Consider the following 141,962-nt stretch of genomic DNA (forward strand, 5'->3'; position numbering starts at 1 on the left):
TACTGTTTTCCACAGCAGCTGCACCTACATACATTCCCACCAACAGTGTAGGAGGGTTCCCTTTTCTTCACACCATTTCCAGCATTTATTATTTGTAGACTTTTTGATGACGGCCATTCTGACTCGTGTGAGGTGATCCCTCATTGCAGTTTTGTTTTGCATTACTCTAATAATTAGCGATGTTGAGCCTTTTTATGTGCCTGTTTACCATCTGTATTTCTTCTCTGGAGAAATGTTTCTTTAGGTCTTCTGACCATTTTTTGATTGGGTGGTTTGTTTTTTTGTTGTTAAGTTGTGAAAAGGTTTTGTTTTGTTTTTTTTGCGGTACGCGGGCCTCTCACTGTTGTGGCCCCTCCAGTTACGGAGCACAGGCTCCAGACGCGCAGGCTCAGTGGCCATGGCTCACGGGCCCAGCTGCTCCGCGGCAGGTGGGATCTTCCCGGACTGGCACACGAACCCGTGTCCCCTGCATCGGCAGGCGGACTCTCAAACACTGCGCCACCAGGGAAGCCCAAGTTGTGAAAAGTTTTAAAAGAGAGAAGAACACAAGGCAAGCTCTCGATGTTGAGTCAATGGTACAGAGATGCTTGTGGGGGAGATGACTCCTTCAAGAGAAGAGATGCAGAGAGTGGCTGCATCTCTCCAGCTTTGGCCTCCCTTGTAGGTGCACAGATACTATTAGTGGAATGGAAAAGGGGGCAGAATCTTGAAAAGTGTGGGAAAGGAGAGAGCATTCTGCTATTGGCTCTGCCAGGAATGCTCCTGTCAGATATGGCACAAGTGACTCTGTTCCTTCAGAGTCTGCAAAACTGTACAGTGAAAAGAAAATTTTTTTAATAGTAAAATAAAATGAGCTAAAATATCATAATAAAAAGATGGGGCCAGACCTTGTCATGACCCTGGCAGGCTGTGTACTTCTTGTTAACAACTCTGGTTACCATGACGGTTTGAGGAGGGCTGTTAAATGTTTTGATGGGAAAGGGGGGTTCTCTCTAAACAGACACGTGAATGATTTTGAATTTTACGTCTTCTGAGTTAGGCAGTTCTAAAAAACCGCTGCCCACGTGATGTGTGGTCCAGCCACTTGGCATTTGTAAAAATCTGCTCAGATTGAAAGTTGTAGACCCATACTTGTCTTTTCAGTCTTACCAGAGAATTCCCCTCACACACACACAATGAAGCAACAAACAGGACGTCCTTGTGCAGTTGGAAAACCATTTGCATGAAAGCTTTATTTCTCTTTCCTGCCTGAGAAAGGAGGTAAGAGAGATTTCCGGGGCGTCAGGAGACAGGCATCCTTCTTTCCCGTGGCTCAGCTTCGAGCAAGCACCTCTGTCCATTGTGCTGAATATTCCTGCATCTCCCTCAATCAGTTCCTCCTCATCTTGGACCAAAATCAGGGGATTACAATGAACCCTCTAAAGGACATGGGTGTGTTATTGTTGGGGCTGCGGGTCTGGATTAGGATTAAGACCCCTCTCCCTCTCCTGCCCATAAATAACCCAGAGGTCAGTGTCATCCCAGTGCCCCCCACTTCCCCACTACTGTTTTCACCACTTCATGCCCCAAAAAGAAGGGATCTGGGGAGTCAAGCTTCAGTCGTTGCCCTGACTCGAGAGGGGCCGTGAGGAGCCATCTCTGCATCTCACTGGCCGACTGTGGGATTGTGGTAGATTCCCTGCGGGTCTGTGGACCTCCATCTCCTCACTGGTTACCCGGGGAACCCATTGTATCTTGGTTTTTTTCCTGCGTTTATGGAATGTGTTGTGCCATTTTGTGAGTGGGGTGGGGGTGGTGCAAGAGATCTGATTATCTTTCTTTCTTTCATTCTCCCTGCTGTCACCGCCCGGAATGTTTCGAAGAGAGAAGGTCATGCTTCTGCGGATACTTCTGGTTCATTGCCTCCAGCTTCGGGTAGTATTCAGTAAAGTCATAATTATTGATTTAAAAAAATCTCATACCAATAGTTACCAGCGCTGGGTTGATGACTTATTGGGCTTCTTTACAACAGACCAGCAGGATGCAGAGCTTGCTGGATTAGGACTGGATGAACCAGGGCTGTGTGGTTGGTGGGGAGGGATGCCGAAGCGGGGCTGCTGCTTATAACTGGTTCATGCCGCACCAGACGGTCAACCTCCACACCTGGCTGCTCCGTCTGCCAGACAGAATAAACCTGGTCCCCACACCCACCTCGCTGTGTTCGGGTTAACCTCTGACTTGGCAGGAGTGGTGAACCAACCCCTCTCCAAACAACTGTTAGCCCGACAGTTTCATTTGCAGGGAGTTACAGGAAACTCGGGGGGGGGGGTGTTGTTGTTGTTTTTTAACACTCTAGCATGATTTTATAAGGTTGCAGAGCTGAATTCTCACCCTATTTCTGGGTTTTGGACAACTTTTCCTGAACAGCGTGCGTGCACCTCCTCTCCCCCCTCTCCCAGGGTGGACGTCCGAACAGCCTTGCGAGGCACAGGGCTACACAAGTGCTCCTGTGTGTGGCCGAGCACGGGAGTTCATCGGGGTGGGGCGGGGGCCAGGGCGTGAGTCCACCACGGACGATGCTGACACGCTACAGAATCTGGAGTCCTGCCAGCTGGTTCTGCTTGCGCCCGCCTGCACCGTCAGCAGCAGGGCACATGCTTCCTACTGCCGTGCAGAGGGTCTTTCTGTTCCATTTCAGCCTCCCAGCTTCTCCTTCCCACCCTGACCCCGGCCACTGTGTGAGCCTTGGAGGAAGGCACGGCCCATCACCAGGTGTGGGAGCCAAGGTGGGACCAGCGCTCCCCGGCAGGCAGACAGGGGATGGGGGTGGTACCTGCGTGGAAACAGGCGAACCTCCAGCTGTCAGAGCTCTTCATCTTCCCAGCTGTCTTCATCTTCCCAGCTGTCGGAGGTGTTTTCTCCCCCTCCAACCCCTACCATGCCTGAGGCTCATCCAGCACTGTGATCCCCAGTGACACAAAGGTGGAGGGGGTGGGACATCTCGAGGGACCGTCCACACTGATGGATGCAGTGTGTTGGGGTAGGAGGTCCCCAGACAGAGGTCAGGGATGGAGGCTTAACAAGCCCAAGCCACGGTTGTGCTGGCGGCAGAGGCTGGGGCCCCTGAGCCACGGTAGGAGCTGGACTAAGTATTATTGCTGGGTGATGAGCAGACGTCAGGACGCCGGGGCCAGACACCCAGCTCAGATCTGTGACTGCGGCCCAACCACGCAGCCTTTCGATAACTTGGGCCCCTCATCTGCATGATGGGAGTAACCACAGTGCTTGCCTCCTTGGGTTATGACGATTAAAAGACCTGATGGCTTTAAGTGCTTGAAAGAGGGGCTGGCGCATGGCACACTCTTGTCAGACCCAGTCTTCAGCCCCCAGCCCCGTGGCCTGACACCTCCACTCTCCTGCCTTGTGCTCCTGCCAGCTCCCTTGTGAGGTCCTGCAGCAGATGACGTGGCCTCTTGAAGCCGGCTTCCTCTGCTATAGACATGGCCACATGGACCTCGAGTGTGGAAGGACAGCCCTGCCACTAAAGGTGCCCTCGGTGCTCACTGCTTCTGCTGGCCTGGCAGTGCAAGCGTTTGCTGTCATTCCGTCATTTAGTTTCCAGAATGGGCCCCTTCTCAGGGGCCTGAGATCATGGAGCCTGGGAGCTGTTAAGGCCAAGACTCCAACCCAAGCCGTTGGGTGCTGGGCTGAGTCCGGCCTGTGTGCAGTGGAAGCAGGGAGACCTGCTCCTGGGGCAGTGAGTGGGCTCCATAAGGTGGCGTGTGCCTGCGTTTCCCCCACAGTGCAGACCCCCACGAGAACTCATCTCTGTCACCTCTCGCGGGGTTCATCTCATCTCTAGGCTCAAGGACAAGGAACCAGCCCCCTGGGCCCAGGGCCCTGCCAGCTGGGAAGATCTGAGGTGGGGCCCACAATGCCCCTCCCATCCTGGGCAGCTTGGGGAGGGCGGCCCCCAGGACAGAACGCAGGGCACTTGGGGTCTGCACAACTTATCAGTGGCTTTATTACTCTCCAGATGCTGGTGAACTGTCGTCTCCGACATGCTTCCCACGGGCAGGCATCTCTGTCCATCCCATGCCTTCTGGCTCGCAGAGAGACAAGCCAGACCAGGGAGCCCACTGCCAGAACCCAGGTCTGTCCTGGCGGAGCCGTCCCCGACTCCGCCCTGGGGGGTGTCTCCTGGGGGGGGGGGTGCCTCCTGGGGGGGGTGTCCTGTCAGAGCCGTCCTCCACTCCGTCCTGGGGGGTGTCTCCTGGGAACAAGACCCAGTCCCCTTCCTCCAGCCTCCTCTAGACCAGGGGCCCCGCCTGCTGCTCCTGGCCAGTCCTGCCCCCCACCCGGGAGAGGGAAGGACTGCGGAGTCTCCTTCTATAGGCGGGAGAGACTGCGAGGACGAGGACGGCGTGAGATCCGAACAGGAGTGAGGTTTGGGACATAAAGTGAGAGTTGGTAAGGAACAGAAAGCTCTAGGGCACCAGGAGGTTCGGACAAAGGAGGGGCCGGTGGAGGAGAGAGACAGGGGGCAGAGGAGCCGGTGAGGGACGGGAGGGGTTGCACGGCGGGGCGGGGGCTACCCCAGCGGCCAGGGCGGGAAGGGACCCCCGCCTTCGGGGCCCGGCGCCGCCGCCCCGCCCGCGCCCGCCGCGCGCCCGTGGATGCGCTGGTGGCGCAGCACGTGCTCGCGGCGCCCGAAGCCCTTGCCGCACTCCCAGCAAGCGAACGGCCGCGCGCCCGAGTGCGTCTTGCGGTGGCGCACCAGGTGCTCGCGCCAGTAGAAGGTCTTGCCGCACTCGCAGCAGGCGTGTGGCTTCTCGCGCGCAGGCAGCGGGCGCAGCGCCGGACCCGGGCCGCCGGGGTGCGTGCCGCGGTGGCGCCGCAGGTGCTCTTTGCGCCGGAAGGCCTTGCCGCACTCGGGGCAGGCGTGCGGCTTCTCGCCCGAGTGGCTCTGCCGATGGCGCAGCAGGTGCGCCGGCTTCAGCGAGGCCTTGCCGCACTCGGGGCAGGACGCAGAGCCCGGGGCCGCCAGGAAGGCGGGCAGGCCGGACGCCGGTGGGGGCGGTGGCGCTGGCTGGGGGCTGCCCGGCTCCTGCTTGTAAGGGCGCGCGGCCTGGGCGTCCCCCGTCGCCAGTTCCTCAGCCCCGGGGGCCGCGTCTCCTGCAGGTAAAGGTGCAGTCAGGGCGGGCGCAGGGCACAGCCGGGCGCAGGGCACAGCCGGGCAAGGGAAGGCCGCAAGGGCGGCCCGTGTCCTGCCTAGAGGGGTGGTCCCGGGGCAGGAGGGGAACGCTTAATGCCAGGGAGCCCTCCGGGAGGGAAGAGCGTTGTCCGCCAGCTTCTGATTCATCCCTGGGTCCCCGTACCGCACAGGGCCTGGTGCAGAGTAAGTGCCCAATAAACGAATGGATGGGTGGATGGACGGGAGGAGGAAATCGATAGGTAGGTAAGTGGTAAATGAGAGTGTGTAGACGGATGTTGGAGTGGATGGATTGGGTGATGGATGGATGCGTGGGTGCACGGGTGGGTAAGTGGGGATGGATAAGTCGGGTGGGTGGATGAACCACACATTTCCTCTCTTCAGGTTTCCAAACTGCTCTATGGAATTCCAAGGAGATAAGCAACCTTTAGGTGTCACACGAGGACGGGTGTGATAAAAACCTGTTAGTCTCTCCCTCTGTGCCGGCACAGTGCCGAGCACGTTGGTGTGCCGTCTCATTCCACCCCCGCTGTGGTCCCCGTTGAGGGGCATAAGAGGGCACTGCCTCGGGTTCCCAGTCACCGTCCCAGCGCTGCTCCCTCTCCGACCCACGCCCCTCTGGAGGTCCACAGGCACCCCACCCCCCCCCCCCCCCCCCGCCGACCCGGGCTCTACAGGTCCTGATGGTGTCATCAGAAGGGCCCCCATCCTGACACCCCTACACGTGGCCTCAGAGATGATCCTCAGCTCCTCCGTCCTCTCCAGCCACAGCCCTGGCACAAGGTGAGCGCCACCCTCCCCCACCGGGTCTCGAGGCGCCTGAGTCCAGGCCGGCTACCAGAGTCACCTTTCTGCCTCTGGTGGGCATCCTCGGGTTTTGCCTCCCGGGTCTGTTCCCCGCTTTGACGAGATTCAATCTGATTCTCCCTTCCTCACCCTAATGCCTGTGGTCGGGGTGGAGCCAGCACCTTCCCCAGCTCCCGGCCGGGGCTTCGGCTCCAGGCTGGCCAATGAGAAGAGAGTCCTGCACAGTGCCTGGGTCAGGAGGAGCATGACTGCAGGAGGTCTCGCCACGCGAAGAACTGGGGCTCAAAGGCTCTGGGGTCAGGCTGCCGGGGTGCAACCCTGGCTTGGCCGGCACCCGAACCTGGGTGAGTTATTTCACTGCTCTGGGTCTGGGTTCCTGCAGCTACAAAAGGTAGCTGATGACGCCGGGGATCTCAAGGGCGGGCGCGGGATTCTGGCGAGCTGGCGGGACCACGCCTGGCGCATCATGGGCGCTCGCTGTCCTGTCTGACCCCCCACTCGCCGTGCCCTCCAGAGCACGGCGTGTCTGATTCAGCTCCCGTCCTGGTGCCAGCACGGGGCCTGGCTCACAGCAGGGATGTTCACTGGACAAATAAAGGGCGGACAGGAGAGGGCCCCCCGGGGCTGGGAGCGCTGTGGGGAAGGAGTGAGCTGCTCACCTGAGGGCGTTACCCCACCGTCTTCCTTTCCCACGCCGACCCCGGAGCCTTCTGCCGCATCCCGAGGTGCCCTCATTGCTGGTCCCTGAAACCAGAGATACCACAACCCCAACTGAGCAACCTGAGCCACAGCCTCTACTTCTCTCCCTCTCAGTCCTACCGCTCGCTCCGGGGGAAGCCGGATGCCAAGCTGGAGGGTGCTCGGCCACCCCACGGAGAGGCCCATGTGGCGGGGACGGAGGCCTCCAGCTGACCACCGCGTGCGGGAGCCGCCTCAGGATCAGATCCTCCAGCCCTGGGCCAGCCTCCAGGTGAGGACAGCCCCAGTCGGTCTTAAATGCAACCTCGTGAGAGACCTTCAGCCAGCACCGCCCCAAACTCCTGACCCACAGAAGCTGCCTGAGATGATAAATGTTTACTGTTCTGAGCCACTAAGTTTGGTGCGATTTGTTACACAGCAGATAACTGATGCACCTGCTTTGAATCTTATTTTAGCTTTTTAATGCCTTTTGCAAACTCCTCGACAAAATGCAGAAGGAAAACAGAGAAGCTACTTTTAACTCAGCAAAAAATAAAGGAAGTTGAGAAGGGAACTTCTCCCAGCTCAGCCAGTGGACAGCTCCAAGCAGCATGGCGCCAGCCAGACCAGTGGTTTAAAAAGCAGCTTCACACTACTCTGGTTCCCTTATACTCTTTCTCATTGTTCCTCGAGCCCATGCCTCCAGGAAAAGACCAGAATTCTCCTGGTGCTGATGAGGAAGAGCTGTCAGGGGTTACAGGCACCCAACCCCGCTTCTCACGTTTCACTTGTTTCAGTGCTTTTGGACCCAAGCAGCTATTAGGCTGCAGATGCCGACAATTCTGCCAGCTGGCGAGCAGATGGTAGGAAGCTTCCAGGGCCTTTTATGAAAGCTCGTCGTTAGGAATCCCTAAGTGCCCACCTTGTCTGGTGGTGGCGGGAGAATCCACGTGGTCACCTTGCTACTGCAGCACACTAGTGTGGCTCAGGGCGTTACGGCAACGCAGGTGCTGCCACGTCACTCGCGTCTGCTGTGGCCTGGTCACTGCCACGTGCTCAGCTCCTACCTCTGCCCGGGGCCCCGCCTGCACCTCCAAGCCCAGGCAACAGCAAAGGGCCAATGGTGTCCTGGGTGTGCCAGGCGCTCAGAGCCCCACGCTTCTGCACGCGCTCTTCCCTCTGCCTGGAGCCCCATTCCCACCCGTGCCCGGCCTGCCCTCCTACACACCCTGCAGGCCCTGGCCAAGCGCCGGCTCTGCCACCTCCCGCAGGCTCAAGGGCGCCCCCATCCTGGTACCCTCCACACTGCACTCCCAGCAGCTTCACCGAAGCGTGACACGCGTACAGTGAATGCACATGGTTCACGGCACACGACCCGAGTTCCACGTGCGTATGTGCTCGTGGCTTCGTGAGCTTCCCTGTGCACATCCGTAACCTCCCCCCTTCCCTCCAGCAGGGCAACCACTGATGGGCTTCCCGGCACGATACAGTGGTCTCTGTCTTCTAGGACTTCATGTTCATAGAGCCATACAGTAAATCGGTACTTCTTCGGGGGGGAGGGTCTAGTTTCTTTCACTCAACATCATTATTTTGAGATTAAGGAAGAAGGCCTACAGTTGTCTTTCCTTGGTTTTGGTACCAGGAAAACGCTGGCCCTGTAGAATGAGCTGGGACGTTCCTTCCTCTTCAGATGTCGGGAAGAGCTGGTATGGTCATTTTCCCCGCAAAAGGCCTGGTCGGCCTCCCATTGGAGCTGCCTGGCTCGCACGCTCCAGGAGGGCGGGGACTGGCCTGTCCCACTTCTGTGCTGACCCTGGCACCAATCTTTTTATAAACAGCAGCTTTATCGCGACATGACTCATATGCCAGAGAATTCACCCACTTAAATTGCAATTCTCCGGTTTTTGGTACATTCCGTTGTGCAACCATTACCACAATGGATTCGAGAATATTTTTATCACCCCCAGCCCCCGTACCCCGTCCCTGTCAGCAGTCACTCCCCATTTCCTCCCCGCCAGCCTCCGGGAACCGCTAATCTGCTCCCCGCCTCTATAGACCTGCCTCTTCTGCGAATCTCATGGCAACGGAACCATGCAACGGAAAGTCCTTGTGACCGGCTTCTTTCATGTTTTCCTTGTGTTTCTGATGTTCGCCCACGGTGTAGCCCGTCAGGGCTTCACGCCTCTATGGCTGAGTGGTGTCCTGCTGCGTGGACAGGCCGGTGGATGTGAGGGTTGTTTTCACTTTTTGGCTGTTACAAGTGACGCTGACTTGCTACCACTCAGGTCGTATCGCATGTGAGGTATGTGTGGACGTGTTTTCACTTCTCTGGGTTCACACACAGGAGTGGGGCTGCTGGCCCACGTGGCCGCTTCACGTTCAACCCGAGGAACTGCCAGACTGCCCCCCACTGCGGCTGCACCATTTTACAACCCCACCACCTCAGAGGGTCCCGACCCCCGGAGCCTCTCACCGCAGCCCTCAATGGACACTGAGCAAGTGCACGGACAGAGGGATGGAGGTGTCCAACCACCTGCCTTCGCTCCAATGGCTCAGGACATGCTCCTCGAGGAAGAGGGTCAAGGCAAGGGCGTGCCGAGGTGTGGGGTGGGGCTGGCACGGGGCCACCTGGGTCCTGGGCGCCTCCAGCCACAGACCTGCTTGGGGGGCCCAAGCGAGTTACTTCCCACGGGGGGGTCAGTTGTGGGGGGAGGTGGGCAGCACATGGTCTCACCAGGAGACCCCGCTCAGACTGGCGGACGCCGAGCTCCCAGCTCCCTGGCCTCAGTGGGGCCCAGTAACCCCAGGTGACGCCTGCCGGTGTGCAGGCAGGGTGGGAGCAGGACGCGGGCTGGCTCGCCCCGGAGTGGAGCCTGGGAAGCTGCACTGACCGGCCACCCTGCGATTCCCAGGCACACAAGCCTGGGAACTTTCTACTGCTCAGGGGGTGGGGGGGTGGGGCCTGCAGCTGGCCTGCGGGCTCTCTGGTTCCGGGTCACAGGCACAGGATGCTGGACTGTGCCAAGGCTGAGCCCCATCCCCAGGAAGATGCTGGGCCAGGTGTTGGCACCCAGCAGGGGACAGAGGCAGGGATCTCAGGCCACAGCACATGGGTTCTGTCCCTCTCACCCCCCCCCAACTGGCTGTGTGACCTTGGGCAAGTCACTCGACTTCTCTGAGCCTCATACCTTCACCTCTGAAATGGAGAGGATGATAGCCTCCAGTGCCCACCCCTCAGGACTGCATGGGGACAGGCAGGCCATGCTGATAGTGCGATCTGGGGGAAGCTTGGCCCTGCTGTATCGGCTTGATCTTCAGACGGACCTGCGATTAAGGTCAGCCTCCCCGATTGGGAAGCCATGTCTACAGAGGCTGGGGAGGCCCCCTGGTTGGCAATACTCATGCCGTCCACGTGACCCGGGGCGAGGAAGCTCCGTGAGGGTCTCCCTGCCCCATCCGCCTGCTCCCTCGGCCGATTTTAATCTGTGTCCTTTCACTGTGATGAACAGCAGCTTTCCTCGAGCTCTGAGTACTTCCCATGAACGACTGAACCCGGGGGTGGTCCTGGGACCCCCGAACTCTGCACACGCGAATCACCTGGTACCTGCCCAGTGCCCAGGCTTTTCCCTGAAAAGGCCAGGGGGCAAAGGTTTTCGGCTCTGCGGGCCCTCTGGTCCCTGTCGCGACTGCTCAGCTCTGCCCCTGGGAGAGTGGATGGTGAGGCCGTGGCCCCGTGAGGCTGTGTCACACCACAGCCCCAGAGGCTGGCAGATGTGGCCCTCAGGCTGCAGTCCGCTGACCCCTGGGGTGCAGCCAAGGGCCGACCTTACCCAGAGAGAGGTCTGGCCTTTGCCCTCAGCTGCTGGGAGGGGAACCGCTGAGCCCTCACTCAGCACATCCTCCTGCCAGGGGCCTTGGGCCGTGTTGGACACTCCAACAGCGTAATTCATGTGAAGGCTCTGGGCCACACGGTATCCGCTCAGCCTTTCGCGGGGGCCGGAGCCCCAACACCTCCAGGCGCGGAGGTGCGGGGAGCACCCTGGTTGGTGATGCTCCCTGTGTCTTGCACCCGTTGTCGCCAGGAGGTGGCACCGCCCACGAATCCCCTGGGAGGAACCCTCCTGGACCCTGCCCTGCTGCCCCCTCCTCGACTGATTTAATCTGTGTCCTTCCGCTGTGACCAGCCACACATGTGCGCAGGATGGAGCTCTGAGTCCTTCCACTGAGCTGTGAGACCTGAGGGTGGTCCCGGGGACCCCGAACTTGCACTGAGCATCAGGAGGGTGGGCTTGTGTACAGTCCCTCTAAACGTCCTCACTGGCCTGACTTTCCCACCCGACTCGACCACACCCTGGACCTCAGGGTCCCACGGAGCCTGTTGTGTTTGTCTCAGTGTGGAGCTGAGGACCCCCGGCCCTGGGGAAGGCAGACGGCAGGCCCGGGGTGGGGGGACGCGGCGGTGCAGGCCCCTCCCGCCAGCCGCCTCCGCTCACCCAGAGCTCCTCCAGCAGGGCCACGGCCTCCTCCCCGCTCTGGGGCCGCCGGCTGCACACCCAGGCCTGGAGGTCAGCGGGCAGGGCGCTCAGGAACTGCTCCAGCACCAGTAGCTCCAGCATCTGCTCCTTGGTGTGCACCTCGGGCCGCAGCCAGTCCCGGCACAAGGCGCGCAGCAGGCCCAGCGCCTCGCGGGGGCCCGGGGCGTCGCCCAGGTGGAAGTGGCGGAAGCGGTGCCACGGCGAGTCCAGGGTCAGGCCCTCGGCGGCCCGGCACTCCTGCTTCACAGGCTGGGCGGCCGGGGCCTCCATGGGGCCGGCGGGACGGCAGCGCCTGTCGGGGGCGAAGGGTAGCGGTGAGAACCCAACTCCGACCATCCCCCGGAAGCCCCTGCCTCTGCCATGGGCATGGGGTCGAAAACCACGCTCCGTGCGTGCATGCGTGTGCACCGCCCACGCCCACCCAGGAGCGGCGGCGGCGCCGCGCTCGCCGGCCTCGTGTGGCCTCCCTGTCCTCCCTCTAGCCCCGCAGCCTCCCCGCGCACCAAGATCTTAGAACGGATCCCGGCACGTAGCACATGCTCGAGAAAATGTGAGCTGTCATCACCACCATCGATGCCTGGTTACGTCCCAACCCACGTCCCCGAGGCAGACACCCTAGGATGCTTGCTCCAAGTCCCCCCAATCTCTTCCTTACTAGCCAGTGTGCACAGAACTATGTCCGTCCGTACCCCCCACCAGGTTCATATGTGGAAGCTCTAACCCCAAATGTATTTAGAGATGGGGCTTTTAGGAGGAAATTAAGACTAAATGAGGTTATCAGATCGGGCTCCTACAGGACTAACGTCTTCGTAGGAAGAGGAGATCTGTCTCCCCTGAGTGAGAGGACACAGCAGGAAGCAGCCGTCTGCAAGCCGGGAAGAGGCCCTCACCAGACACCGAGTCTGGCTGCACCTGATCCCCGACGCCCAATCTCCAGAACTGCGAGGAATAAATGTCTGCTGTTGAAGCTGCCTGGTCGGTGGTGTTGTCACGGCCGCCCAGCAGGCCACGACGCTCAGGGGCCCCCAATCACGTCTGCGTACAGGGAAACGCGAGAGACTGCAAGAGGCCCCCCTTATCCGTTCTCCCCATTCTCCTTTTCTAAGACCTGCGCCCCGGCGCCCCCAGGAAGCCGTGTGCCCTCCACTTCCTCCTCCCCTTCCTGGAGGAAACAGACGTGCAGCGGCTTCAGTCGCGGGGTGACGCAAAGCAGTGGCTCTCGACCAAGGGTGACGTTACCCCGGGGAGGCATCTAGAAAGGTCTCGTTGTATGGGGGTGGGGGTGCTGCTGGCATCCGGTGGGTGGAGACTGGGGGTGCTGCTAAGGACCCTACAGTGCACAGGACGGCCCCCCAGCAGAGAAAGACCCAGCCCCTAAGAAACCCCGGCCTAGAACTGTGGTCCTCGAATGGGCTGGGGACCCCTGGGATCCCCAAGATCCTTCCGGGGGGTACCTCGAGGTCAGAACTATTTTCCTAACACAGGTTCCCAGCCTCTTTCACTGTCATTCTCTCCTGAGTGTATGCTGGGGCCTTCCAGAGGCCACAGGCTGCGAGCAGAGGCAGATGGGAGAACCCAGCTGTTCAAGCCAGACACTGAGATGTGCAAGACAATGATGCCACGTTTCCAGCTTTTCGTTTGGGGAAACATGGTTATTTTTCATTTAAAAAGTGTTATTTTTAAAAAATAAATAAAATAAACTGTCATTTGCTGGGGGGGGGATAAATCAGGAGATTGGGACTGACATATACACACTACTATATATAGAATATATAACTAATAAGAACCTACTGTATAGCACAGGGAACTCTACTCAATACTCTGTAATGACCTATATGGGACTAGAATCTGAAAAAGAGTGGCTATATATGCATGTATAATGGACTCACCTTGCTGTACACCTGAAACTAACACAACATTGTAAATCAACTACACACAAATAAAAAAAAATTAAGAAAAAAAGTGTAATTTAAATCTTAACATATGGAAAGTTGATTACTGCAATTTCTAAATGCATTAATATTTTGAAATTTTCTCAGCTTTAGTTTCTAACATGACACATACCAATAAATGTAATTCCTGTAAGCAAAAGTGCTTTGGGGGGGTCTTCAAAAAAGTTTTAAAGTATAAAGGGGTCCTGAGTTTAAAACCTTCAGGAGCCACTGGCCTGCAGCCTGGGTTTTGCTTTGTCTTTTCTTGTTTGCTTGTTTGTTTTTTCCCACACTGTGTGGTATGTGGGATCTTAGTTCCCTGACCAGGGATTGAACCTGCACCCCCTGCATTGGAAGGGCAGAGTCCTAACCACTGGATCACCGGGGAAGTCCCTGCAGCCTGTTTGTTTAAGTCAAGTTTTACTGGCGCACAGCCATGCCTGTCTGCCACACACTGATGATCTTCTAAGACTCAAGGCTGGCCCAACCTCAGGGCCTTGGTACTGCCATTCTCTACCTCCATCTTTGCTCCGCTGGCTCCTTCTCACCTCTGAGGCCCAGATGCCATCCTTCCCTCCTTGGACAGCCTCCCTGAATCACCTACACACCCTCCCCTGCAGTTACTGTCATGTCACCGTATTAATTTCATCTCAGCGTTTAATAAGATCTGGTCTTCCCATGTCTGGGCGCTGATTTCCCTTGCTAGAATTTGAGCGTTGCAAGAGGCCACATACACAGAGCCCAGCATGCTGGTTGGCACTGACAGAAAATTTATAGGATGACCGGTCCTGTGTAATCAGCATTATTGCCCCCATTTTGTAGATGGAGAATGTGAAGGCCTTGCCCCAAATCACCCAGCTAGTAAGTGGCAGGGGCTGAACTCACACTGGCGTCTGTCTGGCCCTGGAGCTGGTCACAGCATCACCTTCCACCCTCCCATCCTTCCATTTAAGGACTGACTAGCCCAGCAGCGGCAGGAAAGATTTCCCAGAAGACCTGGGCCAGAGCCGAGTCTCAAAAGAGGCAGAGAAGCCTGCTCTGTTGTGAGAAAGGTCCCTCCGGGACAGGAGTGGAGTCTCACCTGAGTGAGTGAGGCCCTGGGAATCACGCTGAAGGGCCTTGTGACCTCAGGGACCCACGCTCTCAGCTGTCCAAGGTTAGCCCCTGAGGCAGGGCCAGACGGACTCTTCCCTGGGTCCCAGGGTCACCAAGCTCAGGGGCTGCTCCTGAGAAAGCACATACTGACTGATAAATAAGGTCACCCCATGCAGCCACTATGGAGGTTCCTCAAAAAATTAAAAATAGAACTACTGGGGACTTCCCTGGTGGCGCAGTGGTTAAGAATCCGCCTGCCAATGCAGGGGACACAGGTTCGATCCCTGGTCTGGGAAGATCCCATGTGCCACGGAACAACTAAGCCTGTGTGCCACAACTACAGAGCCTGGACTCTAGAGCCCACGAGCCACAGCTACCAAGCCCGTGTGCCACAACTACTGAAGCCCATGCGCCTAGAGCCCGTGCTCTGCAAAACGAGAAGCCACCGCAATGAGAAGCCCGCGCACTGCAACAGAGAGTAGTCCCCGCTCACTGCAACTAGAGAAAGGCCGCGCGCAGCAACAAAGACCCGACACAAGCCAAAAAAAAAAAAAAAAGAAGTAATTAATTTAAAAAAAAATAGGTTAAAAAAAAATAGAACTACCGTTTGATCCAGCAATTCTACTTCTGGGTATGTATTCAAAGAAAACAAAAGTACTAATCTGAAAAAACACACGCACCCCGACGTTCATAGCAGCATTATTTACAATAACCACCAAGACATGGAAGCAACCTAAGTGTCGTTGATGGATAAATGGACAGAGAAGATGCAATATATATATATATGTGTGTATGTATATATATATATATAAAGCGGAATATACAAATATAAATACATATATAAATAAATATAATGGAATATTATTCAGCCATAAAAAAGAATGAAATCCTACTATTTGTGAAAACATGGATGGACCTCGAGGGTATTGTGCTAAGACAAAATAAATCAGATAGAGAAAGGCAAATGTATAATTTCCCTTACATGTGCAATCCAAAAAAAACAAAAATAAAGCAAACTCATAGATACACTGAACAGATTGGTGGTTCCCAGAAGCAGGGGTGGGGGCGCTGGTAGGCAAAATGGGTGAAATGAATCAAAACTTACAAACTCCCAGTTACAAAAGAACTAATTCCTGGGGATGTAAAGTACCACTTGGCCACTATAGTTAATAATACTCTGTTGTATATTTGAAAGTTGGGCTTCCCTGGTGGCGCAGTGGTTAAGAATCCGCCTGCCAATGCAGGGGACATGGGTTCGAGCCCTGGCCCGGGAAGATCCCACATGCCGTGGAGCAATTAAGCCTGTGAGCCACAACTACTGAGCCCGTGTGCCGCAACTAATGAAGCCCACGCGCCTAGAGCCCGTGCTCTGCAACAAGAGAAGCCACCGCAATGAGAAGCCCACACACCTCAATGAAGAGCAGCCCCTGCTCGCCGCAACTACAGAAAGGCCGCGCGTGCCAACGAAGACCCAACACAGCCAAAAATAAATAAATAAAATATTTTTTTTTTAAAAAGCATTAAAAAATATGTATCTTAAAAAAAAAGAAAGTTGCTGAGAGAACAGCTCTTAAAAGTTCTCATCATCGGGCTTCCCTGGTGGCGCAGTGGTTGAGAGTCCGCCTGCCGATGCAGGGGACACGGGTTCGTACCCCGGTTCGGGAAGATCCCACATGCCGTGGATCGGCTGGGCCCGTGAGCCATGGCCGCTGAGTATGCGCGTCTGGAGCCTGTGCTCTGCAATGGGAGAGGCCACAACAGTGAGAGGCCCGTGTACCGCAAAAAAAAAAAAAAAAGTTCTCATCATGGAAAAAAAATTCTATAACTCTGTATAGCAATGGATATTAACTAGACTTATTGTGGTCATCCTTTTGCAATACATACAAATATCAAACCGTTATGTTGTATACTTGAAATGAATATATGTCAATTATAGCTTGACAAAAAACAAGAAGAAACAAAGCAAAATACATCCACACACACAAAAGGTCCCTCTGCTGTGGAAAGCAACTCCTCTTATTCAGTGAGGGCCAGTGGCTCCAGCAGCTGCCACAGTGCTCTGTGCTGCCTCCATGAAAGCAACTGTAACACGCCTTTGTGTGTCCCGGTAGCATCATCCAGCCCCACCAGGCACCCTGGAGGCCTCAGGAGACCACCACGAGGCCCATGTCTTACTCTGCCCCACCCGTTCCTCCCAACAGCCCTGCGACTTGGGGAGATGAGCCCCACTGTAAAGAAGGAGAGAAATGGACATGCAGAGAGTGACAGAGAGGCAGGATTCGAATCCAGAGCCCACGCCTGCTGCATTAACTTAATGGTTAAGAGGCAGGGCTCTGGAAGAACAGACTGGTGGTTGCCAAGGGAGTGGGGGAGGGATGGAGTGGGAGTTTGGGATTAGCAGTTGCACACTATTATATATAGGACGGATAAACAACAAGGTCCTATTGTAGAGCATAGGGACTATATTCAATATCCTGTGATAAACCATAATGGAAAACAAAATAAAAAAGAATGTATATATGTGTATAACTGAATCACTTTGTTGTACAGCAGAAATTAACACAACATTGTAAATCAACTAAACTGCAATAAGTTTTAAAAAACGCAAAAAAAAAAATGGAAAAAACAAAGAGACACAGCTTCTGGAGCTTGCCTGCCCGGCTTCCGCTTTTAATTCAGCCATTTATCGGTGGTGTGACCTTGGGCCCTCTCTGGACTTAAATTCCCCACCTGTAGTACAGATCTAAGAGTAACTCCTTCCCCACAGGGGTTGCTAGGAGCATGAATTAGAAGAAGCCCCCATCCCACACAGAGTAAGCATTCAGTGAAGACCTGCTGACCCACGCCTGGGCTTCCCACCCCTGCACTAGTGACATTTAGCGCTGGACAATTCTGTGTGGCAGACATCCTATGCAACCTACAGTGTTTAGCAGCATCCCTGGCCTCCTTCCACAGTATGCCAGCAGTATCTCCCCAACTGTGACAATCAAAAATGTCTCCAGAGAGTGCCTCGAGGTGGGAGGGGGGCAGGCACAGTTGACCCTGGTGGAGAACCACCGGTCCACTGAACAAATATTTACTCAGAGCAAAGGGCCCTGGAGCAAATCCCAGCCCTGCCCTCTCCCAGCTAGTCGTCCCAGGACAAGGTATAGAACCTTTTACACACTAAATCTCCCTTCCCGGGTTGTAAAATGGGGAGAGAAGTCATACCCAAGAGTAGCAGTAAGAATTCAAGATGTAAGAAAAACAAAGATGCTGAGAAGAGCACCCAGCTGTGCTAAGCAAGCCTTCAACCAGAGTTAACCTTTACTATTACTGTTACTTGGTGAGATGCTAGGGATATAGCTTCGATCAGAAGCACACACATTCAATCCAAGTATGAGAAAGAGCAGGGGTTAAAATAGCAAATAAAAGAGGGTGATGGGGGCTGACGGGGAGGAGGGCAGCTTCACACGTTAACAAGAGCAAACACAGCCTTGAAGCACTGCACGCCCACGAAATTAGTCCCTTGCAACAAGCTAGTGGGGGGGGAGGGCACCCGAAAGAAAGAAAGAAAGAAAGAAAGAGGACAATTCAGCTCATCCTCGGGAATCTCACAACTCCACAAAAGTGAGACCCAACTTGTAAAGACATGCACGACGTGAACCACCTGCACCCCACCCACGTCTGGACCACGACCCTCCCCCAGAGCCCCTTCCAGCAAACCTCTCCGACCCGGTCCTTCCGGCGCCCCCGGACTCCTCGGCAGGGCCCAGCCCACCCGCTGCTGGAGTCCCCTCCCCCTCCCCCCACTTCCCGACCCTCCCCCACTACCCCTCCTCAGTTTCCAACTCTCCCCCGCGTTCTCCGCCTCCGGGACCCACAACCCCCTCCCACTTCCCGACCCTCCCCCTCCCGTTCACGCTCCCCTCCCCCTCCCCCTTCTTCTCGGGCCCCCTTTTCACTCCCTCCCCCAACCCTCCCGTTCCTTCCTCCTCCGGCCTCCAGCCCCCCTCTCCCCAAAGCTCGTCCAACCGGCCCCCTCCAATTCCTCCTTGCCCCCCTTGCTCACCTCACTCTCCCGGGCGAGGCCCCCCAAGCCCCCTCGCCACCTCGCACATGCGCACAAAGCTCACCAGGACTCCATGCCCCGGCAGGCTTTGCGCCAAACTCATCTGTCCCCCTCCCCCCAACACTCCCAGAAACCCAGTGGTCCTTTCCCCCAACTACCCCGCCGGCTTCACCCAGAACTACATCTCCCATGAAGCATCGCGGCAAAAGTGGATTCCCATTGGCTCTCGCCGTGGCGACCCACTCACTCCCGTCCCCGACTGGCTCCGCCAGAGCAGGAACTACATTTCCCAAGATGCATCGAAGGGCTGCCAGCGGCCTATGGGTCCTCGCAAACATGGCCTTTCAGAGCGCCAGGGTTTGGACTACATTTCCGAGAATGCACGAGTAGGTCTTCCCATTGGCCCGCGCGCGGGCGGGCCCCGGGCATGCGCAGACGTGCCGAAGGTGGGAGCCGGTGGGCGAAGGGAGAAGGAGGAGCCATGGCGGCGTTGCCGTGGAAACTGGAGGAGGCTAGAGGCTCCTGGCCCCCAGGAAATGGGGCCTCTGTACCCTAGGAGCGGGCGGCCCGGGCCTGAGTTCTACGCCAATCAGGGCCTGCGGGGTGCGTCTCCTTGACAACGGGTCGCGTTTCACCCCACCCCCACCCGGGCAGAAGCAGTGATGTCCGAGGTTGATGCGCGGTCTGAGGTTGATGCGCGATCCGAATGTAAGCCGGCTGCCGGCCTCAGGGGAGTGTGGGCCGGGGGCCGACCCAGGCGCCCTGATCTTTTCTGTGAGTCCGGCACGCGGTGTCTGGCCTCAGTTTACCCCCCTTTGAGTCGGGGAGGGAACTGCCTGAAAGTCCTCGACGTGCCCCCGTTGGACAGGGCCTCAGTCTCCCCATTTCAGCAACGGGAAGATGAGTTGGAGCTCCGTGCACAGACGGTTCCAGGCCGGAGGACGACCCAGGAGCCGCGTGGACCCAGGGCTAGTCAACGCCTGATCCACACCTCGTTTCCTCGGTGCAGGAAGGGTGAGAAGGACACTCCCCTCGCCCCCACCTCCACCGTCCGGACTGGTGTGCAGACAGGGTGTGACAGTGGCTGGCGCGTAACCATCATTCATTAGATGGACAATCACTTTTCCCCTGGTTTCACAAGCGGTCAGTGGCTGAGTCACAACCTCCTGTCCGAGAGCGGGTGAAAACCAACCTCCTCACTGATCTAACCAACCCTGGCCCACCTCTCTGCCCACTTCTCCCCTCTTGCCCAATGTGTTCCAGCCACACAGGCATCTTTTCTGCTCCAGGAAAACACTGATCTTTGTTCCCACTCACTTCTGATTGACCACTTGACGTCTCCACTTGGATTTTTTTTTTTTTTTTTTTTTTTTTTTTTTTTTTTTTGCGGTACGCGGGCCTCTCACCGCTGTGGCCTCTCCCGCCACGGAGCACAGGCTCCGGACGCGAAGGGTCAGCGGCTATGGCCCACGGGCCCAGCCGCTCCGCGGCATGCGGGATCCTCCCGGACCGGGCCACGAACCCGCGACCCCTGCATCGGCAGGCGGACTCTCAACCACTGCGCCACCAGGGAAGCCCTCCACTTGGATTTTTTAAGGGACATCTCAAACCTTAAGGTGGACAGAGGAGAATGTTTTGCCCCTCCCCCAGCAAAGAAGCTTGCTTTCCCCCCAGTTTTCTCCCCTCTTAGAAAATGAATCCAGGGGACTTCCCTAGCGGGCCAGTGGTTAAGACTCTGCGCTTCCACTGCAGGGCCACGGGTTTGATCCCTGGTCGGAGAACTAAGATCCCACAAGCGGCGCGGCACAGCCAAAAAAAGAAAAAAAGAATACAGTTCCATGGCATTGAGTACATTCACATAGTTGTGCAACCATCACCACCATCCATCTCCAAAACGCGATTCGTCTTGCAAAACTGAAACTGTCCACACTGACTCCCCATTCCCCCTGCCACCAGCCCCTGGCAGCCACCATTCTACTTTCTCCCTATGAATTTGACTATTCTAGACACTTCAAGTAAGTAAGTGGAATTATACAGTACTTGTCTCTTGTGACTCTGGCTTATTTCACTTAGCATAATGTCCTCAAGTTTCATCCATGTCGTCATGGCAGGTGTCACAACTTCCTTCCTTTTTAAGGCTGAATAATATTCCATTGCATAGATAGACCACATTTTGTGTGTCCATTCCTCAGAAGGCGCCTCTTAAAACTTAAACCCTTGGATTTCCCTGGCAGTCCAGTGGTTAAGACTCCGAGCTTCCACTGCAGGAGACATGGGTTCGATCCCTAGTCGGGGAACTAAGATACCGCATGCCGAACGGTGCAGCCAAAAACAAAAAAAACTTAAACCCTTGACTCAATCGGACCCTTTCAGACCCAGGATTCCTCTAGCTTATGTGGTGCCTTTGTGCAAATTACAAGAGGGCACCCCGCAGAAGGAGTGCAGGGGCTTGGCAAGCAAATGTTCCTCTAACAGTGGTTCTCAAAGTCCGGTCCCCAAAACAGCTGCAAAGCATCCCTTAGCAGCCCGTTAGAAATGCAAATTCTGGGATTTCACTGGTGGTGCAGTGGATAAGGCTCTGTGCTCCCGATTCAGGGTGCGTGGGTTCTATCCCCGGTCGGGGGAACTAGATCCTACATGCATGCAGCAACTAAGAGTTCGCATGCTGCAACTAAAGATCCCACGTGCCACAACTAAGACCCCAGCGCAGCCTAAATAAATAAATAAGAAATGCAAATTCTCGGCCCCCAACTCAGAACCTCAGGGGGCAGGCCAGCACTTTGTTTTAACAAGCCCTCCAGGGCATTCTTATGCTCCTCACGTGCATCCACGCCTCAGCCACACGCTAGAATAGTAACCACTTCTCAGGGTTCCTGTCGGGATTCACGAGTGAATACATGCAAAGCACTTAGGACACTGCCTGGCAGAGAGTAAGGCGTCAGTCGATAAACATTAGCTATTTTTCACTTTACCTATCATTGAGTCACTAATGAAGGCAAGCCCAACCCGGATGCAAAGTTGACCCCACCCCACCCCCAGCCCACCACCATGTAACGAACGAAACAGCTTATTTCACCACAGACTATCCTCTACTCATCACTTGTCCGATTCCTGTGTACTGGGCACTTATCATAACGACAGCTCCTGGGCAGGCTCAGAGAATACAGGGGCAGACGGCAAACTGGGTCCATTCCGAGCTTCAGCATCACACAGTGGGTGTGTCCAGGTTCAGAACGCCCCCCAGCACCCCTCCGCGGAGATGCAACACCCTGGGTGGACCAGTTCATCAGTGTCTTCATCCGAGTTGGAAGTGACCTGGCACACAGAGTCCTGTGGGAATGATGAGGGCCCAATAAAGGGCAGTGCTTATTGGCCTAAGCCAATCAGACGCTCCCGTTCTCCTTGCCAGCAATTGGCTGAGGCTCAGGTGTGTGACACCCTCTGACCAATGAGGCATGAAGGCAGGTTTGTGGGGCACCTCAGGGAGAGGTTTCCCCAACTCTCAAACAGGAGATAAGCAGTCAGAGTGGTCCTGCACTGTCTGGTCTGTGGGTGACACTTTAAGCGGCGGCGGCCGCCATGAGGGGTGACAGTCGGAGATCCCACTTAGGATGGAAGGGAGGAGAGGGGGGAACCTGGTCCTTTTTTCCCCCCCTATTTTTAGTTTTTTGAGGAACCTCCATACTGTTTCTTCATAGTGGCTGAACCAACTGACATTTCCACCAACAGTGTAGGATGGTCCCTTTTCTCCACAAGCTCACGGCATTTGTTAAATTGTAGTTTTGATTTGCATTTCTCTAGCAATTAGTGATGATGAGCTTCTCTTCATTTGTTTATTGCCCATTTGTATGTCTTCTTTGGAGAAATGTCTATTTAGATCTCCTGCCCATGAACCTGGTCCTTCTTAGCATGGTTGAATTAACCGACCAGACTCCTCTTTACCATCACATCCCCTCAAGCCTTTTCATGCCAAGCTGTCTGCTCTCGAAAGCAAAGGTGACAAAAGTCACACACACATCCAGGGCCAGTTCCCTGGAATTGCAACCTGTATGGTTGCCCAGGGCCCCACGCTCGGTTTAATGCTCTCCTGTGGCCATCTTCAAATTCTTTTTTTTAAAAAAATATTTATTTATTTATTTGGCTGTTCTGGGTCTTAGTTGTGGTATGCGGGATCTAGTTCCCTGACCAGGGATCGAACCCGGGCCCCCCTGCATTGAGAGCATGGAGTTTTAACCACTGGATGACCAAGGAAGTCCCCATCTTCAAATTCTAAATGCTTTTTTTTTTTTTTAACATGAGGCTCTGCATTTTCACTCTTCATTGGGTCCGCAAATTAAGTAGCCATTCATGTAACATCACCTGATGGTTTAATGCTGGAGAAACACCACGGCTGTTTCTCCAGCATTAAAGTATACCATAGTTATTGGTGAGGAATAGAATGAAAGAAGGACTCCCTGGATGTCCTCCCTCCATTTCTTCACCTGGTAACATCGTACATCCCTCAGTGATCAATTCAGATGCTGCCTTCTCCAGGAAGTCCTCCCTGACTATGCCCACCGCAATAAACCTGGATGAAGGGCCTCATCTGAGCTTCCACGGTGCCCCTTCTCTCTCCACCTCATGCTTCAACTATGTGTGTGTGTGTGTGTGTGTGTGTGTGTGTGTGTGTCTGCCCTGCCGACCCTCTGGTGAGGAACTCAATAACACAGACCCAGTTGTTGCCAGCTCCCAGCTTGGGGCCTGCTCCTGAATGAGTAAATAAACATGGGAGGAAAGTGGTTGTCACCCTTCTTCCCAGGCCCGAGGGCGAGAATTCCTTTGGCAGCAAACTTAGCCATACCCTATAGAAGCTCCTCGGCTCCTTTGTAGCACCAATGTAATTATTACTCAAAATAATAATTAACGTTTTCTCTTTGTATGGTGTTTAAAGCAGGGAGATCCTCCAGGGCCGGGTTCACGTCTGGGTCTCCAGCCCAGAGCACCCGGGAGGCTCCGGTAACGTTTACTGGATAAACAGGTGATGGATGAGCCTGTGAACAAAGGAGGGGAAGAGTCCTGGGATGAATGGGTGGTGTGTCTGTGTAAGACTGCACCCCCCAGTGAGGGCTCCCGGGGCGGGGGGGCGTGGTGGGGGGCTGGATTTGAGAGTGAATCATCTTCACCACGCCGCAGGTACCAGTCAAGGGTGAACAATGAAATTGTGAATGAATTGCTTAATGATGGGGTCACACTGCCCCCTTTATGTTAGCTCACCGGCACGCTCACCCAGTAAGAAGGCAGAGCAGATCAAAGCATCAGCCCATTTTACAGTCGGGATAAGTGAGGCTCTACGAGGTAAGTGCACTTTCCCCAAGTGACACAGCAGGAGAGAGGCAGGGGTGGGGCTGGACTCAGGCTTTAGGACCAGCAGTGGGTGTGGTGAGCCTCATCTGAGGCCATGGCCCAGCCCAGGGTGGGGGGCAGGTTCTCCACTGGCCTGAATACCCCCTTCCCTGGGCACGCCGACAGTGAGCAGGGCCTACAGTAGGAGGGAGTCAAACAGGCGTTTATTTTCTCACCGTTCTGGAGGCTGGAGGTCCGAGATCAGGGTGTCAGCAGGGCTGGTTTCTTGTGAGTACTGATTTTGGGTACTGGTTGGGGGTAGCACACTTTAGTGAGTCGGCGAGTTCACAGGTATGGAATCCACATGCAGTGAGGATCAACTCTTTCAAAAAATAATTTTTAGTTTCATTTGTCAAGAGAGAATCCCCACAAAAACAGGAAATAACATTCTTGTAAATATGAGATACAGGTCCCTGTGTTAAGCAGCCTTTTCCCAGTGCCACTTATTCTGGGATGCTGACTCCCCAGAGGGGACCACCGGAGAAGCGGGCTGTCTTTGTGAAGGTGAAGGGCCCGACCCTGGACTTAGATTGCCAGGTGGTAATTCTCAGCTCCTCTCTCCGGCGGCACAGGGTAGGAGGGGGGACACGGGGGCGGAGTCAGGGAGATGGGAATGAGAACAGATGCAGAGCCAGCAACCCAAAACATCTCATGTCCTGTGATATTGTCAGGAAAAACTGCCAGACAGAAATAAACGTTTATTTTTAAACGAACTCCTTCAGCAGCAAGAGAGCGTTCCTCATAACCTCATAACCATTTGAATTTATGCTGAACTTTTTATAGCTCCGGGAAACAACTCACCCCCTGAAGAGGAAAGTTTAATGGGTTTTATAGTTTGTTTACACCAACCAACGCCTCCTCCAACTCACATTAACTTTCTCCTGACGTTTTGTAATTGCCAAAGCAGGCTTCCCGTGAACTGAAATCTACAGGATCTTAATATAATTGTCCTATTCCGTAATAAGAATCATAGTATATTTCATAATTAAATGTAGTAAAAGCTCATTAGCTTTATACTTAAGGAGGTCTTTGGGGTTTTGCTTTATTTCTTTCTCTGGTCAACTTTTTTCTCCTTGGGTGTCAAGAGTTTTAGGAAGCGTGTGTATAGTCAATGTAGTCTCACTCGGGGATTTTTTTTAAATGTTTTATTTATTTATTTATTTTTGGCTGCGTTGGGTCTTCGTTGCTGCACGCGGGCTTTCTCTAGCTGCGGAGAGCGCGGGCTACTCTTCGTTGTGGTGCGAGGGCTTCACATTGTGGTGGTTTCTCTTGTTGCCGAGCATGGGCTCTAGGCACGCAGGCTTCAGTAGTTTTGGTGCACAGGCTCAGTAGATGTGGCTCGCGGGCTCTAGAGCGCAGGCTCAGTAGTTGTGGCACTCGGGCTTAGTTGCTCCGCGGCATGCGGGATCTTCCCGGACTACGGATTGAACCCGTATCCCCTGCATTGGTAGGCGGGTTCTTAACCACTGCGCCACCAGGGAAGTCCCTTAATGTTTTATGATTCTGTCTTTTATTATTTTATTATGTTTTGGCCTAGCGTCATGCTGAGATCTTAGTTCTCTGACCAGGAATCAAACCCATGCCCCCTGCATTGGAAGCTGAAGTCCTAACCGCTGGACCACCAGGGAATTCCCCCGTCATTTGGGTATTTTTATTTTTTAACAGATGTAGTTAGGAAAGCCTTTTAATGAGACACACATTTCATTCTCAAAGAAGAAATACACAGTTATGCTTTCACACTTCCTTTACAGAGGGAGTTGCCATGGTCTGAATATCCGCGTCGCCCCAACATTCATGTTGAAATCCTAATGCTTCGTGACTTGGCACTGGGAGGTGGGGCCCCTCAGAGGTAATTAGGTCATGAGGCTGGTGCCCTCAGATGTGGGGATCAGTGCTTTTATAAAAGCGACCCCAGAGAGCTTGCTAGCCCCTTACACCGTGTGAGGCCACATCGAGAAGGTGCTGGCTATAAACCAGGAAGAGCGGGGCCCTCACCAAGAGGCAATCATGCTGCGGCCTTGATCTTGGACTTGTAGCTTTCAGAACTGTGAACAATAAATTTCTGTTGTTGATAAGCCACCCAGTCTGCTGTGTTCTGTGATAGCAGGCGGAATGTACTGAAACAAGAGTGATACATTTATGTGTGGGTCCATATCTCTGTTTATCTTCCACGTCTAGCACCCGCTTCGTGGGATTATTGTGAGGATTAGTTGAGATCACGTAAGTGAAGAGCACACCAGTGTCCCCCTGGATAAATTTTAGTTGATGTTGTCAACTCCTTGTGTTACCAACCAGGGTTCTAGGCCTACTTAATCAATAGGAACTGATCAGAGGCCAGACAAGAAATTCAGGCAAGGCTTTATTGGGGCCCCTGCTGCAGCAAGGGGGAGCGACAACAAGCAACAGGTTCCCTTGCTGGCTGGCTTGCTGGGGGGGGGAATGGTGGAAGCTTGTTCCTTATCTGGGGTGAGGGTAGGGGCGTGTCCAGGGGTCAGGCCAGAGGAGTGACTTAGGTGGTTTGCCCACCCCTCTGGTAGTGTTGTGTACAGGGGGCATGCTCAATACCTGCTTTGGGTCCCAACACCCTGTTTTTGCTCCTGGCTCTTCAGAAATGGCAGTTGGGTTTTTCGGTCTCTTTGTATCTTTTGTCCATAATTCTACCCCAACTGCACTTTCTTGCAGTTATTTTTAGTCCCATACAGTTTGATGTTTGTCCAGGTGTAAGCATTGCAGCACTGCAGCAAAGGGTCCCGGGTCCCAGCCTGTCTCACTTGCACAGTGATGAAGGTAACACGAGGAAATGCCTGTAAAGTACCCAGCACGCCCACCTGTTGCCAGCCCGGACCCTTCCTTGAGACCATCTTTATTCTCCTGGTACCCACTCCGTTGTCTCTGATAACTGCACCCAGTTTTCCTGGGGAGTCGAGTGGGCCATTTCTCCCCCACTCCCCTTCCCCCTGGTTTTGGGGAAGCTGGCTCCATTACCAGCTCTAGGAGTGATCATGTGACTCACCCCCTCCCCGGCCACTGTGATTGGTTCAGGCCACCCAGTCAGATTCAACAAAACAGAATGGAACGTTTGCCAGAACAAGTGAGAGAAAGGCAGGCACCAACTTTCCCACCTAACTTTTAGGGAAGTAAGTGTAGCTTGGAAACTGCTGGAGGCTACCTTGCCACCATGTGGATGCCTAGAGTGAAACAAAAGGGAGGGTAGCAGAGCCAAAAGTTAGATGGCAAGAGACTAGGCCTTGGTGACACTCTTTGAGCTCCTGGATCAAACCATACCTGAAGGTGTCTATATATATGGTTTTTTGGTTTTTTTTTGTTTTTTTGGTGGTTCACGGGACTCTCACTGTTGTGGCCTCTCCCATTGCGGAGCACAGGCTCTGGACGCGCAGGCTCAGTGGCCATGGCTCACGGGCCCAGCCGCTCCACGTCATGTGGGATCTTCCCAGACCGGGGCACGAACCCGTGTCCCTTGCATCGGCAGGCGGACTCTTAACCACTGCGCCACCAGGGAAGCCCCTATATGGGTTTTTTTTGATGTTATACAAGCCAACACAATTTTCTCCTTTTTTTTGCCTTAAATCTGTTTGAACTGTGTTTCAATTTCATGCAACCTGAGCCCTAACTGTCATAGTCCTCCTAGTTTATGATCCGATTCCTGGGGATTGGAATCCTTGAGATTTGTGCAGATTGCATGGAGCAGCCACACACCTGGATCATAGAATTCTAAAGTGTTAGGGCCACAAGGGGCCTTCAAGGAAACCCCAAGCAATGACCAGAGTTTCAGAGCCTGATGGGTGTGGGATCGAATCTCAGTTCTGCCCTTGCTCACTGTGGGTTCTGGACAAAAAGGGGTCATTGTAATAATGGGGATGGCACAGGGAGGTGGTGGCGGGTGGCACAGGGGAGGTACCTAACCTGGTTGAGTCGTGAAGGACGAGAAGGAATCATCGAGACAAAATGAGGGAGGGCAACAGAGGTAGAGGGAACAGCTAGAACAAACATGTAGAAGTGGAGAGATGGCAGCACAGCTGGGAAATTTTCCAGTAGCTCTCTGTGGCTATAGGTTACTGTTCCCTTGGGGGTTGGGGGCGGCTGTCAGATGTGACTCTGGACGAGTGGGCCAGAGCCACACAATGAAGGGTCTTGGAGCTCAGCCAGCTCTGACTTCCTCCGGAGGGCGTTGGGGAGCTGTAGGAGGGCTTCAGACAGGGAAGAAATCGTCATTTCGGGGTGATAGAAAGCTGTTTCTGAGGCTGATATGGGGAGAGGCCGGAGGCAGGGAGGACAGGACAGAGCCAGGGGTGGGATTGTCCCCTCCCTCCCATGCACCCCTCAGCACCTGGGATGCACGGAGTAGGTGTGGAAATCTGGGGACGGCAGTGAAGCAAAGAGGGTGGATGGATGTTGTAGGAGCACCCACCGTGTCCCCTACATGGGGCTGTCAGATTTAGCAAATAAAATTAAAGCATGCACAGTTCCATTTGCATTTCAAATAAATGACAAATAATTTTTTAGAAGTATCAAGACATTTTCTACTAAAACATTTCTCATCCAAATCTGACCGGGCATCCTGTAGTTTATGTGGCACTGGCTCGTTTCAGATTTTCACGTGGGTGAGAATCACTTGAGGATCAGGTTAAAAGGCTGATTCTGCCTCGGTAGGTCAGAGTGGGGCCTGGGATCCTGCACTTCTCAAAGGCTCCCGGGTGGGGACGATGCTGCAGGTTGGAGACCCGCACTTTGAGGAAGTGTCCACACTACCTTGTGGGGGTGGAGAAGAGGATGACAATGTTAATCGAAACAAAGCCCTCAGCACTGTGTCCAGCCCATGACGAAACCCCAAGAGATGGTTCTCCTCAGCATGATAATTTGAATAGTGTGTGTGTGTCTCTGTGTGTGGTCTTTCTCTGTATCTCAGGGGACTTCTCAGCAGCTGTGCTGCAAACTCTCCACCTCCGGTCTGCCCAGGGCAGCTGCTCCTGTCACTTGGAGGAGAAGATATAATCAGGAGGACGTAGGAAGGGGGTTTGTAAAGGGCTCCAGCATGGGAGTGTTCCTTGAGCCCCTGCACCCAGGAATCCCTCTGGGTACAGCCCTGGGGGTTTACGTATCACTTCATTCAACACTGACCGATGCTTGCAATGCACAGAGTGCTGTGGGGGACTCGGGGCTCTTTTGGTTACAGTGACAGACACTCGAGTGGAATTTGCGGAGGCGACAAAGGGGATTTCCTGGGAGAAACTCACTGGAGGGAAGGCAGAGCTGAACAAACCAACCTCAGGAAGGTTAGGGGGTGTTGGGGGGGCACCTGAACTCAGCTGAGTCATCCTCTCTCTCCCCTCTTGCTTCTCCGTGCAGCTTCATTTTCTCCTCCTGCAGCCTGGCTTCCTGCACACGATGACAAGGCTGCCATCAGCTCCCAAGTCTCCCATACCCCACAGAGATAGACAAAAGCTTTTCTCAATTCCAAAGGGGAAAAATCCCAGGGAAGGCTGCTGATTGGCTGGCCTTGGGTCAGGTGACCACTGCTTGCTTCTTTCTTCGATCTCAGACTCCATTCTCTTCCCAGCCCCCGTGATCTTATCTGGTCCCACGGCTTTCATTTCCATCTAGATGCTGATGAATCCCTGAAGGGGAGCATTGGAACTGTTTTTTGAGCCTAGCATCCAAAAACCCTGAATTAGTTAGGGTGCGGGAAGCTTCCATAACTAGGAAACCCACACTTCTTAATCCATTAGGGCTGCTATACTAAAATACCACAGACTGGGAGGTTTATGAACAACAGAAGTCTATTTCTCACGGTTCCGGAAGCTGGAAGTCCAAGATTAAGGTGCCAGCATGGTTGTGTTCTGGTGAATGCCGTCTTCAGGGGTGTAAATGGTGGGCTTCTTGCTGTGTCCTCACATGGTGGAAGGGGCAAGGGAGCTCTCTGGGTCTCTTTTATAAGGGCACTAGTTACAATTATGAGGGCTCCACCCTCTTGACCAAAGACCCTCACCTTGTCTTGTTCCAAAGACCCTCACCTTCTAATACTATCACCTTAGGGGCTAGGTTTCAACACATGAATTTTGTGGGGACACATATGCAGACCACAACACCATACATTATAATGGTAAATCACAAGCTTTTTTCTCTTAAAACTTTTAATGATTGTAAATACACATAACATAAAACTTACCACCTTAACCATTTTAAAGTGTGCAGTTCAGTACCATTAAGTACATTCACATTGTTGTGTGACCATCACCACCATCCATCTCCAGAGCTGTTTTCATCTTGCAAAACTGAAACTCTGTCCCCATTAAACTTTAACTCTCCATTCCCCCTCCCCTAACTCCTGGAAATCTCCATTCTACTTGACCTGTGAACTTGTCTCTGTGAATGTGACTACTCTAAGTACCTCATATAAGTGGAATCATACAGTATTTGTCTTTTTGTGGCTTATTTCACTGAGTATAATATCCTCAAGGCTCATCCATGCCATAGCATGTGTCAGAATAGTCTTCCTTTTTTTAAGGCTGAATAGGGACTTCCCTGGTGGTCCAGCGGTTAAGACTCCTCGCTTTCAGTGCAGGGGGCGTGGATTTGATCCCTGGTCAGGGAACGAAGGTCCCACATGCCACGTGGCAAAAAAAAAAAGGCTGAATAATATTTCATTATATGTATATACCACATTTTGTTTATTCATTCATCAATGGACACTTAAGTGGTTTCCATCTTTTGGACTAATGCTGCTGTAACATGGGTGTACAAATTAGAGATTTATTTATTTATTGATCATGTAACAATTTGGATGGATATAGGGTATTGGGTGATGGAGATTGTCTCCATGAGATGGTTGTTAAAGGACCCTGAGTTTTGGGGCTACACCATTGCCTAGGGTTTTGTTATCCTCTCTATCCAGCTAACAAGAGGGGAAAGAATATGGAGCAGGCATGCTTGTTTTTGTTTTTTTTTTGTCTTGTTTTGTTTTTGCCGTACGCGGGCCTCTCACTGTTGGGGCCCCTCCCGTTGCGGAGCACAGGCTCCGGACGCGCAGGCTCAGCGGCCATGGCTCAAGGGCCCAGCCAGCCGCTCCGCGGCATGTGGGATCTTCCCGAACCGGGGCACGAACTCGTGTCCCCTGCATCAACAGGCGGATTCTCAACCACTGCGCCACCAGGGAAGCCCGGGATGCTTGTTTTTAAGCACCTTGGTGTGCAAATGGCCACTGTCACTTCCATTCCAGTCCTATTGGTGGTAACCGCTCACAAGTCCACACTGAGATGCCAAGAGGACTAGTAAATATAGTCCCTGTATGGGAAGGCATTCCAGGAATAATTCCATACATTGGAAGGGAAGAGCAGGTTTTGTGGTGAATTAGCCATCTCTACTGCAACTCCATCCTGTGTTTGGGAAATAGCTCAATACTATTGCTTTGGCTGTCTTAAGAGAGACTCATAATTACCAATAGTTTAAATCAGATAGAAAGCAATTTCTCTCCTGTAACATCTCAGCCAGCACAGAGCTTCTTTTCCACAAAGCCATCAAGTGTCTATCTTACCCGTTCTAGATTGTTGCTCCACTATCCTCCATTTATGGCTTCCATCTGGTGATGCAAAAGAGCTGCTCTGGATCTTGCCATTGGGTCCTTAATTTAGTCAGCTGTTTCCCCCACCAACCAGAGAAGTTCCGAATGATCTGATTCAGAGGAGCACAAACGTGTGACCTTTCTTATACACAGGTATCGTGGGGGTGAAGTTCATACCCATATAATTTGTATTATTGTTAATGTCATAGCCCTTTCCCTCCATTCTAAGATGCATTCAAAATTTTACCTATGTAGTATTTCTGAAGGTGAGACACAGGCATACCTTACTATTTACACTTAATACAGGACTTTTTTTTGTTTTTTCCTGAAAGGATATTATTAAATCAACAATGCACATTTTATGATTGATGCTGGCTGAGCCTTGAAGGCATACAGCAACCACAGTAGTAGAAATAATACTACTAGTAAGTAATATTAATCACTACCATTTCCATTGAGAGCTTACTATGAGCCAGGTATTGAATTAAGCAAATGTACACAGATCATCTCGTTAAATTGAGGCTGTGAAAGGTGTTATTCAACAAGCTAATGACTTCCAAGCTTATGACTGTTTTGGTGATGACGATAAGAAAATAATTATAAATAACATCGATAAATCATCTGTTGCTTAGGTGACAGCCAGCCAACTACAGACCCGGGAAAGGACGAGAGGGTCCCAGCCTGCAAGGACACTGTGGTGTAAAGAGGAATTTGAAAAGCATATATTTACTAACAGAAACAGCTAACTAAGCTTACAAAGCACCCTCCTCACAAGAGGGGAGGTGGATCCCTAGCTGCTATGATCAATATTCTGTGACAGATACACTATTGATACTATGTATAAAATAGATAACTAATGAGAACCTACTGTATAGCTCAGGGAACTCTACTCAATGCTCTGTGGTGACCTAAATGGGAAGGAAATCCAAAAAAGAGGGGATATATCTATACGTATAGCTGATTTACTTTGCGGTACAGCAGAAACTAACACAACATTGTAAAGCAACTATACTCCAGCAAAAATTAATTAAAAAAAAATTGTTACAGGAGGTAGTTTGCACAGGCACGGGTCAATGCAAGAATTTGGAGCCAGACTCCACGGGTTCGAGCCCAGGCTCTGCATTCTCGGTTGTGTGACTTTCGCCAAGAGCCTTGATCTCTCTGTTCCTCGTATCTGCAAAACTGGACTGGGTACTCAATAGGACTTAATGTATCTAAAAGCCCTTGGAGGCAGGCGTGCAATGTTACTTTAGAAAGGAGGACACAGGCTCAAGAGATGGACGTCGACGCCGGGCGGCGCCTGAAGTGCTCAGTCCAGTAAAGAAAGGACCAGCGTGGCAGACGAGGGACCGCTCCGGGCACGCGGGCTCCAACCGCTAAGAGCGGCGTCGGCAGGGAAGGGGTTACAACGATAGAGACGACAGGAGGACCATGGGTGGCATGAGCCGCCCTAGCTGCCGTCCTCACGAACGCCTCCCGTCCCGGGCTAGCGCCGGGAGCCGAATGCGCAGGCGCGAGAGCCCGGCGTGGGGGCGGGGGGCACCTCCCTAGACACCCGGAAGTCTCCGCCTAACGGGCCGAGCCCGGGCCTCCTGTCCTGGAAGGGGGCGGGGCCCGAAGCCCCTCAGAGCGCGGCGCCATAGAGCGTGGACGGAGGACCCTTGTCCTAGACGCATCCGGAAGTGGCTCCCTGGGGCGCCCGCTTCGCACCATTTAGCTGGGGGGGGGGGGGGTCGGCAGCTAGGGGTTGCCGGGCTCGCCTTCCTAGAGCGGCGAGGACGGGGTGGAGGCTGGAGGTGGGGTGGGAAGGGGAGGGGGGAGCGGCGCGGGCGGAAGCGGCCAGGAAGGTCACTTCCGGCCTGGGCGCCCGTCCCCCTGACCCCAGGGTCTGAGTCGCCGCTGCCGCCGCTGCCACCATCCGCGAGGGAGGAGAGAGGAGGAGGAGTGCGGCGCGGCGGCCCCGGGACCGAGGAGGTGAGGGGAGGGCGCGGGGGCGGGGGGCATGCGCCGGGGGCCGGGTGGGCGCGCGCCTCAGGGCGCCGGGCTGCGGCCGGGGGGGCGGGCGGGGAGGCGGGAGGCGAGCGCGACTGGGCGGGCGAGTGCGCGTGCGCGCCGCTGGGGGGGCGTGAGTGGGCGCGCGGCCGGTGACGCGGGGCGGGGCGGGGGCACCGGGAGGGGCTGCGGGGAACGCGCTTGGGGAGTGCGCGTGCGCCGCTCCCAGGAGCGCGCCCGAGGCGGGAGCGCGCGCCGGGCCGGAGGCTCGGGCGAACGCGTCCTCCCTGGCTTCCCTGGCCGGTCGTGGCCGGAAGCGGTGGCGACTCCCGGGGGAAGTTGAGGCCCCGGTGGGGGAGGAGGCCGCGGGGGCCCAGCCTGCCTGACCGGAAACGGCGGCCCCGGGGGGCCCGTCGTGGCCCCGGGCCTGCCCCCATTCCTTCCCCCTTTCAAAGGAACTCGGTCCCGCTGTCGTCCCGGGCGGGCTGCGTGCGGCCTTTGATCCGGCCGATAATTACGGGCTTTCCGGCCGGCGGGAGGCTCATTCATTCGCCCCTGCGCGGGCGGCGGGCAGGAAGCGCGTGCGCCAGAGGGGAAGTGATGGGCCAAGGTCAGGCACCGCGTGGCCCGCGGGGCAGGGCAAGGACGGTGGCCAGGCCCGATGGCCATCCCGAGGCCTCCCGGGCGCCGAACCGCGCCCCTGAACCCCAGCTCCCAGTCTCCGCCGTAAAGGGGGACACCCCAGTTCGTGGAAATGAGTGCCCTTCGGTCCCGCGGGGTCGGGCAAGCTTGGGATGGCGTGATCAGTCGGAAAAGTGAGCCACAGCGAGTGTGGACAGAGGCTGTTACAGAGCCGTTACCAATGCTTGGCACCAAGGACAGGGAGATGAACAAGGTCCCTGAGGGAGCGGGTAGAGACCTGGACAGAGGTCCGTGCCCCTCTCCCCTCTCCACCCCCGTCCTCATCCAGGGGGCCGAGGGAGCCAGGGAAGACACCCCACCCAGCCCAATCCAGAGGGGCAGTCAGCGTTTTAGGAAAGGACTGACTTGGTTTGGGTTTTCCGTGTGGTTCCTGGTGCCCGGCCCTGCGTTGGGCAATGCTGAGGATCCAGCTAGGAGCTGGGTCTGGCCTCGCTTCTGGGGAAGCACAGTTGCTGTTGATCCTGGCTTATCTCCTAAGACTGTAAGCCTCTTTGGCTAAATGCAGCTGGCATTCACCTACCTGTCTCTGCTGTAGTCTCCTTTGTCCTCCTGCCTCAGCCACAGAGAACATTGAGATCAGATTCCTTCTAATGTTATCTCTTGTATTAGCCCTTTTCCTCCTGGAAGTCATCCAGGTCTGACCACCACCCAGCAGAGCTAGAGAACAGGGAGGGCTTAGCACCATGCTGGGCCCAGGAGCAGCACTGTAGTGTGTTAGCCCGGGGCTCTGGGGTCAGACTGACTTGCTTTCAAGTCCTAATTTCACCGTTCATCACCTTTGTGACCTTGCGGCACAAATAATTTCTCAGTTTCTACTTGAGTGAAACAGGGATAATAATAATAGTATTGATCTTGGCAGGAAGATTCTTAACGCTTTCCTCTTAGAGCCAAAGCAAATCTCATAAAAGTGGGTGTAAAGCATGTGGACAGGCCTCTGGGGCCAGGCATTCCTAGGCCAGGCTCTGGCTCCGTCTCTTCCAGCCCTGTGACCTTGGACATGCCACTTCCCCTTTCCCAGGCTCAGTTTCCTCCGCAGTCCCTTAAGATGGAGAGCACAGTCGACCGTTCGCTGGATAAGCCTGGTCCATCAAAGCTGCTGCCCAGGCCCCGCCCTGTGCTGGGCCCTTGGACACAGCGGTGGTCCTGGTGCAGTGCTCTGCGGTGGGGTGGGAGAGGAGGGTCACTCGGCTGGGCAGCACTTCCTGTCCTGGAGCAGCTCAGAGCCCTGGCGGGGAGGCACGTGCATGGAAGCCCAAGGCTCGGGAATTTGCCAGGATGGCCCTGGGAGCTAGAGGAACCCAGAGGGAGGGCATTCTGGTCAGGGAAGGATGTCTGGGGAGATGGCGTGTTCCGAGTCTTGAAAGACAGAGGAATTGGCCAAGAGGACTCTGGGACTCCGGGGAGGAGGATGGTGAGTTCTGGGCAGGCAGAGGTAATCTTGCTCCATGGCCTCCAGCGACTGCCTGGCTGCCCTGTGCTCTTTGGTGGTCACTCCTGGGCACACAGATCTCTGGGCACCTGTGCTCAGATGAGGCCCATAGCCCCCTAACCCTGGCTGGCTGTCCCACAGTGCTGCTTGAGGTCTCCTGCCTGCCGAGGCACGTGCCGGGCACTGCCCCCAGGGACTCAGCTCTGGCCCTGGCCTCCTGGTGGAGACAGACTGCAGATCTGACGACACTCTGGCTGAGCCCTAGGCAGGCGGCTGGCCCTGTGCCCGGTACTCAGTGTCCTGAGCCCTCGGAGGCCCTGGGATGGGGTGGTCACCCCACTCTGGGGGGGACTGAGTCCCAGGCGCCACGGCAGCACCGGAGCATGGGTCTGTGTGAATCCAGAGCCTGGCCCTTTCCCATGATGCCACCGCCTGCGTCAGCTTCTTTTGGCCAGGCTTGGGGCCTGGGGGAGACAAAGGCTGTTCTGAAGGAGGTCTCTTAGGTGTCATTAGTTGGTTTGGGGACTCGGGGATCCCCTTCCGGTGGGGCAGCTATCGTGAAGATTCGTACAGGCGGGGCCGCTGGCTCAGGGGATTCTGAGACCCAGCCCCTCATTTCAGGTGTGCCTTTCACAGGTGGTGAGGACACGGGCAGTGTGTGCTGAGATGCAGGTGTCAGGAGGCCTCATTAACCTATGAGGCAGGTAGGGGAGTTCTGTTGTCACGCTAGTAGGGTCAGCAGCCCTGTCGTAGGAGCAGAGAGAGCCGTTGCCTCACCCCACTGTACAGCCAGCCAGCAGAGCTTGGGGTGAGGGGCTGGCGGGGAGGGCCCTGGGCTGCTCCTGGGCCTGCCTTGGCGGGCTTTCCCTGGCTCCGTCTGCCTGGTCTCTGGGCTCTCTCATGCCGAATGAGGAGTCCCGTGTGGGCAGCCTGGTAATGAATGTTTCTGGGGACCTAAAGACGCATCAGACGTGGCCCCAGCCTTGAGGCTCAGGGTCAGGCCGGCCAGAAAGTTGTGGCCCCGTGGGGCTCTGTGTGCAGGGTCTGCTGGGAGGTCGCAGTCCTCCAGGGCTGCGTGGGGGACACGCAGGGGTGAGTAAGCCGGGGAGATCCTCCCAGGGACATAGGCTGCATCTGTACTCGTGGAAATAAGGGGAGCAGGTGCCCCTGTCCTCAGTGGAAGGGGAAGAAGTGCCTTGGAGTCTGACCCACTGGTTTCACCTTGGCCCTTCTGCCCTGTGGCTCTGTGGCGTTGGGTCAGCCAGTGAACTTGTCTGAACTGGGCTTTAGACTCCTGGTTCACACTTACTAGGCAGTACCGGGCACCTGGCTCCTTGTGGAGCGCGTCATCTCGTCTGATCTTGACGCCAAGCCCACGAAGAGGAGACACGGGGTGAAGCAGCTGCCCTAGGCGGTGGGTGGTGAGGCCGATCCCAACCCCGGCAGCCTGCCCTCCTGCCCGGAGAGGACGGCCTCTCGTCTCTTGGTGGTGGTGGGGGATCAAGATTATGTACCTGCTGCACCCTGTACGCGGTCTGCAGTGTGTAGCCTGTGCTTGATGAGTGCGAGCTGGCCATTTTTTTGAAAAAATTAATTATTTATTTTTGGCTGCATTGGGTCTTTGTTGCTGCGCGCGGGCCTTCTCTAGTTGCGGTGAGCGGAGGTTACTCTTCGTTGTGGTGCGCGGGCTTCTCATTGTGGTGGCTTCTCTTGTTGCAGAGCACAGGCTCTAGGCACACGGGCTTCAGTAGTTGTGCCACGTGGGCTCAATAGTTGTGGCTCACGGGCTCTAGAGTGCAGGCTCAGTAGTTATCGCGCACAGGCTTAGTTGCTCCGCGGCATGTGGGATCTTCCCGGACCAGGGCTTGAACCTGTGTCCCCTGCACTGGCAGGCAGATTCTTAACCACCGCACCACCAGGGAAGTCCTGCGAATTGGTCTTATTTGATAAGAGGGGACAGTTGAGCTGAGGGAAGGGAGAAGTCTGGGAAGGATTTCTGGAGGAGGTGCTGTTTTTGCTGGGCTCTGGTAGCAGATCTACAGGGGGAAGGCGGGTGGGCAAGGTGGAAGGAAGCACCGTGCAGATCGCACAGATTGCCAGGTTGGGAGAGTCCATGCTCACCTGGAGGATGGGGAGTCTGGCCCGTTGGCCTGATTGAGGGGTGACAGAACATGAGATGCCCCATAGGTGCAGTTCTGGTTTTTGTTTTTTGTTTTTTGTTTTTGTCCTGAAGAGTATTTTGTTTGTTTAAACAATTTTCAGTTGCTCACCAACATTTAAGAATCAGGAGTGGTCACAAATGTTTCGGAAGCTCTAGAAGCACTAGGTGGTGGCCGGTGGCCGGGACGGGGCAGAGGCTGCAGTGCTCCCCTCTACTCCTGGGTGGGCCTGCGGCCGTAACAGTAGGTCAGGGTTCTAGGAGTTCCAGAAACTTCTGTCTCTCGTGGAGCAGATGGGGAGTGGTGACTGGGGCTGTGCGTGTCTACCCTGAGCTCACTCTTTTCTGAGCCAGCCCGGCCCTGCCGGGCCCCTGGGAAGGGCTTCAAAGGACCTGAGAGAGGCCAGGTGTGGGAAATAAAGCAGTGTAATAGACTTAGCAGGAGGCAGCCTAATTGAAGGAAAGGGGGAGGAAGCAGAGAGACAGAAGGAAACTGGAGGGGGAGCCTCAGGACCTCGCTCAACCCTGTGTGTCTAAGCATGCTGGAATCCTTGTAGGGAAGAGTGGTCTGCCCAGCTGGCCCCAGACCAGACAGAAAACATCTAAATGGTCAATCCATGGAGGAAACACGGACAGTTGCCACCCAAAAAGGGGTGCAAGATCCTGATGGCATCACAGAGACATTCCCCCAACATTCAAACCACAGGTCTGACGTGGGGAGGGCTCCCGGATCACCTTGGGGGCCCGGGGGGCCCAGACAGATGCAGAGGAGGGAACAGACTGGGTCTTCAGGCCTGGAGTGAGGGGTGAAGAAGCCTACAGAACAGGGAAGTGAGGAAGGAGCTGGATGGGAGATGTAGGGGTGTGCCTGCAGCCCTGGGGGTACTGGGGGGCACCTACCATCCAGGGAGGGCTGAAGAGGGGCTGAGGGTCCGAGGCGGCCCTGTTGAGTCGGTGGTCTGAGAGCTCCAGCCCACTCACCTGCAGGGAGCTGGCGTGCACAGGAGCGGATGCTGGAGATGAGGAGGGCCATCCCAAACAGTGGTGGGTGGTGGCAGCCTTGGAGGGAAGTAGGCCCTGCGCTGGGATGTCGGCGGGGCTTGTTGGGCTAGGGATTTGACATTTGAGCAGACCCTTGAAAGGTGAGAAGGGGCCAGGCAGGTGGAGGACTGGGCCAGGCTCTCTGGCGGGAAAGAGGAGGCCTGGGCGGGAGGTGGGAGTGAGGGGCTGGAGGAGGAAGTGAGTTTGCAAGGGTGACTGGGGCCGATGGGGCCCTGCAGGACCTGCAGAGGAGTCTGGATTTTGGACTGAGTGCAGCGGACACATGTTGGAGGTGGTTCAGGCAGGGGAGTGATGTGAACTGAGCTACCTGAAAAAAAAAAAGTAACAGTTTCATTGTGATGTAATTCCCATGTTGTACAGTTCACTTACTTAAAGTATACAGTTAACGTATTCACAGGGATGTGCAACCATCACCACGCTGATTTTAGGACTTTCTCATCATCCCCTAAAAGGCTGTGTACCCACTCGTGTCCCCCGGCCCGGAGCCTCTGAGAACCCCTGGTCTGTGTTCTGACTGGATTTGCCTGTCCTGGACTTTTCACGTGAGTGGAATCACACACCACGTGGTCTGTGTCTGCCGAGGTCCATCTGTGACGCAGCACTGGTCAGTGCTTCCTTTTCCTGGCTGAGTAATACTCAAGCTACAGATGGACCACGTTTGTGCGTCCATTCACCCGGTGATGGGGGTTTGGGTTGTCTCCACTTTCTGGCTGTTGTGATTTATGCTTCTGTGAACACGTGTGTATAAATTTGGGGGCGGACATGTTTTCATTTCTCTTGGGTACGTGGCCAGAAGTGGAGTTGCTGGATTATACTGTAATTCTGTGTTTAACCTTTTGAGGAGCTGCTAATCTCTTTTCCACAGTGGCTGCACCATTTCACAGTCTCAGCAGCAATGCACGAGGGTTCCAACTTCTCCACACCCTCTCCAACACTTGTGTTTTCTGTTTTTATTATGTCCGTCCCAGTGGGTGTACAGTGGGGTCCCTCTGTGGTTTTGATGAGCGTTTCCCTGAGGGCTGATGATGTTGAGCATCTTTTCATGTACTTAACAGCATGCTGTCTTTGGAGAAACCTCTCTTCTGATCCTTTGCCCGTTTTTAGTTGCTTATTTGAACTGAGTGCCTTGAAAAGATGAATTGGTCCGTGGTGTGGGGAATGGACTCTGGAGGGGTGTTTGGCAGGAGTGCGGGGGGTGGGGTGGGGGGGTGGGAGTTGGGAGTTGGGAGAGGAGGGTGGTGAGGATGGCAGGCAGGGGAGAGGGAGCGGGGAGGGAGCTCCGGGAAGGGAGGGAGCGTGTGTGCACACGATGGTGCTGCCTACTGCCCCCGGGGTCAAGGCTGAGAAGTAGCCACTGGATTTGGTGACCAGAAGGTTGTGGGAGTGGCGGTTGGAGGATGGCGGGGGAGGAGGTGGGGGTCACAGCTCAGCCCGACAGTGGAGGGAAAGCAGCTGGAGAGGAGAGAGAGGCACGCGGGGTGAGGGGACAAGTGAGTGGGCCCTCGGGAGGGTCTGGGGCGGAGAGTGAGGACAGGGGGAGCAGGGAGCCGCCAGCAAGCAGAGGTGGGGAGGAGGATGAGGTGAGATTGGCAGCAGAAGAAAGAGCTGGGTAATTGGTGGGCAGGCATCCAGAGGAGGTGGGCGGGATCTAATAACAACAATAATAATGATAATTTGTCTTACACTTAATAGCCAGCGCTAATTGAATCGCTCAAGGCCGCAGCAGCGGCGTGCCTTCGTCTCTGCAGAGCGGGGGTCCGAGCAGGGTGAGGCTGGGCCGGTACTGTTGAGCGTTTGGGGGGCCGGGGGAGAGTAGGACCCTCTGCTTTTGGCCTCCGGGGCTATCAGAGTCCACAGTCAGGCTGGCTGCGGGAATTGCCCCTTCTCCCCCAGAGAGCCGCCCGGGTCCTGAGAGCAGCTAGCTTAGGGGCTGCCTGAGGCCCTCAGCTCTGGCCGCTCCCCTCTGAGGTCCTGGGGCAGGACCCCAAGCCCCCCGGATCAGGACAAGAGGGCCCAACAGCTGCGTGAGTGGATGAGCGCATGAGTGACTGGCTGGACGGGGGAGGGAGGGACCTGGGTAGGATGGTTTAGTGAACGCCCTCGGCTCTTCACCAGGATTGCAGTTGGCCCCCCAGCACGCGCTTCCTGACCTCTCACTCAGCTCCAGGGGTACCTGCTGGTCCCTGTTGCACGGGGGCGGCAGCCGAGGCCCAGAGAGGCTGAGCCGCATGTGCAGGGTCACAGAGTAGAGTGGCCGAGGCACCAGGCTCCAGCCTCCGTGCCAGAAGCCAGGGCAGCACCGCCACCGGGGCCTTTTCCGTGGAGACAGAGGAGATGCCGGGGTGCTCTCACCTCGTGGCTGGTTTTCAGTCTCCCTGGTGGGTGGTGTAACCTCCCTCTGCTCAGGGCTGAAACCGAAATGCAGAGCGGACTGTCCCCGAGTCCCCAGGTGTGCCCTGCGCCAGGCACCCCTGACCAGCAGCGCCAGTGGGAGCCCCTGCCGAACCCCCAGAAGTCAGCGAGAGAAGCTGCCTCTTTCTAGGGCCTCGTAGTAGAGTTCTGCCTAGTCAGGGCTTCCTGCCGTGTCTGGAGTACCATGCAGACGCCTGGCTGGGCCTGCACGGCCCTGCTCTGGCCCCTCTGCCTCTAGTGCCTCATCTACTACCCCAGGGCAGGGCTGGCTCCGTCGTTTTCAGGGCCTGGCATGAAATGAAGAGGTGAGCCCCTTGGGCAAAAAGCAAGAAAAAAGCTTTTCCCTTTCTTCCGAGGTCTCTCAGCCTGTCAGGGTGTTTTTAACTTGGTATTTCGTGTCGCACTCCCCCAGGTACAGGGTTGCCCTCGGGCAGGCCTGGCTCCTGCCGGGGGCCCCGTAGGACCTCCTGTGCAAAACGCGGATCCCGAGATAAGATTAGCAGTAGTCTCAGGGCGGCGACCACAGAGTATTGACCCCCATGCGCTGGGCTCCCTCACCACTGGTGGCCCTGCTGTGGCCCCTGCAGGCACCCCACCTGCCCCTTCCCGCCCTCCATTCCACCATCCAGGACTCAGCCTCCCTCAGGCCCACCTATCCTGTCCCCGCCAGGCCTTTCCTGTGTGTCTGCTTGGCCTGGGACGCTTTCCCCTAAATCCTGGCATCCGTCATTCCTTCGCATCTGGGTTGGCAAACTCTCCTTAATGAGCCAGAGAGTAAACGTTTGAGGGCTTACAGACCAAGAGGCCATGTTGAGGGTATATGTTGACACCTACATACCAGTTAACATGTGACCATTTAAACCCCGTGAGAACCGTTCTTGGTTGGAGGGCAGCTCCCAGGAGGGTCATTGTGTACAGACCCTCCCTTACGTTATCCTGTCTTGGCTCCAGTCTGGCCCATGGAGGGGCCTTTGGCAGTCTGTAGGGGGTGTAGGATTTTCCTCTGCCCTCCTAGGGCTTCCGGCTGGACTGACTAAGGCGGATTAACAGGAGAAAAGCATACGAATTTTATTTCCGTGAGCTTGGGAGCCCTCAGGAGAAAATCGCCGGAGTGCTCCTTATACACCAGGGTGAGCAGGTGCCATGGTGGGGAGTAACCGCGGGACCCGGGGGGATGCAGGAAGGAAGGTCATTTTAGCAGGTCTCTCTCGGGATGTTTCTTCTTCCTGGAGCCGGGAGGGCACTTTCACGTGCCCCCTGCTTTCAGGGGAGAAGGTGCGTTCAGAGCGTCCTTGTTGCACCTGCTGTTTTCCGACTGCCCTGAATTCGGGGTCATCAGTGTGGTAAAGCAGCCTATCAAGGTGGAAGTTCTGCATCTCACGTCCTGGTTCAAGAGTAGCCCCTTCCCCTCCATGCCCAGCCTCACTTTCCTGCTGGCTCTTCCCACCATGGAAATCGGGGTGTTGGTTCCCTCACTGCCTTGTTCTGGGCAGCGTTGCTCCCGGTGCTCAGTAAGCACCTCTGGGTGCAGGGAAATCTCTGGTGCAGGGCTGGCCGCTGTCACCTCCCTGTCCTCCGTCCCTTCCCCCAGAGCCTGTGGGTTCCCTGGAAGGAGGATGGAGGCCAGCCCAGGCCTTGTCGCTGCAGGAAGCTGGCCTGAGGTGGACGCTCGAGGCCGGGAAGTCCCTGCTTTATTGACTTATATGTGATTGTTCCAGTGGCAGCACATGATAACCGCCTGGCAAACGAGTTTCAACCCAGAAGCCACAGAGGAGCGGCCTCTGTCCGTCCCACCTCCTCAGCCCCCGAGCCCTTGGCCTCTCTTCCTTTTCTTTCTCTTGTGTGTTTCTGTTGTTGCCGGGGTTTGAATAAGAGGGCCCCGTACGAATTCTTATCTCTTTTTACTTTTTAATTGAGATATAAGTCACATGTTGCAAAGTTCGCCCTCGTAAAGTGTACAGTTTAGTGGTTTTTTAATATAGTCACAGAGTTGTGCAACCATCACCACTGTTTCCAGAACATTTTCATCGCTCCAAAAACCCCGTGCCAGTGCGCGATCCCTCCCCATCCCACCCCCAGGCTGGCAGCCGCTTATCTCGGCCTGGACAGTTCACATCCCGGAGCCGCGCTCTGAGTGGCCTTGTGTGCTGGCGGCTTCCCGGGGCGTTGGAGTTGTCACCCCGTGTTGGCTGTCACGCACAGCACTGCTGTGAATAACACTTAGGAGTGGGGTCCTGGGGTCACACAGTGACTTCGTCGTTATCAGGACGTGCCAGGCTCTCTTCACAGCGGCTGCCCCACTGGCACACCCGCCCGCTGTGCAGTTTTCACGTTTACCTGTGATCTGAGGGCCCGCACAGTTCTCTCTCCCCAACACCCCGATTTCCCTGTTGTGATACATAGGCCTTGTCACCAGAAAGAAGCCAACCTTTAGTCTTTTCCCCTCGTTACACAAGTAATTATCCATTAATGTAAAAAAAATTGAGAAGGTGAAGGTAAAGGAGAAGAAAATGTTAAGATGGCTCTTCCTGTTATTGGCGGGGCGGCGGGGGCGGGGCGGCCACTTTACAGCGTTGTTTCAGAGGCTGTGAGATGTCCGTAGACCCGCTTCCCATGGTCTGTGATCTTATTACACTTTCTCCCACCACGGGGCTGGCGGGTTCTTTCCGGTTCTTACCCTGTTCTAAATCTTGCTGTGGCAGACCCTGCAGGAAGCATTTTCCGAGGTTTGGGTTTTCCCCGCAGATTAGTTTATGAAGTGGGCTTCCCCGGGCAGGGGCCGTGAGCTCTGCAGCGGCATCACCTGACTGGGCCCTCGTCACCCGGATTGTGCATGTCGTACCCGGCTCTCGGCCCGCTAGGGGCTGGGGCCCGATGGGCCCGAGGGCCGGTCTGTCCTTCCGGTATGGGTCTCACCACTTCCTGCAGTGGGTCCTAGAAGGGGGGTGGTCGTGGGGGTCGGATTTGGGGTGCACTGCGTTCCGTCCCTCGAACCTCTGCTCTGTTAGTTGGCCTGTCACCCACCCGTTGGCAGCACATGTCTGTGCCTGGCGCTGTCGTGGGGCCCCCGGAGGGTGTCGGCAGGGCCCTGGAGGCCGGGTACATCCCCTGCCCCGTGACCTGCAGCGAGGCCGTGGGCCCGGGAGGGAGGCAGGGCAGCGTCCTCCTTTGTCCCCCGGCTGCCAGGGTCCTGGGAGTCGTCTCAGCCCTGAGTCCTGCACCACCAGCGCTGAGTAACTCCTGGCTGCTGTCCAGGTGCTCCCTGCTGTTGCTGCAGGGGACCCGGGATCGGGCCCCGCTGCGTCCCAGATACAGTGACGGGAAGCTGCCTTGGTTTTGTCATCAACCCTGCCGTGGCCTCCAACCAGAGCTTGTCCGCCTCACCACCGGCCTCACCTCTCGCCACTGGCTCCATTCCCGTGAGCTGCCTGGTTCAGGCTCCCACCTTCTCGTCAGATTTCGGCAATTCTTGCGTGCTTGGGGGTGGTGTCTCCCTCTTCGTGTCCCGACGGTCTGCTCACTGCCGGGTCCAGGGGGTGCTTGGGCAGCTCCGCCCAGAGGTGGCCCAGGCCCCGACAGGCCTCTTTGAGGGGCGTCTCCCTCCCTGGCCTCCTGGCTTGTCTTGCCCTTGGATTGCGCCCCTGCTCTTAAGAGTCCTTGTGACCATTTGTTGAGCGTCAGGATGGCGGAGCGGGTGAGCCACGCGGTCTGTGTCCCTCCTCTGCTCCTGGGCGCTTCCACCTCTGTGCCCTGACCCGGGGGGTGGGGGTGGGGGTCACGTGGGGCACTTGGGCGCAGGTTAACGTAGGGCTGCGTCTGACTGTGGGACCGGGGCCCGCCTTCTCTCCTGGCCCGCGAGCTCTGCGGCAGGCCTGGCCTCTCCGGTTACTGCCCGTCTCCTGGTCTCAGGACTCCGTGAGTGAGCGCTCGGGAGAGCCAGGCCCAGACCCTGAGCGGCAGCTCCGCTGGTTCTGGGCACAGACTTGGAGCCGGGACAGTCTGCCTTCACGTCCCGGCTCTGCCGCCCCTTGCCTCGGAATCCTCACGGCTGGGGGTGACGGTCGCATCTGCCCAGAGGGTTGCATCAACCACTGAGAACAGTACCTGGGGGCTTGTGAGCGACTTGCTCGGCACAGCCGCGTGTGTTTATTACTTAACTAAACAGGCCGGTTAAACAGGCCAGTTCTCTGAGCTTCTGGCAGATGTCAGCAGAGGTTACTGAGGGGCGGGCCATGGAACGGGCTCCTTTCCGTGCCTGGATGGTGGTGAGCCCCTTGTTACTGGGGGATTCAAGAGAAATGGGTCAGGCTTGTTGTGCCAGGGTGTGTGATGCTTGGGGCTGGATGGCTCCGTTCCCAGATACCAGTTCCCCCAACTGGAGTGGGGGACAGAAGGACTGTGTGGGGAGAGGTTCTCTGAGCTGTGTGCATGCAGACAGACGGGCCTTGGTTTGCACCTGAAGGGGCCTGAACACGAGAAGAGGAACCGAGGCGCCGCCCCGGGTCCCAGTCGGTGTGCCCCTTCTTGTCAGAAGGCCTGCCTGCCTGCCAGCGTCCTGCTGGACAGGGATGTCACACCAAGGAGCAGGGCCCAGAGGGGACCAGAATGCCGTGGCCCCAGTACCAGGCTCCGCTGCCGGGGCTGGGTGCCTGCCCACACCTCCCCGCCCTGCACACTGAGTCCAAGATGCCGGCAGACCCCTGCCGGCTCCACACCTCTGCGCAGCCTGGAGCCCAGGCCTGGCAGCTCCTGCCCTGCCTGCCCTGCCCACCCTGCAGGGGCCAGAGAGGGAAGGGGAGGAATGCTGAGCTGTGCGCCCCAAGGGCCAAGCTCTGCTGTGGCATTGCCCCGGGCAGCGGCGGGGAGTGGAAGTGTGGGCTCTGGAGGCAGGCCACACAGTATGTGAGGGACGTGCACGCCAGTGTCCACAGCAGCCGTGCTCACTTTAGCCAAAGGGGAAACACGCAGGCTCTGTCTGTCACCCAGAGAACAGAGAAACAAACAACACGTGGTCTGTCCCTGCAGGGGAGCATTACTCAGCCGTGAAAACGAAGGAAATTTTGACACGCTGCTCCGTGGGTGAGCCTTGAGAGCGTGCCACTCAGCGAGAGAAGCCAGACGCCAGAGGCCACGTGCTGTGTGATGCCATTCATAAGAAACGTCCAGGGTTAGGGCGAGTGGTGGCCAGGGGCTGGGACCAGAGCGGCTGGCGCTCCTCCCGTGCAGGTCCCCGGAGGGTCCATCGTCGCTGTGTCCAGGCCTGGTGTGGAGTTTTGCTTGGCTGGCCCACGTCTGGAAGCAGACCTCAGACTGTGAGCTGCTCAGACGCTCAGTGCCCGCGTCACCTGTCTCCCTGTCACACACTGTCACGTCTCAGTGGGGTTTGCCTCATCCTGGTCCAGGGAGAGGCCTTAGGACGGGCCTGGCAGGGGAGCCCTTCTGGCCTTGATTGGTGGGATGGGCCCTGGCCTGGAGTGGATTTAGGGTTCCCTTGCTTGGGGTGAGAGCCCCGTCTGTACTTGTCTCGCGTAGACTTCACGACCCATGTGTCGGGCTGTCCTCCATCTTCCTGGTGAGGAAACCGAGTGGGGGGGTGGAGGGGGTCTCTTGCCCCGGCCCCAGCTGGTCAGCGGTGGAGCTGGGATGCTAGCCCCGGCCAGCTGGCCGCAGCCGGAGCACTTCCTCCTCACCCAGGTTGCGTGTGGCCTCGGGCTGGACCCCTGTCCAGTGCGGGAGCAGAGGGCCATCTCTCCCTTGGCCCTTAAGTCCCCGCCGCCACTCACCTCCTGTCTGCTGGGCCTGAGCTGGGCGCTTGGAGCCCACATAGCACCTTTCCCCCCACCCCGGGGCCCTCTGTCCAGTCTGGCGTCCTGTAAACTCTGTCCTCTGTCTCGTCCCCTTCTAACAGGGACCCAGACATGGAGCTGCGGGAAGAGGCGTGGTCTCCGGGGCCGTTGGATTCTGAGGACCAGCAGATGGCCAGCCATGAGAACCCAGGTGAGGCGGCCTTGAGGAGTTCTTCCCAGCTGGTCCCTCACCCTTCCCTGGACCCTCGCTTCCTTTGTCTCCCCTTCCCCTCCCGTGGCTCGGGGCTCACCATCCTTCCTCTGGGGGCTCAGCCAGGCTGCCTCCCGGGCCTGTGTGGAGTCTGCGAGTTCCCTCCCAGCTGGGAGCCCCTGGGGGCTGCCCCCTCCCCTCGCTGGGTGCTCGGCACCGTTTCTAGGTGGCCCCTTGGACCTCCTGGGCAGGATGCTCTTTAGACCAGGGTGGCAGGCCCACATACCGGTGGGCCAGGACGTGGAGAGCTGGGGACAGACTGTGATGTGTGGGGAGCGGCAGGCTCACAGAGCAGGGCCAGTGACCATCCTGAGGGACAGCTGGGTGTCTGAGTTTTTATGGGGCTTGTATCTTTCTGGGGTTTTATCTGTCACTCTTTAAATATTGGCCACATGTTTTGTTTGACAAAGCGTTATTTGGGTTGAATAAAACTCATCTTGGAGCCCTCGGGGACTAGGCTTTGCTTGCTGAGACCCCACCTGGCCCCGCTGGCCCCTTCACGGCCTCACCCCTTGCCCTCTGGTGAAGATGTGCTCCCCGTTTCCTGGGGTTTTCATGCAGGGCACCTGAGAAATAAAGTATGAGCTCTTTTTCATGCTGCTTTTGATGCGTCTTCGTGCGGGCATCCCATCCTCGTGCGTTTTGGACGGGGTCAGCCAGCATTTCTTGCTGTGAGGGGGCAGAGGGGAGGTGTTTTCAGCATTGTAGGCCTTGTGCCCCTGCAGCGTGGAAGTGAATGGGCGCGACCACCTTATTTATAGAACAGGCTCTGAGGTCGTGATCCCGGTGCCAGCGTGTCATAGTTGTCCAAGAGAGGTTACGAGGGCCTGGGCGGGCTGGGGATAGATTGCATAAAGCACTCGAGCCCCTTCGCCTGATCTAGTTCTAAGATCCACTGAGGGGGTGAGGGAAGCTCCTTGGGCTGGCTCCGGGCAGCCGTGGTTACACAGGAGGAAACAGATTTCAGGGCACATGGCACGTGGGGCGCAGACCCTCCACCACCCAGCAGGAGGGTGCACGGCCCATCCTTCCCCATTTCATGCTGCCGGGCCTGCCCCTTCCTCCTTTCCCTGTCTTTTAGCCTTTTTAAAATTAATTTTACAGTCTGTTTCATGCTGGAAATTGCAAACATCGATAGTGTGGTGATTGCACTTCCCACTGCGTTAGCGGTGAGCAGTACTTTGCGGTCTTTTCCCTGGTTGTGCCTGCTTTTTCTTCTGGAGAATTTTAAAGAAAATCCCAGATATTGTATCATTTCACCTACAGATTCTCCAGCAATAACAAACGCTCATCTCACCTGACGAAGCGTTGCCCAGTGTGTGAAGGTGTCCCCAGCTGTCTCCAAAATGCATGTTTGCCTTGAAGTAAGGTGGTTTTAATTTTACACTCCGTCCACTAACTCATTCTCTTGAGGAAACCTCTACAAAGCACAAGTGGGTTCTCATATCCCCTTTGTCCGGCCTGCTGTCCCTGACCCAACCCCGCACTGGAGTCTGTTGCAAGTCTGCTCCGGCCCCTCCCTGCGTGGTACCCCCAACCGCGTGACACCCCTTCGCTCAGCTTGTAAGCCGTGTGGCCCGGATGCCTCCAAGCTGCCGTGCGTCCCCTGGTTCTGGGCCTGCCCTGTTGGGTCCTACCTCTGTGGCAGCCTCCTGTGATGGGACAGGGCCGGACCCCTGCACTGAGACCCCACCCCCACCCCCGGCTGATGCCTGGACGCAGGAGCAGGAGGCTTGGGCTGGCGGTAGCCCCTGTAAGCTGTTGCCCTGTTGGGTCGGGACGAGGGGTCCGTAAGCAGGGCTGTGAGCGCTTCCTGTGTGCCCCGAGCTTGAGGCCAGCCACCTCGGGCAGGCCCTCTCATGGAATCCTCACACCCTTCGAGCTCGGGGTGCTGATCAGAGGGTGCTGGGCAGAGAGAGGCCAGGCCACCGCCCAGGGTGAGGCAGCCGGGAGCCAGTGGAAGGGGCCTGGGGCCTGGACTGTCCGTAGGCTGCAGCCAGAGTCTGTTGCGCTGCCTCGCTGGCGCACTGACCCCGGCCCACCACCTGCAGGTGCGAGAGCTGTCCAGGCTCGGCCTGGGGCCTTAGCTACAGGGTGTTCAGAAAGAGAAGCCATCCAAAAATGAATAATAAAGAGACATCCCAATTCTGAGGCGGGAAAGAGTCTTCAGCTGGTGTGTTGGAAATCACCCACCAGGGACAGGGTCCCGGCCTCCCGCTCTCACGCCCGCCTCTCACATCTCAGTGCCCTCCAGAATGACCCCGCAGAGTTCACCGCAAATGCCACGTCTGAGCCGGATGACAGCAGACCCACGTAAAAACACAGCAACTGCCTGTGGGCAAAACCCATGTTCCCGGGTCACACTGGCAGCACACCTTAGGTGCAAAGCCCCAAAATACAGCTGGATGGGGACAAGCCAGCAGCCGGGGCAGTGTGGTGTTAGCAGGGGCAGGAGGGGAGGACGCCCCGGGTAGCCCTTGGGGGTTCACCGGAGGACTTGGGGCTGGTCACGCTGCGGCCAGCAACTGAAGCTGGAGGGGTTCTGTCCAGACCAGGAGCAGGGAGCGCGGGGCTGCTGGGGCCCATGGCTTCCTTTACCCAGGTAAAGTGCCCTGCCCGGGCAGGACCCGCGCAGAGCAGAGCCCGTCAGGAGGGGGTTCAGGATCGAGTGGGACCCCTGTCATTGGCCACAAGGGAGAAGGGAAGGTCCAGATAAAGTCAGGGGTGGCCGCAGAGCAGGCAGCCCTGCACTCGGAAGAGGGAGCCCTGAGGAGCCAGAAACGCTGTCCAGACTGTAGCCTCCCAGAAGTTCAGGGAGACTGACCACAGAAATGAGCGAAACTGGAAAATGGTGAGTTCAGTCCTCTTGCTTCCACGCCCCAGGAAGCTATTAGAATAAAAAAGAAGAGGGGCAAATAGTATCTCCACAGACAGGGAGGGTGGTCAGAGATACACCTGCAGACAGGTCAGGATTGTTCAGAGTGGCCAGGAGATGATGGCCCCTGGAAGTGCAAGATCAGAACAGCTCAGCCCAGGGGGCAGAACTCAGCAGAGAATTGGAAACAGAGTCAAATTAATTTCAAAGTGAAGTAGGAGGAATTCGAGACTGAATAAAAATAACACATTGTTCCTTAAGAAAAATCGAAGGTGAAAAAGAGGGCCATTTTAAAATCAAAAAGAAATGAGTAAAGATTAAGGCAGAGTAAAAAAAAAAAACAGGTACTGAAGTTAGGTAAAGAAAGCCCTTTGAAGAAGAAATCCAAAGGAATATAATGGTAAAAACTACGAGTCCAGAAAACATTCCTGAAATGTCAAAGTTAGGTATTGAAGGAGCAAATCACAGATCTGAGAATATCAACTCGGATGAACAAGACATATTCTATTCAAGTCACTGGGCTTTAAAGGAAGAAGCAAATCCTTTGGGGCATCTAGGCAAAAAGAGCAAATGACTTACAAGGCAAAGTAGATGGGATTGCTGTCAGACTTTGCCAGCAATGCTTTATGCCAGGAGAAAATGGAGTCATATTTATGATTCTCAGGGGAAGAAAAGGTAGAGCTAAGGATCATATTCAGGAAGACTGCCTTCCACGTTGGAAGGGCGCAGATGACCTCAGCCAGCAGGAGCTGAGGAAACAGGGTTGTCGTGGGGCCTTCCCGAGGAGTCTGCGGGCAAGTGAGCCTTGCGCAGCTGCCGTGGCCAGAGAGATGGGCGCTGAGCCGGGGCAGGCTCCACGAGGGCTCAGGCGGCGGAGGTCTGGCTGTGAAATCAGTGAGGGGAACAGGAATAGTTCACCTGATTTCTCAGGAATGGTACTTGGCAGTGGTGGGGGTGATTCTAACCATTCACGTTAGAATGCTTATCGTGAAGCTGTGTGATGTGGGTTCAGCAAATAAGCAATTATGGGCTAGTCAAGTCCTCTCCTCCCCTAGTGAGGAACAGAGATGCAGACGTCCTAGAAAAGACCGCATAAAAGCCTTTTGGCCTGAATTTGTATGGGAAGTATCAGAAGTCACAGGAATTTTATCTTAAAAAAAAAAAAAGTGAAGATCATTTCCACATTTTGGTTTTGAAATTGTTTCCCACGAAAAGAAACCAGAGTCCCTTGGAGAAACGGCCAGTTGCAGGTTTGGGGTGGGAAGTATGGATGAACCTGTAGCCCCTTGTTAGGCTGGATGGCAGAGAATCTGTCAAAGACCACCTGGGTCCCGTCCAGAGGACTCGGAGCTCACTTGAGGCTCCCACGCGCTGAAGATGGCAGGCAGTGCAGCCTACCGGATATGTTTAAATCCGTGATCTCCTAATGCTGTTAAGAAAGGAAAGACTATGTGGTTACCTTGGAGGGTGGTAGGGAACCAGTTCGTAACCTGGAAAACTGGGCAGGTAAGGGGAAATGAGATTCATCCTGCCATAACCACATGAAATTTACCACTGGATACCAACCAACAGATGATGTAGAGTCTCTAAAAGCTATTCCAGCTCCTAAACGCAGGAGAAACCACAGGGCAGCCCCATTTTGCACCCCTCGACGAATCAGCAGACCTAAGCGTTGAGCGTCGGTGGCCCTTGATATCACAAAAAGAGAAACACGAGATATCGGGTGCCTTCAGTGAAAGAACAGGATTGCACCTTCAGAATGACTTCAGGGGCCGGCGGGGCTCGGTGAGCCAGCTGCTAAGCGGCAGCAGATGCAGGGCGCCAGGAGCATGCAGTCAGCAAGGGTCCAACTGGCCTTAGGGCTCCGCTTCTTAAAAGGAAGATGGTAAGGAAAAGCAAGAGACGGAGGAAGTCGTGTCTTACAGGAGACTTAAAGACATACTGAATTAGGGCATCCCTGGTGGCGCAGTGGTTGAGAGTCCGCCTGCCGATGCAGGGGATGTGGGTTCATGCCCCGGTCCGGAAGGATCCCACATGCCACGGAGCGGCTGGGCCCGTGAGCCATGGCCGCTGAGCCTGCGCGTCCGGAGCCTGTGCTCCGCGCAACGGGAGAGGCCGCGGCGGTGAGAGGCCCGCATACCGCAAAAAAAAAAAAAAAAAAAAAAAGACATACTGAAAAAGTAACGGACCGAACTGTCTGGGATGTTGCAGTTGGGTGACAACCGTACAGAAATGCAAGGGAACGATTACTGCACAGGTCAGGATGGTGGTTATATTTGGGGTTGAGAGGGGGTGAGCTTGGGAAGGGCACGGAGGGACTCCCGGTGGGTGGCCAAGACCTGTATCTTGATGGGGCATTTGTCTTTCTGCATTGATTGTGGTCAGCTCTGCATTCCGGGCTCTCTGCATGTCGTGTGTTTTAGGGGAAAAAGGTTAACATCCGGTAAAGCCGCAGGTCCTGCCCTTCCCCAGAAGGTCTGCTTGGGAGGATCCACCCTGGGGCGGGAAGCTGCGTGGGCGGCAGGACCCCGGCTGGGCCCAGAGCGCAGGAGCCGGAGCTGAGCCCTCCTTCAGCGAGAGAAGGACAGTGACAGTTGCTGTGGGATGAGGGGACCTGGAGCCTGGGACACCCCTCCACTTCCCTTCGGGAATGGCGATCACTCGTCATTTCTGTGCTTTTTATTGAGTGAGCCCTTTGTGCTGGTCGCTGTCCTCTCCGCTTTCCGGGAATTCTTGCATCCTTTTAAAGATGACGTTTGTGCGGCAGTGAAGTTGCCCCCATGAGGAAGGCGGCCCAGAGGGAAGCCGCTGACTTCCAGCCTGACCTGGAGGGGTGCAGACTCAGACTCTGGTGTGCGTGAGAGCCGCCCGCTGCTTGGAGAGCGCCGGTCCCTGCACCCACTCGCAGGGGGGGCCAGGAATCCGAAGGTTGAGAGAGAACCCCGCCTCCCGAAATGATTAGACCCTTTTCCATTTAACAGCTTAACACCTGCTTAAAAAGTAGTGCGTGGGGGAAACAGAACGCAGCAGCGGAGAGAAGAGTCACGTAGCCCAAGGCTACAGAGGAAGCCTGCACCCGCTGCACGCACCTCACTGCCCAGCCGGCTCCTCGGGCCTTCTCTCCCTGTTTCTGGACCTGGACGGGTGGTCGGCCCCTCGCCAACCGCCCCCCCCCCCACCCGCATCCAGGGCCCCGGATTGAGTTACAGGTGTTTCACAAGTTCAGATGCGCTGTGTTCAGTTCCTGTCATCATGATTGTAAATACTCTTCATCGCTGAGTCAGGCGGCATATTGTTAAACTTTCTTGACAACTTTGAAAACAAGACGTTTATTTCAATCAAAGGAGTGCAGAATACTTGCTATGGGTCAGGTGGTGGCGGCTCATTTCCCGCAAAGAGCAAGTGTCCTTTCCAGCCCAGCCCAGTCCACCCCTGCTGCCCGGACACACTGCTCAGAGGCAGACAGCTCCCCAAGGTTCAGTTTTTTATTCTTGAATATCTCCACATAATGTGCTTATGACTCTATTGCTTTTTCTTTCTTTTGGCTGTGCCTGGTGGCTTGCGGGATCTTAGTTCCCTAACCAGGGATCGAACTGGGGCTCGTGGCAGTGGACGCCTGGAGTCCTAACCACTGGACGGCCAGGGAATCCCCATGATGCCACTTCTTGATTTATGTTGACACCAAAGTGGGCCCTGTGTCATCTCTTGAAAAGCGGCCCCCACCCGGCCCAGACTTCCTACCTGGATTTTTTTTTTTCCTGCTCCATATATGATTCTATATCCCATTACCCTTTCCAGTACAGGTGGTCTTGGGACCCAGACTACCCGTGCAGATACTGCTTTGCTGCTCCCAGGCCGTGTAGCCTTGGGCGGCGGTTCATCTTCCTGGTGCCTTGGTGTTCTCACCTGTAAAGACCCGAGTTCCATGGAGCCCACCTTACAAGACTTAAACGCATGGATGCTTATGAAGTGCATGGGACCACTGTCTCAGGACAGTTGGAGCACTTTGTTCCCGGCCAGGTGCTGGAACACGGGGATCGGGCCGCTGTCCTTGTGGGCTTGCAGGCTAGTGAGAGGGAGAGGGAAAACAATGGTAGGTTATAATAGGATTCACCTTTGAAAGACACCTTCGCGGTGCACCTAGGGGCGGGGCCGGGGGGAGGGCGGGGCTGTGATCAGGGGGCGGGGCCGGAACCCAGGCACGAGTCCGCGCTTGAGCACGTGCCCCACCTCCATTCTGTAACTCAGGCCCAAGCCGGACAGGGAAGGCAAATGTCGCCAAGGGTGCACACAGAGCAGGCCAAGCGTGCACACAGAACAGTCTCGGAGAGCTGGGCAGGCTGCGGGGAGGGGCAGGCGCTCGTCTCTCCCGGGAGGCCGGCCGCTCAGGCCAGGCGCGGCGTAATTGTGTTAGAGGCTTTGTTGGGCAGATGGCCCGTGGTGGTGTCCTCAGTTTGCAGACGCCAGGACCAAGGCCCCACGCTCCTGTATTGTTTGCACTGGGCATACAGTACCTACAAACCCAGGGACCAGGGTGAGGAAGTCTGTAATAGAGGCTGCAGTGTTTGGAGGTTGCACTCCCAGTTAATGGAGGGTCAGGACTTCCATGCGGCCTGTGATCCCATTAACCAGTCCGGTGACCCCTTGCTCTTCTCTCTTCTCCACCCGCAGCCAGGATTATCTTCCGAGAGCCCAGATGTGACACCATCATTTCCCGCTTGTACACCCACAGGGTGCTGCAAGCCCTTGTCCCTGGGCAAAGGTGGAAACCGCGCTGCGGCTGCCTTCCGGTCTGGCGGGGACGCACTCTGCTGGCCCCCAGCCTGGGGCCTGGGCTTCGGGAGGCATTCTTTACTAGGAGCCTTCCCTAGACCTCCATCCCGTACCCCCGTTGGTTTCTGTTGTTTCCTTTAGCAGACATTTCTGGCGTCCCTACTAAGTCCCGGGCATTGTTCTAGATGCTGGGGAAACGGCTGTGAAGGAAGGAAGAGTCCTAAGGGATGGGTAATGAATGTTTAGTAAAATGCCGGGGCGTGTTCGATGCCCTGAGGACAGACACTAGGAGGGGTGAGGGGAAGGGGACCGATGGGAGGGACGTCTGACCAGGGCCAGGTCCGTGAGGAGGGCTCCGCACTGGCAGGGCCCAATTGCCCTCTGAGGGAGGTTCTGCCACCGCCCCCGTTACAGGGAAGCCTGGGAGGGCGCACAGGTGAGCGAGGTTCCCGGGGGCACGCAGAGCAGCAGGTGGAGGGGCCCCAGGCCGCCCTCGCACGTAGCCTTTCTGACTCCCTCCTCTCCCCTCTTGCCTTCCAGTGGACATCCTCATCATGGATGACGACGACGTCCCCAGCTGGCCCCCAACCAAGCTGTCCCCGCCCCAGTCGGCGCCCCCGGCTGGTCCCCCGCCCCGGCCGCGGCCGCCCGCCCCCTACATCTGCAACGAATGCGGCAAGAGCTTCAGCCACTGGTCCAAGCTGACGCGGCACCAGCGCACGCACACGGGCGAGCGGCCCAATGCCTGCAGCGACTGCGGCAAGACCTTCTCGCAGAGCTCGCACCTGGTGCAGCACCGGCGCATCCACACGGGCGAGAAGCCCTACGCCTGCTCCGAGTGCGGCAAGCGCTTCAGCTGGAGCTCCAACCTCATGCAGCACCAGCGCATCCACACGGGGGAGAAGCCCTACGCCTGCCCCGACTGCGGCCGCAGCTTCACGCAGAGCAAGAGCCTGGCCAAGCACCGGCGCTCGCACAGCGGCCTCAAGCCCTTCGTGTGCCCGCGCTGCGGCCGCGGCTTCAGCCAGCCCAAGAGCCTGGCGCGCCACCTGCGGCTGCACCCGGAGCTGTCGGGGCCTGGCGTGGCGGCCAAGGTGCTGGCGGCCAGCGTGCGCCGGGCCAAGGCACCCGAGGAGGCGGCGGCGGCGGACGGCGAGATCGCCATCCCGGTGGGCGACGGCGAGGGGATCATCGTGGTGGGCGCGCCGGGCGAGGGGGCCGCGGCGGCCGCAGCCATGGCGGGCACGGGGACCAAGGCGCCGGGACCCCGCTCGCGGCGCGCCCCGGCCCCCAAGCCGTACGTGTGCGTGGAGTGCGGGAAGGGCTTCGGGCACGGGGCCGGGCTCCTGGCCCACCAGCGCGCCCAGCACGGGGACGGGCTCGGGGCGGCGGGGGGAGAGGAGCCCGCGCACATCTGCGTGGAGTGCGGCGAGGGCTTCGTGCAGGGCGCGGCGCTGCGGAGACACAAGAAGGTCCACGCCGTGGGCGCGCCCTCCGTCTGCAGCCGCTGCGGACAGAGCTACTACCGGGCAGGCGGGGAGGACGACGACGACGACGACGAGGAGGCGGCGGGCGGGCGGTGCAGCGAGTGCCGTGGCGGGGAGGGCCGGTAGGGGCGGGGGCCCGGGGGGGCAGGGCCCCTCGGGCTTGGCGGGGACGACGGCGCAGGACCCAGAGACCCGGGGAGAAACGGACAGAGGGCTGCCCCGGACCGGCGGCGCGCTCTACCCCCTCCCCTCCCGCGGCCTGTGCGGCCTGAGAGGTGCGGCGGGCCTGGGGCGGGACACTGGGGACGCTCACCGGGCCGCCTGGCCCCTCCCCGCGCCCGGCCCTCGGCCTGGCCTGACCCTTGTAGGTTCTCGGCCGAGCCCGAATCAAGACGTGTGAGAACTAGAGAGACCAAGATACGACAAAACCCACGAGCGAAAGACCATTTTCCCTCTTTCTCTTCCCCACCAACGGGGGGTGTTGAGAAGATGGCGAACATTGGGACCTTTCCACTCGGAGGGGCCCCAGAGAGGGAAGGGAAAGAGGGGTCCTTTTCCCTTTTAGAATTTTCTTTATAATCATATCCCCTTCCTGACCCCGCCTACCTATTATTTTCTCTCTTCTTCGCGGGTCCCATCCTCTTTCCTCGCCCTAGTCCTTCCTCCCCCTCCTGGATCTGGGGTAGCAGAGAAGTGCTGGAGCGGAACTAGCCCCTGTCCCAGGCGCACCCCGCAGAAAACGGGTTCCCGTCTCATCCCAGGCCTGGGCACGGTTGGAGGAGGGGTGCGGGGGGCAATAAATCGCACTATCCAATTGTCCCTGCTGTGCGTGTTTCTTGAGTTCGGGTAAACGGAGGGCTCCGCACCGGGCAGTTGCTGCTGAGGGGGTACTGACCACGGGCCAGGCCCGTGGAGAGGCTGCCGGCTCGGCCCGCACTCGCGCCCGGGTGCAGACTGGGCGGTTGTCCTGGAAGAGTGACCGGCCAGGTCACTGGCAGCGGGTTCTGGGCCCCAGCGGAGTGGCCGTCAAGTATCCAGGCTGGAGGATGGGCAGGCCTGTGAGGAACTGGGGCGGTTGTTCAGAGTAAGGCCCACCCACTGCTGCTTTTGAAAGGAATCTCACCGTCTGGAGGTGCAGGTGGGAGTTGCACAGGCCGTGCCTCACCTCACAGTGGAGGGCAGCCTCCCCCCACGCAGTAAATGAGCCCATGCTCCCGTCTGGGCGTCCTCCCCCAGCCCCTGCAGCCCCTTCCTGCATCCAGCTTCTTGGAAGACTTGGCCTGGACGTTGCACCTGTGTCCCCCTGCTCAGATCCCATCGGGGGAGCAGGGGACAGTCACGGGGTCACATGTCACTGCAGAGGAGGCTGGAAGTGTCCCTGGCCTGCCACTGCTTCCTAGCAACAAAACTATCCTAGAGGCAGGAGATGGACTCTTGTGGGTGGGTGGATACCTGCCTGCCCCCAGGGCCCCACTGGAGAAGCCAGCCAGGGGTCTGGCGGGAAGACAAGGGTGGGCAGTTGCTTTCTGGTGTTTCTTGTGTTCTAGGCGCTGTGCTACTTGCCAGATGGACCTGGTCCTGCAGCAGCATCGCAGCAGTCCTGGGACGTTGCGGACTGCTAGCAGGTCAGTCCTCAGGGTGGGGCCCAATGATGCCAATTCCAGTGTCCTGGGACCCTCAGCTGGCGTCCTGGGGACCACGTCCCCGGGATCTTCAGGGGTTATTTCCAGCCTGGCCAAACGCCGTGGCTGGACTCAACGTTCCTTTTACCTCTGCAGAAAGAGAGAGGAGTTTACCAGCAGAAGGGGAGCTAAAGGAGGAAGGGGGGTTTCTACCTTGAGCCCTGAATCTCCCCCTGGTGCTTTGCTGCCCTTGAGCAGATCCTGCCCCCACCCACCTCAGGGCCTCAGGTTCTCACCTGGTGAACCAGGGACTCAAAACCAAGGTCACGGATGGCCATCTGGTGGGCGGAGACGTGACTCCCCAGGAGGATATATTAGAACATCTTGGGTGCGATCGTAGGTCAGAGAACCCTGTTCTCAAGTGGCCATCGCCTCACTTGGAAGTTGGTTGAGGCCGTTCAGTTTGAGATCTCAGACCCCTCCAAAGGAGGGAGGGGTGACGCTGTTGTTTGTCCAGAGCGGGCTTGGGTAAACAAAGGCTGAGAACACATTGCCCGTTGCCCGCAGTCCCTTCCCTCTCATCCAGCGCTGCCCTTGGGCGCTTCCGGAGGTGGGGGAGGGAGGGAGGGAGGAGTCGTGCCTGGTGGGTGGAAGGGACGTGCCCCGTCACTTGGGTTGAAGTAAGGGCTTGGGTTGAGTCATTCTCTCCCTACCCCTGGGGCAAGAAAGATTCTGGGCCAGTTTCCACGGTGCTGCATATAGGCTGTGTGACTCTGGGCAAGTGAGCTAGTCCCTCTCACCCTCGGCTTCCTCCTCTGTGCAGAGATCTTGCCTGTCTCGACTGTCTCAAGGGATCCCTGGGAGTGTCTGTAAGTGCCTGGTCCTTGGTCACTGACAGCTAATTCCTGTCCCGGGAAGGCACCTAATGCAGGGGTGAGGAACCAGGGTTCAAGTCCCTGTTCTGCCAGCAGGTGCCGCTTACCCTCTCCAGGCCCTGTATGCACTCACCTCCTGAAGGACATCTTGGTTGCTTCCAAGTTTTGGCAGCTATACCTTTGGGTCTACGAAACAGCTGTCCTCCTACGAGGGAAACGAGAAGTGGCCACACCCTCAGCATTACACGCCGATGTGGGCTTGCCAGGGAAGCAGTTCTGTCCCGCGGGGTGTGGCGGTGCTTCCGAGGGAGGTTTCTCTGTTTAACGTAGAGTGGCAGTTCTCGGGTGGTGGTGAGTGTGCCCCAAAGGTAGCGTCTGGCGATGTCTGGAGCCGTTTTTAGTTCTCAGGACCGGGGGTGGGTTGCACCTGGCATCTAGTTGGTAAACGCCAGGGATGCTGCTCGATGCCCTACCGTGCACAGGACAGCCCCCTTGCCCACCACAAAGGATTATCCTGCCCCAAAGTTCCACAGTGCTGAGGATGAAACACCTGCCCTGGGGACGTGTGAGCCGTCCTTTCTGGGTGACGCTCTACCGCCACCTAGTGAGCTCCAGGGGACGTTCAAGGGAATGGCAGGGAGGTGGGTTGAGATCCTGCCCTCCCGGTGCTGCTGAATTCACTAAACTCACCAGTCGGGGAACTTCTACTCAGTGACCTCAGGTCAGGAATTCTGTGACTTGTAGCTTAGAGGATCAGACCTGACATGGCTTCACACCACACACACCCCCAACATTACCCACCTGCAGAGTGTGAGGAGTGGGTAGAAGGGAGTGCTCCATCACATGACACGGGGAAAGGATCCAACTGGAGAAAATGACAACGGAAGAGCCCAGAGTCATCCAGGAGGCAGCATGTGCCCACCCTGGGTCCCCACCCCGTGGCCAGACGTACTAGGTCAGGGCGATGTCCCTGGATTTGCCAACGGTTGCCTTCCAGGAGATGCTCCCTGTCCTCTTGCTCTGCCTTCCGGGGGGCGCAAATATAAAAAGAAATGTGCATGCAACTATGCATCATACTTTAGATCCCACATATAAGTGATGCCACATGGTATTTGTCTTTCTCCTGATTTACTTCATTTAGTATGATCACCCATGTAGCTGCAAATGACATTATTTCATTCTTTCTTATGGCTGAGTAATACTCCAGTGTATACGCGTACCACATCTTTATCCTCTCCTCTGTTGATGGACATTTAGATTGTTTCCCTGTCTTGGCTATTGTTAATAGTGCTGCTGTGAACATTGGGGTGCACATGTCTTTTCCAATTAGAGTTTTCTCTGGATTACTAATTGACTTTGTGACACCAGACAGACAAATGTCAACATCCATCGGCCTCTGTTTCCTTATCTGTGAAATAGGGAAACTATTACCTACCTCTTGGGGTTGGTTTGAGGGAGAGACTGTGGTAGACCAGTTGTTCTTTACTACACTAAGCAATAAATTCGGCTTTGTGTTTATATCTCAGATGTTGAATGATAGTCACATCCTCCTTTGAAATTCAGATATGTGCTTTAAAAAACCAGCAGATCTGTGTTATCAAAATTTGGGGGCACTTTTAAGGACCTAAGTCCTCCCTCCTCTGCTCTGGAATCACACCCACATTGATCAAGAAGGCCACCGGAGGGACTTCCCTGGCGGTGCAGTATTTAAGAATCCGCCTGTCAACGCAGGGGACATGGGTTCGATCTGTGGTCCAGGAATATCCCACATGCCGTGGAGCAACTAAGCCCGTGTACCACAACTACTGAGCCCACGTGCCACAACTACTGAAGCCTGCACGCCTAGAGCCCGTGCTCTGCAGCAAGAGAAGCCACCACAGTGAGAAGCCCGCGCACCACAATGAAGAGTAGCCCCCGCTCGCCACAAGAGAAACCCCACATGCAGCAATGAAGACCCAACGCAGCCAAAAAAAAAAAAAGAAGGCCACTGGATGCTTTTTCCAAATGCTCAGTGTTTATTTGATTCTCTCTCCATGCCCTCTGGTAGGACAGACATTTCACAGATACTGAGGTCCTATGACATGAAGTTCACAAGCCTACCTCAGGCAAATGCAATGACCAAGTTAAAGTGGACACACAAGAATCACTACCTATGAGGGCTTTATGAGAATCAGAAATCATTATCCATCTTTGAAAAGGAACCCCTGGGCACAGCTGGACCCTAGAAGTTTCCTCCATCAGAGTGAGTGTGGGTGGGGAGGGTTTTTACGTCTTCAGTTTTTCCACCAGTACCGGTCATCTTCCGCAAAAGAATACCAACCGTCACCAATTACAATGTGCGGCTTGAGTCGCTCTAGCTCCTCCAGAAGCCTTCTTATTCGAGCAGGGTATTGCCATTTCCACAGCCTGGGGAGCAAAAAGGGGACTTACTACTCTGAGAATTTGCTTCTGACGCTTCTCCCTTCCTCAGAATTCCTGGACACCCCACCAAGGGGCTGAAACCTCCTCTTGCACTTTTTTTTTTTAATTTTTGGCCACACCACACGGCATGTGGGATATTAGGTCCCTGGCCAGATATCAAACCCCCATCCCCAGCACTGGAAGCACGGAGTCTTAACCACTGGATCGCCAGGGAAGTCCCTCCTCTTGTATTCTTGAGGAGAAACAGCGTGTTCCCCATAGAATGAAAGTCAGTCCCTCCTTGTAAAGGAGCCCTTTACAGGGCAGACGCTACACTGAGTTTTTACAGGCACCTGTCCCTCATAGCTATCTGAAGAGACAGACATGGTTATTTCATCCATTCACGAACTCCTTCCTGAGAACTGACTTTGTGCCAGGTCCTGTTACAGGGTTTAGAGGCACAGTGATGAACAAGGCAAAATCCCCACCATCATGAAGCTTATATTCTGGGAGAGAGAAACAGGTATCCAAATAGACACATGGTATTGTCCCCATTTGACAGATGAGGAAACAGCCTCCTGAAAGGTCCATTAGTAAAATCTAGGTCTGCCTCTTCTCATCTTTACCTGCTAAGTCCCCTAAGTCACAACCTTATCTCATCAAAGGCTCCATTGCCTCGTGAGTCACCGACACAAATATGCCCCTTTTCAACACAGCCTTCTGCCTTTTCAGCTCACTCGCTGAAGTGATCGCTGAAACCGTTCTCTTTGGCTGCATCAAGATCTCCAAATCCACTGAGCCATGCTTTCCAATCCACCCTCCCCCTCGGATTTCACACCACAACCATCGTGTTCTTTCTGGTGGCGTCCATCAGTCAAAACTTGACCCCTGGATAAATCCACCTGCTGTACGCTGGACCATACAGGAGAAACCAGTTAGTCAACCGGGAAGTTTGCTACTGATATAAATACATCACAATCGACCACAAGGGGCCTTCTGTGCTGCCACAAGTTTTATGTTTCTCCAGTCAGGTCTTTACTTCCCTCAATCACAGCTGTACTTCTTCACCTCCAGGGGTGCCCTGAGCTTCTATTTTGTCTACAAACATGAGGTGCTAAGCAGCAAATACTTTTTCTATCGTCAAAATTAATTCCACACCGGGTCACTCTCTCTTACTCTTTTGTTTCCTTCTTGGTGTTTACCACCTGCAGTAATCCTGAACATTAAAAACATTTAATGGTGGGAAAATACACATAACCTTTACCATCTGAACCATTTTTCATCGTACAGGTCAGTGGCACTCAGTCCATCCACACTGTTGAGCAACCATCAGCACTGTCCATCCTTATAACTCTTTTCATCTCCACCAGCTGAAACTCTGTCCCCGTTAAACGCTAACTCCCCGTCTCCCGCTCCCCAGGCCCCCACCATTCCACTTTCTGTCTCTGTGGATCTGATGAGTCTAGGGACCTCACCTAAGTAGTATCATGTAGTATTTGTCTTTCTGTTACTGGCTTATTTCACCAAGCATAATGTCCTCAAGGTTCTTCCACGTTGTAGCATGTGTCAATTTCCTTCCTTTTTAGGCCGAATAATATTTTATGGTATGGACAGACCACACGTCATTTATCCATTCACCCATCAGTAGATACCTGGGTTGCTTCCACCTCTTGGCTATTGTGAATAATGCTGCTATGGACACAGATGTGCAAATATCTCTTCGAAAACCTGCTTTCAATTTTGTTGGGTGTATACCCACAAGTGGGATGGCTGGATCCTATGGTAATTCCAGTTTTAGGGTTTTTTTTTAAGATAAACATTTTATTTGTATGTCATCCCTCCACGCTCCCCAAACCCATCCCCAGAGGAAACCCCAGGGTACCAGGCACTGTACCCACCCTGTATCCACAGCACCCCAGGCGGTGCCTGGAACACGGTGGGCGGTTGGATAAAGATCTGGTTGATGAGACAAGGTCTCAGCTTCTCAGATCCACTGCTTCTCCGCCAATTAGTGTGCCTTAGCAGAAGGAGGTTCGTATTTCAGAAGACATCGCCGGGGACTTACCCGATGGTTTGTAGATTAGATGTGGGTTGTGCAAAGGCCGAACACAGCTTTGTCATCCCTCTGGGACCAAAATTGTTCTGCATCAGGTTTAGGCTGGTCAGGTGCTGATTGCAGGAGAGGGCAGAGGAGAGGGCCTCACAGCCATCGGAGGTCAGTCCACACGTCTCCAACCTTTAGAGAGCACAGCACAGCCAAGGAATGACCCCAAGATCCGGATCCCTCCTTCAACACATGTTTGACTTCCACCACAACTTTAAAATCACAGCGGGGGGCTTCCCTGGTGGCACAGTGGTTGAGAATCCGCCAGCCAATACAGGGGACATGGGTTCGAGCCCTAGTCCAGGAAGATCCCACATGCCATGGAGCAACTAAGCCCGTGCACCACAACTACTGAGCCTGTGCTCTAGAGCCCGCGAGCCACAACTACTGAAACCCGCGAGCCACAACTACTGAGCCCGCGTGCCTAGAGCCCATGCTCCGCAACAAAAGAAGCCACCGCAATGAGAAGCCTGCACACCACAACAAAGAGTAGCCCCCACATGCCACAACTAGAGAAAGCCTGCACACAGCAACAAAGACCCAATGCAGCCAAAAATAAATACCACAATGGAATACTACTCAGCCATGAAAAAGAACAAAATCTTGCCACTTGCAGCAACATGGGTGGACCTGGAGTGTATTATGCATAGTGAAGTAAGTCAGACAGAGAAAGACAAACACTGTATGTTTTCACTTAAATGTGGAATCTAAAAAATAAAATGAATGAATGAAGAAAACAGAAATAGGGTCATAGACACAGAGAAAAAAACCAGTGGTGGGGGAGGGGCAATAGAGAAGTAGGGGATTAAGAGGTACAAACAACTAGGTATAAAATAAATCAGCAGCAGGACTTCCCTGGTGGTCCCCTGGTTAAGAATCTACCTTCCCAATTTTTTCAGATTCCACATATATGCATTAATATATGATATTTGGTTTTCTCTTTATGACTTACTTCAGTCTGTAGGACAGTCTCTAGGTCCATCCACATCTCTACAAATGACCCAATTTCATTTCTTTTTATGGCTGAGTAATATTCCATTGTATATATGTGCCACGTCTTCTTTATCCATTCATCTGTTGATGGACACTTAGGTTGCTTCCACGTCCTGGCTATTGTAAATAGTGCTGCAATGAACATTGGGGTGCATGTGTCTTTGAATTACAGTTTTCTCTGGGTATATGCCCGGGAGTGGGATTGCTGGGTCATATGGTAGCTCTATTTTTAGTTTTTTAAGGAACCTCCATACTGTTCTCCATACTGGCTGTATCAATTTACATTCCCATCAGAAGTGCAAGAGGGTTCATTTTACTCCACACCCTCTCCAGCATTTATTGTTTGTAGAAACAATGTAGTTTTTTAAAAATATTTATTTATTTATTTATTTTTGGCTGCATTGTGTCTTCGTTGCTATGCGTGGGCTTCCTCTAGTTGCGGTGAGCGGGGGCTGCTCTTTGTTGCCGTGCGTGTGCTTCTCATTGTGGTGGCTTCTCTTGTTGCAGAGCATGGGCTCTAGGTGCGCGGGCTTCAGTAGTTGTGGCATGCGGGCTTAGGTGCTCCACGGCATGTGGGATCTTCCCGGACCAGGGATTGAACCCATGTCTCCTGCGTTGGCAGGCAGATTCTTAACCACTGCACCACCAGGGAAGTCCCAAAACAGTGTACTTTAATTAAAAAATACTTTATTGCTAAAAAATGTTAATCTTCTGAGCCTTCATCAAGTCATCAAAGTTCACCAATCTGGAATTAACAGATACAAGCTACTGTATATAAAATAGGTAACCAACAAGGACCTACTGTATAGCGCAGGGAATATGCTCAATATCCTGTAATAACCTATAAGGGAAAAGAATCTGAAAAATAATTATATGTATAATGTATAACTGAATCACTTTGCTGTATACCTGAAACTAACACAACATTGTAAATGAACTATATTTCAGTTAAAAAAAATTAGAAAGTAAAAAAAAGCTCATTGCTCACAGATCACCATCACAAATATAATAAAAGTGAAAAAGTTTGAAACATTGGGAGAATCACCAAAATGTGACAGAGACACAAAGTGAGAAAATGTTGGAAAAATGGCACTGATAGACTTGCTTCATGCAGGGTTGCCACAAACCTTCCATTTGTGAAAAACACAGTATCTGGGAAGAACAATAAGATGAGGTCTGCCTGGAATCTACTTTCTGTCTTTATGGATTTGCCCATTCTGGATATTTCATAGAAATGGAATCATACAACACGTGACCTTTTGTATTTGGCTTATTTCACTTTAGCCTAATGTCTTCAACGTTCATCCACATTGTAGCATGTGTCAGTGCTTCAGTTCTTTTTTTTAAAAATTTAAAAATTTTTTATTTTACATTATATTGTTGATTTATTGACACAATGTTGTGTTAGTTTCAGGTGTACAGCAGTGATTCAATTGTGTGTATATATATATATATATACATTCTTTTTCAGATTCTTTTCCCATATAGGTTATTACAGAATATTGAGTAGCATTCCCTGTGCTGTACAGTAGGTCCTTGTTGGTTATTTTATATATATATATACACATAAGTGTGTATATGTTAATCCCAAACTCGTAATTTATCCCTGCCCGCCATGTTTCCCCTTTAGTAACGATGTTTGTTTTCTATGTGAGTCTGTTTCTTTTTCATAAGTTCATTTGTATCCTTTTTTTTAGATTCCACATATAAGCCATATCATATGGTATTTGTCTGTCTCTGTCTGAATTCCTTCACTTAGTATGACCATCTCTAGGTCCATCCATGTTGCAGCAAATGGCACTATTTCATTCTTGTTTTATGGCTGAGTAATATTCCATTGTATGTACTGGCACACTGTTTTAAACAAGCCTCTGGGGTGATTCTGATGCTTACTAGGGTTTGAGAACCAGCCATCATTTGCTCTTTGGTCCACCTTTCTCACTAGACCATAAATGCACCACTCCATGGTCCATGTATGTCCATACCTCCACCATTTGGCACTGTGCTCAGCACACATGGGTTTTCCAGTAAACATGCATCTATTTAGTTCTCACTACCTCCAGACCCTGTTCTCAAGCGTTGGCTATTTAATTCATCCACATAAAGGAGCCCAGTTGGAATTTGTGCCTCAGTCTGTTACTCTGCCATGGTTGTATGCTGTCTAATTTGATGGAATTGTGAAAATCAGAACACGGTCTTTGTTCAAGCAACTTAACGTTTGGGTCCCCTTCACTCTGTGCCCAGCCCTCAAAGAGGTGATCCCAGGAACGTACCCAAGTCTCCTCAGAGAATTCTTCTGTTTCAATCCCTCACACAGCGCTGCAATCCCGTGGTCACCCAGGGCATTGGCGGCTAGATCCAGGCTCTTCAGGTGTTGATTTCTTGTGATGACATAGGACAGATTCTTGCAGCAAGCGGCAGTGAGACAGCACTTTACCAATCTGCAAGAGGAAGGAAGTGGGGGTCGGTGGGGGAGAGAGAGCGTGAGAGAGAGAGAGATGGAGAGAGAGAGAGAGCGAGAGATGAAGAGAGAGAGATGAAGACAGAAAGATGAATAGATATAGAGAGATGGAGAGAGAGAGGGAGAGAGAGAGAGGTTGAGATGAAGAGGAGAGAGATGGAGATTATTGAGCGAGATTTAGAGAGAGAGACAATATCTGTACCTTTTGAGGAGAGCGCCACAGTGGGATAAGGTTCAGAAACGTTAGTAGAGATTCCCCTTGTTCCTTCCTAACTGGGGATCTTTCTGTCCATCCCTGTGAACAGCTTAGGAAAGTTTATCATCTCAAGAGACAGATAATAGCAGAGGGTGGGGAAAGTTTTTGAAGAGACTGGAGGTGTCTTCAGACAAAGAAATGAGCTATCAGAGCATTCTTTTCACCTGAAAATGAGATAAACATTCTCCCTGGTGGAGGGCAGGGAGAGAGACGGAAAAAAACACCAGTAGAAATTGGTAGAGCCTCTGACAAAGGGACAGAGTCCTGAGAGGGACAGAAAAGATGATAGAAGTCACTGAAACACTAGGTAGGGTTTGGGATCCAAAAGGAGAAGGGGTCTTGTGTGTCTGTTCCCAGGAGGAGTGGGAGAGGGTGGAAATGGCCCCTTCAGTAGTGACTATATGAGTCATCTGAGTAGACATGACAGAAACAGCTCCGGAGTCTCACATCATCAACTTAGTGTGCTCAGCACAGAATGATCCCACTGGGTCCATCTCCATGAGGCATTCACATCAAGAACGAGGAAGGAGGGCTTCCCTGGTGGTGCAAGTGGTTAAGAATCCACCTGTCAATGCAGGGGACACGGGTTTGATCCCTGGTCTGGGAGGATCCCACATGCCGTGGAGCAACTAATCCTATGAGCCACAACTACTGAAGCCTGCACGCCACAACTACTGAAGCCCGTGCACCACAACTACTGAAGCCCATGTACCTAGAGCCTGTGTTCCGCAACAAGAGAAGCCACCGCAATGAGAAGCCTGCACAAAGCAAAGAAGAGTAGCCCCCACTCGCAACAACTAGAGGAAGCCCGCATGCGGCAACGAAGACCCAACGCAGCCAAAAATAAATTTAAAAAAAGAAAAAGAAAAAAGAACAAGGAAGGACTCACTTGTGAAGACCAGGTGGGAATGAACAAGTCTTAGAGGCCAGTATGGACCAATGGTGATGGTGAGGACCAGAAAATCTCCCAGCACTTAAGTGCAACCCCAAAGAAATGGCGTCTCCAATGGACTAAGCTGAATTTTCTATACCATGCAGCATTAGGGCTCAAAATGCCAATTCCATGAAAAGAAATAGAAGAATTAATACTTGGGGGCTACTCAGAGGTTTGTGTACTATGATCTCTATCCAATTCCTTTCGTTTACTTATTTTTGGGGAGGGAGAGCTCTCAAAGTGGTCCCACGTTTTGGTCCACTAACTCTACCTTTGTAATCGATCATAAGAAAAGGCTATCAAGCACACAGAGTTTGATAAGGGACACATGACTAAAACACTGGACATAAGCTTTTGGGGATTTTATTTATTAAAATTTTATTTTTTGGCCACACCACTTGGCATGTGGGATCCTAGTTCCCTGACCAGGGATTGAACCCGTACCCCCTGCAGTGGAAGCACAAAGTCGTAACCACTGGATCGCCAGGGAAGTCCCAGCTCTGGGGGGTTTTAAAAGTTATTAGGCACCATTAAATGGAATACCATATCGTGCTTCATTTATTATTATGATTTGCTTATCCTCAAGGACAGAACGTGAGACCCAAGCAAGGTTTATGGTCCTTGGGAGTTTTAGTTCCCCCTGGTGTATGATTGGTGGGGGAACTGCAGAAATATTGAGAACCACATGCCTGCCACATGGTAAGAATACCTGAAGTGGAAACTGCTAGGATCCTTTCTTTGTGACACATTCAATACTGCTTATGCATCCGGGAGACATTAACTGAAATATTGAGTGATTATTGCTTGGTTTCAAGCTTAGAGATTTATTTCTGTTCATTGAGGTCCTTTAATTTTTTCTAGTTGGTTTAGTGATGGAATACTCCTAGTATATAAAAATGTTCCAATAGGGGTGAAGAAATTTGAGCCCCAGAGAGAAAAGGGATTGAGAGATAGACAGCTGCCCCCCTCCCCCTCCACCCCACAAACAGAATGAATAGCTGAAGATTAACCTGGTGCAAGATGTTCTAAAAAGTAAAGAGGTTTTAGAGATCAAGCATGTCCTAGAATCCCACAGATCCTTCCACGGGGCTCCCGTTCAGAATACTTTCTCTTTCCTTCCCATACTCACTGCAGTGTCAACACATCAACTTACGCAGAGTGTCCACTGGAAAGAATGAGCCTCAGTCGACCCTAGAACTCATTTGTGGTACCATCGCTCTTGACATTCTAGAACCTCAGGCCCCCCCATGGTAGAGTTGATCCCCAACAACCAGGGAAACTTACTCAAGGTCCTGGAGGAGACAAGACGGCTCCATCATGACCTCACACAGAAGGTTCATCCCGTCATCTTCCAAGGGGTTCATGCTAAGGCTCAGATGCGTCAGATGTCTGTTGCCCATGAGTGCAAACGCAAGAAAGCCACAGCCAGCCACATCCAGGTTGCACGCGTTTAATCTGCAGGGCACACACAGGGAAAGAGGACGGTCATACGTGTTCCTCAGTGTGACCTCATGTGAGCAACTCCCCTCGGCCTCAGTTTTCTCCTCCTGTGGGTGTCAGGGATGGGATGACCTTGGAACACCTGGCACAGTGCACGTGCTGGATGCTACTCAAAATCCATCTTTTTAAAATTTTCCTCCATACTCAATGCATTCGCTTCCTGTGGCTGCTGTAACAAGTGGCCACAAACTTAGTGTTTTAAAAACACACCTATGTTATCTCACGGTTTTGGAGGTCAGGGTCTCACTGGTCTGGAAATCAAGGTGTCAGCAGGGCTGTGTTCCTTCTGGGGAGAATCTGTTCCCTTGCCTTTTCCAGCTGTTAGAAGCTGCCCCCATGCCTTAGATCTCGATCTCCAGCCAGCAACTGTATCACTCTGTTATCACCCCTCCACCTGTGAGTCTCCTACCTCCTTCTTTCCTCTGAAGGACATGTGTGATTACATGGGGACCACCCAGATAATCTAGGAGAATCTTCCCATCTCAAGATTATTTTTAAAATTTTTTTCTTTTGCTCTTTTATTCTATTCTATTTTATTTTTACTTTGGCTGCACCGCACGTCTTGAGGGATCTTAGTTCCCTGACCGGGGATCAAACCTCCGCCCCCTGCAGTGGAAGCATGGAGTCCTGACCACTGGACCGCCAGGGAAGTCCCTCAGGATTCTTAACTTAATCACACTGCAAAGTCCTTTTTACCACGTAAGGTAACATATTCATAGGTTCCGGGGATTAGGACACGGACATCTTGGCGAGGGGGTGGTGCCCACTAGTCTCTCTACACTGCTATCTCCCCATACTTACTCACTGGGGAACCTTAGAACTCGTCGTAAGGTAGACATATGAATCAAAGTTATATGCTTCAACAGAATTTCTGGCTACAGGTACACCATTAATGCACGAATATTTTCCCCTCACGTGACGTTGTTGGTGGACTAATGGGTCAAAGAGGTGAAACGGCAGAGCTGGTTGTCGGCCCTGAGCAGGGCTGACAGTCTCACATTCTTACCGTCAAACCAAAGATTTCTGATGGAAGAGTCTGGCAACACGAGGAGGCAGTATTTAAAACAGTGACAGGGACACCTACACCTACTGTAAAATAGCTAGGGTATGCAGCACCCCCAGATATGTGTGGGTGTCACACACACTTTCTGGCTAATAATCCTACATCACCAGTACCCTCGTCTAAAAATCTCATCTCTCTCTTTTTTTTTTTTTGGCCACACGTCACGTGGGATCTTAGTTCCTTGACTGGGGATCAAACCAGTGCACCCTGCATTGGAAGTACAGAGTCTTAACCACTGGACCACCAGGGAAGTACTGAAAAATCTCATTATTCATGGACTCTGCATTCCTGAATCCGCCTCCTTGCGAACACTGGTGTCCCCAAAAACCGATATTTTCAAATCAATAATGTGCAGAGCAGAGAAAAATTTGAGTTGTCGGTTGCACATGCTCCTAGCTGAGGTTGGAATTTTTCAGCTGTCCCACCATAAACAGGCATCCTTTTCACGGTCCAGTTAACGCCATGATTTTTTGCATTTTTGTGGTTTTTTTGGTTGGTGGTGGTGACTTCATTGTTTAAAATGGCCCCCAAGGGTAGTGCTAAGGTGCTGTCTAGTGTCCTAAGGGTAAGAAGGCTGGGATGTGCTTTATGGAGAAAACATATGTATCACATAAGCTTCCTTCAGGGATGAGATCTAGTGCTGTGGGCTGTGAGTTCAATGTTAACGAATCAATAATATGCATTAAATAAAGTGTCTTTAAAAAGAAACACACAAAACAAGGTTATGTATTGATTGGTTGAAGAAAATGTGACACAAGTGAACTTACCTATGAAACAGAGACAGACACACAGACATAGAGAACAGACTTGTGCTTGCCAAGGGGGAGGGAGGCTGGGGGAGGGATGGATTGGGAGCTTGGGATTAGCAGATGTAAGCTATTATCTATAGGATGGATAAACAACAAGGTCCTACTGTATAGCACAGGGAACTATATTCAATATCCTGTGATAAACCATAATGAAAAAGAATATATATATGTATAACTGAATCACTTTGCTATACAGCAGATATTAACACAACAATATAAATCAACTATACTTGAATAAAATAAATTTTAAAAAATGTGACCAGCGGCTCCCAGGAACCTAACCCTGTATTCCACCCCCCCCCCCCCCCCAGGAGCAATGGTTCAGTATTCGCTAATTCAGCATTTACTAATTCAGTATTCACGGCAACTTTACAGAAAACAACTGCCACCAGTAATGAGAATCAGCTGTATTTGGATAAATGAGGACTTCCCACTGTAAGAAAACACAGAGGCAGAGGTGGAATTTTCCACGGAAGGATGAAATATAGACGCTCTCAGGAGGAGCAGGATGTGGCACTTATCAGGTCCCTTCGTCCTGACAATTTCCACATTCCCCACTGCTTTCTGCTCTTTGTAATAAAGCTATGAATCCTCGCAGGGCAGCGAGTTGGACTCACATCAGCCTCTGTAGACCACAGTTGGGAAGTTTCACGGCTCGACACAGCAGATTCATGCCTTCACTCCCCAGGCTGTTTCCTGACAGGTACAGGTGTGTCAAGCTCTGGTTCTTGGTGAGAGCCGAGGCCAGATGCTGGCAGTCAGTGGCTGTGAGGCCGCAGTTCCCCAGTCTGCAAGGAGAGAGTCCCAGAAAGGCAATGATATCTATTCTTAGATTTCCATCTCTCCCTCCCTTGCAAGGAAGGGAGAGAAAGGTCACCCCCATAGCCGACACGCCCTGGCAGATATCTGGTGATGTCACATCATGTCCGTGTTTAACTTGCAAGCTCAGCTCCAGTGATTCAGTCCCCAAATTGCACTCTGAAAGAATGAAATAATGCCATTTGCAGCAACAAGGATGGACCTAGAGATGGTCATACTGAGTGAAGTAAGACAGAGAGAGACAAATATCATATGATATCGCTTATATGTGGAATCTTAAAAGAAAAGATACAAGTGAATTTACAAAACAGCAATATGACTCACAGACATAGAAAACAAACTTATGGTTACCAAAGGGGAAAGGTGGCGGAGAGGGATAAATTAGGAGTTTGGGATTAACAGATACGGACTACTGTATATAAAATAGATAACAAATAAGGACCTACTGTACAGCACAGGGAACTCTACTCAATGTCTTGTAATAATCTACAAGGGAAAAGAATCTGAAAAAGAATATATATATGTGTATATACATACGTATATATACCTACACATATATATACATATATACATGTACATTTTTATCTGAATCACTTTGTTGTACACCCAAAACTAACACAACATTGTAAATCAACTATACTTCAAATCAAAACAAAACAGAACAAAGTAAAACAAAAATACTACTCTAAATATCGTGGGTGATTAAATCTTCCATCAACCACCATGGGCAGCGCCTGGGCAAAGCAAATCTCTCTATCTGGCTGTTTTACTGTGGTGTGAGGTTTTGCAGAGATGGGTGACTTCCCTATTTAGAAGGACTTAACATTTAATACACCATGACCCATAGATACAAACTAGATAGTCCACCACTTTAGCAAAGCTTAAGAAGCAACAGTACTTGAAAATGAGAGTTTAATAGTACTTCTCTCATGGGATTGTGACAAAATTAGATGAATTGACACATCTGACGTGCTTAGAGCAGTATAATGCCCATAGCAAGCACTTCCGCTGTATTATTGGTGGTGGTTCCTTTCGATGAAGGAAGAAATGCTTGCTGGGTTGGACTTGAAAGGGATCAGGACAGGCCACCTCAAAAATATGCTACTTTGACTTAAACAGTATTTTGAGCTGGAGGCAATTAAGAAAAACCAGACACAGGAGGAGCTCTCTGCCCTCCACCTATCTGCCTGAAAGCAGGGCACACATGTCCCCCACTTCCTGTACCAGGGAAAGAACAACCTTTATCACAGAGATAGAGGTGGCACTGAGGCAAGTCTTCCTAGAACCCTTATTTTCTATTAGTTTCCCCCATTTACTTCCTAGTCACCTTCCCATAATTTATCAGCCCATAGAAGCCCCAAACCCCTTTCCTTTGTCTAGTCACTTCTCCGCAATTCATTACCTTTTGTTAAAATGATATATAAGCTCCCGAGTCTAACTGCTTCTTCGGGATTTTCACTTTCTTTCCGTGAAGGCCCCACGCGCGTTAAAAAAAATTAACATCAATAAAATTTGTATACCTTTTCTCCTGCAAATCTGTCCATTGTCTGTTTAATTTGCAGGCCCCAGATACTGATCATAAGAGTGCAGAATAAAGTTTTTCTCCCCCACCCCTCCACAGGTTGATGGCTAGAAGGTATGTTGGCTTCCACTGTGATTTTTTTTCCCCCTTCTGGGCTTGAAAGGGTAATTAGTGCCACTTGGTTTTCAACTTTTGCTCGGATTCAGAACCAAACTCCCACTGAAGGAGGATGCTCCTGCCATGGCACGCTTTGGGAATGGTGGGGAGAAACAACCTTGTCCGAATTGTGGGATGTCAAGGAGGAAATTCCCAGGTAACAGAGCAGTTCCCTAGGTATCAAACGGGAGCTCAGAGTTTAGTTGTGCCTTTTATTCCCTGTGTGACCTGAGACAAGAGACTTCCCTTCTTCTGGATTCTGTTTTCCTTACCAGCAAGTGGGAGGAAAAAATTCCCAGCTGGTAGGTTTCTTGTGAAAATGATGTTAACGGGAGAGAACACTTAGCACAGAGCCTGGCGCTTAAGGATGCCATAGATGGCAGCTGAACCACAATCCTACGTCTCTTTGGGATTTGGGCATTGGAGAAAGTTTCAAGTATATAGTACAGTGTTGTTAACTGTAATCTGAATGCTGTATGTTAGATCCCCAGAACTTATTCCTCTTATAACTGGAAGTTTATACCCTTTGACACATAGCTCCCCATTTCCCCACTCCCAGCCTCTGGCAACCTCCATTCTACTCTGTTTCTGCAAGTTCAGCTTCTGCTCTGGTCTTTTATATCCGTTTGGAGTCAGTAGCAAAGACACAGATGTTAGTTTTTGGGTCTTTCTCCAACCTCCACATTGGGCTCTCCCACGAGGTCCCATCTCCCATTCTAACCCTCGGCTTACTCAGCCAATTCCCCTCCCTTTTCCCACAGACTTGGATGATCTCAAGAGAAGATAACTCTGGTGAACAGAGTTCAACTCACATAAGCTTCTGCAGGGTGCACTGTGTGACCTTCAAGGCATCACAGAGAGACTTTATGCTCTGGTCCGTCACCTTATTTCCTGCCAGGCTCAGGGATTTCAGGCTGATGGACGTAACAAGCATTTGGGCGATCACCTGACAACAGGTGTGGGTTAATTCACAGTGATCCAACCTGCAGAGACAGGCAACGGGAGACACATCCTCACCTCTTCCCAGAAGCAAGCCATTTCCCCTCCTTCCCTGCACGGCAGCCACTCTGTCCATTTGGCCGGTTCCTGGATGCTGTTTGCTCCCGGCTGAGGGTCTGAGCATTTGCTGTTTCTGTCTGCAACACCCCTTCTCAGCCCAGCCCCAGGTCTTTTTGTGGTTCAATTTTCCATTCACTCTCCGGAGTGTCATTTCTTCTGAGTAAGCGAGTCTCACTACCTTCCTTAACTATGCCTGCCCTTCCCTACCCAACCCCATCCTCTTGCTTCAGTATTATTTTATTCATAGCAATTATCAAAAGCTGACATCTCATATATTTATCTGACATGTAACATTGTGTATCAGGTGTAACTTGATATATTTATACATTGCAATATGTATACATTGATTTGATACATTCATATATTGCAATATGATTGCCAATGTAGCAGTAGCTATAACCTTTATCACATCACACGTTATCATTTCTTTTTTTTTTGTTTTTGGTGGGAATAATTAAGATCTAGTCTCCTGGCAATTTTGATGTTTATAATACAATACTGGGGCATCTATAATCATTATACTGTGCATTAGATCTCCAGGACCTATCTATCTATTGGCAAGTTGGTACCCTTAAATAGTATATCCTCTAGGCCTGATGTGTCACGTAATCTGCCGTTTTGCAAGTAGCTTTACCATCTGAAACATGGAGATAACCGCTACCAATCACAGTGGTGCTTGTGAGGATTAAAAGAGTAAATACCGCAGCCAGGCATTGCTCTAATTGTGCAAACCTGTTCTTGCTTTTACCTGGATGCAGAGTTGGACTACATTTCACAGCCTGCCTTGCAGTGAGTATGATCACAGAACTGAGTTCCTGCTAAGAGAAATATGAGGGGAAGTGATTTGAACCACTTCTGGGTCAGGTCCATAAGACCTCCAGGTTTCCCCAAGCTCCCTCTGCTTCTATAAGCAGACTGCCTGTGCCCAGCAGGGTCTTGGAAGCTGCGTGTTAACAGTAGGACCTGGGCTTCCCTGGTGGAGCAGTGGTTAGGAATCCGCCTGCCAGTGCAGGGGACACAGGTTTGAGCCCTGGTCCACGAAGATCCCACATGCCGCAGAGCAACTAAGCCCGTGCACCACAACTACTGAGCCTGCGCTCTAGAGCCCGAGAGCCACAACTACTGAGCCCGTGTGCCACAACTACTGAAGATCACACGCCTAGAGCCCATGCTCCACAACAAGAGAAGCCACCTCAAGAAGCCTATGCACCGCAGCAAAGAGTAGCCCCCGCTCGCCGCAACTAGAGAAAGCCTATGCGCAGCAAAGAGGACCCAACACAGCCAAAAATTAATTAATTAATTAATCAAAAAGAAATATAATGTTATGTAAGTTTCATATACACAAGTCAATGTACCACAATAAAAAAATGTTTTAACAGCCTAAATAAAATTGGTTTTTGCCAGAAAAAAAAAATTGAAAGTTACTTTTTTCTTGTGGTGAAATATACGTAACACAAAATTTACCATCTTAACTTTTCAGTGTACAATTCAGTGGCATTAATTATAGACACACTGTTGTGCAGCCATCGCCACCAACTTTATCCAGACTCCTGATTCTCTATAATATTTTAGCAGCTTTCTGTGAATGATTATTTCAAAATAAAAAGTAAAAACAATAAAGCCCTGAAATCCGCCAAGCAAAAACCATACCCAGGACTTACCTCAGAGACTCCAGCAAACAGTTTGGGTGCTTTACTGCTTCACATGCCATCATAACATCTCTATCCTTCAGGTGAGTGCTTTCCAAGTCCAGGTATTTAATATTTCTGTTGATAAGCGTTAGCCAGAGGTGACGGAGACCAGGGGTAATCTGGGCACCTGTAAATCTACAGAAGAGGAAAGAAAACACTAGTTAGACATTTGGGTGACATTTGGTTGTATCCTAATGTTTCCTTCTTGCTCTTTCTTCCATTTCAACTCTGATCTCTCATTATTTGCATTTACAATTGCCCCTCAAATAACATGGATTTAAACTGCACAAGTCCACTCATACATGGATTTTTTTCAATAAAAATATATATGTAGAACATTGTGTGCAAAACTTGTATTGAAGTGGATAGCCTATCATTACACAGGAATAAGGTGAGTGATATTCAGTATAAAATTAATGTGTTTGTTTTCTCACTGTTTTAAAACTTTGCTTTCAAAGAATTGCATTACTGTACAGTCTGCCTTTCTCTCTCATAATTGTAGACACTGTATCAGCTGATCGTCACAGGTGTTTTTTTTAAAAAATGTAACAATGTTTCCAATACTGTATTATGAGTATGACTGTAATATGGATGCCATAAAAACGTTATAATGGGGTTTCCCTGGTGGCGCAGTGGTTGAGAGTCCACCTGCTGGCAGCAGGGGACACGGGTTCGTGCCCCGGTCTGGGAAGATCCCACATGCCGCGGAGTGGCTGGGCTCGTGAGCCATGGCCGCTGAGCCTGCATGTCCGGAGCCTGTGCTCCGCAACGGGAGAGGCCACAGCAGTGAGAGGCCCACGTACCGCAAAAAAAAAAAAAAGAAAAAAAAAATTATAATGATTCATTCATTAGTGTACAGGCTAGGCTACCATAAAGCAATCTTATTGCTGCTTCCTCATTATCTATGCATGAATCATTACACCTGTAAATAAATATGAATTTCTTTCACATTATATTTTCATTTTTGATGTCCACTGTAACACGTATGTATCTACACATATGTATGTTATACATATAACATCTAAAGTATTTTGTATCATATAATATTGATGGAGATACTGACAAATGATTCCCCTTATAAACAGACAACGTCAATTTATGGTATCAATACAGTACTGTAAAAATGTACTTTCTCTTCCTTATGATTTTCTTAATAACATCTTTTCTCTAGCTTACTTTATTGTAAGACTAAGTATATAATACATATATAAATATGTATTAATTGACTATGTTATTGGTAAGGCCTCTGGTCAACAGTAGACTACTAGTGGTTAAGTTTTTGGGGAGTCAAAAGTTATGTTTGGATTTTTGACTGCGTGGGGCCAGGGCTTGGCATTGTTCAAGGGTCAAAACAATTCCTGCATTGTTCAAAGGTCAAAAGTATTTTATTTTAAAGCAGCAAACACTTGAGTACCTATGATGCATCAGGCACTGGGAAGAGTGTATTAAACAAATGCTAATATTCTGTGCCTTATGGAGCTTAACCTATCAGGGAAGACATTCAACAGAGGCAAAAGAGTTATGCATAAGAAAGCTAAAAATAGAGCTACTATAGGATCCAGCAATCCCACTCCTGGGCATATATCCAGAGAAAACCATAATTCAAAAAGATACATGTACCCCGATGTTCACTGCAGCACTACTTACAATAGCCAGGACATGGAAGCAACCTAAGTGTCCATCAACAGATGAATGGATAAAGAAGACATGGTACATATATACAATGGAATACTACTCGGCCATATAAAGAACAAACGAATGCCATTTTCAGCAATGTGGATGGACCTAGAGATTATCATCCTAAGTGAAGTAAGTCAGACAGAGAAAGACAAATATATGATATCACTATGTGGAATCTAAAAAAAAATGGTACAAATGAACCTATCTACAAAACAGAAATAGAATCACGATGTAGAAAACAAACTTATGACGACCAAGGGGGAAAGGGTGGGGGAGGGCTAAATTGGGAGATTGGGATTGACACATACACACTACTATGTATAAAATAGATAACTAACAAGGACCTACTGTATAGCACAGGGAACTCTACTCAATACTCTGTAATGACCTATATGGGAGTAGAATCTAAAAAAGAGTGGATGTATGTATATGTATAGCTAATTCACTTTGCTATGCAGCAGAAACTAACACAACATTGTAAATCAACTATATTCCAAAAAAATTATAAAAAAAGAATGAAATATGTTATAGTTCATTAAGAATAGAGCTACAGATATCTAGCCAAGTTCAAGTGGAAGAAAAAAGTCAAATGTCAGACTGTGCAATGTGATATCATTTGGATTAAGAGCTTCATATGCCACTAAATATTTATAATTGCATGGAAAATTTATGAGAATATGTGAAAGTAATTAGGCAAACAGGAAGCTGAAGAGGCATCAGGGGACTTACTGAAAATCCTTTGGACTACCTGAATCTCTTTACGATGATCATGTATTAGGGTTGAATGACAAATATTGATGACATGGATTTTTTTTTTTTAGAGTTACTGTTTTTTCTTTTAACATCTTTGTTGGAGTATAATTGCTCTACAATGGTGTGTTAGTTTCTGCTGTATAACAAAGTGAATCAGCTATGCATATACATATATCCCCATATCTCCTCCCTCTTGCATCTCCCTCCCACCCTCCCTATCCCACCCCTCTACGTGGTCACAAAGCACGGAGCTGACCTCCCTGTGCTATGCGGCTGCTTCCCACTAGCTATCTATTTTACACTTGGTAGTGTATATATGGATGACACGGATTAAAGCAAGTGACAGGGTGTAACAAGAGCTTAACATAGGGGCGGCTAGTGGGGAGGGATTCCCAAGGGAAAAACAGTTAAGATAACAGCTGACAGAGCAATCAAGTTTGGTGTAGGACTTAAGGTGAACAAGGCATTATTCCTTATTCTGGGATCACCAAGTTCCTTGGCTCAGCCCAGTTTAAGGAAACTAATTCGGGAAGAGATAGAAGTGGCCACAGGAGAGGAAAATGTTTGCAGCCAAGAACTTGACTTGGTCTAGTCTTGAGTGTCACATGTGCTTCACTTGGTCCTGGAGGGAAAAGTAGAAATAGAACCTTTGTTGAAGTAGAACAAGCCCTTCATTTCCTGTTCTAGGTATCTGGTAAGTACCCTGGCATCTCCAACAGACCCAGGAACTTATTGGGTTGGCCCAAAAAGTTCATTTGGGTTTTTCTGTAAGATGTTATGGAAAAACCCAAATGAACTTTTTGGGCCAACCCAATATATTGGATATTTAAATATTTGTTACCTTATTAGCCTAAAAGCATTAAGGACTGAGTTAAAGGCTCTCACAGATCATGCACTTTGATCTTGCTATTGCCTCATGCTCTACCATTTATTGAAATGAGCCTCCCTCACTTTTCCCTCACTAACAAACTCCTATTCATCCTTCAAGACCCCGAGTAAATGAAGCCACCTTAGTAATCCCTTCACAAGGTCTTTAGTCATTCCCCATCCTGTGCTTTTGGGAACTTGGTTCCTATACCTTCCATGGCACTTATTCCCTCCAAATACATTTTATAGATTGGTCTTCCTCAGTAGGTGGGAGAGGAGACCCATGACACAGCCAGGCAAAGGGGCATGTACAAGGGCTGGGAAGCCTTACATCAGATTCTGTATTTTACAGGTTGGCTGCCTCAGCTTGATGCAGAGGGTCTTCATGGCCTCTTCACTCAAGATGCTGCCACTCAGGTCGAGCTGTCGTAGGTTTGGGTGGGTGCTGAGCACAGAGCAGAGGTGTTCCCAATGCTCATCATGGGTCTTGATCTGCAGGCTATGTTGGAGAAGGAAATAAGCATTTGCTTCCACAGGATGGATTTTGACATGAACAACTGCCCCAGAAATGCCCGGGGGAGAAACCAGTGTATTAGGGCGGGACAGGGATGGTTTTAGAGACTCTGAGGCTAGTGTAGCAGATCTCGCCTCATGCTCTGGAGAAGTGCTCTCATAACCACCTGCCTCCTGAATATTTTGACACCCACGGGGCACACCTCCAGCTCTCGAGTAAGATTTGTGCTTAAATTCTAGCTCCCCCTTGAATGTCAGAGGGTGCAGCCACTACTGAAAACAGTATGGAGTTTCCCCCCCAGATTAAAAATAGAACTACCACATGATCCAGCAATCCCACTTCTGGGGGTATATCAGAGAATTGAAATCAGGATCCCAAAGAGATATTTGTACTCTATTATTCACAATAGCCAAGACATGGAAACAACCTAAGTGTCCGTCAGTGGATAAGTGGATAAAGAAAATGTGGTATACACACAAAATGGAATATCATTCAGCCTTAAAAGAGAAGGAAGTCCTGCCATTTGCAACAACTGGGATGAAGCTAGAGGGTATTATGCTAAAAAAAGCAGTAACAGAGAGACATGCATGATCTCACTTACACGGAGATTCTAAAAGAGTCGAATTCATAGAAGCAGAATGTAGAGTGGTGGTTGCCTGGGGCTGGGGGTGGGGGAAATGGGGAGATGTTGGCCAAAGGGTACAAAGTTTCATTTGTGCAAGATAAATACATGCTGGAGAGCTAATGTACAATGATGTGCCTAGGGATAGTAGGTAGTCTTAAGTGTTTTCACCACACACACGCTGGCTCTCACACACACACACAAAGAAAATGATAACTATAAGAGGTAATGGGTATGTTAATTCGCTTGACGGTGATGATTATTTCAGGTATATCAAAACACCAAGGCATACATCTTAAATATATGCAATTTTCATTTGTCAATTATAGCCCCCCTCCCAAAGATGGAAAGAAAAAAACGAATTGCAGAGATAAGGTACTCACCCTTGGGGAATGCTGGGCCATGACTCAGCAAATTCATGCTTTGGGACCTCTCTGACATCCAACCGAATTTTCCGTAAATACTGGCAATGCCGGAAACAGAAAGAAGACACTATTAAGTCCATTGGCCGGTTCAGCGGAAGCCACACTTCTTGGAAGCTGTTCAATGCCGAGCGAACAAACTCGTCATCCTGTGTCTCAAAAAGACAGTAGAAGGCGTCAAGGAAGTCTAGCGGGACAGTGGTGTTGGTGTGTTGACCCAACAAAGAGATCCAGTGCAGAAGCCTCTGCTTTGCCACCAGGGGGACAGGAGATCCCAGGAGGGTTCCCAGCGCCCCCATCACCTCTTTGCTCATGAGGCCAAACAAGAACCTCTTCATCTGGACCAAGTGGACGTTGAAGTCGATTTGCTTGAGTTCCATCAAACTCTTTACATTCTCAGTGAACAGAGGGTAGGGGTCCCCCTCTCCTTCCCATCCTTCCAGGACATAGTACAAGGCAGCAAAGAACTCCTGGAGGCTGAGGTGTAAGAACATGTAACACTCTTCACAGCGGCTGCCTTGGAGAAGGATGCTTGTGTGAAACAGAGAGGAGAGCTCAGGTTCCTTCAGTCCGTGAATGCCCAGGTCATCGCTGTAAAACACGAACTTCGTATTCCACACGCCTTCCACAGCCATCTGGCACAAGCCCTTCAAGGTGACTCTTTCCTCCTGACGCAGACAGCTCCTGACTGCATCTTTTGGAGCGAGCTGATGGAACACGAATGAGGCATACAAGCCCGTGAGAGTCTGGCAAGTGATGGAAAGGCTCTTTCCTGGTGCCTCTTGCAGGTTGAGAGCCTCACAGACCAGGGAGCACACGACAGACACCTGGCACTTGTCAAACACCTCATGGTTGCCCACTACTGAACGCAAGGTTTGCATCTTTTGATGTTCATGCTTCATATGCTCAAGAAGCAACTGCATCCTTTTTTCCACTGAGAGTCCCCCAACCAACAGGTAATGGGGAGACAGGAGCACGGACTGGAGCTTTTCTATGCCCGAGTCTCGGACGGTGATGATCAGGGAAGACTCGGGAAGTAAGACTTTCTTCAGAAGACTGTGCATCAAGACGGACACGGGCTGCTTTTCCACCCAGTCTCCAGAGAGATTTGAGTCATCGTCTTTGAAGGCGAGGTCCAGGTCCTCAAATCCGTCAACCACAAACAAGAGCCTTTCTGGTTGGGACAGGATCTCCTCCACCTGGACCTGGGTGTCTGGCCACTGCCTGGAGATTAACTCTGCAAAGCTGCACTCCCTCGTCCGCTGTACCTCTCTGGCGTGGAGGAAAAAGACATAGGAGAACATGCCCTGGTAGAGCTCACCTTGTGCCCAGAACAGCAGGATCCTTCTGGCCAGAGCTGATTTCCCGATCCCCGCCTTTCCGTGTAGAACCACAGTGAGAGGCCGGAAGCCCCCCTGGTCTGGATTAAAAGCCCCCAACAACACGTGCACATCTGGACAGTCAGAGGCAAATTTTTCAAAGCTGTGGTGTGCATCCAGCTTCGTGGAGAATTTCCTCATCACGTGACTCTTATAGTCTTGTTGGTCATCTCTGTGGCCTGAGTCGGACAGGAGAGAAGAAGAACGAGATAGAGAGTTTGAAGAAAGTCTGGATTTCAGTAAAAAAAAACTAGCAGAAAAGCAAAACAAAAACCGCAGACCGAGTGGATCCTAAGTCACACAGCCTACAGCTGTGGGTCTTTTGTTTCTTCCTAGCAACGTACATATAACAAGCTCTGTCCCTGTATGAAGATCACTTCCTCAAAGTTTACTGATGCTCTGCAAAATAGCTCTGTGTCCCTTTAACCTGATTTCTCTTTCCAGGACTTCATACCTGATAGGTTACATTTTTGTTTGCTTATTGTCTGTCTCCGGCAATGGATTCTGTGCAGGGACTTTGCTACTTGCTACTGTTTCTTCAGTATTGTAACAGCGCCTGGTGCCCTGTGGACACACAACTACGTATTCACTGAATAATCTACATTGAACATGCCTATGTGGTCTCTGAAAGACAGAGAAGCTTGGGGGAGCTGAGGATGCGTGCCTGGCCCTGCGTTCCAGACCTCGGGGTGGGCGTGCACATTCAGTTCCAGCCCAGGAATCCCGGGCTACTGTGGAGAAACAGCTCCATGTGACGGGATACTGCTGTTTACGGGGAGGTAAGCACAGCCTTTGAAGTTAGACCGGTACTGCCTGCAACTCGAAGCTCTATAGTGTCTGTGATTTGGAACAAGTTGCCTCATTTTCTGGACCTCCATTTCCTCACCCATAAGATGAGATGGACATCCTCTTCAAGGGCTGCGACAAATATTTAAGGAACAGAAAGTGCATTCGATATTTATCGGCACGGGGCTTGGCAAAGATGAGCAATGGCCAGTATTAGCATTAAAAAGTGTAATTCTTTCAACCTTACCCTCTTTATTTTATTCCCAACACTTGTCATAAATGGCAATTCTTTTATGTGTTTAATCATCTAGCTCCCAGCTTCCAAGGTGAGCTCCATGAGAAAAATACCTTGTCATTTTACCTCCATCCCTGTAGCCTCTTTAACCGTCTCTGACATCCAATAGGTATGCACTAACATAAAAAATTAGATGATCATACTACGTGAAGTAAGTGGGACAGAGAAAGACAAGTATCATAGATATCACTTATAAGTGGAATCGAAGAATGGATACAAATGAACTTCCTTACAAAACAGGAGACTCACAGACCTAGAAAAGAAACTTATGGTTACCAAAATGGGAAATGGCGGGGGCGGGGAGGGAGAAAAGTATACACACTACTATATATAAAATAGGTAACCGACAAGGACCTACTGTATAGCACAGGGAACACAATATTCTGTGTTGGGAAAAGAATATGAAAAAGAAGAGATATATATGTGTTACTGAATCACTTTGCTCTAAACCTGAAACGAACACAACACTGTAAATCGACCATACACCAATATAAAATAAAAATTAAAAAAAATTTAAAAATTCCTATCCGGTCCCTTACATTTGCTGGTACTACCATTATCTTTAAAAAAAAGAGAGAGAGAGTAAGACTCTCTCTATACAAGTGCATGAGACAGTGACTAGCCCTACATAAAATCTCTACACAAAAGTCCAAATCTTAAAACTTCATTGTTCTGCATCAGGAAGGTCATGAACAGATCTGTATTGAACCCACAAGCAGCAGACCCTCTGAGATCTGAACAAGGTCCATTTGCTGAGGTCACACTGATGTATTATCTTCCGTCAAAAGGACAGACTGTGCTCCTGGGTTGTAGGTTTTTGCAGAGGTAGAGGAACCCCAGAAAGAGAGGCTGCAGTTGAATTCAACCCTTCTTTGCCTCTTCCTCAGCCGCTTTTTCTTTTTCTTCTTTTTTTTTTAAATTGAAGTACAGTTAATTTACAATGTTGTGTTATTTTCAACTGTATAGCAATGTGATTCAGTTTATATATATTTATATTAATATTTGTATATATATTTATTTATATATATTTATGAGTATATATAAACACATATTCTTTTTCAGATTATTTTCCATTATGGTTTATTATAAGATATTGAATATAGTTCCCTGTGCTATACAGTAGGTACCTGTTTTATATATGTTTTAAATATACCTATTTTATATACAGTGTTGTGTATATATACAATGGAATATTACTCAGCCATAAAAAATGAAATAATGCCATTTGCAGCAACATGAATGGACCTAGAGTTTATCATATTAAGTGAGGTAAGTCAAAGACAAATATCATATGATATCACTTATATGTGGGATCTAAAAAATGATACAAATGAACTTATTTACAAAACGAACAGACTCACAGACATAGACAACAAACTTAGGGTTACCAAAGGGGATACTAGGGGTCGGGGGGAGACACCTTTTCTTCTTCCATGGATTTAGTGATCATGTCTGTACTTAAGAGTTCCAAATATTGCTCTCTAGTGCTGATTTCTTCCCTAAAAATCCAGGATCATATGTCTAACTCACTACCTTAAAGGGACCTCAAATTCAATGCACCAAAAACTCATTTCAGCTTTTACCTCTAACCAAAAACTTACTCCTTCTGGTAAGTGTCCCGTAAATGATAATTAGAAAGAAGCTTCTCTTTCTGAACTTACCTTGGAACAGATATTTGGCTCATTCCCTTATACAGAAATCTAATTTTAGCCCCACACCATCACTCTATGGTAGTTTTTCATCAATAAAATGGGGATATTAATACCTCCCTTATGAGACAGGTGTAGGATCCCACAACATAATCCCAAAATGTGAGAACAGCGCCCGGCCCACGGCAAGTATTCTAGAAATGTCGTCATTGTTGGTATTTGTTACTACCCATTCCAACTGAAAACGGACAATACTGGCCGCTATTAGGTTTTCAAGTATTTGTCCAAGGAATGATTAAAGTAACCCACACCTGCCAACATACGTTATGTTGTACAGATGGAATAAAAGCCCAGCTTGAAGTGATTTCAGAGTTTGAAATTTACTTCATGGACTTTCGGGACTTCCCTGGTGGTCCAATGGCTGAGACTCCGCGCTCCCAAATGCAGGGGGCCCAGGTTCAATCCCTGGTCCGGGAACTAAGATGCCACATGCCATGCCACAATGAAGAGTTCACAGGCTGCAACTAAGATCCTGAATGTGGCAACGAAGATCCCGTGTGCCACAACTAAGACCCTGTGCAGCCAAATCGGTCAATCCATCAATCAATATTTTTGAAAAAAATCATTGACTTTCCACATCACCATCCACCAGGTTGTCTGAACAGAAAGGTGGGAGCAATTTCTGAACCTCTGTTTTTCTGAAACCCTCAACGCCAAATTCTACTAGATATATCTACCCCATATCTTACTGAGATATTACTATCTTAGATCGCAATAAATATTTTTCTGTGATAATTTCCTTATACATAAATGTTAATAGCAGCATCATTCATACACATCCATTTTCCACCCCCCTCTCCCCCACTAACTTGGTACTTCTTCCATGCTTAGACCTTGGTCCATCTTTGTTGGTGTAGAATGTTCTGGTATTTCAGCCAGTAAATATTCTGCAATAGAGAGTAGATGAGATAATGTCTCAATAAAGTCATGGCAATTCCCCAAATCAGGGATGAGCACATCCTCTGCCCAAATTACTGAGGGCAACAAAGACTAGTCTCAGGATCTCACAGTTTATTCCATGACTAGTCTGAAATGAGAAAAATGGAGACAGACCCTCAAATACCACCAGCACGGTGAAGCAGCAGAGATTTATAGTAAAGACTGTCTAATTTTGAGCATGTAAATGTACATTTCAGTCCCATTTTTGCTGTGTGATCCTGGGTAGGTCATATAATAAGACAGTATATTATGGTTATTAAGAGTTAATTGTCAAGGGCTTCCCTGGTGGCTCAGTGGTTAAGAATCCGCCTGCCAATGCAGGGACACGGGTTCGAGCCCTGGTCCAGGAAAATCCCACATGCCGCGGAGCAACTAAGCCCATGTGCCACAACTACTGAGCCTGCGCTCTAGAGCCTGCGAGCCACAACTACTGAGCCCACGTGCCACAACTACTGAAGCCCACGTGCCTAGAGCCCGTGCTCTGCAACAAGAGAAGCCACTGTGATGAGAAGCCCGCACACCACAACGAAGAGTGGCCCCCACTCGCTGAAACTAGAGAAAGCCCGCGTGCAGCAATGAAAACCCAAGGCAGCCAAAATAAATTAATTAATTAATAAATTTTAAAAAAGAGTTAATCGTCAAGAGTCATCTTAAACACCTCTCTCGAACATCAGAATAGTTTGTTAACTACTCAGATGCCTGTGAGTTCTCCAAATAGAGGTACCTTCAACTCATAAGCTCTAACATTGACCAATCCTCCCTCCCCCTCCCCCTCCCCCATCTACTTGCTGCAAAAATCTCTTCCAGTATTTCCTGGGATGAGGCAATGGAACCCCATCCACCCCGTAACTCATGCCAGAAACTTGGGTACCATGCTTGATTCCATATTCTCCATCTGCATTTAGTCCTCAAAAACTGTTGTGTCTGTTTCCAAAATATCTTCCAATTCCATTTCTACTTTTTTTTAACTGCCATCATCACCCTAGTCCAAGCCGCCTTTATTTCTCCCATGGGATGCTAGAATGGACCCCTAACTGGTCTCCCCATATCCACTCATGACTCTTTCCAGACCACTCATGACTTCAGCAACAATGGTGAAATGCCAGTTTGATTATTTCTACCCCTACCCCTTTAAAACTATTTAATTGCTTGTGCTTTGCTATTAAAATTATTTTCAAGATGCTGTCTGACTTCTAGACCATCTTTTTTTTTTTTGCGGTACGCAGGCCTCTCACCGTTGTGGCCTCTCCCGTTGCGGAGCACAGGCTCCGGACGTGCAGGCTCAACGGCCATGGCTCACGGGCCCAGCTGCTCCGCGGCATGTGGGATCCTCCCAGACCAGGGCATGAACCCGTGTCCCCTGCATCGGCAGGCGGACCCTCAACCACTGCGCCGCCAGGGAAGCCCCTAGACCATCTTTTTATCTTCATCTCCTGCCATATTCTCTCCAATGCTTCATGGTCTATCCAACCTCTTTCTTTGTTAAAGACTTCATAATGTTGCTCTCTTTTGCTCAGAATGTTCTCCTCTACCCAATTAGCTCGGCTAATTCCTTTTCTTCATTTTTGTCTCAGTCTAAACCTTACTTCTTCTAGGAAGTGATTCTAGTCTTCACATATTTTTCTACACCATCCATTTAAAAAATTGCCCATTTATCCCTCTTCCCTATTGCATTGCAAGCTATAAATCTCTGGCACACGATACACGAGAGTATGCAAAATGAATGTTAAAGATACGCAAAATGAATGTTAAGTAATTTTTGTCACATATTAGGTCATGAACTTGGTCAGCTTACACGAGAATTTAAAGATACGCAAAATGAATGTTAAGTAATTTTTGTCACATATTAGGTCATGAACCTGGTCAACTTGTGTAACTTGGTAGAATCTCTATTTTAGCTTCTGTCATGGGGAACCTATTTTTTGGGTGAGTTTGAAAATCAATAGCAGAGCACATGACAACTTCAACATGGTATTTAGACTGGGGTACTGACTGGTAAACACCAACAATTATTTTAATTTTATAACCCTTATTTCCTGTGAATAATACTAATATGTTTTCCACCCAGGGCTTTTTTGAGGCTCCGAAGGAATAGCTTCTGTTCAAGTCCTTTGCAGCTACAGCTGATGAGCTACATATAGGCATGTAATACCTGTAAGTCTTTAGGGCCAATCTGATTGCTTACACTTGGGGCTCTTCGTTAAGTTTTTGTCCACAGTTGAGGAGACAATTCCTCCTGATGAAGGAGAGCTATTATTTTTTTCTACTACCTTTCTCCTAAATACCTTAAGATAACTACACAATTTGATCTAAGTACGTTGCTATAATATGGGCACCAACATTCTGAGGAAGGTCAGTCCTTAGAGAAGTTCCTTGAACCTTAGTCCCTCAGTCTGGGGCAAGAAATAAGGGAGATGCCCATTGTACAGCCATTAGTGTTCTCAAAAAATGAGTGAAGCTTTGTTAAGGACTTTCTATACATTATCTTATGGAACCTCTGCAACAGCACAGATAAGCATCACAGTTACTGTTCCCAGTTGTAGAATCCAAGGGTCAGAGTAGGAGAAAATTTGCCATAAGTCATACTTGTGGTGGCACCAGAGCTATGCACTTCTGACTACAAATCCCATCTACTAACTTTGACCAAATTCTGTCCAGATAGAGGGCTTATCTACCCCTGTCTTCTCCTTCATTGTTTCACAGGCTGGAGATGACTCTAGCTTCCAGCCAGGGAGGTGGACCAATGAGTGAGTTAGCTCTCCTAGTTCAGACTCATGCTGTAGAGGTGGACTCCCTGAGAGAACAATGATACCTTTCCCATTCCCATGGGAACCTGAGGTCACCTCCCTTTTCTCCTACCCCTAGATCTGCCCCAAATCTGTCTTACTCACTTTTCATCTCATCCCTGGCCATCTCTGAGAGGGCCGACAGGCTCATCTTTTCAAAGATGTCAATGGATATCTTCCAGGCAAGAGATTCTTTATAATGCTCATGCAAGAGGGAGGTGAGCTGTTCCGAATCGGCATTATCCACTTCAACCAGTGGAAAAGAGCAGGCTGCTGGTTCCGAAGCGCTTTCCTTTAGTAATGCCTTAAATATCTGAAACTCTTCTTTGTGTAGCTGCTTGAAACACCACTGCAGTCCATAGCTGGAAAAGGAGGATAATTTGGCTTCTCCCATCTTAACGCAAGGCTGAGAGCTCAGGTTTTGTTGGAGAAGTAGATTCTTCGGTAAACGAAGCAAATGGGACCTGTTGGAAAAGTGACACGATTCAAAAGAGAACCTTGCATCCAATTCTCAAGTTTGTACAACCAGCCTCAATGGACTCACCAGATGGAATGACGTTCTCTATTCCTTTTGTGAAAGATACTGAGAGAAGCCCAATTAACAGGTAACAATTCTTCATAGACTTAGAATTACTTGACGCCATTATCTATCTTGTTACCAGAATATAAGCTCTGGGATATTTTACTGCCTGTATCCCTAGTTCCTGAAATAGCATCTGGCACAGAGTAAGACTGAAAACACTTGCCAGTGAATGATCTTGGCTCACAGGCCAGACTCAGGGAATTGGCACATAGGTTCCCATCACTTACTGAAAATCAGTCACACAGTTTTTAGATCAGTTGATTCCGGTTGTGCCTGTTAATATAACATTCAGTTATACACACACAGTAAAGATTTTTGGTATAAAAGTATACTGATAGGGCTTCCCTGGTGGCACAGTGGTTAAGAATCCACCTGGCAATGCAGGGGACACGGGTTCAAGCCCTGGTCCGGGAAGATCCCACATGCTGCAGAGCAACTGAGTCCATGTGCCACAACCACTGAGCCTGCGCTCTAGAGCCAGCGAGCCACAACTACTGAGCCCACGTGCCGCAACTACTGAAGCCTGCGTGCCTAGAGCCCCTGCTCCACAACAAGAGAAGCCACCACAATGAGAAGCCCGTGCACCGCAACTAAGAGTAGCCCCTGTTCATCGCAACTAGAGAAAGCCCACGTGCAGCAACAAAGACCCAACACAGCCAAAAATAAATAAAATAAATAAATTTAAAGGTAGATGAAGGAAGGTACTACTTAAAAAAAAAGTATACTAATAAGTATCTGAAAATATCTGATCTGGAACTTGTATCTAGAAAATATAAAACTGCTCTCAAGTCCAAGCTCTCTCTGCTCGCCAAACGACAGGCCAATAAATTGGAGACGAGTTGTTCGGAAAGCCGGCAGACTGAGAAGGTGGCAGACTAAAGTCTCCAAATAACCATCTTATCAGGGTTTGGATGCCAGCTTCTTTTATAGCACAGAGAGGGGGAGGAGATGAGGAAGTAAAGTAAAAAAGGCCATAAGATTTGCAAATATCTCCTGGAATGGCCAGCCTCCGGGAGCGGATGTGTTAATTTCTTCTTTCTTGCAGCCATTCACAGGTCGAACAGGGTCCAGATGTTTCCCTGAACAAAGGCACTTTGGTTTAACCTTCAGGCAGAGGGCAGGTTTCCCCAAGGCAGGCCATTATGTATAGACAGTATCCTTTTAGTGAACAAAGGCAACAGGAAGCAAAGGTTAAAGTAAAAGAAACAGATCCAACACGTAGTCGGTTTTGGCTCTTCCCTGTAAAAAAAACCTCCTAATAAAAGGATAAATAGGGCTTCCCTGGTGGCGCAGTGTTGGGAGTCCGCCTGCCGATGCGGGGAACGCGGGTTCGTGCCCCGGTCTGGGAGGATCCCACATTCCGCGTCTGGGAGGATCCCACATTCCGCGGAGTGGCTGGGCCCGTGAGCCATGGCCACTGAGCCTGCGCGTCCGGAGCCTGTGTTCCGCAATGGGAGAGGCCACAACAGTGAGAGGCCCGTGTACCGCAAAAAAACAAAAATTAAATGAGTACTTATCTAAATCCCTTCTTAGGAGATTTGCAGCATCTCAGGTAAACTTTCTGTAAACAGTATCAATATATAGCGATTACTGTATTATTACTATAATAATAATATTATTATTGTCCTCACTTCACAGAGTTGAAATCAGAGGTTCTGTAAAGTTCTGTAAAGTGGAAGAGCTTGCTCTCTTTTAGAAAAGAGCATTGTCCTGTGCATCTGATTCTAACACTCCACCTCTTCCAATACATCCCAGACTGGGAACTGATACATCAAACACAAAAGACAGGTGAATTGATGGGAGGAGAGCCCAGGTGGAAGGATTAACGTGGGATAGGCTGACGGACACCTTCTGCTGTAAAATCGAGGCAGGATTGGTGAGAAGGCAAAGACATTATTCCAATAGAAGCAGGGCTGTAGGTTGTAGGGATATAAGTTAAGACTGGTAGTCAGGGACTTCCCTGGTGGCGCAGTGATTAAGAATCTGCCTGCCAATGCAGGGGATATGGGTTCGAGCCCTGTCTGGGAAGATCCCACATGCTGCAGAGCAACTAAGTCTGTGCACCACAACTACTGAAGCCTGTGCGCCCCGTGCTCTGCAACAAGAGAAGCCACTGCAGTGAGAAATCCACACACCTCAACGAAGAGTAGCCCCTGCTCACCACAACTAGAGAAAAGCCCGTGCACGCACAGCAACAAAGACCCAACACAGCCAAAAAAAAAAAAGAAAAAAAGACTGGTGGTCAAAGCTATTTTCTGGGAACAAATGACTCACCAAAACTGTGTTTGTCTCTATCCTTTATCTATACTCTTTCCTGAAACACCTTTCTGCACAGGTATCTTAAAAAAATTTTTTTTTTATTGAAGTATAGTTGATTCACATTGTTGTGTTAATTTCTGCTGTACAGAAAAGTGATTCAGCTATACACATATATACTTTTTTTATACTGTTTCCCATTATGGTTTGTCCCAGGGTGTAGACTATAGTTCCCTGAGCTGTACAGTAGGACCTTGTTGTTTATCCATTCTATATGTAATAGTTTGCACCTGCTAACCCCAAACTCCCAACCCACCCCTTCCCCTTCCCCCTCGGCAAGGGGAAGTCTGTGAGTTTGCAAGTCTGTGAGTTTGCTTCTGTTTTGTAGTAGATAGGTTCATTTGCTGCACAGGTGTCTTGAATGATTCCACAGAAGCAGTTAAGATTACAGGGCTTGACATAAGTTAGACCCCGTTTCAAATATTGAGTCACCTCTCAGCACCCCAGGCAAACACATTTAACTCACCTGTAACTCAGTTTCCTCCCTTGACAAACACCCTCAGGACCATATAGCACTTTGATGGCTGTAAGCCATAGTGAACATATTATTAGCAGAATTAAAAAAGGAGTCTTGTAAGATGTGGACCAGACATCAGCTGGTCTCGACCCTTTGAGTCAGAGCACCCCAATTCTGTCCTGCACTTTAGACCTAGAGATTAGGAAGCATTGAGAGCTGTACCGAAACACCCCAAACAGATATGTTTTGTGGGTAGATTTTTCAGCAAAGCGGGGAAATGGGACACTTCCTTCTGTCTAAGGGTATCTTTGGTCTCTGGGCTCTGACTAGTCTAAATGGAGAGAGAGGGAGCACAGAGCAGGGCGCAACGAACAGTTCCAACCAGGAATGTAGAAAAACGGGGAGAGAAAGGTACCAGGAACAAGACAGGAGAAACTACTCACCAAGTTCACTCCTCGCCTCCAAGACCAGATCCCAACTGGCAACCACGTGGTGATGGGTCTTTGGGGAATCTTGGGCCGGTGACGTTGTTGCCGTCCATTGGCTGCTACGGCTCTAAACGGCCAGACCCAGGGTAGATGTGGAGCCGCTGCTTTCTGCACCTGCATGCCCCGCCCCCTTCCCACCTAACAGGTGAGGATGCTGCAGCACCCTTAGCACACCTGTGCCCAGGACCTCTACAGCCCTCACCTGGTTGTCCCAGAGCAATGATGTGTGTGTGTGTCCTCATTTTACCAGACCTGGCATTTACTGACCTCTCTAATGATGCTGCTGTTGTTTGTTCAATTGACTTTCTCCATAAAACTCTCTCACCTGGAGTCCTGTGAACTCATAATATATATACCTGTTTGTTATCAAATGAATCTTTTCCAACATTCTAAAGTGCCCCTCTTCTCACCATTGCTAATCACCAGGGAAATGCAAATTAAAAATGCAATGAGCTATCCCCTCACATCTGCCAAAATGGCCATCACCAGAAAGACCACAAGTAACAACTGCTGGACAGGGTGTGGAGGAAAGGGAACCCTCATTCACTGTTGTGGGAATGTAAATTGGGGCAGCCCCTATGGAGAACAGTATGCAAGTTTCTCAAAAAACTAAAAATAAAACTACCATATGACCCAACAAGTCCACTCCTGGGTATATATCTGGAAAAAAACAAAAACTTTAATTCGAAAAGATACCTGCACCTCAACGGTCATAGCAGCACTATTCACGATAACCAAGATATGGAGGCAACATAAGTGTCCACCAACAGAGGAATGAATAAAGAAGATGTGGTACATACATACAATGGAATATTACTCAGCCATAAAAGGAACATTTTGCCAGTTGCAGCAACATGAATGGACTTGGAGGCATTATGCTAAGTGAAATAAGTCAGAGAAAGACAAATACTGTATTTTATCACTTATATGCAGAATCTTAAAAAAATGCAACAAACGAGTGAATATAACAAAAAAGAAGCAGACTCACAGATATAGGCAACAAGCCACTGGTTACTAGTGGGGAGGGGGAGGGGTAATAGAGTGGTGGGGGAGTAGGAGGTACAAACTATTGGGTGTAAGACAGGCTACAAGGAGGTAGTGCACAGCATGGGGGAATTTAGCCAATATTTTGTAATAAGTGTAAGTGGAAAGTAACCTTTGAAAATTGTGTAAAAAATAAAAAGTGCCCATCTCGGTTAATAGCAACACCAGCTACCTTGTGCCTCGAGCCTCCACATTAATGGTTACCTCCCAAAGCAGTTCTTTCTTTTTTTCTGGCTTTATTGAGGGAATCATCAACGCTGTGTAGGCTTAAGGTGTATAACATGTTGATTTCATAGACATATATTGCAAAATGGTTACCACAGTAACAATATCTCCTACTTCAGTGGTTCCCAAACTTCACTGCAGGTTGGAATCACCCGGGGGAACTTTTTTTTTTTACATCTTTATTGGAGTATAATTGCTTTACAATGGTGTGTTAGTTTCTGCTTTATAACAAAGTGAACGAGTTATACATATACATTTGTTCCCATATCTCTTCCCTCTGGGGGAACTTTTAAAATCCCTCATACTCAGGCTGCACCCATTCCAATTAAGTCAGGATGTCTGGAGCTGGGAGCTAGGCTACAGCATCTTTAAGGATTCCGTGTTAATAAAGTGTGCCACGAAGATGGGAAACCTTGATCATACTTTCAGCCTTGCTCATCTCAAGGCATATTCCCTCCTTGCTTTAGCAAAGTGGGGGTCTCCTAGGTCCTTCTGGGGAACGTGTCAGTTGGGGAGGTCTCTGGCTTTACGTTGCCCACCTCCGAGCCTGCCCACCCCCAGCAAAGCATTTTGGGCAGCCTCACCTCAGTCACTGTGAATCCTTTTAGCAATGCATGACATGTGAAATTCTGGGCTCTGGAGAACAAATTAAAGCAAATTTTCACTTTAGAGTCCGACTTTGGATGGACATTTATTTCTGTCCACCGCTGAAGAATGGACTGGGGGTAGGGTTGAGGGTCTCAACTGCTCTGACTTTTGCAACAAAACCCCTTTAGAGAGCTGAGAAACCAATGTAGGTAATACCCGGTCATCACTTTGTGTAGAATAAGAGGACTGTTTCAAAAGAAAATACTTGTATGACTGCTTTCTAGATCTTTGAGTTCTAAATGCTGCCCTAATACTTTAATCCTGTGCTAGATAGCTAGGACCTGAAAAACTGCAGTCTGGGGAATTCCCTGCTGGTCCAGAGGGCCTGGGTTCAATCCCTGGTTGGGGAAATAAATCCCACAAGCCACATGGTGCGGCCAAAAGAAAAAAAAAGTGCAGCGTCTGCCCTGTGATGTGCAGTCTATTCCACGACGTTGCACAGGAGGCCACCTGCACATTCTAAAGCTTCTCAAGGTCCTGTGATGGTCACTAGGGAGACAGAATTCAGGAAACCACCCTCTAGACCTTCCAAACTGGGTCCAGGTTCAGCCTAGTACACATCCAAGAGAAATTCACTTTAATTTGTTTATTAATGGACTAAACTCCTTCAAAAAAAAAGTTGAATCATACTTCACTTTTTATTTTTATTTATTTTTTTTTTTGTTTGCGGTACACGGGCCTCTCACTGCCGTGGCCTCTCCCATTGCAGAGCACAGGCTCCAGACGCTTAGGCCCAGCGGCCACGGCTCACGGGCCCAGCCGCTCCGCGGCACGTGGGATCTTCCCGGACCGGGGCACGAACCCGTGTCCGCTGCCTCGGCAGGCGGACTCTCAACCACTGCGCCACCAGGGAAGCCCTTATTTATTTATTTTTAATTAATTAATTTATTTTTGGCTGCATGGGGTCTTCATTGCTGTACGCGGGCTTTCTCTAGTTGCAGAGACCTGGGGCTACTCTTTGTTGCGGTGTGCGGGCTTCTAATTGTGGTGGCTTCTCTTGTTGCAGAGCATGGGCTCTAGGTGCACGGGCTTCAGTAGTTGTGGCACACGGGCTCAGTTGTTCCGTGGCATGTGGGATCTTCCCGGAGCAGGGCTCGAACCCGTGTCCCCTGCATTGGCAGGCAGATTCCCAACCACTGCGCCACCAGGGAAGTCCCACACTTCACTTTTTAAAAAAGAGTTCCTTAAACATGAGGTGATTTCCCTGTTCCATCACCTGCTATATTATCTCCCTCAGAAATTTTCTCTGGACACTGTTTTTTTCCTATTTTTTATTATTATTTTAAAAACTTTTTATTTTGTATTGGATTGGAGTATAGCCAATTAACAATGTTGTGATAGTTTCAGGTGCACAGCAAAAGGACTCAGCCCTACATATACATGTATCCATTCTCCCCCAAAGTCTCCTCCCATCCAGCCTGCCACATAACATTGAGCAGAGTTCCCTGTGCTATACAATAGTGGACCCTCTTTCGAGGCAAGATGTTTTCCTTCGTAACAGTTGATGTACAAGTCTATTTGTAAATAAACAACACTTGACAAGTTTTTGAATTGCATTCATGCACATTTTTAATTCAATTCTCACAATACTCCAGTAGGTGAGTCAGATATTTCCCAGAGACAATGTTAACATGACATATTCAATGACTTCCAGAAGCCAGGAGTAGAAGTGAGCTGGAACGCTGCTTACCGTGGTGCCCCCAATTCCGTGACTAATCTATGTCTGACATGTGACCTTCAGTATCTCCGAGGGAGCTATTTGGAGGTCACGCGTTACACCATTTCCCAGAACTAACTGAGCCATTGTAGACTCAGAAGGGCCCACAGAATAGGAAACCATTGCCCAATTTTTCATCAGGAAAAAGTTATCCAGGGCGTCACCGGATCAATTCGTCCACTCTGCCTTATCACAGCACTCATCTTTCCAATCCTGAACTATCTTCAGGATTTTGTTGTTCACTACTGGGCCCTCCAGTCTTCTCATCATATCCACTCCATCGCTCTGTTTCTTCTCCCTGAGAAGGATAAGAATCAGGTTTGGTTCTCCTGTGCTCAGTTTTCTTTTGCAGTGCTGGAAAATATGTAAGACCTCTAGGACAGAAATTTACCACCCATGAGATTGATATAGTAAGTCCCCTACATATGAACACATTCCGTTCTGAGAGCACGTTTGTCAGTCCAATTTGTTCATAAGTCCAACAAAGTTAGCCTAGGTACCCAACTAACACAATCAGCTATATAGTACTGTACTATAATAGGTTTATAATACCTTTCACGCAAATAATACATAAAAGCAAAGAAAACATTTTTAATCTTACAGAACAGTACCTTGAAAAGTACAGTAGTACAGTATAACAGCTAGCATACAGGGGCTGCACTGAGTGAACAGGCAAGAAGAGTTACTGACTGGAGGAGGGAGAGGAGGTGGCAGATGGCAGAGCTGAAGGATCCTCAGCCATAGGAGACAGAGGGCAAGATGCACAACCAGTAGAGGACGCACGCACGAGACAATGTATGCCAGACAGGCATACACAGATGTGAATGCACGTTCACATCTCTGAAAGCTCGCAACTTGAAGGTTCATACGTAGGGGACTTAATGTAAATGGAATATTGCCTGCCGTATCAGTAAACAAAGGATGTCACAGTCATCAGTGATTGCAACCCAGTGGTGAGCTGGTGAGCACCGAGGGAACTCAGGAAGGAAACAAAGAACACCTGCCATCTAGCAGCCATCAGACTGCAGCCACTCCCCACGGTGAGCCCTGAGGGAACTCAGGATGAGAAAACACAGGATACTAGCCCCAAGTAGCTGAGATACATAGCAAAGGAATGATTTCAGTGAGCCCAGACTCTTGCATCTTCCCATACATAGAAAAGTGCTATATGCCTTAACTCGAGGTATCTGCTTTTCTTTTATTAAGAGTAATCTTTTGTTCCTACCACCTGCCCTTTGTTGCAAAACTCCTATATATCCTAGCTCTCCCCTCACCTCCTCAGAGCAGTTTCCTCAGGGTTACTTGAGACTCTGACTCCTGGGCTTGAAGTCCTAAAAATTCCTACTGAATAAAACCTACCTCTCAACTTTTAGGCTGTGAATATATTTTTCAAGTCAACAAGCTCAAGATCAATGGTGCAGCTCTCAAGAGCTCAGGGATGAAGCCCAGGTGCCTTGGATCCACCAATTACAAGGTGTGGCAGGTGACTCCAAGTGGCCCCAAAGATCCTTCTTCCTGTTATTCACACTATCATGTAGCCCCCTCTCTCACTGGGCTATAGTGGGTCTGTGTGACCGTTAGAGTAAAGCAGAAGGGATGGGTCTTTCAAGATTCAGTAATAAAGGACTGTGGCTCTGTTTTGGGCACTTTTGCCCCCCCTCTTCCCCCTTCCTCCCTCTCCCATCACTTGTTCAGGAGGGAGCTAGCTGCAACATTAGGAGCAGCCTTGCAGAGGGCAACTGAGGCCTCCTGCCAACAGCCACATGGGTGAGCTTGGAGGTTGGTCCTCCAGCCTCATCACCTTCCAGTCAACACCTTAACTCAGCTTGTAAAAGAGTCTGAGTAGAACCATCCAGTTAAACTGCTCCTGTATTTCTGACCTTCAGAAATTTTACAACAGATGTGTGTTGCCTTATTAAGCATTGAGATAATTTGTTCCAGGGCAATAGATAATGAATACACCAGCTGTTTCCTATGACCTATACCCAGAATCCATCGATAATTGAGATCATGATGGTCTCAGGCACTGAACTTAGTGCCTTATAGATGCACTTTCTTCCAATCCTCATAGTATCTCCTGGAGGAGGATGCCAACCCAAAATTACAGATGGAGAAACAGAAAGATCCACTAAGCCCTTCACAGCCGCAGATCTGGTAAGTGATGATAACACATTCATTTGTTTAAGACAGGAGAGAAGATGAAGAAACAAACAGTTTAAGAGCAGATGGCTACGTTTTTACTTTTTTTTTTTTTTACAGTTGGCCAAGAGGCACATGAAAAGATGCTCAACATCGCTAATTATTAGAGAAATGCGAAGCAAAACTACGATGAGGGGACCTCCCTGGCGGTCCAGTGGTTAAGACTCTGCACTTCCAATGCAGGGGGTGCGGATTTGACCCTTGGTCGGGGAGCTAAGATCCCACAAGCTGTGAGGCATAGCCAAAAATAAATAAATAAAAAATTAAAAAAAAAACTGCAATGAGCTACCATCTCATACCAGTCAGAACGGCCATCATCAAAAAATCTAGAAACAATAAATGCTGGAGAGGGTGTGGAGAAAAGGGAACCCTCCTACATTGTTGGTGGGAGTATAAATTGGTACAGCCACTATGGAGAACAGTGTGGAGTTTCCTTAAGAAACTAAAAATAGAGCTACCATAAGATCCAGCAATCCCATTCCTGGGCATATATCCAGAGAAAACCATAACCTGAAAGAAAACATGCCCCCCAGTGTTCACTGTAGCACTGTTTCTGATAACCAAGACATGAAGCAACTTAAATGTCCATCAACAGAGGAATGGGTAAAGAAGATGTGCTACATATATACAATGGAATATTAATTACTCAGCCATAAAAAAGAACGAAATAATGCAATTTGCAGCAACATGCATGGGCTGGAGATTATCATACTGAGTGAAGTAAGTCAGACAGAGAAAGACAAATACCATATGATATTGCTTATATGCGGAATCTAAAAGAAATGATACAAATGAACTGATTTACAAAACAGAAACAGACTCACAGACTTAGAGAATGAACTTATGGTTACGGGGTTGGGGGGAAGAGTGGGGAGGAGGGGTAGATTGGGAGTCTGGGATTGATATGTACACACTATACTTAAAATAGATAACCAACAAAGACCTACTGTAAAAAACAAACAAATATTTTTAAAATGCAAAAAAAAAAAAAAAGAGCAGACAGTAGAATCCAGGTTTATTTTCTCATTTCACACGCAGGAGTTGTGGTTTGTCAGCCACATGAAGGAAACTATAAATCCCCAGGAGGGCTTCCCTGGTGGCGCAGTGGTTAAGAAGCCACCTGCCAATGCAAGGGACACGGGTTCGAGCCCTGGTCCGGGAAGATCCCACATGCCGCGGAGCAACTAAGCCCGTGCGCCACAACTACTGAGCCTGCGCTCTAGAGCCCGCGAGCCACAACTACCGAAGCCCACGCACCTAGAGCCCGTGCTCCGCAACAAGAGAAGCCACTGCAATGAGAAGCCCACGCACCGCAACGAAGAGTAGCCCCCACTCGATGCAACTAGAGAAAGCCCATGCGCAGCAACGAAGACCCAATGCCACCAAAAATAAATAAATAAAATAAAAAATTTATTAAAATAAAAATCCCCAGGAAAGGAACAAAGGTCGTTAGCAACATCTGCCAACAGCATTTGGGGTCCAGAATCTCACTGCTGCTGAGGAGGTTTCCTAGGGCTATGCATCCTGCACAGGGAACCCAGCGGAGACTTACAGAGAGACCTCAGATCCCCACTTCCTCTTCCTGACGGCCTCACGCAGGTGGAGGATGCCCCCGAACCCGATGTCGTTCTTGCTCAAGTCCAGGTATCTCAGAGTTTGGTTGTTGAGGAGCACAGAAGCCATGGCCTGGCAGCAGCCGGAGGTGAACAGGCACTTGTCCAGCCTGTGGGAGAGAAACAGGCAGCAGAAAAGTCACCACATCCCTCCCCTGAGAGCTGAGCCAGCCTAGCTGCTCACAGCCTGGAAATCACACTCTGACCGGAATGAGTCATTTCATTCCAAGGAGCTTATTTTTCTTTTCAAAAATGTTATTTTAGGGCTTCCCTGGTGGCGCAGTGGTTGAGAATCTGCCTGCTAATGCAGGGGACACGGGTTCGAGCCCTGGTCTGGGAAGATGCCACATGCCACGGAGCAACTGTGCCCGTGAGCCACAACTACTGAGCCTGCGCGTCTGGAGCCTGTGCTCCGCAACAAGAGAGGCCATGATAGCGAGAGGCCTGCGCACCGCGATGAAGAGTGGCCCCCGCTTGCCACAACTAGAGACAGCCCTCGCACAGAAATGAAGACCCAACACAGCCAGAAAGATAAATAAATAAACAAATGTGGGGTTTAAAAAAAAAAAAAAAGAAAAGAATTAAAAAAAAATGTTATTTTATTTTGGAGTATAGTTGATTAACAATGTTGTGTTAGTTTCAGACATACAGCAAAGGGATTCAGTTGTACATATACATGTACCTATTCTTTTTCAAATTCTTTTCCCATTTAGGTTATTACAGAATATTAAGCAGAGTTCTCTGTACTAAGTCCTTGTTGATTATTTTAAATATAGTAGTAGGACTTCCCTGGTGGCACAGTGGTTAAGAACCCACCTGCCAATGCAGGGGACAGGGGTTCGATCCCTGGTCAGGGAAGATCCCACATGCTGTGGAGCAACTAAGCCCGTGCGCCACAACTACTGAGCCTGTGCTCTAGAGCCCATGAGCCACAACTACTGAAGCCATGCACCTAGAGCCCGTGCTCTGCAACAAGAGAAGCCACCGCAATGAGAAGCCTGCACACCGCAACAAAGAGTAGCCACTGCTCGCCGCAACTAGAGAAAGCCCGCGGGCAGCAATGAAGACCCGACGCAGCCAAAATAAAATAAATAAAAAAATAATTAAAAAAAAAACCCAACCCAAGACTAACTTTCTGGAGTAAAAGAATTGTGACCTCCAGAACTCCCTTCGAGTAATTATCAACAAAAATGAAATCCATTATCAGGACTAATCCTAGAAATTAAGGATGTAACCTACTGTGATTTAAATGCTCTAGAGTTATGTGATATCACTTATATGTGCCATATTAAAAAGAACACAAATGAGTATATATGCAAAATAAAAGGGAGGCAGGAGATAGATGGGCTCCAGGCTAGCCATTTACAACTGGCCTCCTGCTTACACTTCCTTGGGTGAGAAGAAGGTGGGCTCCAGGCCAGACATTCATTATCAGCCCCCCTGTTTACATTTCCTGAAGCAAGAGACAAGTGGACTCCAGGACTACATATTTATGACCGGACTCCTGTCTATATTTCAAGATCTGCACCTCGATATAAAAACCAGTAACAGAAATAGGGTAAATAACTAGACACTGGACGTTTTTATGGCAGGGACAGAGTGGGACAAACTCTGTTGAAAGATCAAGAGGTTACGTATTTCCCATCCTTGGGGCAAGGGAGACATTGCATATGTGCAGAAAGGCTCCTTGGGGGTCAAAAAGGAGGGGCACCACCCCACAACATGTGATGCTAAGGCCCTCCCATAGGGCTCTGGGCTGAAATCCATCTTGGAAAAAAGTTGCACACACAAGTTGGGGAAGGTCCTAGGGAAGGTCAGGTGTGGAAAAAGAAATCAGATAACTGGCCAAAGGGAAACAAAGACCCGGAAGAACTGCCCTATATGAATGACGTAACCGCCTTTTTATGGGGCTCTTCCTCATCGGGGGGACGCCCACATCCTTTCCCTCCGAGTGTGCGTCTCTGCCCTGCTTCTATCTTAACTAAGCAAACTGTTTCTGTGTGCTCTCCCACTTGTTGTTGTGCTATGTCTCTAATAATAAACTTTGTACCTGTTTTACAGGTTTCTTTTTTTGCCTCCGTGAGAAATGCATTTTTCACTGGGGCAAGAGCCAGCGGGTGTGGTGGCTGGGATTCCTGGTTTTCATCCAGGCTCCCCAGGTTCAGTCCCTGGGCAGGGAATTAAGATCTCGCTTCACGCCACCGCTCACTGCTGCCTCTCCTAGATCAGAAGCAGTCTCAGAGACATAGAAAACAAACTGGTGGTTACCAAAGGGGAGAGGGAAGAGAGGAGGGACAAATTAGGTGTACTGAATTAAGAGGTACAAACTATTATGTATAAAATAGATAAGCAACAAGAACATATTGTACAGCATAGGGGATTGTAACCATTATCTTATAATAATGTTTAATGGGGGTATAATCTATCAAAATACAGAATCACTATGCTGTACACCTAAAACTAATATAATATTATAAATCAACTATACTTCAATAAAGAATAAAAGCTAACATTTCTGAGTGAAAAAAGTGACCTAGACTTAGAACCCAGATCATACCAATAGTGAACAGAAAATGCAGGTAGGAAAGAGGCAAAAAAAAGTTGTATATGTATAACTGAATCACTTTGCTGTACATCTGAAACTAACACAACATTGTTAATCAACTACACGCCAATAAAAAAAAAACTCAAAAAAAAGTTTCAACCTTTGTCATCAGAGATGTCTATAAATCTTTTCTAAATATTTAGGGTAACCACTAAAACAATTAAAAATAGGATGAATTCTTTCAAATCACTTGGCTAGTATGCATGTTAGCATAGAGACCTTTAGGAGAAGGAAAAAACATACACACAAAAAGGATTCCCTAAGAATAAACATTGATTTTGGAAGACTCGCCATCTAAGGTATTAGTCTAAGATTAACAAATTCTTCTTTATCTTTCATTGAATGGAAGAATTTAACAATGGTCCTTAAACTCTGACATTCACAGGAATCATGGGAGGTGTTTGTGAAGCACAGACTGGGGTGTCCCCCACCCTCAGGGCACCACAAGATCCAGCAACCCCACTTCTGGGAATGGACCCAAAGGAATCGAAACCAGGGTATGGAAGAGACGCCTGCACCCTCATGTTCATAGCAGCACTATTCACAATAGCCAAGACACGGAAGCAACCTCTATTCCCATCGACAGACGAATGGGTAAAGAAGATGTGGCACATACGTACAATGGAATACTACTCAGCCGATAAAAAGAATGAAATTCTGTTTGCGACAACATGGGTGGACCTTGAGGGCATTATGCTCAGTGACATAAACCAGACACAGAGAGACAAATGATGCAAGAATTTGCCTTTCTAACAACTTCCCTGCTGAAAAAGTTCCTAGTCTGAGGACTGTCCTTTGAGAACCACTGCTCTGAAGTTTCCAAGTCCTCCAACCAAATGGAGGGAACACCCCAGAAGTGCAAAACACACTCCCACATTCTACCCCAAGAGAATTTTACAGACACTCGGTCTCAAAGAAGGAAACGGGGACAACTTACTCAAGAATCTGTAGGCCAGAGTCAGGGTTCATCAGGGCCTGACAGAGCAGGATAAGCCCGTCGTCCTTCAGGCTGTTAAAACCAAGGTCCAGACTTCTCAGGTTTTTATTTTTATCAAGAGCAGAAGCCATATCCGGACAGCACTCAGAGGTCAAGGCACAATTTCTCAGCCTGCAGAGAAACACCAACCAAAACACCCTTAGCTTTCTTTCCCGCCTTTTTTTTTTTTGGTATAACAGCTTTATCAAGATATAATTAACGTGCCATATAGTTCACCCATTGGGAGTGTACACACCATTGGTTTTCAGTATATTTACAGAGTTGCACAACATTTACCATGATTCTAGACCATTTTCATCACCCCAAAAAGGAAAACGGTGTACCTTTTAGCAGTCATTCCCAATTTCTTCCCCCACCCACCCCAGCTCTAGCAACCACTAATCTGATTTCTCTTCCTGTCAATTTGCCTCTTCTAGACATTTAATATAAATAGAATCATACTATATGTGGTCTTTTGTGATTGGCTTCTTTCAGTTAGCATAATATTTTCAAGATTCATCCACTTGGCATGTATTAATATATAGTTTGTTGCTTTTTATGGTTGAATAATATTCCATCATATGGAGAGACCACACTTTATCCATTCATCAGCTTTTGGACACTTGGATTGTTTCCCACTTTTTTGTTACTACAAATAATGCTGCTATGGAAATCCGTGTACGATTTTTTGTGCAGATTTTGTTTTTATTTCTCTTGCATGTATACCAAGGAGTAGAACTGCTGACTCATGTTACGTTTCTGTTTAACCTTTTGAGGAGACACCCGTCTGTCTTCCGAAGCAGCTGCACAATTTCCTGCTTCTTTTTGGGATCCTGAAAGCTTCAATGGGTTCAGGGGGTATTGTGTGTCAGTTCGGCATTTCTGGTTTTACCAGCCAGCAAATTTCTTTACGGTTTAAGACAGTCTGAGTTTAATTTCTGTCAATGACAGCCAATGTGCCCTGATACCTAGGGGAAGTCATTTAAAGAATTCAGGATAGAGTGAGATAAACACCAAACAGGATATCACTTAGTATGTATGCTGGTCCATATCACTGAGGTTGATACACGCCTCACTTCTGAGCAGAAAGCCAGGTCACATTACATTATTCTGATCTCAGAGGTATAACTCTCACTCCCAAACTCTGGGAGTTAGAGGAATGCATTGGATCAGAGGTTCCCAAACTTTCTCCATTTATGCCCTCCTTAGCATCTCACTTTTTTCACATCACCCCTGTACTTCATTAAATTTTGCTCTGTGGAATTCCCTGGGGGTCCACGGGTTAGGACTCCAGGCTTTCACTGCCGGGGGCCTGGGGTTCGATCCCTGGTCAGGGAACTGAGATCCCACAAGCCGTACGGCATGGCCAAAAAAAAAAAAAAAAATCTGTTAAAAAACATTCTTGCAATGCACTTGCTCTCGTGATCGCAATTGCTAAAGACAGAGCTTTGCAAAGATATGACATCATTGAAAGGAAGTAGCACAACCTGATGTTAGAACAGAACTACCTCAAGCTAATAGCTCTTGCGGCGATGATGTCAGTATCTCTTACATTTAAAATATCCTGCAGCGCCTCTGTGAGTTCACCCCTGGGTACCTCGGCACACAGTTTGAGAACTCTGCCGCTAGATAATTTATCTCTGAGACTGAAATCATAACCACCTTCCTCTTCATTATGCTTTCTTCCAGTATCAGCACAATGCCTAATATGCAGTAGGCGCTTAAAAAGTATGTTGCATAAATGGACACACATATCACAGTTGCTCTCCATTGCCCTATTCTACTCCAGGGAGTTCCAAAAAGAGGACATTTTGGGACTTACACCAGCCTCTGCAGAGGATACTGAGAGCATTGCAAGGCGTTCCAAAGCTGTTTCGCCCCATCGTCCTTCAAGGCATTTTTTGCCAAGCTCAAATGGGTCAGGTTCTTGTTACTCGCAAGAGAAGAGATAAGACTTTTGCAGGAAAGTGACGTGAGGTCACAATTCTCCAACCTGTGGGACAGACACACACAGACAGGGTGCAATTTAATTCATGCCTGCGACAGGATTTTCCTTGTCTCGTGCTGAGAGACGAAGATTTCAATCAGGGCTTTCCTTCTAAATGCAAACGCCTCATCCTACTCCTGTTACCAGCCCTTAGGGCTTCTCAGATCTAAGGGGGAGGATAGAACTTTGATGTGAGAAGCAATTGGGGATCAGGAAAACAGTTACAGAGCGGGATGAAGAGGGAAGAGAAAGGGACCAGCAATGACTAAACAGTAAATAACATGTATGGAGGTGACCTGGGAAGAGACACCATCTCACAAGGTAAAGAAAGATAGAAACACGCACTGAAGACAGAAGCGGGCACTCGTATTAGAGAAACTAAGATGTATAGGAAGGTCCTGAAAACGTTTTCATGTGTGGTGAGGGAAGTGCAAACGTAAACAAGAAAGTATCTAATGTTGTAATAACTTTGTATGGTGACAGATGATAACTAGACTTATCATGGAGATCATTTTGTAACGTAGAAAAATATCAGGTCGTACACCTGAAACTCATATAATATTGTAAGTCAATTATACTTCAATTAAAAAATAATAAAGTGGTACTTGAGTCATAAATAAACAATAACATGTTATTTTCTGCTCAACAGATTGGCAAAAGCAGTAACAGTAACAAGAGTCGGATGAGAATTTGGAGTTGGGGGAACTTTCATACACACCGTTGGTGGGACTGCAAATTGGTACCAACTGTCTGGAAACAAGCCTGGTAGAACTGAAGATGAATGCTCTCCATGACGTGGCAATTCTACTAGCGTGTGTCGGTGTGTCAGTGTGTGTGTGTGTGTGTGTGTGTGTGTGTGTGTGTGTGTGTGTGTGTGTGTTAATAGCTCAACCCTCGGTGGCAAGTAAGATGGACACCTAAATTGTTGCACATTTATACAAATGTTATCATTCAGCACCAAAGAGGAACAGCCTATAGAAACTACAAAACACTGATGAAGACTAAAACGTCGGTTGATGGGAAAAAGCACACATGCTCAATGAGGCCACTTATGTGAAATTCAAAGCACGGCAAAACTGTGCTCTGTTTAAGGATCCATGTACAGTATTATCAGTGTAAATACAAATAAGGAGCCTGATCAACCCAATTCAAGATGGCTATGGGGGCGTGGGGGTCATGGACTTGGGGATTGATATGATCAGTGGGGAAGGAAAATAGTACGGTTAAGGTTCTATTTCAAAAACTGGATGATGGATACATCAGGCTCATTACAGTTATATATTCTAGGATATTAGGTGCGAATATGTACTTTTATGTAGTTCTGTCTCTCTGTCTCTGTCTCTCTGTCTGTCTGTCTCTCTCTCAGCTCAAGCCTTCACTGCCCCATCTATGTCATTAACAATCACCACTTAATTTTGCTCCATTATACACACATTCCCCCATTTCTGTTTTTCTCCTAGAAACACTCAATCTACCAAACAACTGGGCAACAGCATGACAACCACAAAAAGACTTACGACAGCTTCTCCAGTTGGGCCACTGGCAGGTGGTGACATGGCTCAAACCTCTCCAGGGAGCTACGTTTCAGCATTAGAGTCTTCAGGTGAACATTGTTTTTGAGATTCCTGGCGAGATCAGCCCAATTTCTCGGGCTGAAAGGGCAATCTTCCACCCTACAGAAGCCACGCAAAAACACTGAACCTTAGCTCCTGGGGAAAATGGTACCCACATAGCCACCTAGACCTCACCTACTGTCTCACATCCTTGTTCTTCACCCAAGAGTGACTGGAGGGGTGATTTCCATCTTGCCTGAGTGAACCTGCATCAAATTCGGCGTCTGAATTGCAAATAATCAATAGAAAATAATACACACTCAGGGCCATGACAAATTGGCATGGGCTGTCAGGCTTTAATTCCAAACCAGGGACTTGATTCTGCCCCTGAAACACAACTTCTTTTAAACATTTATTGGCCAAACCATTTTCAGGATAAAGAATGAGATTCAGTTAAACTATGGCCCGTGGACCAAATTTGCATTACCACCTGGTCCTGTACAGCCTGTGAACTGAGTAATCTAAAATTTTTCTAAAATTTGGGCTTCCCTGGTGGCGCAGTGGTTGGGAGTCTGCCTGCTGATGCAGGGGACGCGGGTTCGTGCCCCGGTCTGGGAAGATCCCACATGCCGTGGAGTGGCTGGGCCCGTGAGCCATGGCCGCTGAGCCTGTGCATCCGGAGCCTGCGCTCCACAACGGGAGAGGCCACAACAGTGAGAGGCCCGCGTACCGCAAAAAAAAAAAATTCAAATTTATTTTTGGCTGTGTTGGGTCTTTGTTGCTGCACATGGGCTTTCTCTAGCCGCAGCGAGAGGGGGTTACTCTTTGTTGCAGTGCGCGGGCTTCTCATTGCGGTGGCTTCTCTTGTTGTCGAGCATAGGTTCTAAGGCGCACGGGCTCAGTAGTTGTGGCTCGCGGGCTCTAGAGCGCAGGCTCAGTAGCTGTGGCGCACGGGCTTAGTTGCTCCGTGACATGTGGGATCTTCCCGGACCAGGGCTCGAACTCATGGCCCCTGCATTGGCAGGCGGATTCTTAAGCACTGCACCACCAGGGAAATCCCTAAAATTTTTTTTAATAGTTAAAGAATATTTTGTGACACATGAAAATTAAATGAAATTCAAATTGCAGTGTTCATACATAAAATCACTAGTAAATTATATAATTATTACAGTTATTAATAACACAATTGATACTTAATAAATCATTAAAGTTATTGATGAACTCTAGGAATACATAATTATTAATCATAATCAAGTTTTATTGGAACACGACCATGCCTATTCATTTGCATATTGGCAATGGATATTTTAGCTCTCTGTCACCACTATTTAATTCAGATGTTATAGCAGAGTTGAACAGTCGTGACAGAGACTGTACGTCTTGCAAAGTTGAAAATATTCCTTACCCGGCCCTTCATAGAGAAGGTTTGCTGAACACTGACACCGATAATAATATAGTAAGAAAAATTAGGAAGTAATGAGTTTTAACTATTGCCTTTGTTTTTTAATATAATTTATTCGATACTAAGTTTGTGTGAGTTAGTTTTTTAATAATGCTGTCTAACAACCTTCACCAAATTCCTGAATGTTTAACGATCAGCTCTTGCAAGCCAGGGTGGGCTGGCCCAAGCTCACCCCTAAGGCTATGGTTTCTCTATCTCAGACACACCTGGGACATCAAATTGTAGTTTTCAAGCTGAGTGAAACTTAGAACCCGAGGGTAGAATGGTGGTTGCAGGGGCTGGGGTGGGGGAAATGATGGTCAACGGGCACAAACTTCCAGTTATAAGATGAATAACTTCTGGAGACCTAATGTACATCATGGTGACGATGGTCAACAAGACTGTAGTGTATACTTGACGTTTGCTAAGAGAGTTGATCTCAAGTGTTCAGATGGTGGCTTTGTGAGGTGGCACATGGGTTATGTAGCCTGACTGTGGCAATCATTTCACAGTGCATACATATATGAAACTGTCACCTTAAAAAATATCTGAGTGAACAGCCATAAAAAATAATGAAATATTGCCATTCGCGGCAACATGGATAGACCCAGAGATTATCATACTGAGTGAAGTGATTTAACGGCAAATATTTTGATATCACTTATAGTGGAATCTAAAACATAACATAAATAAATGTATTTATGAAAGAGAAACAAACTCACAGACATAGAAAATAAACTTATGGTTACCAAAGGGGAAAGGGGTGGGGAGAGGGATAAATCAGGAGTTTGGGATTAACAGATATACACCATTATATATAAAATACATACACAATAAGGGTTTACTGTGTAGCACAGGGAACTATGTTCAATATCTCACAATAACCTATAATGGATGAGCACCTGCAAAAATATATGTATAACACAACAATGTAAAGCAATTATACTCCAATAAAGATGTTAAAAATATATATATGTAGGGCTTCCCTGGCGGCCCAGCGCTTAAGAATCCTGCCTGCCTGCCAATGCAGGGGACACGGGTTCGAGCCCTGGTCCGGGAAGATCCCACATGCCGCAGAGCAACTAAGCCCGTGTGCCACAACTACTGAGCCGGCGCTCTAGAGCCTGCGAGCCACAACTACTGAAGTTGTAGGCCCGCACGCCTAGAGCCCGTGCTCCGCAACAAGAGCAGCCACCGCAATGAGAAGCCCGCGCACTGCAGCAAACACCCAACTCAGCCAAAAATAAATAAATAAATATATTAATAAATAAATAAATATATTAAAAAATATTAAAAATATATATAAAAATATAATATAATATATATATGTATATACATACATATATACACATATATACATACATACATACATATGTATATACATATATACATATATACATACATATATATACATATATACATATATATGTATATATGTAAATATGCTGTACACCCGGAACTAACACAATATTGTAAATCAACTATACTTTGATAAAAGAAAAAAGCTGAGTGAAACTGACAACTGATTGCAGTAAGATGTCAGGCAGGCTGAGCATGTAACCCCCCACCTCTGAACGGACTGCCTGGGTACCAGGGTTCTCTCTCCATCCCTCCCAGTCTCACCTCAGACACTGTAGAAAACACTGGGGGTGTTTCAAGGCATTGCACAGAAACTCCATGACCTGGCATCTCACTTCCGTGTCTTGTATTTCCAAGTATCTCAGGTACTGGTTTTCCACCAAAACCCTGATTAAGTCTTCATTCAACACGAGGGGGCTCACGTGCCTAAAGCTGCAGAGGTAAGCAGTGTCCGGTTATCATAGGCTCGCATCAGCCCATCAGCTCTTTTTTCTTGAACAGCTTTATTGAGGTATAATCGACACACCAAAAAAAGTGCATCTATCATATACCTAATGCACCCAACTTCATGAGTTTGGATGTGTTCATACACCCATGAAACCATCACCACAATCAAGGTGGCTCATTAGTTTTTTTTCCCCTCCAGCTTTGTTGAGATGATACAGATAACAATGTATCGGTTTAGTGTACATCGCTTGTTGATTGGATGCACTTACATATTGCAAAATGACCACCACTTGAGCATCAGCTAACTGCCTCCATCTGGCCACATACTTACCATTTCTTTTTTGGGGTGAGAACATTGAAGATCTATTTTCTTAGCAACTTTCAAGTATACCATACAGTATTGTTAACTATAGTCACCATGCTGTGCATGAGATCCCCAGAAAGTATTCAATGTTTAACTGGGAGTTTATAGTACTTTTTTTTTTTTTTTTTTTTTTGCGGTACGCAGGCCTGTCACTGTTGTGGCCTCTCCCGTTGCGGAGCACAGGCTCCTGACGCGCAGGCTCAGCGGCCATGGTTCACGGGCCCAGCCGCTTTGCGGAATGTGGGATCTTCCTGGACCGGGGCACGAACCCGTGTCCCCTGCATCGGCAGGCGGACTCTCAACCACTGCGCCACCAGGGAAGCCCTATAGTACATTTTGACCAACATTTCCCCATTTGCTAATTAGTTCTTCTTCATTCAATCAGTCCATAAATGCGTGAGGCCCCTTTCTGTGCAGCCCAAGGCTCCAAACTGGATTCTCTTCTCAGCTCAGCCTCCTAGTTGGACGACCTTACGTGAGTCACTTAATCTCCCCAAGATTCATTTCACATCCTCGAGAGAGCTCATGACATTTTCCACTTAGGATGGTCGTGAGAATTAACACTAGTGATGCCTGTAAGAGGTTCTGCATAGGACTTGATGCAGAAAGGAAGGCACTCAAAAAAGGGGAGCTAGGGACTTCCCGGGTGGTCCAGGGGTTAAGACTGCGCCTTCCAATGCAGGGGGTGTGGGTTCGACCTCTGGTCCGGGAGCTAAGATTCCCACATGCCTTGTGGCCAGAAAAGCAAAACATAAAACAAAAGCAATAGTGTAACAAATTGAATAAAGATTTTTAAAAAATTGGTCCACATCAAAAAAAATCTTTTTAAAACAATGGGAGTTAATGATAATCTTTATAATAACAGGAGAGAAAATAGGTCAGATACTGGTCAAGTGGGCTATTTCAAGGAATTTTGATGAAGTATTGAGTTTCTGGGTTTTAAAAACCATAGGGAGAGGGTGTATAAGGTAATAGCTAAGAGAACTGATTCTGGAGTTTAAATCTGTATTCCAATTACGTACCAGCTGTGTAACCTCATGCCCTAGCTTCCTCATGAAATACCTACTTCTTTAGGATGGCTGTGAGTTTTAAGAGCACTGAACTGTAATGCTGGACCTAAGACAGCCCAGCAGAGGGTGAGCGCTACATAAATGTCTGTACATTTTTTGCTATTGAAGATAATGTTGCAGTGATGGTCTCAACCATTCCTCTGAGTATGTGCATGTGTATTTACCTTGGGTGGATTTAAAAAAGTGGACCTTGGGGTCAAGGTGTACATGCATTTTTCATTTCGTAGAGCCTGCCAAACGGCAGCTGGATCTGGCTCACCTTCTTCCCTCTTTCATGGAAATCTTGACCTGTGACACGCAGGGGCCTGCTAAGCGTGTGTGGTGTGGTGATGGAGGAGGCGAGCCTCAGACCACCTGAGATGGGGAGCGTTCCCCAAAGCTTACCAGCTGTGTGATCTCAGACAAGTCACTCAACCTCTCTGGTTCTCCCTTTAAAAAAAATCAGGATAACAGTACTTACCCCAAAGGAATGCAGTGGTACACCACACTAAGTACCTGCTTAGCACATCACCACTCAGGCAGTAAAAACAACTAGGACTTCTAGTTTTTTGAGGAACCTCCATGCCGTTTTCCACAGTGGCCACCAATTCATGTTTTCACCAACAGTGCACTGGGGTTCTCTTTTCTCTGCATCCTCACCAACACTTATTATCTCTCGTGTTTTTGAAGACAGGTGTGAGGTGATATGTCATGGTGGTTTTCATCTGCATTCCTCTAATGTTTAGTGATGTTGAGCCTCTTTTCATGAGCCTGTTGGCCATCTGTATGTCTTCTTTAGAAAAACGACCTCACTTACAGGTGGAATCTAAAAAATAATGAAACTCATAGAAAAAGAGATCAGATTTATGGTTGTCAGAGGCAGGGGTGGGGGAATTGAGCAAAGGTGGTCAGAAGGTACAAGCTTCCAATTATGAGACAAATAAGTGCTGGGGTGACTGTAGTTAACCATGCTGTGTGGTAGATTTGAAAGATGCTAAGAGAGTAGACCATTCAATCACTAGGAAAGAACATTTTGGGAACTGTACGAGGTGATGGATGGTAACTAAACTTACTGTGCTCGTCATTTTGCAATATATGTATGTCAAGTCATTAGGCTGTAACACTTAAACCTACAGTGTTATAGGTCAGCTATATCTCAGTAAGACTAGGAAAAAAACCTACGGACGTGGATGCCTTGAGCATGTCTAGCGTGAGCAGAGAGGGAAACAGACTGTTTCCATGGAATTCCTTCCAACTAGGATTTGTTTTATACTCACATCAGTTTTTGGAGTTTACAGTGTGGGTGTTTCAGTGCTGTAGAAAGGACCTTCACTGAATCAGGGTCCATAGTACTGTTTGTCACAGCCAGGACTTCCAAACTCTCATGTGTCCTAAACACAGAGCAGAAGTCTTGCCACCAGAGGTAACACCTATCACTGCCCTCTGGTCTGTGTGGGAGAAAAAGAGAAAAGGGCTCATCGTTAGAGATTAAGCTTGAGAAAACCTACTAGCAAACCCGGGGCTTCCTTATGATCACAGACCCCTTTGTGACTTTCAAAAGATGCCCTCATTTAAGAAGATGCCCAGCAGAACTGTTACAGGATTTTTCATTTCATTCCAGGAAGACTCGTGGCCTCACTTATATGGTCCTATGACTTAGGGAAAAAAGGAGTTGCTTTTTAATCACTTAGGATTTATATGAGGGCAGAGATTAGGATGCAAAACATAATCCATATTCTTACTCTGTGCTTATGAAATTGTTACTAAAAAGAAAAAACTCTATATAGGAACAGAATAAGGGAAAATTATTCTTTCTTTTTGGGGGTGGGGGAGGGGCACGGTGAACCAGAATCCAAAATCCAGAGAAAGATCTGCACGTAGTGTCTTTGGCTCTGGGAACACCTCGAATTTTCTCCTTCATTCTTCCCCATCATAGGAAGTCTCGTTGGACAGCACTTCCTTAGAGACTAAAAGGCTTATGATATACAGAATCGGGGTGACAGTTGAAACAGAGTCCCCACATACATGGGAAGGAGGGTGTGCAGCATAGAGGCAAGGTAGGTGAACCACTCATCTTGTTTTTTTCCAGGATTCTCCCAGTTTTAGCATGGAAATCGGCACCCCAGGAACACCTTCTGTTTGTTTTTGTTTTTTTTTTTAACATCTTTATTGGAGTATAATTGCTTTACAGTGGTGTGTTAGTTGCTGCTGTATAGCAAAGTGAATCAGCTATGCATATACATATATCCCCATATCTCCTCCCTCTTTCATCTCCCTCCCATTCTCCCTATCCCACCCCTCTAGGTGGTCACAAAGCACCGAGCTGATCTCTCTGTGCTATGCGGCTGCATCCTACTTGCTACCTATTTTACATTGCGTTCTGTTTTTAAGACTGAAAGTCCCATGTGCAAGGGATCCCCTCAAGACGGAGGTGGTCGCCCTAGATGCCCAGGAGATGGTAGGCAAGGTCCCCGATAGGACCGTGAATCTACCAAGGGAGAGATGGGTGCACTTACCCAGAGGCAGGAAGGGGATCCGGGTAGAGCCTGCTCGCTCTGGTGATGATCAGGGTGATCGTCAGCTCTAACTCCTGCAAACGTCGACAGAACTTGAGGCAAAAGGCAGACACTTGCACATCTTTACTTCTGCTGATGACCAAAGTAGCTTTACGATAGCTGTTTAGGATCTGACTCACAAATACCTCCTCCCGGATTTCATGCAGACAGTGGAACAGCTGTGGAACCCCGTGGTGCGGGGTTGGTGGGTCACATTCATGAGGCTCGGCTGCGACTTTCAGCAATTTCTTCTTGTTGCCCAAGGACACCTTGCATCCGAACACCCGCTCCACGGCTAGAGCGCACGCGTCATTTAAAAGGCCAAATAAAAAAAGAGCCATCTGGGCGAGATGGTTCCTCTTTCTTCCGGGATGTGCTATCAGACGTAGGACGTGGAACCGGTCCAACACATGGAAATTTCTGAGTCTTCGTGGGAAGCAGAGAACATACAACAAGGCAGCAAAAAATTCCTGGAAGCTCAAGTGGGCAAAGGCGTAAAGGTCTCTGTTGCCCACCACCCTTCGAAAGATATTCGCGCTGAGAAAAGTCTCGACGTCTGTTTCATCCAGTCTGGCCAGATTGAGATCTCTCTTATTAAACACCCATCTCCTTTCCCACATACCCTCTGCGGCCAAGGAGCACAGACCTTTCAATTGTTCTTGGTGAGTCGTATTGAAAAGGTCTCTAACCCTGGTTGGAAACAAGCTGGAAAGAAAGTGGACGAATACAGCTGTGGCGTTTGGAAATGTGTGCAGGAGATTTGCTCCTCTCTCCATCTGCTGTTTCAGACAAGAACATACCATCCAGCAGATGACAGGGACCTGGCACATGGAGAAGAGAATCGTGTTTCCCATGACAAAACTCAAGGCTTCATCAGCTTCGTGCTTGTTTCTGAAGTACGTCCTGAAATACCTGGATCTCTCAGGCACGCTAAACCCTGTAAGGGTTATCAGAGACGGGCATTTCAGAAAGGGATTCAAGTTCTTCCAAGAGGTGAACCTCAGGAAGATGATTAGCGTGGCCCCGGGGAGCATTCTTTTGCTCAGCAAACTGGTCAGGAGGACAGACCAGGGCACCTTCTGGCTCCAGTCTTCACTCAGGTCCTCTGGTCTATCTATGAGGGTTGAGGTTAGTTCCTCAAAACCATCAAAGAAGAGCAGAAGCTGGTCTGCTTTGGATATGATCTTGGACGCCAGAGCCCGAGACCCGGACAACTTGCGTGCGATGAGCTCAGCGAAGCTCTGCTCGTCCAACTGGTCCATCTCCTGGCAATGGAAGTAGAAAGCGTTCCAGAGCTTGTGGGCATAGAACTTGTTTTCTGCCCATTCTAACATCACTTTTTTGGCCAGGCTTGTTTTTCCAACCCCGGCGACCCCCTGAAGAACCACAGTCTTGGGCTGTCTTCCTTGAGGTTTTCTGGGAAGAAGTAGACAGGGTAAGAATGTTTCTTCTCTGTGTAGGTCTTGGTAAAAGAAGTCCATGTGGTTCCCAGGCCAAGCGGTGCTGTTCCGTAGGGTCGAATATTCATTCATCAAGTGTAGTCTGTACTCCCGTAATTTATCTGGATGAATGAGAAGGGAGAGATACAGGGTACAGCATCAGTTGTTTGTGAGAACTGACTGAACAACCAGAAAACGAGGCTTGACGTCTACATCCAGCTCCAGGACACAGTGCATCAATCACGCACGTTTCCGGAGAGCAGTGCATCAATTAAGAAGCTGCAAGGAACAGAACAGACAACTTGAAGTGACTCAGACAAAGCAAGAGCTGCTCTTTACATAAGAAGTGGGGGGAGGTTATAAAGTTCTTGAAATTGGTTCAGTGACCCCATAGCTTCTATTGGCTCCGCAGTTCTTTTGGTCCCTTCTTCCTATTTCTTAATTCTCAGAAGATGGCTGGGGTAGCTTTACCTATGTTATTTGTATTTTTTAAATTAAAAAATATATTTTAAAATTTTATTTTGGCTGCATCATACGGCTTGTGGGATCTTAGCCTCCCCAACCAGGGATGGAATCTGGGCCCTCAGCAGTGAAAGCGCTGAGTCCTAATCACTGGACCCCCAGGGAGTTCCCTAGAATCCTACTTTGATGGTCCAGGATAATGGAGTAGGGGAAGGAGGGATGGATTAAGATAGCTGCTGTGTTTGCCTATCTACTGACCATTCCTCGCCTGGCAACAGCACCCTAAATTTTTTGGAGAACTGCCCCCTTCGCACTCTCCGACCGTTACTTTGGACTGTGGCTGGACTTACCATCAAGCTGTCTCATAAGCACATAAGCCAGTGTCCACCCGCCAGAGCATTTCACCACATTATTCATCGAGGAGCTCATGGTCTCAGTTCATTCAGGGGAGTGAGCTCCAGGACTTGTGTTGGAAAAATGAGAAATAAGCACTCTGTTTTCCTGCTGGTGTTGCTAAGGGCAGCTGGTGGCAGAAACGGCCAGTGTGCAGAGGAGGGACCACTCAAGACTGAATCCAATGGAAGGAGGGAGAGAAGTGACGTCTCAAGGATGTAGCCTGAGCCCCTGCATCCAGCTGGGTCAGTGGCTGGACTTCCCGCTTAGGTGAGTACACAGCTGCTCTCTTTTCTGAAGTTCTGATTCACAGAAGGGACACTAGACATATGCATTTACAACCTGCTTTGCCTTGGGGACTGGGCTTCTCATCCCCACCCATAGCCTGTTTTCCACCAGAATCTGCACAGGGCCAGCACGTACCAGCCTCATCTTCCTCCAAGTTCATTTGTGTTTCTCTTGGGTTCAAGGCCTCCGGTTCCAAGTTAGGTAAAATGTCTGGAACAGACAAACAAAGAGCCCCTCATTGGAATGATAAGGTGGACAGAACAGGGAGAGCAGCACGGAGGTAACGGGACCTTTTAGGATAGCGGCAGCCACGTCATTCACGAGTCTCATTCTCTCACCACCTTAGTTCAGGGAGAAGAAGATGACCTAGACCTCCCATCTCGGTGTTAGGAAGTGTGCAAAGGGTGGTGTGTCAGAAGGTCCTGAGGAGGGTGTTTAATAACATATAAATGTACAGCCCAGCCAAACACTGCACTCACACACACACACACACACACACACACGTAAAACACATAAACACTTTAATACACACGTATGTGCATTTAGGAAGCAACCTAAATGTCCATCGACAGATGAATGGGTAAAAAAGATGTGGTACATGCATACAATGGAATAGTACTCAGCTCCAAGAAAGAACGAAATAATGCCCTTTGCAGCAACATGGATGGAATCAGAGATATGTGGAATCCAGAAAATGATACAAATGAACTTATTTACAAAACAGGAATAGACCCACACACACAGAAAGCAAACTTATGGTTACCAAAGGGAAAAGGTATGAGGAGGGATAAATTGGGAGATTGGGATCAACATACACACACTACTATATATAAAATAGATAACTAATAAGGACCTACTGTATAGCACAGGGAACTCTATTCAGTACTCTGTAATGGTCTATATGGGAAAAGAATCTAAAAGAGAGTGGATATATGTATATGTATAACTGATTCACTTTGCTGTACTAACACCTGAAACTGAAACTAACACAACACGGTAAATCAACTATACTCCAATAAAAATTTAAAAAATAATAAAATAAACAACAATATCCTACTGTATAGCACAGGGAACTCTACTCAATATTTTGTAATAAGCTATAATGGAAAAGAATCTGAAAAAGAATATATATATATATGAATCACTGTGCTGTACACCTGAAACTAACCCAACAGTGTAAATCAACTATACTTCAATGAAAAAGGGAGCCAATTTCCAAATTAAAAAACAAAACCATAGTCGACAGAAATAAATAAACGCTTTAATATCCATGTATGCATGTGCTATATGTGTATATATCTATGCACGTGCATAGTTAGATGTATAAGAACATAAAGTGTAAACATAGTGTACCTACACAGGAGAGGCTAGTGAAGCGCTTAGGTCTGCAGCACCCAAGCCCAACCGCATCTTGTATACCAGATTCTCACTCACCATTCAGCTCCATCTGTACCCGAAGGCACAGTTCTGCCTGGTCCATCTTGGCGAAGATGTCGTGAGTCACCTCCCAAGCGAGGCGTCCAGGGAAGGACTCGATTAGGAGGTGAACCACCTCCGCCCACCGGGCTGTCTTCAGCTGGTCCCAGCTGATCTGGAGAGAGCCAGGTCTGGGGCTCTCTTCCACTAAAAGCTGCTTGAACCTCTGGAGATTCTCCTTGCTTAAATAGACCATGTACAGCATGACTCCGTCTTTGAAAGGGAAGGCGGAGGAGGAAGAGGATGGGAAGAAAGAAGGCGAGTGAGCGGAGGAAGGGGGGGGAGAAGGAGGTGAGGAAGAGCGGGGGGAAGAGTCAGAATCCCAGCTCACGTCACTCATCTTTACCCGAGGCCGAGAGCCTCAGCGCCAGCGATAAAGAGGACCAGTTGGAAGAGAGAAGAGACGCGACCTGGGGAGACATGAAGTTATAGGAACGTGAGAACACCACCCCAGGGGACAGATTTATGTAATCCATACCTGATGGAGCATACCATGTGCTGGATATCCTCTTCCCCTCCCTTCCTCCAAGATTCTCTGGCCTGCGGAAAGACCTGGGAGCCCCTCCACTATTGGGGCTCAGTGTTTAGACTCAAAACCACGTTGTAGTTTTTAATTCTCTATGCCACTTATTAGCAAGGTGACTTTGGGGAAATTGCAGAGCCTCTCTGCGCCTCTTTTCTCATCTCTGGTACCAGGATCTTATCCTATGTGCTCTTGGGGTTGTGAGGATTCTCAAAGAGATACACCCACAAGTACATTTAAGACAGTGCCTGGTTCATCATAGCTAACAATGACTCGGGGCTTCCTTCTATTGTGTGTAAAAAGTGGAATGTGGAGGAGAAAAGAATGAATTCACTAGGGGGAGTGGGGCTTTCGCCTTGGTCTACCTACTACTCCTATCCTATTGCTTCTCTGAGTTATCTTTTTTATTATTATCATCTGTTAATTCTCATCTCCATCACCCGAGAACTTCCTGGATACTTAAGTCATCATGTATTGGGCACTGACTCAAAGTTTTATCTCCTTCAATTCACTGCAGTGAATTTGGAGAATTGCAAGCTCCCTGTGGATGACGACCACCTCTGAAGTAGCCTCGCTACTTAACCTTCACCTCCACTCTTGATTCTGTTATTCTGATATTGGAGCAAAAAGAAAAAGTCTACCTTAAGACAAAAGAAAGGTCTCAAATAAACAACCTAACTTTACACCTCAAAGAACTGGAAAAAGAACGAACTTAGCTCAACTGGACCTGGTGAACTCAAGTATCTGGTGTAGTAACTGTAAGAAAGTGATGTGGAAAAATAGGAGGTAGAAGAGAGGAAAACAACACCACCACTCACCGCTGAAGGGAATGAGGCTTCCTGTCTCCTTCCTGTCACAAACATCTCCCAAGGCAGAAAGAAAAAGCACTTGGTCTGCCCCACTTTCCACCTTAATAGGCCCTGGGGTTCTGGGCAACGTGCATCCTCCCTTCCCATTGGCTGGGGCTGGTGCGTTATCGTTCTTCTTCATGGCACAGATTTGAAAGCATTTAGCATCCTCGGTCAGAGGAATTGGGCTACGAGGCTTATTCTCACAGGTGCTTCCAGTTTGTGAAGGAGCTGGTCTCCTACCTCTTAGATTCAGAAGAACAAACAACTTTAGAAAATTACAGGATTGGAGTGTTCCCCAAACTCACAGAGGGCTAACACTGCTGTCAGCCCAAAGGTGTTGCATCCAACGGAAAACATCTAGAGCAATTAATTGGATGATCTCGTTCACATGAGCATCTCCCCTATTTGGAATGTAATCTTACTAAGCAAAAGGAGGGTTTCTGTATCACAGGGACCTAATGTGGGTCCCAAAGCAATAGACCCTGTCGAAGGAGACTCAGAGACAGAGCAGGTAGGAAAATGACACACACACACACACACACACACACACACACAGACATATATATAAACACATATATTGGTAGTAGATTTCCTTGCCGTCTTTTGGGTTTTCTGAAATGTAATCAAGTCATCTGCACATATAGTTTTACCTGTTCCTTTCCAATTCTTATGCCTTTCTCTAATTGCTGATTTAAATTTAAAATTAGTTACAATTGTCAACTTCCTGGATCCCCAGAGCTTATTAAGTTGGAAGGTGGGGCAGACCAAGTGCATTTTCCTTCTGCTTTGGGAGATGTTTCTGACAGGAGCCAGGAAGCCTAATTCCCTCCAGGGGTGAGTTAAATTAGTTAAAATTGTAGTTAAAATTGCTAATTTAATTGGCTAAAACCTCCAACAGGACGTTAGTTAGTGGTGGCCATGAGACCATCTGTCTCGTTCCTGACTTCAGTATAAAAGCCTCCGTGTTATGATGGAACGGTTTCACAGGTGGTTTTCCTGGCATTGGGAGAAGAAATGGTCCCTAGATGCGGTTGCCTCTGTGGTTTTCAGGCCTCAAGGACACTTTTTAAAATTTTTATTGTAGTTGATGTACAATGCTGTGTTAATTTCCACTGTATGGCAAAGTGATTCAGTTATACATATATATACATTCTTTTTAATATTCTTTTCCATGATGGTTTATCCCAGGAAATTGAATATAGTTCCCTGTGCTATACAGTAGGACCTTGTTGTTTATCCATTCAATATATAATAGTCTGCATCTGCTAACCCCAAACGCCCAATCCTTCCCTCCCCCACCTCACCTCCCCCTTGGCAACCACTAGTCTGTTCTCTGTATCTGAGGCCTCAGGCACTCTTGATTCCTCTAGTCGTTCATTGTTCTACAAGATGGTAGGAGAGGTATTCACATCCGCGGCCTTTGGCTGAAGTGGAAGATTCCATTTACATCAGATGGGTTTTTAATTAGAAACCCATCGCTGCCTCTCCTCTCCCAGGTGGGGATGATTTACACCTAGAAGAGAAGGGCTCAGCAATTACCTGTAGCAGCTGAGTTTTGACCTATGCCGGGATAGGCTGCAATGGAGGGGGCGGGACGCCCAGAGACAGATCTGATAGGAGCTGAAGGGACCCGAGGGCCAATCACAGGCTGGGGAGGGCGTGGAGTTGACTTCATCTTTGAGGTTCCCTGCAAAGGGCATCTGGAAACTTGTATGAGATTAGAGGTCTGATAGGTAAGTGATGTCTCCTTTCTCTGGGGCTTCAAACTTTCCTGTCCTTTGGTTTTTTTTTCTTTTTTAAAAGAACAGCTTTATTGTGATTGATTTAAAGTCGTGGGGTGGGTAGAAACAAGCAGCTTTTTTGAGGTATAATTAATATATGAAAAAAACACTGCTCGTATTTAACACACGTAACTTGATGAGTTTGGACACAGGCATACACCACAATCAAGGGAATAGACATAGCCAGGACCTCCAAAATTTCTTTGTGTCGTGTGTGTGTAGCAGGAACATTTAACATGACACCCATCCTCTTAAAATTTTCAGGGTACAATAGAGTATTGATGACTATGGGCACTTTGCTGTAGGGCAGATCCCCAGAACTGATTCATCTTGCATAACTGACACTTTACAACGTGGGAGATACGTACAATAGGACTTTATTCAGCCTTAAAAAAGAAGGAAATTCTGTCATTTGTGTGATGACGCTGGAGAACATTATCCTAGGTGAAGTAAACCAGCGCCGGAAGGAAAATACAGCAAGATTCCACATCTGTGAGGTACCGAAAAGACTCCAACTTTTAGAAGCAGAGACGAAAACGGTGGTTACCAGGAGCTTGGGGTGGGGGAGCGGAAAACGGGGAGTTGTTGCTGGCGTTTTCTTAATCAGCAGGAATCTGTTGCACCTCTGTCCTCTCATTTGAAGCTTCCTGCTTTCTAGACCCAGGAGATTCTACACAGGTCTTTGAGAAATTGCAGATGAATTTCTCCCTTCTTGTTTTTTCTCCCTCCCACCTGTTTTCACTGACCACTGCTCTGTAAGCCTTTCCACCCTCCTTGCCTCAAGATGATGCATCCTTCGAGTCTCTCGTAATTCCCTTTCCTAGGCTCGCTTGTTCTACACGGTATCATCTCATGGCTCCTGTCGGGGGGAAAATCCCGTCTCACACTCAACACACATGATACTAATTACAGTTGATCCTCCTTATTGTTGGCTTCCATGTTTGTGAATTCAGCTGCTTGCTAAAATTTATTAGTAACTCCCCAAATCAATACTTGGGGTACTCTCCCTGGTCATTCTTGGGCATGCACAGAAAGATGAAAAATTTGAGTCCCCTGACACAACCCAGCCGAGGTTGGACCAGGCAGTTCTTTGCCTTCTTGGTTAAGTCTGAAGTCTCATCCTCTATACGAGTGTTGTTTATGTGTATCTATTTGGTGCCAATTTTTGGGTGTGACATTGCTGTTTAACAAACCCAAGTATAGTCCTGAAAGTGTGGTCTAATGTTCCTGAGCACCTGAAGGCTGTCATGTGTCTTCCGGAGAAACAGGCGTGTTATATAAGCTTCCTTCAGGCATGAGTTACAGTGCTGTAGGCTGTGAGTTCAACATGAGTGAATCGACAATATATTTTGAGTAAGGTGTCTTTAAACAGACACACACATAAAATAAGGTTACGTATTGATTTGTTGACCAAAATGTTGTAACCAGAGGCTCGAAGGTACTTAATCCTGTATTTCCCGTAGAAGCAGTGGTTCTGTTATCATGTGCGCCTCGTGTGCCTGGGAATGGAGGATTGAACGAGGCAGACAAGGATTTCCTAAACATGATCTTCATCACCAACACGTAAGCTTGTGAGATCTGCTCACTCACATCCGTGTCACCAGTTCCTAGTGTAGCTCTGAGGAACTAATGTAAAACGTGCAGACTCTAGCTGCTAACACTGTCTTATATAATGGAAATTTGATCAGGGAGCAGAACTTCAATTTTCTCACCCCAAAATATGTGTGTATATATATGTTATCACATATAGTGATGGATGTATTAACCAGATGGGGACAGTCCTTTTACAATGTGTACATATATCGAATCACTACGATGCACACTTAAGTATCCTACAATTTTGTCAATTATACCCCAATAAAACTGATTTTTTTAAAAAGGGGGAAGAGGAAAGTCTCTGTGCCTGTTTACATGAGTGAGAATTAAAGTTAAAAAATGTTGACTTGTATTTGTGCTCACAATGGCTTAATGCTTTTTTTTTTTTTTTTTTGTGGTACGCGGGCCTCTCACTATTGTGGCCTCTCCCGCTGCGGAGCACAGGCTCCGGACGCGCAGGCTCAGCGGCCATGGCTCACGGGCCCAGCCACTCCGCGGCATGTGGGATCTTCCCGGACCGGGGCATGAACCCGCGTCCCCTGCATCGGCAGGCGGACTCTCAACCACTGCGCCACCAGGGAGGCCCGCTTAATGTATTTTATGTCGACACCCACAGGCCATCTCCCTGCTCAAGCTACAGAACATTTCTGGTGCCCGAGAATGCCTCCAAATGCCCCCCTCAGCACTGACCACTCTTCTCAACACATGGTAGAGTTGGTTCCTTTTTGCCCATGTTTGAACTCATAGAAAGGTATTATGCAGTGGGAGCCTTTGGTTATCTTTTCTGCTCAACATAATTGTGAGGGTCATGTGTCCTGTTGCCTGTATCAATTAGTTATTTGTATTACTCTGTAGAATTCCATCATACGAAGGTAACACGTTCTCCTTGGTGGACATTTTATTTGTTCCAAATGTTTATCGTCGAGTAGAGCTGCTGGAAACATCCTTGCACATGTCTTTGGAGTGGAATTACAGGGTGTATGTACATATATGCTGCAAACAATGTTAGAAATTGGACGTATCTTTTAAAATTCTCACAAGTAACGTATGGGCATTCCAGTTGCTGTGCATTTTTTTTTTTTTTTTTTTGTGGTACGCAGGCCTCTTACTGTTGTGGCCTCTCCCGTTGTGGAGCACAGGCTCCGGACGCGCAGCCTCAGTGGCCATGGCTCACGAGCCTAGCTGCTCTGCAGCATGTGGGATCTTCCCAGACCGGGGCATGAACCCGTGTCCCCTGCATCAGCAGGCGGACTCTCAACCACTGCGCCACCAGGGAAGCCCTGCTGTGCATTTTTGATAACAGTTGGTGATGTCAACTCTTACCGTTTTAGTCACATGGAGGGCAATATTATTTCCTTGGGGTTTTAATGGAAATTTTCTGAGGCATGCTTATTGGTCATTTGGTTAACCTCATTTGTGAGGTTCCTGTTGAAGTGTTCTGACCCCCTAAATATTTTTATTGCAGTTGTTGGGTGTAGTTGTATCTATATCAATTAGGTCAGGTTGATTAACGATGTGATTCAAATAATCTAGATCCTTACATGATTTTCCTGCTTGTTCACTTTGCTATTGAGATGTATTTAAATCTCCAATGTATTGTCCTTTTAGTTCTGTTTTTGCTTTCTATATTTTGAAGTTATACTATCTGGTACATAAAATTTTAGACTTGCCATATCTTCCTGCTGTACTCAACAATATATAGTGTGCTATGTATTTAGTAGTAATTTTGCTTTAAAATCTACATGACAATGATATAGCTATGCACATTTATTTCTGGTTAGGGTGTACATACTGCATTACTCCCCATTAATTTAAATGGTTTATGCTCTGATACTTGAAGTGTATCTTCTTTATTTTTTTAACATCTTTATTGGAGTATAATTGCTTTACAATGGTGTGTTAGTTTCTGCTGTATAACTAAGTGAACCAGCTATACATATACATATATCCCCATATCCCTCCCTCTTGCATCTCCTTCCCACCCTCCCTATCCCATCCCTCTAGATGGACACAAAGCACCGAGCTGACCTCCCTGTGCTATGCAGCTGCTTCTCACTAGCTATCTAGTTTACATTTGGTAGTGTATATATGTCCATGCCACTCTCTCACTTCATCCCAGCTTACCCTTCCCTCCCCGTGTCCTCAAGTCCATTCTATATGTCTGTGTCTTTATTCCTGTCCTGCCCCTTAGGTTCATCTGAACCATTTTTTTTTTAGATTCCATATATATGTGTTAGCATACGGTATTTGTTTTTCTGACTTACTTCACTCTGTATGACAGACTCTAGGTCCATCCACCTCACTACAAATAACTCAATTTTGTTTTGTTTTTTTGCGGTACGCGGGCCTCTCACCGCTGTGGCCTCTCCCGCTGCGGAGCAACAGGCTCTGGACGCGCAAGCCCAGCAGCCATGGCCCACGGGCCCAGCCTCTCCGCGGCATGTGGGATCCTCCCGGACCAGGGCACAAACCCACGTCCCCTGCATCGGCAGGCGGACTCCCAATCACTGCGCCACCAGAGAAGCCCCAAATAACTCAATTTTGTTTCTTTTTATGACGGAGTAATATTCCATTGTATATATGTGCCACATCTTCTTTATCCATTCATCTGTTGATGGACACCTAGGTTGCTTCCATGTCCTGGCTGTTGTAAATAGAGCTGCAATGAACATTGTTGTACATGACTGTTTTTGAATTATGGTTTTCTCAGGGTATATGCCCAGTAGTGGGATTGCTGGGTCGTATGGTAGTTCTATTTGTAGTTTTCTAAGGACCCTCCATACTGTTCTCCATAGTGGCTGTATCAATTTACATTCCCACCAACAGTGCAAGAGGGTTCCCTATTCTCCACACCCTCTCCACCATTTATTGTTTGTAGATTTTTTGATGATGCCCGTTCTGACTGGTGTGAGGTGACACCTCATTTTACTTTGGATTTGCATTTCTCTAATGATTAGTGATGTTGAGCATCCTTTCCTGTGTTTGTTGGCAATCCGTATATCTTCTTTGGAGAAATGTCTATTTAGGTCTCCTGCCCATTTTTGGATTGGGTTGTTTGTTTTTTTGATATTGAGCTGCATGAGCTGCTTGTATATTTTGGATATTAGTCCTTTGTCAGTTGCTTCATTTACAAATATTTTCTCCCATTCTGAGAGTTGTCTTTTTGTCTTGCTTATGGTTTCCTTTGCTGTGCAAAAGCTTTTAAGTTTCATTAGGTCCCATTTATTTATTTTTATTTTCATTTCTCTAGGAGGTGGGTCAAAAAGGATCTTGGTGTGATTTATGTCATGGAGTGTTCTGCCTATGTTTTCCTCAAAGAGTTTTATAGTGTCTGGCCTTAAGTTTAGGTCTTTAATCCATTTTGAGTTTATTTTTGTGTATGGTGTTAGGAAGTGTTCTACATTCATTCTTTTACATGTAGCTGTCCAGTTTTCTGACCACCACTTATTGAAGAGGCTATCTTTTCTCCATTGTATATTCTTGCCTCCTTTATAAAAGATAGGTGACCATATGTGCATGGGTTTATCTCTGGGCTTTCTATCCTGTTCCATTGATCTTTATTTCTGTTTTTGTGCCAGTACCATACTGTCTTTTTTTTTTTTTTTTTTGCGGTACGCGGGCCTCTCACTGTTGTGGCCTCTCCCGTTGCAGAGCACAGGCTCTGGATGCACAGGCTCAGCGGTCATGGCTCATGGGCCCAGCCACTCCGCGGCATGTGGGATCTTCCCAGACCGGGACACGAACCCGTGTCCCCTGCATCGGCAGGCGGACTCTCAACCACTGCACCACCAGGGAAGCCCTGTGAAGTTTTTTTGTTCTAGTTCTGTGAAAACTGCCATTTGATAGGGATTTAATTGAATCTGTAGATTGCTTTGGGTAGTAGAGTCATTTTCACAATGTTGATTCTTCCAATCCAAGAACATGGTATATCTCTCCATCTGTTTGTATCATCTTTAATTTCTTTAATCAATGTCTTACAGTTTTCTGCATACAGGTAGGTCTTTTGTCTCCTTAGGTAGGTTTATTCCTAGGTATTTTATTCTTTTTGTTGCAATGGTAAATGGGAGTGTTTCTTTAATTTTTCTTTCAGACATTTCATCATTAGTGTATAGGAATGCAACAGATTTCTGTGCATTAATTTTGTGCCCTGTTACTTTAACATATTCATTGATTACCTCTAGTAGTTTTCTGGTAGCATCTTTAGGATTCTCTATGTATAGTATCATGTCATCTGCAAACAATGACAGCTTTACTTCTTCTTTTCCAATTTGGATTCCTTTTATTTATTTCTCTTCTCTGATTGCTGTGGCTAAAAGTTCCAAAACTATGTTGAATAATAGTGGTGAGAGTGGGCAACCTTGTCTTGTTTCTGATTTTAGAGGAAATGGTTTCAGTTTTTCACCATTGAGAACGATATTGGCTGTGTGTTTGTCATATATGGCCTTTATTATGTTGAGGCAAGTTCCCTCTATGCCTACTTTCTGGAAAGTTTTTATCATAAATGTGTGTTGAACTTTGTCAAAATCTTTTTCTGCATCTATTGAGAGGGTCATATGGTTTTTCTCCTTCAATTTGTTAATATAGTGTAACACATTGATTGATTTGCTTATATTGAAGAATCCTTGCATTCCTGGAATAAACCCTCTTGATCATGGTGTATGATCCTTTTAATGTGCTGTTGGATTCTGTTTGCTAGTATTTTGTTGAGGATTTTTGCATCTATGTTCATCAGTGATATTGGTCTGTGGTTTTCTTTTTTTGTGACATCTTTGTCTGGCTTTGGTATCAGGGTGATGGTAGTCTCATAGAATGTGTTTGGGAGTGTTCCTCCCTCTGCTGTTTTGGAGGAGTTTGAGAAGGATAGGTGTTAGCTTTTCTCTAAGTGCCTTGATGAGTCTGGCTAATGGTTTATCAATTTTGTTTACCTTCTCACAGAACCAGCTTTTAGTTTTATTGATCTTTGCTATTGTTTCCTTCATTTCTTTTTCATTAATTTCTGATCTGATCTTTATGATTTCTTTCCTTCTGCTCACTTTGGGTTTTTTTTTTTTTTTTGTTCTTTCTCTAATTGCTTTAGGTGTAAGGTTAGGTTGTTTATTTGAGATCTTTCTTGTTTCTTGAGGTAGGATTGTTTTGCTATAAAGTTCCTTCTTAGAACTGCTTTTGCTGCATCCCATAGATTTTGGGTCGTCGTGTTTTCATTGTCATTTGTTTCTATGTATTTTTGATTTCCTCTTTAATTTCGTCAGTGATCCTTTGGATATTTAGTGACATACTGTTTAGCCTCCATGTGTTTGTATTTTTTAGTTTTTTTCCTGTAATTGATATGTAGTCTCATAGTGTTGTGGTTGGAAAAGATACAATTTCAATTTTCTTAAATTTACGAAGGCTTCATTTGTGACCCAAGATATGATCTATCCTGGAGAATGTTCCATGAACACTTGAGAAGAAAGTGTATTTTGTTGTTTTTGGATGGAGTGTCCTATAAATATCAATTAAGTCCATCTAGTTTAATGTGTCGTTTAAAGCTTGTGTTTCCTTATTTATTTTCATTTTGGATGAGCCGTCCATTGGTGAAAGTGGGGTGTTAAAGTCCCCTACTATTGTGTTACTGTCGAGTTCCCCTCTTAGCTGTTAGCATTTGCCTTATGTATTGAGGTGCTCCTATGTTGGGTGCATAAATATTTACAATTGTTATATCTTCTTCTTGGGTTGATCCCTTGTTCATTATGTAGTGTCCTTCTTTGTCTCCTGTAATAGTCTTTATTTTAAAGTCTATTTTGTCTGATATGAGAATTGCTACTCCAGCTTTCTTTTGGTTTCCATTTGCATGGAATATCTTTTTCCATCCCCTCATTTCAGTCTGTATGTGTCCCTAGGTCTGAAGTCAGTCTCTTGTAGACAGCATATATACAGGTTTTGTTTCTGTATCCATTCAAGCCAGTCTGTGTCTTTTGGTTGGAGCATTTAATCCATTTACACTTTAGGTAATTATCGATATATATGTTCCTATTACCATTTTCTTAATTGTTTTCGGTTTGTTTTTGTAGGTCTTTTCCTTCTCTTGTGTTTCCTGCCTAGAGAAGTTGCTTTAGCATTTGTTGTAAAGCTGGTTTGGTGGTGCTGAATTCTCTTAACATTTGCTCGTCTGTGAAGGTTTTAATTTCTGTGTCAAATTTGAATGAGATCCTTGCTGGGTAGAGTAATCTTAGTTTTAGGTTTTTCCCTTTCATCACTTTAAATATGTCCTGCCACTCCCTTCTGGCTTGCAGAGTTTCTGCTGAAAGATCAGCTGTTACCCTTATGGGAATTCCCTTCTATGTTATTTGTTGCTTTTCCCTTGCCGCTTTTAATATTTTTCTTTTTATTTAATTTTTGATAGTTTGACTAGTATGTGTCTTGGCATGTTTCTCCTTGGATTTATCCTGTATGGGACTCTCTGCACTTCCTGGACTTGACTGTTGCCTTTCCCTTATTAGGGAAGTTTTCAAGTATAATCTCTTCAGATATTTTCTCTGTCCCTTTTTTTCTCTTCTTCTTCTGGGACCCCTATAATTCTAATGTTGGGGCATTTAATGTTGTCCCAAAGGTCTCTGAGACTGTCCTCAATTCTTTTTCTTTATTCTGCTCTGTGGCAGTTATTTCCACTATTTTATCTTCCCGGTCACTTATCCGTTCTTCTGCCTCAGTTACTCTCCTCTTGATTCCTTCTAGAGAATTTTTAATTTCATTTATTGTGTCGTTCATCATTGTTTGTTTGCTCTTTAGTTCTTCTAGGTCCTTGTTAAACGTTTCGTGTATTTTCTCCGTTCTGTTTCCAAGATTTTGGATCATCTTGACTATCATTACTCTGAATCCTTTCTCAGGTAGACTGCCTATTCCCTCTTCATTTGTTTGGTCTGGTGGGTTTTTACCTTGCTCCTTCATCTGCTGTGTATTCCTCTGTCTTCTCATTTTGCTTAACTTACTGTGTTTGGGGGTCTCCTTTTCACAGGCTGCAGGTTCGTAGTTCCCATTGTTTTTGGTGTCTGCCCCCAGTGGGTAAGGTTGCTTCAGTGGCTTGTGTAGGCTTCCTGGTGGAGGGGACTGGTGCCTATGTTCTGGTGGCTGAGGCTGGATCTTGTCTTTCTGGTGGGCAGGGCTGTGTCTGGTGGTGTGTTTTGGGGTGTCTGTGAACTTAGTATGATTTCAGGCAGCCTCTCTGCTGATGGGTGGGGTTGTGCTACTGTCTTGCTAGTTGTTTGGCATGGGGCGTCCAGCCCTGGAGCTTGCTGGCCGTTGGGTGCAGCTGGGTCTTAGCGTTGAGACGGAGATCTCTGGGAGAGCTCTCGCCGATTGATATTACATGGGGTCGGGAGGTCTCTGCTGGTCCAATGTCCTGAACTCGGCTCTCACACTTCAGAGGCTCAGGCCTGACACCCAGTCGGAGCACCAAGACCCTGCCAGCCACACGGCTCAGAAGAAAAGGGAGAAGAAAAGGGAGAAGAAAAGAAAGAAAAATAATAATTAAAATAAATAAAATAATTAAAATGAAAAAGTAATTAGAAAAGAAAAGAGCAACCAAACCAATAAACAAATCCACCAATGATAACAAGCACTAAAAACTATACTAAGATAAGCATAAAAATCAGAAACAAGTCAGTCGCAGACAGCAAACCCCAAGTCTACAGTTGCTCCCAAAGTCCACCACCTCAGTTTTGGGATGATTCGTTGTCTATTCAGGTATTCCAGAGATGCAGGTACATCAAGTTGATTGTGGGGATTTAATCCGCTGCTCCTGAGGCTGCTGGGAGAGATTTCCCTTTCTCTTCTTTGTTCGCACAGTTCCTGTGGTTCAGCTTTAGGATTTGGCCCCGCCTCTGCGTGTAGGTCGTCTGAGGGCGTCTGTTCTTTGGTCAGACAGGATGGGGTTAAAGGAGCCGCTGATTCGGGGGCTGTGGCTCACTCAGGCTGGGGGGAGGGAGGGGTACGGAATGTGGGGCAAGCCTGCGGCTGCAGAGGCCGGTGTGACGTTGCACCAGCCTGATGCACGCTGTGCGTCCTCCTGGGGAAGTTGTCCCTGGATCACGGGACCCTGGCAGTGGCGGGCTGCACAGGCTCCCAGCAGGGGAGGTGTGGATAGTGACCTGTGCTCGCACACAGGCTTCTTGGTGGCTGCAGCAGCAGCCTTAGCATCTCATGCCTGTCTCTGGGGTCTGCGCTGTTAGCCGCGGCTCGCGCCCATCTCTGGAGCTCATTTAGGGGGTGCTCTGAATACCCTCTCCTCGTGCACCCAAAACAATGGTCTCTTGCCTCTTAGGCAGGTCCAGACTTCTTCCTGGACTCCCTCCTGGCTAGCTGTGGTGCACTAACCCCCTGCAGGCTGTGTTCACACCGCCAGCCCCAGTCCTCTCCCTGCGCTCCCACTGAAGCCCGAGCCTCAGCTCCCAGCCCCGCCCGGCCTGGCGGGTGAGCAGACAAGCCTCTCGGGCTGGTGAGTGCGGGTCGGCACCGATCCTCTGTGCGGGAATCTCTCCGCTTTGTCCTCCGCACCCCTGTTGCTGCGCTCTCCACTGCGGCTCCGAAGCTCCCACCTCCGCCACCCGCAGTCTCTGCCCACGAAGGGGCTTCCTAGTGTGTGGAAACTTTTCCTCCTTCACAGCTCCCTCCCGGAGGTGCAGGTCCCGTCCCTACTCTTTTGTCTCTGTTTTTTCTCTTTTCTTTTGCCCTACCCAAGTACGTGGGGAGTTTCTTGCCTTTTGGGAAGTCTTAGGTCTTCTGCCAGCATTCAGAGGTATTCTGTAGGAGCTGTTCCACATGTAGATGTAATTCTGATGTATTTGTGCGGAGGAAGGTGATCTCCACATCTTACTCCTCTGCCATCTTGAAGGTTGATCTTTTTTATTTTTAATCTAGTTTTCCAGATAGTCTTTAAATAGTGTTCAGTCCACTTATGTTTATTAATTTATTTTTTGAGGTCAAAAGTTTTTATTGAAGCAGAGCTGATTTACAGTGTGTTAATTTCTACTGTACAGCAAAGTGATTTTTATACATATATATGCATTCTTTTTAATTAATTAATTAATTTATTTATGGCTGTGTTGGGTCTTTGTTTCTGTGCAAGGGCTTTCTCTAGTTGTGGTAAGCGGGGGCCACTCTTCATTGCGGTGCACGGGCCTCTCACTATCGCGGCCCCTCTTGTTGCGGAGCACAGGCTCCAGACGCACAGGCTCAGTAATTGTGGCTCACAGGCCCAGTTGCTCCGTGGCATGTGGGATCTTCCCAGACCAGGGCTCGAACCCGTGTCCCCTGCATTGGCAGGCAGATTCTCAACCACAGCGCCACCAGGGAAGCCCTGCATTCTTTTTAAATATCCTTTTTATTATGGTTTATCCCAAGATGTTAAATATAGTTCCCTGTGCTATACAGTAGGACTTGTTGATCCATTTGATATATAATAGTTTGCTTCTGCTAAAACGCAAACTCCCAGCCCTTCACCCTACCTACCTACCTACCTCACCTCCCCCTTGGCAGTCAGTAGTCTGTTCTCTGTATCGAGGCCTCACAGATTCTTGATTCCTATCATCTTTCATTGTCCTACAAGACCCTACAGATGGTAGGATACTATCAGTGGCCTTTGGCTGAAGTGGAAGATTCCGTTTACATCAGATGGGTTTTTAATTAGAAACCCATCTCTGCTTCCCCTCTCCCAGGTGGGGATGATTAACACCTAAAAGAAGAGGACTCTGCAATTACCTGTAGCAGCTGGGTCTTGGTGGCTTCTTGCCCTATCCCGAGACACGCTGCAACAAAGGGGGTGGGATGCCCGGAGACAGACCTGATAGGAGCTAGAGGGACCCAAGGGCCAATCACAGGCTGCGGTCCACCATCCTTTGGGTGCACTAGTCTTGCTTTAGCTGTAGGGCCCCCCCCCCCGGATCTGAAGATTGTGGGCCAATGCAGAGGGGACCAGGCACTCCAGGTCAAAGGGCGTCCTTTGCTGTCACATCGTCCCCAGCTCCCACACCCCTGCACAGTCCAGCCTTGGGACCCACACTGCTTAGGTTCCAGGGATGTGACACCAGCCCAGATCACTGAGGCATGAAGGGAATAGAGTCAGCATTTCTTTTATTCTCTTATTTTAATTTATATTATGTATTGGTGTATAGGTAATTGACAGTGTTGGGGTATTTTGTTGTTTGTTTTTGCGGGGAGTAGAGCAACTTGATTCAATTATACATAGAGGAATAGTTGTTCCTTTCTGGGCTCCTTTCACATTTAAGTTATTACAGTGTAGAGTTCCTTGTGCTATCCAGTGGGTCCTTGTTCATTATCTACTTTACAAATATTTCTGTGTATATGTCAACTTCAAATTGCTAATTTCCCTACATGCTGCTTTCCCCTGTGGTAACCATTAGTTTGTTTTCTAAGTCTGTGAGCCTGTTTCTATTTTGGAAACAGTTTCATCTGTTTCCAGTTTTACATTCTGCCTGTAAGTGATATCATCTTAGTTGTCTTCCTAGGTCTGAGTTACTTAACTTAGTATAATCATCTCTGCTTCCATGCCTGTTACTGCAAGTGGAATTCACTCGTCCTTTTTTATGGCTTAATAATATTCCATTGGGTACAGGGGCCACACCTTCTTCATCCATTCATCAGTCATTATACAATTTGTTTCCATGTCTTGGCTATTGTAAGCAGTGCTGCCATGAAAGTTAAGGAGGAGGTGTCTCTCCAAATTTAGGGTTTCTCCAGATCTTGGCAGTGTGAGGTGATACCTGACTGTAGTTTTACTCTGCATTTCTCTAAAAATGAGTGATGCTCACTCAGCGTCTTTCCATGTGCTTTTCTTTTTTCTACAGTGTGAGTAAAATGACATCTGCAAATTGCCTTCTTGAATGGCTGCCCTGTTTTGCATTCATTTTCGATAAACTAGTCCCGTGTTTTTCAGGAGGGCAGGTGTTGTTTATTCACAGCCCCACAGGCCTTGGGATTGTTCAGCGCACACCAGGAACGTTTTCCACGTTGTTGTTACAGTAAACGGCCACAAGGCGGCAGCATTTTTTCAGGCCCAACTGTGGTCACTCGGGGAAGCCCTGTCCCTGGGTCCTCAGTGTGAGTGGAATGTGCCAGAAGAAACACCGAAGGGGTTGTGTCTCATCGCTTCCTCATGCTTGCCCTTCACCCCCGAGAGAAATCCCAATGCTTGGGAAACTGCTCTGATGACGGAGCTGTCGTCCGTAGGTGGGGCGACTCCATGGAAAGAGGCTGGAGGAGGGAACCACACCCCCAGGAGACGTGGACCCCCGGGGATCTTTGAAAGCTCTCCTTCCCGCCCAGAATGCAGCATCGTTTCTGGTGCCCGAGGCTTGCTGCAGCTGTAGGGGAGCCCCCCTTGATGTGGAGATTGTGGGCCTATGCAGACGGGACCAGGCACTCCAGGTCCAAGGGGGTTCTTTGCTGTCACATCGTCCCCAGCTCGCTCAGCAACGCGACGGTCCAGCCTTGGGACCCAAGCCTGCTCCGCGTCCATGGATGAGACTCCAGCCCAGGTCCCAGAGGCCGTAGGGGAATGGGGTCGGCATTACTTTTTTTTTTTTTTTTTTTTTTTTTTTGCGGTATGTGGGCCTCTCACTGCTGTGGCCTCTCCCATTGCGGAGCACAGGCTCCGGACGCGCAGGCTCAGCGGCCATGGCTCACGGGCCTAGCCGCTCCGCGGCATATGGGATCTTCCCGAACCGGGGCACGAACCCGCGTCCCCTGCATCGGCAGGCGGACTCTCAACCACTGCGCCACCAGGGAAGCCCTCGGCATTACTTTTTAATTGCAATGTGTATTTTGTACTGGAGTATCGTTGATATAGTTAGGAGAGTGGGTTTCTTTTTTTTTTTTTTTAGTGTACAGCAAGTGATTCAGTTATTTGGGGAGCGTTCCATTATCATTCTCTATTTTGTAAGGCACCCCCTCAGTGCTCTCCATAGAGGCTTCTACCGTTTTACGTTCCCACCAACAATGTAGGAGGGTTACCTCTGCCCCACGCTCTCTCCAGCATTTCTTATTTGTAGATTAAGTTGACAATGGCCATGTGACTGGTGGCAAGATATATCTTGTTGTAGTTCTGATTTGTAGCTCTCTCATGTTCAGCGAGGTTGAAACGTGTCAGGTCCTGTTTTAAAATACGTTTTGATCATAGTGTGAGCAAAGTAACCTGTTGAATTTGGCTTCTTGAACCTCTGCCCTGTCGTGACTTCCTTATCAGTCGCCTACCTCAGCACATTTCTTGAGGGCAGGCGTGCTTTTCCGCCCCGCAGGGGTTGTGAATATGAAGCGCCCAGCAGCACCGGTTTTAGTAACGCTTAGTGAAGGGAAACAGCCCCAAGGCACGTGTCGTTCCGAATTATGATCATATCGGGATGCAAGGCCAGAAGTGCGACTGCCAGGTCACCTATTGGTTCTCTGTTTAGCTATGTTACAGGAAGGTCCATGCAGATCTCCATAGTGGCTGCAACAGTTGACATTCCCAGGAAGAGTGTAGGACAGTTCCCTTTTCCCACGTGCTCTGCAGCCTTTGTTCCTTGTAGATTTTTTTGGCGATGGCCAGTGTGAGTGGTGTGTGGTGCTACCTGATTGTAGTTTTACGCTGCATTTCTCTAATAATGAGTGATGTTGAGCGGCTTTGCATGGGCTTCTTTTTCCTACAGTGTGAGTAAAATTGACATCTTCAACTCGGCCTCTTGAATGGCTGCCCTGTTTTGCATTCTTTTTCCAGGAAGTAGCCCCGGGTTTTTCTGGAGGGCAGGTGTTATGGAATAACAGCCTCACAGGCCTTGCGATTATTCAGGGCCCGTCAGCAGCGTTTTCCACGTTGTAATTACAGGAACGGTCCACAAGGCGGCAGCATTTCCTCTTGCCCAGGTTTCTCTGTCTGTTTTTTTTTCCTTTGCTTTTTTCCGTTTCAACTTAATTTTTATATTATATGGGAGTAGAGTTGATTTGCACTGACGTATTTTGGGTTTACCTGTTCAGCAACGTGATTCCCTCGTACAGAGAGGTCTATCTAGTCTTTTTCGGCTTGGTTTTCCACAAGGTGATTGTAGTGTGTTGAGTAGAGCTCCTTGAGCTATTCCCAAGGTCCTTTTGGATGATCTACGATCCATAATAGTGCTTATACGCCAATGCCAACCTCACAATATATCCCTCACCCACCTTTCCTGTATGGTCATCGTAAGTTACTTGTCTATCTGTGAGAGTCTCTTTCTGTTTTGTCAATTAGATCATTTGCATGAATTGATAGGTTTCACCTATAAGGGCTCTCTTGTGCTATTTGTCCTTCTCTCTCTGACCTCATTCACCTAGTACGATCATAGGTTAGTCCATCCTTGCTGCTGCAGATGGTATGTTTTCATTCTTCTTGTCGGCTGAGTAGTATCTCTTTGTATGTATGTAGCCCATAATGTTCATTTTTCTGTTGATGGACATTGGGGTGGAATGTATGTCTGCACTGGTCCTAATCGTGCTGCTGTGAAAATACAGGTGGCACGTGTTTCGAATTACGATTATATCGGGATGCAAGGCCAGGAGTGGGATTCACGGATCACCTATGGTTCTCTGTTTAGTTACATTACGGGAAGCTCCATACCTTTCTCCATAGTGGCTGCACCAGTTGATATTCCCAGCAAGTGTGTAGGACGAATCCCTTTGCACACGTCCTCTGCAGCCTTGATTCCCGGTAGATGTTTTTGGAGATGGCCAGTGTGAGTGGTGTGAGGTGATACCTGACTGTAGTTTTACTCTGCATTTTTCTAATAATGAGTGATGCTGAGCGTCTTTCCATGGGCTTGTTTTTCTACAGTGTGAGTAAAATTGACACCTTCAAGTTGGCTTATGAACGGCTGCCCTGTTTTGCATTCATTTTCGAGGAAGTAGCCCCGGGTTTTTCTGGAGGGCAGGTGTTATTTATTCACAGCCCCACAGGCCTTGCGATTTTTCAGGGCCCGGCAGCGGCGTTTTCCACGTTGTTGTTACAGGAAACGTCCACAAGGCGGCAGCATTTACTCAGGCCCAACTGTGGTTACTCGGGGAAGCCGAGCCTGAGGGAAAGTCCTGTCCCTGGGTCCTCAGTGTGAGTGGAATGTGCCAGAAGAAACACCGAAGGGGTTGTGTCTCATCGCTTCCTCACCCTTGCCCTTCACCCCCGAGGGAGATCCCAATGCCAGGGAAACTGCTCTGATGAAGGGGGTGTAGTGCGTAGGTGGGGCGACTCCATGGAAAGAGGCTGGAGGAGGGAACCCCACCCCCAGGAGACGTGGACCCCCGGGCATCTTTGAGAACTCTCCTTCCCGCCCAGAATGCAGCATCACTTCTGGTGCCCGAGGCTTGGTGTAGCTGTAGGGGAGCCCCCCTTGATGTGGAGATTGTGGGCCAATTGAGACGGGACCAGGCACTCCAGGTCCAAGGGGGTTCTTTGCTGTCACATCGTCCCCAGCTCGCTCAGCACCGCGACGGTCCAGCTTTGGGCCCCAAGCCTGCTCCGCGTCCATGGATGAGACTCCAGCCCAGGTCCCAGAGGCCGTAGGGGAATGGGGTCGGCATTATTTTTAATTGCAACGTGTATTTTGTACTGGAGTATAGTTGAGATAGTCAGGAGAGTGGGTTTTTTTTTTTTTTTTTTTTTTTTGGTGCACAGCAAGTGATTCAGTTATTTGGGGAGCGTTCCATTATCATTCTCTATTTTGTAAGGCACCCCCTCAGTGCTCTCCATAGAGGCTTCTACCGTTTTACGTTCCCAGCAACGGTGTAGGAGGGTTACCTCTGCTCCACGCCCTCTCCAGCATTTCTTATTTGTACATTAAGTTGACAATGGCCATGTGACTGGTGGCAGGAGGTATCTTGTTGTAGTTCTGATTTGTAGCTCTCTCACGTTCAGCGAGGTTGAAACGTGTCAGGTCCTGTTTTAAAATACGTTTTGATCATAGTGTGAGCAAAGTAACCTGTTGAATTTGGCTTCTTGAACCTCTGCCCTGTCGTGACTTCCTTTTCAGTCGCCTACCTCAGCACATTTCTTGAGGGCAGGCGTGCTTTTCCGCCCCGCAGGGGTTGTGAATATGAAGCGCCCAGCAGCACCGGTTTTAGTAACGTTTAGTGAAGGGAAACGGCCCCAAGGCACGTGTCGTTCCGAATTATGATCATATCGGGATGCAAGGCCAGAAGTGCGACTGCCAGCTCCCCTATGGGTTCTCTGTTTAGCTATGTTACAGGAAGGTCCATGCAGATCTCCATAGTGGCTGCAACAGTTGACATTCCCAGGAAGAGTGTAGGACAGTTCCCTTTTCCCACGTGCTCTGCAGCCTTTGTTCCTTGTAGATTTTTTTGGCGATGGCCAGTGTGAGTGGTGTGCGGTGATACCTGATTGTGGTTTTACTCTGCGTTTCTCTGATAATGAGTGATGTTGAGCGGCTTTGCATGGGCTTCTTTTTCCTACAGTGTGAGTAAAATGGACATCTTCAACTCGGCCTCTTGAATGGCTGCCCTGTTTTGCATTCTTTTTCCAGGAAGTAGCCCCGGGTTTTTCTGGAGGGCAGGTGTTATGGAATAACAGCCTCACAGGCCTTGCGATTATTCAGGGCCCGTCAGCAGCGTTTTCCACGTTGTAATTACAGGAACGGTCCACAAGGCGGCAGCATTTCCTCTTGCCCAGGTTTCTCTGTCTGTTTTTTTTTCCTTTGCTTTTTTCCGTTTCAACTTAATTTTTATATTATATGGGAGTAGAGTTGATTTGCACTGACGTATTTTGGGTTTACCTGTTCAGCAACGTGATTCCCTCGTACAGAGAGGTCTATCTAGTCTTTTTCGGCTTGGTTTTCCACAAGGTGATTGTAGTGTGTTGAGTAGAGCTCCTTGAGCTATTCCCAAGGTCCTTTTGGATGATCTACGATCCATAATAGTGCTTATACGCCAATGCCAACCTCAAAATATATCCCTCACCCACCTTTCCTGTATGGTCATCGTAAGTTACTTGTCTATCTGTGAGAGTCTCTTTCTGTTTTTTCAGTTAGATCATTTGCATGAATTGATAGGTTTCACCTATAAGGGCTCTCTTGTGCTATTTGTCCTTCTCTCTCTGACCTCATTCACCTAGTACGATCATAGGTTAGTCCATCCTTGCTGCTGCAGATGGTATGTTTTCATTCTTCTTGTCGGCTGAGTAGTATCTCTTTGTATGTATGTAGCCCATAATGTTCATTTTTCTGTTGATGGACATTGGGGTGGAATGTATGTCTGCACTGGTCCTAATCGTGCTGCTGTGAAAATACAGGTGGCACGTGTTTCGAATTACGATTATATCGGGATGCAAGGCCAGGAGTGGGATTCACGGATCACCTATGGTTCTCTGTTTAGTTACATTACGGGAAGCTCCATACCTTTCTCCATAGTGGCTGCACCAGTTGATATTCCCAGCAAGTGTGTAGGACGAATCCCTTTGCACACGTCCTCTGCAGCCTTGATTCCCGGTAGATGTTTTTGGAGATGGCCAGTGTGAGTGGTGTGAGGTGATACCTGACTGTAGTTTTACTCTGCATTTCTCTAATAATGAGTGATGCTGAGCGTCTTTCCATGGGCTTGTTTTTCTACAGTGTGAGTAAAATTGACACCTTCAAGTTGGCTTATGAACGGCTGCCCTGTTTTGCATTCATTTTCGAGGAAGTAGCCCCGGGTTTTTCTGGAGGGCAGGTGTTATTTATTCACAGCCCCACAGGCCTTGCGATTTTTCAGGGCCCGGCAGCAGCGTTTTCCACGTTGTTGTTACAGGAAACGTCCACAAGGCGGCAGCATTTACTCAGGCCCAACTGTGGTTACTCGGGGAAGCCGAGCCTGAGGGAAAGTCCTGTCCCTGGGTCCTCAGTGTGAGTGGAATGTGCCAGAAGAAACACCGAAGGGGTTGTGTCTCATCGCTTCCTCACCCTTGCCCTTCACCCCCGAGGGAGATCCCAATGCCAGGGAAACTGCTCTGATGAAGGGGGTGTAGTGCGTAGGTGGGGCGACTCCATGGAAAGAGGCTGGAGGAGGGAACCCCACCCCCAGGAGACGTGGACCCCCGGGCATCTTTGAGAGCTCTCCTTCCCGCCCAGAATGCAGCATCACTTCTGGTGCCCGAGGCTTGGTGTAGCTGTAGGGGAGCCCCCCTTGATGTGGAGATTGTGGGCCTATGCAGACGGGACCAGGCACTCCAGGTCCAAGGGGGTTCTTTGCTGTCACATCGTCCCCAGCTCGCTCAGCACCGCGACGGTCCAGCTTTGGGCCCCAAGCCTGCTCCGCGTCCATGGATGAGACTCCAGCCCAGGTCCCAGAGGCCGTAGGGGAATGGGGTCGGCATTATTTTTAATTGCAACGTGTATTTTGTACTGGAGTATAGTTGAGATAGTCAGGAGAGTGGGTTTTTTTTTTTTTTTTTTTTTTTTTGGTGCACAGCAAGTGATTCAGTTATTTGGGGAGCGTTCCATTATCATTCTCTATTTTGTAAGGCACCCCCTCAGTGCTCTCCATAGAGGCTTCTACCGTTTTACGTTCCCAGCAACGGTGTAGGAGGGTTACCTCTGCTCCACGCCCTCTCCAGCATTTCTTATTTGTACATTAAGTTGACAATGGCCATGTGACTGGTGGCAGGAGGTATCTTGTTGTAGTTCTGATTTGTAGCTCTCTCACGTTCAGCGAGGTTGAAACGTGTCAGGTCCTGTTTTAAAATACGTTTTGATCATAGTGTGAGCAAAGTAACCTGTTGAATTTGGCTTCTTGAACCTCTGCCCTGTCGTGACTTCCTTTTCAGTCGCCTACCTCAGCACATTTCTTGAGGGCAGGCGTGCTTTTCCGCCCCGCAGGGGTTGTGAATATGAAGCGCCCAGCAGCACCGGTTTTAGTAACGTTTAGTGAAGGGAAACGGCCCCAAGGCACGTGTCGTTCCGAATTATGATCATATCGGGATGCAAGGCCAGAAGTGCGACTGCCAGCTCCCCTATGGGTTCTCTGTTTAGCTATGTTACAGGAAGGTCCATGCAGATCTCCATAGTGGCTGCAACAGTTGACATTCCCAGGAAGAGTGTAGGACAGTTCCCTTTTCCCACGTGCTCTGCAGCCTTTGTTCCTTGTAGATTTTTTTGGCGATGGCCAGTGTGAGTGGTGTGCGGTGATACCTGATTGTGGTTTTACTCTGCGTTTCTCTGATAATGAGTGATGTTGAGCGGCTTTGCATGGGCTTCTTTTTCCTACAGTGTGAGTAAAATGGACATCTTCAACTCGGCCTCTTGAATGGCTGCCCTGTTTTGCATTCTTTTTCCAGGA

The 141,962-nt window shown here is 49.3% G+C and overlaps 4 protein-coding genes across 6 annotated transcripts; 1 reads left to right on the forward strand and 3 right to left on the reverse strand.

Moving 5' to 3' along the window:
* Nucleotides 1-3,025: 3,025 nt before the first annotated feature.
* On the reverse strand, nt 3,026-18,400 carry ZNF444 (zinc finger protein 444). The gene is made up of 4 exons (XM_060000113.1): nt 18,289-18,400; nt 11,170-11,503; nt 6,658-6,742; nt 3,026-5,154 (listed from the first exon to the last, which is right to left on the reverse strand). The coding sequence occupies exons 2-4, from the start codon at nt 11,479-11,481 to the stop codon at nt 4,571-4,573; spliced, it is 981 nt and encodes a 326-aa protein (XP_059856096.1). The 5' UTR covers nt 11,482-11,503; nt 18,289-18,400; the 3' UTR covers nt 3,026-4,570.
* Nucleotides 18,401-33,078: 14,678 nt separating this feature from the next.
* On the forward strand, nt 33,079-57,025 carry ZNF787 (zinc finger protein 787). Of its 3 annotated transcripts, none has more exons than XM_060000109.1 (3): nt 33,079-33,223; nt 46,913-47,001; nt 55,250-57,025. In XM_060000109.1, exons 2-3 carry the CDS (start codon nt 46,923-46,925, stop codon nt 56,320-56,322), a joined length of 1,152 nt encoding a protein of 383 aa, XP_059856092.1. In that variant the 5' UTR covers nt 33,079-33,223; nt 46,913-46,922; the 3' UTR covers nt 56,323-57,025. The 3 variants fall into 3 exon arrangements, with proteins under 3 accessions (XP_059856092.1, XP_059856093.1, XP_059856094.1); XM_060000110.1 differs by lacking the exon at nt 33,079-33,223 and adding an exon at nt 45,825-46,171 and having other exon boundaries at nt 55,250-56,855; XM_060000111.1 differs by lacking the exon at nt 33,079-33,223 and adding an exon at nt 48,328-48,425 and having other exon boundaries at nt 46,918-47,001; nt 55,250-56,855.
* Nucleotides 57,026-60,396: 3,371 nt separating this feature from the next.
* NLRP5 (NLR family pyrin domain containing 5) lies at nt 60,397-89,606 on the reverse strand. Its single transcript, XM_060001014.2, has 11 exons — nt 89,318-89,606; nt 86,297-86,374; nt 81,280-82,876; nt 80,092-80,259; nt 76,431-76,595; nt 74,523-74,693; nt 71,831-72,001; nt 69,126-69,296; nt 66,464-66,631; nt 63,159-63,329; nt 60,397-61,099 (listed from the first exon to the last, which is right to left on the reverse strand). Exons 1-11 carry the CDS (start codon nt 89,604-89,606, stop codon nt 60,967-60,969), a joined length of 3,282 nt encoding a protein of 1,093 aa, XP_059856997.1. The 3' UTR covers nt 60,397-60,966.
* A 7,252-nt stretch (nt 89,607-96,858) lies between these two features.
* On the reverse strand, nt 96,859-119,236 carry NLRP8 (NLR family pyrin domain containing 8). Its single transcript, XM_060000580.1, has 10 exons — nt 118,855-119,236; nt 117,556-117,630; nt 114,800-116,399; nt 113,561-113,731; nt 110,688-110,855; nt 107,588-107,743; nt 105,906-106,076; nt 104,045-104,215; nt 100,442-100,612; nt 96,859-96,988 (listed from the first exon to the last, which is right to left on the reverse strand). The coding sequence occupies exons 1-10, from the start codon at nt 119,234-119,236 to the stop codon at nt 96,859-96,861; spliced, it is 3,195 nt and encodes a 1,064-aa protein (XP_059856563.1).
* Between the last annotated feature and the right edge of the window lie 22,726 nt (nt 119,237-141,962).

The sequence above is a fragment of the Delphinus delphis genome, chromosome 20 (genome assembly GCF_949987515.2).
Source record: "Delphinus delphis chromosome 20, mDelDel1.2, whole genome shotgun sequence".
NCBI lineage: Eukaryota > Metazoa > Chordata > Mammalia > Artiodactyla > Delphinidae > Delphinus > Delphinus delphis.

Excerpts from the sequence above, each read along its gene's own strand:
- ZNF444 (XM_060000113.1), bottom strand. The coding sequence starts at position 11,481 with ATGGAGGCCCCGGCCGCCCAGCCTGTGAAGCAGGAGTGCCGGGCCGCC. Across the intron at positions 6,743-11,169 it reads CCCTGCTGGAGGAGCTCTGG|GGACCAGCAATGAGGGCACC; the intron begins GTGAGCGGAGGC and ends CTCTGGTTTCAG. Across the intron at positions 5,155-6,657 it reads CGGTGGGGTAACGCCCTCAG|GAGACGCGGCCCCCGGGGCT; the intron begins GTGAGCAGCTCA and ends CTTTACCTGCAG.
- ZNF787 (XM_060000109.1), top strand. The coding sequence starts at position 46,923 with ATGGAGCTGCGGGAAGAGGCGTGGTCTCCGGGGCCGTTGGATTCTGAG. Across the intron at positions 47,002-55,249 it reads GGCCAGCCATGAGAACCCAG|TGGACATCCTCATCATGGAT; the intron begins GTGAGGCGGCCT and ends CTTGCCTTCCAG.
- NLRP5 (XM_060001014.2), bottom strand. The coding sequence starts at position 89,606 with ATGGGAGAAGCCAAATTATCCTCCTTTTCCAGCTATGGACTGCAGTGG. Across the intron at positions 80,260-81,279 it reads TGGCCCAGCATTCCCCAAGG|CCTGCAGATCAAGACCCATG; the intron begins GTGAGTACCTTA and ends TCTCCAACATAG. Across the intron at positions 76,596-80,091 it reads TGTAAAATACAGAATCTGAT|ATTTACAGGTGCCCAGATTA; the intron begins GTAAGGCTTCCC and ends CCTCTTCTGTAG.
- NLRP8 (XM_060000580.1), bottom strand. The coding sequence starts at position 119,236 with ATGAGTGACGTGAGCTGGGATTCTGACTCTTCCCCCCGCTCTTCCTCA. Across the intron at positions 117,631-118,854 it reads GGTACAGATGGAGCTGAATG|ACATTTTACCTAACTTGGAA; the intron begins GTGAGTGAGAAT and ends TGTCTGTTCCAG. Across the intron at positions 113,732-114,799 it reads GATCCCCTTCCTGCCTCTGG|ACCAGAGGGCAGTGATAGGT; the intron begins GTAAGTGCACCC and ends TCTCCCACACAG.